This window comes from Periophthalmus magnuspinnatus, chromosome 7 (genome assembly GCF_009829125.3).
Source record: "Periophthalmus magnuspinnatus isolate fPerMag1 chromosome 7, fPerMag1.2.pri, whole genome shotgun sequence".
NCBI lineage: Eukaryota > Metazoa > Chordata > Actinopteri > Gobiiformes > Gobiidae > Periophthalmus > Periophthalmus magnuspinnatus.
Window position 1 is genome coordinate 25,224,184 of NC_047132.1, and position 109,493 is coordinate 25,333,676.

Below are 109,493 nucleotides of genomic sequence, written 5' to 3' on the forward strand. Positions count from 1 at the left end.
CACTACAAGACCATAAAGATACAAAGAAACAACCTCTTACATTACTATGCCATTGCGTAGTATAGCCTTTATTGTCGTTGTAAACTGACTGATGGTGCAGTGTGTTTATAGCCTCACAGCAGAAAAACATGCATTATCCAATAATGCATGTTTGAATATTGCTAGCCTATACATTTACTATACAAATGCCCTTGCATTATTATTGCACCCATACTTTGTGTTGCTGTTTGTTAACATTCAACTTTTGTTAACTTTTCAGAAGAGGGTACATCTCCACCTTGTTTCCATTGAGATTACTTTGTTAGAACTGTTCCACAATGTTCCATCTCACTTGAAGGAAACAAGGTGTTGCAGGATCTGTGGAACATTCTAGGCAAAGCAATAATGTCATGGTGTTGGCAAAAAAGTAATGCTTCTCTTTTACAGAGTTTGCATGGGGTCTATTATTTGTTATGGTATTACAACATGGTTTTGCAATCTGACTGACAAATCCTACATTTGACCAAAAGAGCGATAAAGATTATTGGATATTATTGCATGCTACAGGAAATATTTGAAGAGACAGTCGTGAGGTAGGGTCACAAAATGGCAGCTGACCCCATTTACATCCTCCATCAGGGGTTTGAGTTGTTATCCTCCAGTAAATGATACAGAGTGCAAAACTGTAAGATGAATAGATATAAACATCCCATGGTCCCCATGTCCATTTCTCTTTTAAATCGTAAGAAACTTGCCAGAATTTATGTCGAAGATTAATGATGGACACTAGTGCAATAGTTCAGAGAGCTAATTTGTAGCTAATTTTGGGTGGTAATGTGTTAATCAGTGTGTTTCAGCAGCAAGACTGGACACAATTTGTAGGTCCCTCGGACTGGAAAGTGTTGATGAATTAGTTGAAAAATGTGTATTGTATCGAACCTTGTCAGTTCCTTTTTCATGGTAACTGCCACTATTGGATTGATGTATGTGAATGTGGAGTGACTGTAGTCTACTGTTGTCCTGTGTGGTTATGTTTTTGCCCCCACTGTTTATCCAACAAGAATTACTCCATAAAGGAGACATTAAAGGCTAATCTAATCTCCATGGAAACAAGCTGTTGCATACCCACAAGATAAGTTACACAGTGCAACTTTAAATAATCTTCTGATGCTAAATAACAAACAAAATAGGATTTTTTTGTACTGAACAGAGAGTGACGTAGCAGGGTCCAGCTGTAACAGTGGGACACTTGCTGACACAGTATAATGACATTAATCTTTTGTCTGCTAAAGTGGCACAGATACACCCACCTCAATCAGCTGCACACACACACACACACACACACACACACACCCACACACCCCCACACACACACCTACAAACAAACACACGTGTGCAAACTACACACACATTAAAAGGTTTAACCGAGTGTAACATATGGGGCTTGTGGAGGGATTTACAGTCCTGGAAGCCCACCGACACCTCCTGTTACAGTGGGAGCAATGTCTTATAAAGGCTTTATATTCAGTTTTAATACTAAAGCTATTGTTTTGGGTTCAGGATTACATAGTGTTGAAAGCTCACTGTGTGACCCTCTGAAAGAAAAATAAATGTTTGGAGTCATTAGAGCTGTTGATCAGATAAACAAAACACATTTTCTTTGTAACTGTACTAAGTGAATTTGAACTCATTTTGTTGTAATTTTATGAAAAAAAAAAAAAAAAAATGAATGTCCAAGTTGTTGAAAAGCTACTTCACTCCTGCTCTGCACAGAATCTCTGGATGTGTTTTGTTTGACTGTGGGCCATTTTATTGTTGTGCAACTAGCAGCAAACACATGTTCTGGATCATAATTTTTTGGGAACTGCACTTGGATTGCTCAAAACGATTTTCCCACATTCAGCCTTGGTAATGTGAAAGAGTTCAGAAAAGCTTCTAGTGTGACGGTACAAGTGTACTTTTAAAAATTATTTTAAGTAACATGGACCTTAATAAATAAAATGCAACCCAATTCAGTAATTTTTTGTACCTCTTCATATAAGTTATGGTAAGGGCATCTGACTTACAAAACCCTTATAGAGTCAGTTCATTTGGCCCATGCTGCAATCCTACAAAATTTCAAGTAGTAGCCGTCCAGGCCCAGGCCACCAAACATGATGTGTACTTTCTAATAGTTTACTCTTTGATATGTCACTTGTGAATTCAGCAGAACAGCCAAATGCATTGTCACTATTACTATTTCCTAAACCGCCTCCTGCAGAGTCTTGGTAAATCTCTATGGAGACACTATGGCATAATCTGCAGTTAATCCCAGGCTTCCTCTTACGGCCAGTGGGGAAAAAATAAGGGGGAACTTGGGGACTGGGTCAGCAGTCCGAGGGCCAAACAGAGGAGACTTAATAAGAGTGCATTCAAGTCTGTGTTTAGTAGGTCTATGCACACGGGACCACCACATAGTTCAGGCAGATCTGTTACCAAGTCAACAATACTATAGAAATAAACGGAGTGTGCACGGCTGTTCTACTGAGCTCACAGAGGTCAAAGTTCATGACACTTGCCCAATGCCTCATTTAATTTTGCGCCTTTTAAAAAGAATTAGAAAGTGCCGGTGTTTAGCAAAGTAACTTTGTTTTTGTTTCAATATATTTTAAATTACGGTTGCCCTGTACAAGTCATGAAAGGGCCATTGGGCTAAAAGCACAACCCGTATTAAATCAAATACTGGAAAGACAATTTTTATGTTTTCTCAAAGCGTGCACAAGTTTTAACCTAGTCTCCCAAAGAGCGGAAAAGATACTGATATTGTAGACATAGGGATGAAAAGAAAACTCACGCTGCTATTTGTCACGTTTTTCTGTCATGTGTTGATATACTGTGGTGTTGAGGTGTTAAAGTTTAGCCAACTAGTTTGCAGAAAGCAGATGTGGTTATGGCTTCAGAAGTAAGCTTGCTAAATATCTGCCTTTAAAAATAATCCCACGATTGGTATATTAGGTCCACCGTGTTTTTCCTGTATAAAATAACTGCTAAATAAATTATAAAATATTTCAAGTTGAATAGCATAGGAAAGCCCTTTGTTAACAGTTTGAGGAAATGCTCAGTTAATTCAGCATAGATTAGTTCCCACAGAAAGGAAGGTCCCGCCTACACACACGCACACACACGTACACACACATACACTTGACCAGCAATGACCATTCAATCCTAAAGCACCGCACCTACAGCCTTTAAAGCACTACATGCTTAGTGCCTCTGTTGGGGGTAAATGAAATTGCATGGTTTAGGACAAGCTTTTTGAAATCTTTGCCCTGCTCTTACACACACATACACTGGATATGCACCATAGGACTGGTCCTTAGAAGTTTTAACAGTGGGGTGTGATGGGGGTTTGTAATGCGCATAAGAATTAACCTCCCTTTCCTCCCATTGACTCCCACTGTGTCTTTCTCTGGAGTTGTTTCGAAGTTAGTCACACACTTTTCATTCTGGGTCCTGGTCATCCGTCATCCTTCCTGTTCAACTCATTACTGCTTAATCTTATCCTCCCCTGTCTGCTGCAGTGCTACGCTTAACAATACAAAATATACTCATTTTTTTCTGATAAAAATAATTTACACTATGACCTATTGGGCCACAGTGAACTTTTTAACAGGCATGCTAGGGGGGAAAAAAATCTTTCATGTCAAGTTTTGAAGTACTTCCACTTGTCCTCAGCTGACTGCACTTGTAACAATAGCCCCCTCTTAAAGAACTGGTCTAATTAGATCCTTATAGTGGCACATTGTAGCTAACAGTGGACTACCATACTTTGTTGTAGACTTTAGTTTGTGTGTTGCAGTGAGGTCATGTTTTTACTATTTGTGTTTGTTAAATCCATGTTTCAACAGGGACCAGACTGAGCATGCCAGGTGGTATCAAAACACCAGTTGAGTTGCTCCAGGGGGAAGGTGGCTGCTTGCCAGAAAAACAGATAAAATGTGTGAACGCTGACAGACAGTGGAGATACAGGATAATACTGGATAGATACTGAGTCATCACTGTAACATCCTTAACTTTGTACATTTGAGTGGACAGAACATACAATTCAGTGTTATACTTATAATTACCGATGAATCTATTTACATTTTTTATATAGTAATGTATTTAGAATCAAGAGCCTTTCAGTCTGTAGCGAATGTTTGTAACTATTGTGCATTTCAGTGAGCACAATTAGTATTATTACGGGTCAATTAGTGAGACTGTTTACTATAGTATCTTGTAAGAGTGTATGGTTATCTGTACAGACTTACTTGTCCCGTGCGTACCCCTTAAAGCCTAGAGTTGTTTCAGCCACTCTTGAGCACAGGAATAACGTGTGGAATAATAAATGTTACTAAATGTATTGAGAGTTATACAACCAACTTTAACAATTGTACAATACATGAAAAAACATCTGTAACTTTTAAAACTGTAGACTTAAGCTTCAGACAAGTGTAGTCATAAGATCATCTGAGTAAGCGACCAAATCCTCCATTGGCAGGATGTTAGTCAAAAAGAAAACTAATAAACATTGTGTTAGGATAGGAGAATTTGCATGTGATGAGTATGTCCGCGGGAGGTAGTGAGCTTGCGTACACTTTAGACAGTGTGTGTGGCGATGCGAGTCCTGTGTGTTCCTGCCCTGATAAGGAAGACAAGCTTTCCCAGGTTGCGCGGCTCTTTCATCTCGGACAAGGGGCAGGTTCTCAGGGTCGGACCGGTGACCCCGTCTGTACACTGTCATTAAACTGTTACATCAGCATCTAATTATACAGCCTCCCACCTCTGCACCGGGACACTAACTCTAACAGTGAAAAGGACTGTGCTTGTCTGATGAGGGACAGCCAAATAAACACAAAAAAGGCATGTCTGGGCTTGAGTCATTTGGACTAAATTAAACCTGGACTTAAAGCTTCCCAGAAATTCAAATTAGAACTGGCATAATAACAATAAAAATGGTGCATTGTCCAAAAACACAAGAGCATTTATTTACTGGTAATAAAAATCAGATATTTATAGTTATTTCTTTAAAGCCCTGTCTTCAACTCTGAACAAGACAAAGCATATTTTCATGTAAAATCAAATAGAAATTGTTTAGTTACAAGAAGTGCTTTTAAGGCCACAACATAGACTGGATTAGGCCTGTCATGATAATTACTATATCGACTTCGTTCAATACATAACAGGTGGAACAATCATTTTTGAGACTCAGTATTTACGGTGTGTACTTTTTCTTTGTACTAATTAGACATTTTTGGTTATTATTTGGTTATGATACAATTTGAACTGTAGAAGGTTAGATTATGAACTCATTATAGGTACAAACTAACTACTTTACTGTTGCATTCTGACATTTAATTATTGCAGCTCATATTTTGTAACAATGGGAGATAATTTTTGGGAGATAATTCTGTTTTATTGTTCAGTTTGGTTTCAATATCATCGTTTATTGTCTATATTTACTTAAGCAATATATCGTAGTTCAAAATTTGTTACCGTGACAGCCCTAGACTGCATGCAGATAATGAGTGTAATTATTTTGAATAGATTACAGGTTACACTAGGACCATGTAAATAATCAAATTTCAATCTCTCTGTCAGTTAAAGCATGATGATTTGGAGATGGGTTTTTGTTTTTTTTTTGTTTTTTTTTATATATATTTAGGAAATGAATATTAAAAGCCATTTATTTGTTTTTAATCAAGGAAACCAGATTGTGTCATATTGCCCAGCCCTAGTTTGAAGTATACAATGTAGAACTTGATACTAAAATGTACTAAATACAAACGGATGATAATATATAATGAAGTAATTAGAAATTCTCAAGTTGCTTATTTCTGCCTTTCACACAGAAATATGTAGATTTCAGTGTTTATTTGTGGGTTGTTTTTCTGTTCCTCACAAGCTCGACCAGACAACCGTGATGGCAGTGGCCCCATGCACCTGCAGTTCAGAGCGCCAATGTGCCAATCTCTTAGTCGTACATAGAAACTGTGTACCCACCTGGTGCTGTGTGGTATGGGTGAGCAGTAGCCCGAAGAATCCTGTCTTTGTTCTCACCACACTTAAAAAGGAATCGTCAATAATCTCCTCTCTCTGTCCCTTGGGTGGCTTGTCAAGTCATTTTTTTCAAACCCTGTTCTATTTATGGCTAGTGTTTCTATCTATGTTTGTTGTCTGTAATGTGTAATTATGCTGACAGCACAAATTATCACACCCAGAACCAATAATTACAACTTTGGTTATGCAGCATCTGATATTGTGATTTAATATGGAGGGAATAGTGAGTCATTTTGGTCTGACGCAAAACTTAAAACAACAGTTCCATACATGTTTTGGATTTAAGCTGTGCCATTATGGTTGTTGAAAAGAATATGCTATGGTTTTACTATTTAGCAATCTTTGTCAACAAAAATACCACCCTAATATTGGAAATCAGGTAGTTCTAACAAAAAATACACAATTAATCATCATCGTCACTCCTCCCCCACTCACCCCTCTCTTCCTCTTCTCCATTTATTGAACCCATTGAGCAGACAGACACTTGTATTCACTGGGGTCCACTTACTGTTTAAAGTGTTTAAACACCGCTGGATTTAACAGGGGGTGGGCTCGGGGGAGTGGATACATGATACTGTGTCTATACTTCTGCAATTCTCCAATAGACAGTACAGAGAATGGTACAATAGTTACAATAGAAACACTGGACTCATTTACCCAGACCTAGGTTCATTACACAGCGATTGAGGCCCATTTGGTTTGAATATTAACTCCTTCAGGTGGGAGCTGATGGACGTGGCTTTGTTTAGGCTGTTAGCTTTTAAGAATTCCTTATACATGGACTATGGTCTGTATTATGGATCTTAAATAAGCTATCTATCTCTATCGGTAAGATGCAAAATAATAAACATTTTCATTATAACTTGCAAAACACTTGGGAAATATGAAAAAATGTACAAACAATATAATTATGATCTTGCCTTTATGTTAACCTGTAAGTTTTAAGTCTTCCGTGGTTACGCCATTGTGTAAAACCACAAATGCAGAAGTTGACAATGTTTTGATCAAGCAAACCTTTTGAACTGACAGGCAAAGCTGATGATGCACAATTGAGTTTCATAATATGCCACGTTGGTGGTGCATTTGTGTTATAGTTTACATTGTAGTCCCAGACAACATCTCATCAGTGGCTCACCGACTGGAGTCAGAGGGCCGCGTTGGGTGAGCTCTTATAGGAGATTTAAGAGTGCTGAAATGTGTTTGACATGTAGTTTGGAGAATGTGATGACTGCGTGGTTATACTGCGGCTGTGTGCGCGTTACCCTCCCGTAGTAGAGCCACAGCTGGTCGCGATCAGAAAAACGGGGGCCTGCCTGGTGCTTAGGGAGGGGGGAGGAACTCGGGGTGTTGCCTTCCTATTCTCATCTCCTTTGCTTGTCCATCCCCTCCCTCCTCCCTCTCCCCTCCCTCCTTCCGCGTGCGAGTGTCAGAGCGGAGCCACTGCGGGAGTGTGCGCTCAGTCAGTTAACGCTGCTGCTGACTTTTACAAGCCGACTCCTCATTATCAACGTGTTTCTTTCTACTCGTGCCGTAGTATTGAGAAGTGCTAGCGGGATGAGCCAAGCGTGAACGAAGCTGCGTAAATAACCAGGAAGCTTATCGGAGAATGAGCGGACGCGTGTTAAATGGGAAAATGCTGCATCTCCCGGTTCCGCAGCGCACGGGAAGGACAATGCACTTTCTGTCCAGGTAAGAGGATGAAGCTTGACTGATAATTCGCTAAGGATGTAAAGCCAGTTAACACATGGATGTCAGCGCAATCAATGGCAGTATCCTGTTGTAGACGGCGCCGTGGAAGCAGTGCGTAAAACGGCATGTCTCATTGATAAAACGGCTGCATTGTGCACGTTTTATTCCAGTGTCCTGCGCTTGCATAGATTTGTCCATCGTATAGTAGTGTAGGGGATCTGTCTAGACGTGCACATCTCCATAGGAGGCACGTATAGCTGGAGGTGCGGTCTGGACTTCAATGCGCAAAGCTGTATGCAAGGATATATGTTGAAGCAGCACTGGCTTTTATTGTCAATTAACGTAAAGGCTATCAAAAGTGGCTACGACATGAAAGACAAAGCTACCAGGGGGTTGACTGATTTATGGCAAATAATAATGTGATTGTTAATGTTGCTCGTGAATATGGATGCATGCGCGCCCAAAGTGCCCCAGTGCTGGCTATTGTTGTGGGCTAAATGACAACTGGTTGCTTGTCTGCGCGCCGTGGAGCGATAGATGGATGCATGGGTGGATGTATGCGAGTGGGTGTGTGCGCATTGATACCCTGCAGGACCGGACTGCATTCTGGTGATCGGGTGACCTACATTCTGAAAAATGCCATTTCCTGTATATTAGCTGTGACTGGACAAAAAGCTCCCAGCCTCATATAGAGCATCTTTACACCCACATTGAGAGATAATGAAATAATTATATGAGTTAATTATGGAGACAGAAAAGAATGACAGCATCTTTCAGGGATGGAGAAACGGAACAGGCATAAATCCAACTGATGAGCCATATGTTGCTTATATCTTTTGGTTTCAGTGCCAACCCTGGACAAACCAAGAGGAGTGCGTGTTAGGAAGGGCACCTGGAGCAAAGATTCAGTTGGACAAATGTGTTTGCCCTGTTTGTTGTGGAAGATGTGGGACTTTGACTTTCTGGAGCACTGGAAAGTTTGGCCTCTATGTAATGGAAGGTCAATAGGATGTAGGATTCTGTTATTCACTTCAACATCCTCTAGTGGTAAATACATAGTGTATATTTTCATTTTAATGTTTGTTCCAGTAATACAGGTGACATCTGTTAAAGTCATACATCCACAAAATAAAAAAAAAAAGACTGGATGAAGTCTAAGTTTAATGAATGCAGTTAAATAATAATGGAAGATTGTACTTTTCTTCACCAAGACAACTCTAGGACATAGGTCATTTGAACTGTTGTGACCTGGTGCATTTTTTGCTCCACTTATCCCTAGAATCCATCCACCCCTTTATGTAAACCCATTAGCCTGATACAGGGGCTTTAAATGCTGCCTTAACCGATGAGTCCGAGACAGAGAGACTGGGGAGGCAGACACATGTGCAGAGTGTGATCCCGAAGGCCCATCCACGGCTGTTTTATCTCTGTTTGCGTAGTGTGCTCAAACAAGTCGGCTGTCAAAAGAGTGACTGAATCTAACAAACACACACCAAATCCAACTATACAAATTAAGCTTAAGCCAGAGGGTGTGTCTAAGTCTTTAGTTGTCACCATTTTATTTGAACATTAAACATGCATTATTAGGTAACAACTTCCAGACAGCTCGAAGATGAGGAACCATTACTCATAGAGATTCAGTATTAAGTCAGGCACATGTTTGTTGTCATCTCTACACTGTACAAATAGTCTGCTCAGCTTGACCTGCCCCTATCAACATCCACCCCCCACATGCAACACCAACTTCCCAAAAACAAGCTAATGATCTCACTGAAGTGTTACACCCAAACCATGCTACAGGTCAAACACTGTGATACAAAACAGACTGTCAGCTCAAGCAGGCGAATTTCAATTTTAAGAAGGAAATTTTGTGAAACAGTTTGCAAAAATTTGACACAAATATAAACAAAAAGTTAATATAAATAATAAGTAATACAAATGAGTGATGATAAGTTAAGGAGTAAATGATTGTTCCATTGAGTCTGCTTTTGCTCAATACTGTGTTGCTTTGGTGCCAAAATTGAGTTTGAAGAAAAAAAAAAGTTTCTTAAATATGCATTAAAACTGTTTTCACCAAAAGAAATCCCAATTGACATCCCTCCAAAAATCAAGTAATTAAATCCGTGCAATTGATATTAATGTAAACTGACTATGTCCATCTGTCTGTGGACGTGTGAAATATCATAGAGATGGGGTCTGTCATCTCACCTGTCAGCGTGCCACATCCACCAGCGCTGACGGCTCAAACCCTGAGAAGATGTTTTGGTAACACACTTTACTGACTACTGACACAAAAGAAGTTGATTAGATCTTTGATTTTACAATGTTTTTTCTCCCACGTGGTTTGTATTGGGCATCAACAACAAATGATAAAAGGCTTTTCCTTCATAACAGCAACAAGGCAATGTCATTGATTACATTAAAATAGTCTGAACTCAGAAGATTAGCCATAAGCACAAGCAACCTGATTATTGTTTATCTTAAATGACTAAATCCTGATTCAAATTGCACATGGGACTGGTTTAGTTGCTTACACTTTACCAAAGACCTTTTGAAACATGAAGACCAATTTGTTGAAAGGAGCATATGGCATAAAGTAGTGCATCCAGACAGCACACTCACTGATGTTTGGTAATTAAGTGAACAAGTGTAGTATACTTACCTTGTTAGCAAGGTCATTAGAGACATGAATGCAGAATACCAGCTGCTTGTAACCTGTGCTTCTGAGACATAAATGTTTTAAAGCACACACAGGACTGTTCATTTTCATGAGGTGGTGCCTCCTGTGGTTTACTTAGTGTTTTTGTTGATCAAAGTCACTATTACAGACACACAACAGTTCACTTGAACAGGCCTGATGGAGTCATTTTTACCATCCTTCAGCTTTTCACTTCACTACAGCAAATCTTATGTAACATAAGACATTTTACAAAGACCACTGCTTACCTCTGACACTCCTTTTATTTTAATATTCAGCAAGTCAGATGCCCTTGCAGACAACTATTTTTCAGTGCTTGGGACTGTCACAAAGGTACATTCGCTTGTAACTTCATTGTAATTTCCAATTGCCTTGAGTAAATGATACATTTTAATGCAATTATGCAGCAAATAAGACCTCAATAATCCCTGGTTTCAGACATCCCCCAAATGCACTTCACAGCATAGGCCTGTTTGATATGAGAAGACTCCTTTAGTTTGTGTTGGAACGAGGCAGGGGCTCTGGACGTGTCATTTTATATCTATGTGCTATTGCTTTGGTATGCCTATACTGTGTGCATATGGTGGATGATTAGGGAGTGGGACCCCAGAATACACAGCCTGGAATGCGCAGTGTGTGCTTTAAGTCGCCCGGAGCTCAGGAATGCCTCCCAAAAACCACTGTTACGAGTCTGAAGTGGCATGAGAAGAGTATGCGTGTTATGACTGACAGCAGGTGACGGGTGCATGCTGCTGTTGGGAGCGCCCCTAAGCCTGTTTGTCACTGACCACATGTGTCTGAAATACTGGACTCTGTTACACTGTCCTGGCCCCTGCTCAGCGTGGGAGTAATGTGTGTGTTTTAATAGGTGTCTGTCTGCTTTATCTCAGCCAACAGAAAGAAAGTAAGACTATCTCTGCTTCAGTCAATGGGCCTTTCTATTCTCCGAGGTTTCATGTAGTGTTTGGACAACCTTTGGCAGGTGCTGGAGACCTGTCTTCTTCTGTGCTATGTAAACAACAGTGGAGCAATCGCATTTCTTTCAAAATTTAACCATGAAAGACGTTGAGTTTCCTCTTCCTGGTTTCGCAAGTTTTTTAGCCTTTTACCTAGATTCAAAAATGAAACGTATTTTCCTATCTCATGTCTAAAAACTACAAACTGTGTCTTACTAACTATCAAAGAGGGACCTACCGTGAGACTGAGCGAAAGTTAAATTATAGTGCTTATTGTTAAGTATTCATCTGCAAAATTAGATGTTTTGGTTATTTTCTGGATTGAGTTTTGGAACGTTTTGTTTTCCTTCTCTACTGAGCCTTTGTTTAATCACCCTACTTTCTCTAATAGTCGGCTCCAGTTGCATTAATGCCATGGTATCTCGTTTCTAGGCGCACTCTTGTCTGCTGAAACTCAACTTCTGCATTTTACTGGGCTGTAGACTAACGTGCTATACTACGACCAACTGACTGTGGCATTTACACAGCTTTTACTGTTATATCATAATATTGTCACTTCCTGGAGTCAAAGCTATTCTTCAGGATAGGCAGGATATTACTTTGCCCAACCCTAAACTTAACTGGTTATATTGCTTTAGGCATTGTTATACTGTCTGTTGATTCTGCAGCATCTGTCAGTGCAGCAGCCCCATCCTTCACACAGCTGCTTTACGTTAGCAACAACCTGGACGGAGCGTGCGTTATTCAAAAAGTGGCACCGCCCATTCTTTCAACTTTCCCTTCGTTTTTCTTGCTGGTCCTGATTTTTCAAACCAAAACATCCCCCTAGTGCGCTGTTAATTCACACAGCCGTTAAAGTCAGCTGACGTTTCTGGGAGGGGGGCCAGTGGTAATTCTACCCCAGGATCCAGATCCTGGTCCTGGGCCTCTGCGTGCCGGGGTTCCCCCTGTGTGAGCTCCTCCCTGGTCCTCAGTACTTGATTCGGGTCCGAGAAGAACTCACAGTGGGCCAGACTGAACTACTTATGAGGGTGATTTAAAAGGCCATTGCAGCGTGTCTCTGGAGTGCTGTCCCTCTTCTGCTTCCTGTCTGTAGTAAAAACAGAGGGACCAAGCAAAGTAGGTTCTGAGGTGCCTGGTCGGTCAAGGGTGTCCAGCAGCTAATACATTTTATTGATTTTTTTTAAATTTTTTATTATCTCAATTATGTTAAATGTGTATCTGTGTTTTTAATGAGGTCCACAAAATTCTCAGAAATGTAATCAGGTGTATCGAGTATATTTCTTATACATTGGAAGTAATAATCCTAACTTCATAGAGCAAAAAGACAAGTCTACAAGCCAGTAATGGTTCCAAGTCTGGTCAAAGGGAGAAAGAAAGGGCATCTGGCATAAAACTTATCCCAAATCGATAAGGTCATCAGAAGACCAGTGATAAATGAAGTATTTCAGTCATCTACTACTTTTCCTTTTTGGGATTTGAATGAAAGCAGATCATGCTGACCGGCTTTGTGTCATCTTGATCCTCCGTTTCTGGTCAGACAGAACACATTGCACCAGGAGAAGTTCCTTATATGAAGTGCGCAGTCTACGTGTCAGTTCATCTGTCCTGGTTCATTTCTCCTCACAGAGAAATCAGGCCCAGAGCCAGAGCAGCTCTTGTGTGTTACTGTAGTTGAACTCAGACTGTAGTTGAACTGTCCACTCTTGGGGGGATAAGAGGAGACAGGAGATCTGGGGTTAGACCCTAGAGACGTATACTTGCCAAAGAAATTCTACTTTTATTAACATCTCCACCTGACCAAAATTCAGAAGTTTGTTGTCAACTTTCAGCCATATGCTACAAAGATCCATGTGATTGTCAAATATGTCCCTGCATTTCAAATAATAATTCACTCCCATTTGGCCATAGCAAAGAATCAACTTCCCATCATTGGAATTTGGAAAATGTATGACTATATTCTGTGTGCCCTTTCTGACCTAATATTATTCTCTCCTTATCCTGTAACTCTACCCTTGCCTTTGACCCATAGTCCTTGAATTCGATACTCAGACAAACAAAGACTCAACTCCTATATTAACACTAGTGTGGTTCCCTTTGTTTTAGTCCCTCTGGAGCATTGGCTTAAGTAAAGCTGCCTTTTCCCCATCTCCTAACACTATGCTGTCATACTTTTGACAGCTCATTCAAATCGCTACTCCAGGGGGCAATAGCAATATACTGTGATGCGTTGTGTGTCTGTGTACAGTGGTGTGTGCCCTAGACCCTGAGGCCTTTGCTGTCCGGGTTATTGCCTGTCACAAATGCACATCAGGGCTGCCTCTGTTATGGTCATTTATGGCTGGGACCTCCCCTTTGCAGCAGGACACATATCCCAACAGCATCATGCTTTTAGCTCAGTTATTCAATTAAAGGTAAACTATGTACTTTACTGGGGCCTGCTACCTGCTTGTTATTTGTCTGTCCAAAATGGTCCACAGTATGACTTTAAATGTGTCTATTTTGCATTTGTATAATTATGAGTATTTCGTTTTTTAGTTATTACTAAAAATACCTTGAACACACGTATTCTAATTGTTGCCTCTCCACAAATCTGACCTGTAACTTCACTTGGATGAGTTTATTGCTGGGCTGTCGAACATTCTAGACAAAGCAATGGCATCTTCATGCAGGCAAGCAAGTGGTGGACCTTCATCAGGAATGTTAAGAGTGCACCTCTAAATAGTTTGAGATAGTTGCTTTATCAATATTAATGATTTTTTTGCTGATACAAAAGCGCTAACACTAGCAAACACTCTGCTCCTAGAGGGAGATGGAATTAGCAGTAATTATGAGCTGATTAACTGCAGCCTGCTCTCTAATCCTATGTTATGCTCAAATACTGTATTGTGTGTCCAGCTTTCACGCATATCCTGCTACACAATGGAAACAGAGGTCATTGTAAATAGTATGAAAAGGAAGTTCTCCCAAAGGTGGGCTCTGTTTAGATTTTAATCTAGTCATGTAGCTGATTTACAATAAGCACTCAACATGGCTGTTCAGCAGACAGTCAGTAAGTGCGTAATTAAAAACTCCTTTAAGTGGAAAACCAGTGTTAACTACTCCTCAGGTGCTTTGGGCATTCATCAGGACAACTGCAACACATAACTTTCAATACACTTGTGTTGCGAGTAATTTATGACTTAAATACTATGGAAATATAAATCATATAAATACAACAGTAAATATTGCATGGATTGGATGAGGTCAAGTAGCTCATTCACACACTGTGTTGATGTGTTGATGATACACTGATAAACTAGGCTGAGAAAACATTCTGTTTACCTTCTGTGCTCCACAACAATATTTACTATTATTCATATTTATATGCTTCATGTGAATTTGATACAGTTTGCCTGATTCCTGATGGTGCATCCATATTCAGAATTTTAAAGCTAACACAGATTTTTGGCGATCATAAGATAGTGATATTTTAAACAGACCAAAATGATATTTTAAACAGACCTGATTGTCGGGCGTGGTGTGTCACACAGTTTTGAAAATGAATCATATTGTTTTGAACTTGTTTTTCTCACGGATATAATATTTGACAAACTGGCCTTAACCTGTTTAGCATCTAGAAGTTGGTGAATCACATTTCTTTGTTTATTCCTTTAAATGCACAGTCATTGTGTTGCACTTGTCTCACTATGGACCTGGATTTTGATTTGGAGCAGAACCTTTCAATATGTGTTAAACTGTAAATCCAGCCCAGTCATTAGGGTTAGTCTGGAATATATTTAGGACTATCCAGACAGGCCAAGAACCACAGCCAAAAGGTCACGCTGCATCTCGATTAATTTTCCTCCAGTTTAATCCTCCTAAAATATTTAATGGCTTATGATGTCTTCATGTGCAGCCTGTCCCCTTTAAACACTCAATGCCAGCCTGGCTCTGGTTTAATTTTTCCTATTCCTGAAAAGGCATCTCCACATCGAGGGACCCATCTGATTTATCCATTTTGGGTCCTTCCATGTGTCACTGTGGAATATAATAGGAATGGAAAGTTCCTGTCCAGTGAAAAAAATTTCCATGCATCGACATATTGGATAAAATGCATTTAAGCATGCAAAAGCTCAAAGGGATTAACGTCACTTTTCTTTGCATGGCTTTTTAGATGCTTCTATCTATCATGTATTGACATTGTTTAGTTTATGAGCTTATGTTGTTGTCTAAGTGCATTATATGGTCTCATTTAGTATTGATTACATAATTAGTGAATAGCGCTTTAAAATCAATCCGGTAGCATGAGGCAGGTAGACTGTCTGCTTTTACATTATCTCAAGTGAGGCCAAGTCACCTTGTCATCACTCTCTCAGAGCCAGACCCGCCCAACCATGCACTCTTCCAAATGGACCTCATGCAGTTTTAACAAATGGTTGCTTAGATGGAGCTGCTTATCACTCCAATACTCACTTTGGACAGACTCCAAATCCCAGAATGCATTACTCCCAAATACAGGCAAAGCTGAGTTTGTCTCTTTAGCAGCTTTTTCTTCAATCTTCTTTCACTGGCTGCTCATTTTTTCTTCACATGCCAGTCTTAGGGTCAGAGAGAGGAGCAGACACGGCTAAAGCTTTTAAAACCCTGTAGATAACATTTTAACAGTTACCCTCACAGACTAAACAATGGGAAGCATGCAATCCTTTTAACAGTGTCAGTCATTAAGAACAAAAGAGTCATTTCTTTTTTGGCTTATCGCTTCAAGGGCACCAGACTTGCACCGCAAAATCTGTAGTTTTATACAAATTGCTGTATTTTTTGTCAAATGCCCTTCAAAACTTACACTGAGAGTGAAAACAGGGAAAATTAAAAAAATATATATATACTGAAAGATTTTTTGACCCTTCAGAAGATTAAAAACTTAAAAACATTCTCATACCATTTTCAAAGCATGGTGCCTTTTGAGAGGGCAGAGTACCACCTGCTCATCTGGCACAAGGCACCATAATACAATCTGCACGGGTTTTGCTCTGAGAAAATCACTACAGACGAAGGTGAAAAATGAGTTTAATCCAGAACAGCTCACCATAATTGACATTTATTGCAGCCTGAACGTAATTAACATTCATATTCATTTGCACTCACACAATTATAACCAGACAATGATATTTATCAATTCCATTATATATTTTTCCTCTATGTTTATCATTTGACACATCTTAAATGCCACGTTTACATGGCATATTTGCAGTAATAATACAAAAAAAATCACAAATGGCCATCTTTGTATGTTGATTTAGCCTAACTGCTGATTTGTTGAGACCATCTACTGAGTTTTACAACTTTTCCAAAAACAAATGTAAGATTAGTGCCGCTTAATGCTTTCTAGACAAGACCAGGCATTCTACTTTAAACTTTTCTCAAATTTTTCTCAACCTTCTCTGCTCAGGAAATTCGTGTCAAGTTGTGGTGTCCGTCCTATGACCTAAAGACAAACTTGATGATAGGCTAGCATACAGATGTGGACAGATGGAGCAACATGTACAGTGACATTGATTGAATATGTGTGGAAAATGTGACCCCTTTCTACAGCAGTTCAATTTCTTTAACCAAAAATCGTGATCTTTTTGCATTGTATCAGCCAAGTCGTAATGATGCTGAAATCTGATAAAATCACTTAACATCAGATCAAAGTGAGAGTATGGTTCGGTCATTGCCAAGGCACAGAAATGGATGGTTTGTGACTACAGTGTGGCTGTGTGGTGAAGTCGTCATCATATCTTGTTGTGCCTGTACTTTAATACTAAATTAACCATGGCATTTGTTTCTCTTGGCAAACACATTTTACGACCCATTTTTGGTCTTGTCTAAGCAGGCTTTAACTAAGTGTTGCCTCTGTGCCTCATTGAAATGCACAAACTTTAAAAAGAAAATCCTGTTCTATGGCTTTCAGGCATTTAACTACAGATATGTTTGTGACCTATGAACTTTGAACTTTCACTGGTTTAGTAAGATCAAACTAAGCCGAGACTTCTTATCAGTTTGAATTATTCATAAAGGCTGCATTAGCTCTTAAAGTGAATGTAAAACGTATAGGTACTGTATACAATTATAAAGGTAATGTACGTTCAGTAACTTACATTTATTTTATTCATGAGGAATAAAAAACAGTATTTTGTGATAAATTAAAAACATATACTAGGGCATAGGAGATACTAGGATTAAATGATCTGGTTCATTTTAATTTCAAGGTTTTACTGAAGGTAGATTTTAATTAATCCCTGATTTAAATATGCCCTTAATCTTATGTTGGCATCCTTAATAGTGAAGCCGTTTTTGCAGACTCTTTAGACACTCTAAATCCTCTGCTCTTTTCACGTGCCGATATTCAGGATTGAGACAGACAGGGCTTTCAATTTGTCCCACCCTCTCCCCCATACACCCCACTGGCCCATGTCCTGAGGGTGCAGCGTGACCCAAACAGGCACCCATCCGGAAGGCCCACCCCGCACCACTGGCACCCTTTTGACGGTGCACCTCATTATATATGACCTCTTTATTGAAGAAAAAAGCCTGCCCACTTTATGTCAGTGTTACAGTATACAGCAACATGAGTACAACCTATTGACCCTAATATGGGCGTACCAACCCCCTGACTTCCTAAAGCATGTGCACATATATGGTCAGGCACAGAAGGAGTTACTGACAAATCTCACCTCTCTATCTTCTCTGGAAATCTGAATGAGGCATGAGTTAACACATTTTTTTGAGTATTGTTAAAACATAGTAATACTGATAATACTGAGATTTATAAATAATTTTGTGACTACTATTTATCAATTATGTTTTAAACATTAACAATGTGCCAGTGAGCCCTGTCTCAAAATCCCTTTACACTTGTGGGTGCTGCTTGCATCACTGTATATGTTCTTTTGTGCTATTTCTGGGCCTGTGTGGGTTGAGACACTGTTGAGCTCTCGAATGTCTTTTTGCCAAGTGCTTGCAGCGAATTTACAGAAAAACTTGGTTACATAGAACAGGCTGCTTTCTAAAGGAGGTCTTGGGTTCATGAATATTTAATCAAAAGGAAAACTAGAAGATCCAGAGCCAGACACTGATGTAATAGAGACTATAAACATGAGTATTGGCGATGAATGCGTGGTATGAGACATCAGGCTAGTGACTGTTTCGGTTTCACAGAAACGTCTGAACACATTTTGCTTAACCTGTTGCATTTTTAGCTGGTTTTATTCATAATTAACAAACTGAAAATAATCATGGGATACAAGGGCTATATCCTGTATTTAGATGTATCTCATCTGACCACCTTTTTTGTTTTTTTTTGTGTGTCTTGTAGCTGGGATGAGAGCAGCTCCATCAGCAGCGGTTTGAGTGACGGCTCGGACAACCTGAGCTCTGAGGAGTTCAACACAAGCCCTACCCTCAACTCTCTCCCGACCACGCCCATCAGCTCACGCAGAAACTCCGCCATCGTGGTACGTCCATCACATACAGCACACAATGGATACATGGATTCACAAACTTTCAAATGTGTGTCTTATTGATTTACCAGTTAATCTGCAGAGGTATTGATGAGGAGTTCACTGGTGCCTACACTGAGTGCAAATAAAAGCAGGAGGAAGATTAATGTGAAGAGAGTGGTACCAAAAACAAAGACTGATTGAAATTCTGCACACGCCCTTTGAATTTATTCCATCTGCAGGAATCAATGCGTGATAACAATACAGAAAAACTGATCACTTTTAAAATGTAGTACTTCAAGATTTAAAATTTGGCTACATTATCTATGTAGAGAAATTAATTAAGATAAGAAATTCAGAAACATGGGGTCACAATCCAATTTGCTTGTGCTGAAGCATTGAAGGAGTTTCAAATTAATATGCAAATCACTGCTTGCTCGGGGCAGACAGGAGACCCTATAAGAATGACCAAAAGGACAGAACAAGAAGAGGTAATTAGAAAATATTACATTGACAGATTACATTACTTCTTGTATTTCTATGTCATTAAAATTCAAGTGTGGTTTTCTGGGGGCGCCTGGATAGACTTGGTCAATATCGAATTCAGCCTGTGGCATTGTTCAACATTTTCTTAGATCTCTATTGTTTCAAGTGCTGGATTTAGGTCACGCACTTCCATATCATTCAGGGGGGCGTGAAGGCAAAGCATAGGCTTATAGTATACAGATAAATAAAAAATGCATAACAACATGTGTCATCCATTTTGAATTGAGTTCCTAAACAAAAACATTCAGTACATAATTATTTTTTGTGCTGTCAGTAGACAATATAATAAATCTAAATGACCTCTGAATCCATAAATTAAAGCATGTTAAAGTGGCCTAATGTTTAAAAATTCTCCCTGGGGATTTGTAAATTGAATCAAATGTGTTTTTTTATTCAAATACTAACTAACCATACAGTAATATGACCATCTGTACACACAAGATCAGACATAAACAAATACACAAACAGGGGCCATCTGCGGCCCTCCTCTGAGGCCAGTGAGCCAGAAGAACCTGGACCCTCCCTCGACACCGGAGTGGGGTAGTCATGGCAACCAACACCCCCTGTAGCATCATCGCCCTGGCAACCTCCCATTACATCGTCATCATCATGCACCCCACATTGTCTACAAGTGTGCGAGCTTCCCCATTTTCCTGCTGTGCTGAGTGGGCGTGATTCACTCTGCAATTAGTAAAGCTACTTTTATTGTCTGATTCATTCTTAAAATAATCCAACAGGAAATATTCAGTATTCATCACACATACTATTACTTTCAAAGCAATAAAACCTACAGCATTATGTTATGTGAACATGGGCAATGTTATTTTATCTTGTTTTTCAATTATGCTACAATCTGTGTTGTTATCCTTGCTTTCCTGATCCCCTGATGTTTATCTCACCCGTGTTGTTTCATTAGGCAGGTGTGTGGGAGGAAATGACCATGTTTTATTAACAAGCCTGGATATACAGCTCTCATGGCCCTGACCAGCTCATGGGGTATATTGATTTTAATAAAAGAGGAATTCCCACAAGGGTCACTAGTTCCATTGTCCTAAGCTTGCACTAACAGGTTGCCAGATAGGTTGTGTTACTTCCAGCCCTTTGCGGGGGGTAAAGTAATCTCTCTGAACAGTACTCATATCCGCTGTTGTGCTGTAGATTCTGCTTTGTTGTTTAGTATTACATAAGTCTTTATTGTAGATATATCTAGATAGATATATGGAACATTTGTCCTCAGATTGATCATTTTAGAGACAACCTTTGCTGATGGTAAAGATTTAATGAGTTCACAGACTGTCAGAAATTGTTTTTGATCTAGTTTTGAAGAGGTATTTTTGAACATGCACACTGTTCATCACATCATCTCCAGCTGTGGGCCTGGTTTTGTCTTTGAAGTGTTCAAACTGAGCACACAATAGGATTTAGTCTGTGGAGATGAGACTGCATTGAGGAGACGGTTACTTAATTTTGAAGTAACTTGACACAACATACAAATATTTCCTTGTATTTGTGGGTTGTGCTCTAAGAGATATATCAAGCAATTTTATACTCATTTCCATCTTTAAATCTTCTGTAACATGATTCTTGTAATTGTTCAAGCATGTTTTTAAGTAATAGGTATATTAAGTTATAAAAAATAAGACAATACTAAGGTGGTGTATTAGGTGTATTTGTGCACCATTTGTGTAATGAAAAGTACAAAACAATTTCAATTTTATTGTTTTGAACCGCAGCAGCTCTTGGTATTGAAATGTATCCAAAAACAGAGGCTCATTAAACCTACTCCTAAGTTTTTGTTTGCAATTATGGTTTCCAATGGCTGACTGAAAATGAAAGGGCTTGCATCTTATTGTTGTCTACATGTGGCTTTGTATGTATTTACAGATGCGGACAGATGCCGAGAAGAGGTCCCTGGTGGAGAGTGGCCTTTCCTGGGACGCAGACGACTCTAAACCCAGTCGCAAAAGTTTGGGAAGCAGCATCTATGAGACCGGCAGCCTCAAGTCCGAATCAGCCCAGAAATGGAGGAAGTCAAAGGCACCGGGGGAGGGGCTAGAAGGAGGAAGAGGAGAGCTGAAGAAGCCACAGGCACTAGGCCAAGGAAACATGCTGAAGAAAGCAAGAAATCCACCTGTGGGAGTCACCTCTCCAATCACACACACAGCTCCAAGTGGACTCAAAGTACCAGGTAAATAATCCAAAAGAGGATTCTGAGTGAGTTATCAGATTAACAAGACAAACAATGTGCATTTGTAGACCAGTCCAATCAATAGAAGTGGTAGAGTTGTTGGTCAGTGCCTTTAAATGTGCATTAAGTAACTTTTGTGGTGGAGGAAACATCATCTTCTATTCTTATTGCTTTGCATGTCATTTTCCACAGTATACTTAGTTTTCTTCATGGATGATGCAAGCTGGTGATGCCACCAGGCCATGTTAGAGGTCTTATCTGTGCAGGGGTGACCCCTCTCACAGTAAGAATACATATATTTAAGGTATTTCTGTGCAAGAAAAGAAAACCTACAATGTGCATGGAGTAAATGCTGGAAAGGTTAGTTTAATGCCATACTGTGGAACAATATGAAAAACTATGTCATTTCCATGGAGACAAGCAGGTGGCAGACCCTCCACCAGAAAGAGTTACATAGTACACCTTTAAGTTAAAAGGTTCCAGATACTCCCTCCCACCTTTTTGATGAATTGGTGGTGAATCTATCTTGACTTAAGTAAATGAATATCAAGTACTCCGTCTAAGGCTCCCCTGTTGCACACTATTACTAATAAATAAGCAGAAGAAAGATTAATTGACATGAGATATATAAATCTCATATAATTTATTCAATATAAATGTAAATTATTATTCATCCAGGTCGAGCTTATTTACATTTAACCTGAGTTGCCCGTGTCGACACAGTTGCATTTCTTTGGCTCGTCTAAGGCTGATTCTTTGGCCCTTACAGACTCACTCATTCATCCACAGCTGCAGCCTCCAGCCTTTACAAAGTGGTGCCATGTATCAAACGCCCATCACCACCCACTGTGTCTCCAGCCAGCTCCCCACAGTCACCCCAGCACCAGTAGACACACACTGACCAGCACTGTTTTATTTCCTATTGGGCAGGACTATTCAGCTTTATTTTAGATACAATTTATAGCACCCAAATAAAGGCTTTATACCCAAAACAACTGGAGCAAAGACACTGCCTATTTGTATGGGCAGACCAACTCCACTCTGTGCCAGTTTTTAGAGTAGCACACTTAACACTGCCTCCCACTCACACATAAAGAGCATAATGGAGAGGATTGTGCAGCTGGTGATAAAACACACCATCTGTGAGGTGTAGATTTGAACACACATTATACAAGTACAAACAATCAAAAGTACAGCATATCACTTATAGGACTTTGTTTGCCAGGATATTTAGCTGGGGGCTGTGTAAACGTCTCTTTAATCACATGATAGTATAGTGTTTAGATAACTATTTAAATATCATACAGAAAGATTAAACCGTCCCTGTGTAAATTTGCTTGCATTATGTGATTATGTCAACAGTACCAGGATTGTATATAAAAATCTTGTGGAATTGCAAAGAAATGACCACTAAATTAATATTTTAAATTAACTAGGCTTACAGCCCTGTTAAGTTCAGTATTTATTCCATATCATAACACATATCATGAGATTAATGAGGGATTCAGAAGTTCAGAAACAGATTATCACTTTGAAGATGAAAGAGGAAGCAGTTCAGACAATTTATTTTTAGCTTTCTTGTAAGCCTGTGCAAATTTGTCTGTCTGACAAAGTTAAAACTAGACTTAAAAATCATGCAGGTCTTTTGTGTTGGGTAGACTGTAGTTTATTAGAGTTATATTAGAGCCAGGATCTATGTCTGCATCTAATACCATTATAAGTCATTCTGAGGGTGTTAGCTGACTGGAGATGAGCTAAGAATAGCAGATGACAATATACAGACACTCACCGGGGGGATAGATTTCTGTGTCTGCCTCTGTCTTTGTGATTTTTCTTTAAAACTGAATCCACTCAGACACGCTGTCCTTTTCAGTAATACATGATTTACACTGTCTGCTATACACGCCACACTGTCAACTCATGAGCTATAATTTTTCTAAATAAGGTTACATTTGTGTCAAACTTAATATATTCAGCAGTGTGGGTCAGTGTAGGTCTGTTCCTCTGGCTTGATGATCTTGGGCTCTGTAACACTGCGGTTACTCAATGAATGGTTTTATGATTTGACATGTAAACTAAATTTCTTATTTCTAAAAAGAGGTTAATTTTAATGTGCAAGTGTGCATAAAGTGTCACATTCCAATGTAATCCAATGAGGACCTGTGTGTGTGGCATGTAACGTATGTCAGCCCGTATGTATGTTTTACGGGTTTATAAATACTCCTAAGTGAGTCCATATGCCCCAAAGCAGCACACTGGTGGGTCTAGTTCAACTGCAGTTTTTAAACTTTTAATGTCATGTATATAAACTGTCTAACAACCCCCTTACGTGCGTATTAAGAGTGGGGCCAGTCCAGATTTGCTAAAGTGGGAGGTACAATTTGTCTAATAAACAGTTTTTTCCCTATTAACATCCAAACAATGTGATTAATGTACAGATGTGGCTTAAATCACACTATATTCATTTCCCTTCTCCTCCACCAAGTGATAGCTGTGTACTTCCAGACATGCTTGGTAACGATGAACACCACTTTTCCATAACCACAAATGGCAACTCCAAACATGCTTTAGGTTTAAGACATACACAGCCTGGAAAAACTGGAGAAAACATCTGGACGGAAAAGAAGAGTAACTATGATAAGGGCATCTAAAGGTTTAGTCTGTCCAAGCAGATAGGGATGTGTATGTCTCAACACAGCGTCAGAGCCTTGGTGTCCAGATAAGATATCATGTGCTAATACTCCCCGCTTTGTCCGAATCATCAGAAGCTCTCCACCTGGGCCATTTAGGCCATTTGCAGCAGTACTAATTGGATGCTGGTTTGCTTTTGTTAATTCTGTTTTTTCCTGAATCATCTTTTGTAGGTGTGGTGAAACCTGATGGAAAACCTATGGAGAAATCTCGCCTTGCAGTGAAGTCTTCAGGTTTGCAGCGTTCCTCATCTGACGCTGGTAAAGAGAAGAATGGCTCTGTTGCAAGTGAGCCACGTAAACCTCCATCTGGCCTGGTCCGACCCTCGACTGGTGGAAACTTTGGCTTCAAGAAACCGCCCACAGCTACCACTAATGGGACAAATAATAACAGTATACCCACAGGGATGAGTACGGCTAGTACCATACCGAGTGGCTCTGCGACAGTCGGGAAAAGCGCCAAAACAACAGGAATCCCAGTCAAACCTGCTGGTAGTGGAGGAGGAGGACGCAAGACCAGTCTAGATGTGTCAAACAGCGATCAGAGTGGATTCCTGTCCCCTAACGCGAGGACATCACTGCAGTATCGCTCTCTGCCACGTCCCGCCAAAACAAGCACTTTGACCCTTACCCGGCCCAGCTCTGCACGGCCTCTGAGTACCACAGTGGACACCAGCTCTGGCCTGGTCAAACCCTCCACCCCTCAGACATCTAGACTGAAAGAACCAGGAACAGGGCTGTGTAAACCAGGGAGTCGAGGCATCCCCAGTCCTGTCAATCAGACTGATAGAGAGAAGGAGAAGGAGAAGGAGAGAGCTAAAGCTAAAGCGGTGGTGTCAGACTCAGAGTGTGGGTCACTAAAGAGCAGTCCTGCTTTGACCTCATGTGAAACCGGGTCAAAACTACAGGGACTGAGACCTCCGAACAAGAGCACAGACATGTCCTCGCCCAGCACACAAAGGTATATAAATTATTCAACCATGCACATGCTTGTCTCTCTCTCTCAGTCTCTCTGTCTCTCTCTCTCTTCCTTTGTTTTGCCTAATCTTTCATTCTTGTGTTTAGGCTATCTGGGATACGCAGTCTCACAAAACCATCCATGGTCCATCATGACAAAGAGAATATCAGCCTTGACATTGGCGTCCAGGACTCACTTCCCCCTAAAATCCCCCCTTACTCAAAAATCCAGGACTTGGCTAGCTCCTCCAGCTCCTGTCTGTCCCCCAGCCCGGCCCCTTTACTAAATGTTAACTCTTCATCGTGTTTCTCAAGCTCGGGGACAGGCTTAGGCCCTCGGCAGGTGTCCTCCCTCGGGGTTGGGGAGAGTGAAGGCAGCACCTCTCCTCTACTCTACCCGCGGCTGACTGGACTACACCGAAGTCTGGAGTCACTGCCTCTTCAGATGAGCCTGGCCCCAGAGCCCCAGAGGGAGAGAGAGAGGGAGGCTTTGGTGAGAGGTTACACCACTTTGGAATCTCGAGACAGGGACAGAAAAGACGATAGAGCCCCTCCTGCGGGCTGGAGCTCTGCAAGCAAAACATCCAAGACTGTTACTGAAAGGTGGGAATACTTCAAACAGTTTATCATATCCATTTCCTAATATTACCCTCTATCTCCACCTACTGGCAAAATGAAAAACATCAACAAGCTATGATGTACTGTACAGAAAATGACAAAAAGATCAATTCACGTGAAAGTCTTTTTTTGAGTAGATTTGAAGGTCAGTAATATTGTACAAATATTATATGTAGTTTCCATTGTCAATAAACGATGATTTATTGCCACTTGTACAGCCCCACACATGCCCAGCTCTTTGGCTTTGTTAAACACTTATTACTACTGGCCTATTATCAAAGAGTGAAGTCATAATTATAGGCTGACAGAGGCAATCTGCCACTCTCACTGTGCTTCCTTTGTATCCTGAAAGTTTAATTAGTGCCTGTATCACCACTTAAATAATAACATTGTTTAATCTCAACAGCCCACAGAGAGACAGAAACACTCTCCCTAAAAAAGGTTTAAGGTAAGTGAACACATTTTAACACACTCACATTATTTATAGTTTGAGCCGTCTGTGCTATTGTGTTGATGTTTTTGCTACTATTTATCGCTCTGCATTATTTTAGAATTAAATGCTATGCTGATTTTTATTTATATCTTTTTTATTTTGTATATTTCTGTTTACATTGTTAAATCATAGTCTGGATCTGGATGAATGAATGCATATTAATTGAATTGTGATCCTTTTTTTCCTTTTTTATTCCAGTTTTGGAGGTGCCCCACCAGCTGAGGCTGAAGTAAAAGAGAAAGGAGAGAGGAGACATTCCCATAGCATCCTTAGTATGACCGATTCTCTCACTCTCCCTTTGTTGTCTTCACCCACATCTCTGCCTCGGACTTCAAAGACTAATATGGGTATGTATTTTTAAAGGATGCTTGTGAATAGGGCTGCACAACTTTGAGGAAAAAAATGCTTTTTTGTTTAAATATTATTCTTTTCAGAGTGGATTAATAAACTAATACAAGAATCCTATGAATTTCAGATTATGTTTGTAGAAACTCCAGTTACACAAAGATTTTTCTATAAAGTGACAGGATATTTTGTCCTTTAGAGAGGACATTTTATTATCTGTATAACTGCAGCCTTGTGCCAACCCAAATTGCAATTTCAGTTTGATTGCAATGTACTGTGTGGCCTGAAATGTCTAAGCTGTTGCTATAACTGTATTTACCCAGTACAAAAAAATCTTTAATCTGTTTTTTCCAGTCCCGAGTCCTGTTGGTGGCCCTCCCAGGATGACCCGCTCCAACAGTATCCCGACGCCTGACCCCTCCCTGGAGCTGTACACTCCGTCTCCTCTGGGCAGCACTCTTTCTCTGGCTGAACGTCCTCGCAGTATGGGGATGGTCCGATCAGGCTCCTTTAGAGACAAAGACCTCGATGAGGGTGAGCCTCTGTCGCCCATTTAGTTAAATTTATCAAGTTTCTATTTCTTGTCTCTAATAAATTGTGTTGTGTTTTGTAGTTCACGGCTCTGTACTGTCCTTGGCCTCTAATGCCTCGTCGACTTACTCCTCGGTGAGTGCCAGCCCCATGCAGATTCAGGTAGCTACTGTTCAGTTCATCGAATGCCTTGGTGTGTTTTTTGTGAATGCGTGTTTGCAAGTGATTATGAAAGCCTCCCTTGGTTTGCTGTGCCCATTGTAGAGCTTGAAATCCTCTTCCTCCTTCTGTTTTCTTGACTTGTGTCCTCTTTTAACAACTCAACCTCTTATTCCCGTTTGCTTCCTAAGGCTGAGGAAAAGATCCAGGGAGAGGTAAGTGTGTTCTTGCCTGCACTTTTTCTAGTCTTTAGTCTTTACCTTCATCTCTCACTCCATGTCTGTGGTTTGTGATATGTTTTGACTAATGCTCTCACTATTCACCAAACAAGACACTAAAGTTTTCAGTATCAGACATTATTTTACTACTGTGGTTAGGGACCAGATTAGTTATGGTTTATTCCTGGATTAGTCATACTTTTGAGTGTAGAGTCCTGGATTAGTCCTGCTTTCATCCTGATTTAGTTTATATCTGATAGTCCCGGTTTAGTCCCTAATGCATTTGTAAGACACCATAGAAGTACCACGAATGGTATTAATTCATGTTAATCAGTTTCCAAAACAATGGCTCATATATAACTATTATTTTTTTCAGCAAATTCGAATGCTGAGGAGGGAACTTGAATCTTCACAGGAGAAAGTGTCCAATCTGACCACACAGCTCACTGCAAACGTACGTATACTTTGTCCACTTCGTAAGAACCGACTTCAGTGTGTCCCTCCTGCATATCTGAGACATGTTCTTACAGGTTCTGTACAGACAACAACCCTCTTTGTTCAACTAGCCTGACAGTGATCCATCTCAGAAGTGTTTTCACCATCGTAGCAACAATATGTTTTACCCTGTGGGGGAATTTGAAATACTGCTCCCTCTAGTTTTACACCCCATTAGCTGTCACTCACACTGATGAACTGTCCACCTCAATATGACATGTAGCCTCAGGCTTCGGCAACTGATATTCATGTACACCCAACATGATAATTCAACTATAAAAGTCAGAGCTTTGGTGACAGCTGTGAAAAATTATAGGAGTTGTCAGTGGCAACTCTTGGTACACAGCATAACCCATAAAAGTGTCTAAGAAAGTTGTATTTTAATCAGACTAAGCACACCAATTAGGCCTGCAGTAAGACCTCCTAAACCATCTTTAATTTGCATTGAAGTTTTTAGTTGTATATGCTGTATATGCTTAAAATTGTATAGTCTTGGGTGTTTTTGTTCCTTTCCCATATTTTAAAATGTTCTGAATACCTGGTGATTATGGGTCTGTCTCAGCACATTTTCTGAGACTGCATCAGTATAGCCTCAATATAAATCTCACCTCTGTCTGAACCTTCCTCTCACCACTCCAGCATACCCACACACAGATGCCTCGCCCAGGCTTTCCGCTCTTTTCGCCTGTTTCTGGCCCTTGGACCACCATGGGCATAATACATGGCTTTATAAAAGAACCCTTCTGCATGTGTGTCCTTGTCCCTATGAGATTTCTTTGTTATTTGACCTGTATAGGTACCTAGGACCATGTCATTATTTTGCTCTGTTAACACTTAATGAAAGTGAAGTGATTATTATACTCAAGTGGGTGTGTGTGAGAAAAAGGAGGAAGGAGGAGATTTTTCACCTTCTTTTGAGCTTTTACACAACATCAGCTGGTTCCATCCAGTTTCGATGGACTTTATGGTGACAATAACTGATCATTTAAAGCTATTTCCTTAGAGCTTTATGATGACAAATATCTAAACATCAGCATAATCTCAACAACTGTGTAATGTTATGAACTCTTAGTATAGTGCCTATCCTAGATCATTTTGGACACACAGTTTTCTTATATACTTGATAATAAAAAAGGCAATATGCCATTGTGGTTAAATATACATACAGTATATACATTTTCTGCTGTCTCTAAACAGGCAAACCTTGTGGCAGCGTTTGAACAGAGTTTAGCCTTGATGACGTCCCGGCTGCAGTCCCTGTCGTTGAGCCACGAGCAGAAGGTAACTATCCAGCCCCACCCTGTATGTCCACACGTTTAAACAAAAACACACACGACTGTGCATTCCTGTCACATTCCTGCACTGTGCTCATCCAGAATCTTTCACTGCATGTAATAGCACCACATATAAGTAGTACTACTGCTAGCCAACGGACAGTACTGTTCTGTTGTGTTAAGTGAGAGTTAGCAATAATTAAAGAACTGAATGTGCAAACATGGAGTAATCTTTAGTAATAAAGGCTTGATGTCTAATTAGAAAAACAAGCATGTGTCCCAGGACTACTATCCATCTAAATGCGATAAGAGAAAGGTGTTTGTGGATATCTGCTCAATTTAAGCAGAATTTTTTTTCTCCAGCTTTAAAATGTTCTAGTATCTAATTGATTGCATCCTGCTACTATAGTGTACAGAGGTCAGAAGACCATTGAAACAAAGTATGACCTAACAGCTGAGTATAAAGCCGAACTGGAGAGTAAATAGTTTGCACGTGCTCTCATACAAACCATCACATTCCTGCATTCTTGTCCCTTTGTATCTGTGTGCTTTGAGTGAACTGATGATTGCCCGGAGCAGAGATAGCTGTGTGCGAGGGTTTATGAGGAGTCTCCCTGGTTTGTTCATGGCCTGGTGCTCCCACTGAAAGGCCACTGTCTGGACCACTGCAGAAACGTTCTTTGCTGTTAGTGCCAGGGCAATGACCGGAACAACCGTGCCACCAGAACAGCGTCTTTAACCTTGTGGAGATGCACCGGTCAATGCCATTTAAACCACAATGAGCAATTATACAACAACAATACAAGATATACAGAAGCTTTGTTATTCTAGTCTAACTGTTCACATGGTCGGACAATTTGCATCATTCTACATTACAGATAGCTTAAGTGGTATATTCTGTTGTTTTCATTTTGAGCAGGACACAGAGTTAATGGAGTTAAGAGAAACGATCGAGTCTCTAAAGGCCAAGAACGATGAAGCTCAGGCTGTGATCCAAGGTGCCTTAAACAACCCGGACAACATGAAAGGTTGGAAACAATTATGGAGTAAATATTTTTTTTCTTCTCAATGTACATATATTTTTGCTATAATAAGTTATTCTTCTTTTTTCCAAAGATTTACGTATTAGACGTCAGAATTCATGTGAAAGCATCTCCAGCCTCAACAGTCTGACCAGTATGTCCAGTCTAGGCAGTCTCAAAGACCAAGATGCAAAAAAGAAGAAGAAAAAGAGCTGGGTAAGTTGAAACTAGATGCATTTGTTGACAATCAGGTAACAAATTGTGACCAGTTTCTTAAATTTGGGTCAGTAATGCTTTTTCACACAAGAAGTCCCACACTACTACTGACTACTTAACCTGTAATAATTACTAATAGTAATGTATAAGCTGTTGTTATAGTAGTTTAATCAGTAATTTTATTGTGCTCAATGGTAATAGATTTCATGTAGCTATGTCTGCCGATATGAACTTGCTAATTGGTAATTGCTTGATCGTTCATATATAATGTACATATAATACTAACACAATAACAAAAGCACTATTTTAAAGAACTTTCACAATTAATTCACAAAAATAACCATTAGCATATGTCTTTAAACTTAATGAACCCACACACTGACATAATTAGATTGCATTATGTTTCTCTTTAGCTAAGGAGCTCCTTCAACAAGGCTTTCAGCATAAAGAAAGGAACCAAAACCTACTCTGACATTGAAGAAATCGTCACCCCAGACTCCTCTGCTCCTAATTCTCCAAAGATGCTTCATGAGAGTATGGACGGGGGTGAAACTGCACCTTTATCTTTGACAACATCAGTCTCTACCACATCTTGTGTGTAAGTACAAAGAATTAAACAAGTAAAGACTACATAACTTTAGTCAACCTCAGCGATTTTTTGTAAACTGACTGGATATCGTATGACCTTTTAGGATTAATGAGGCAGCTGAGGAGGGAGAGGAGGAGGAGGAGGAGGAGAGGATGGTGTCTGATCTGCGCTCTGAACTTTGGGATAAAGAGAGAGAACTCACAGATATCAGACTGGAGGCCTTAAACTCCGCTCATCAACTCGAGCAACTCAGAGAGGCCATGAACAATATGCAGGTTTGTTTGGGCTCAATTTCTATTATCTCAATGAATTTCTGTTCTTAACCTTAACCCTACAATTGTAATAACTTCATGTCCATAACAGTCAACAGTAGAGAACCTCAAAGCAGAGAATGACCACCTGAAAACTGGAAGCATGCTGAGCCTTGCTGGTCCCACCTCCTCCACATCGCAACCCTCAGGTCTAGCATCTCTGCTCGGGACGTCCGGAAAACAACCAACAAGTCTCACAAAATCCTTCAGCCTCAGTTTGAATGATTGTAAAGATGCTGGTAAATATTTAACTTGTACGTTTTTGATCATTTCTCTTTCGTATCTGGCATGACTGTTTCCTCTTTCTTACAGATGTGTCAAATAACGTTGTGGCGAACAATGCATTACACAAAGATGATGTTTGTGCACATGTTCTAGTCCGCATTTGTGACCAACTTGAGGTAGATTTAAAATATGTTACAATAAATAATACATTGAGTGAAAGCTGTAGTATCAGTCATTCACCATATTTGTTTTTTTTAGGATGGAAAGCAGCAATTGTTCTTCCTAGGCTCAGTTCTGGTCAATGGAAGAACTGACTGGGCGTGTCTAGACTCCATGATCACTAAAACTTTTAAAGTAAGTGACCAGTCAGTCTAATCTGTTTTATTTCATTCATTTCACTTGCTAACTGGTGTGTGCCTTTTTAGGACTACCTTGCTCAAGTGGATCCCACATCCAGCTTGGGTCTCTCATCTGATTCACTGCTTATTTATCAGCTGACCCAGGGAGTGCAGAGAGTGATGGGAGGAGACAGACCCCAGATACTGCCTTATCGTTGTCTTGGCAGTGGTCAAGCCCAAATCCTGGTCACTCTGAAAGGTTGGTGATTGCCCCTTTAGTTGAAATGAGTTTTAATTACCTTTAACTCTTTCTCAAACCAGGTCCATAACAGATCCAGTATGATAATTAAATACATGCAACTTTTCTCCAAATAAGAGTACTACAGTCTTATAAATATGATATGTTTTGTCCACCAACATTAAATCCATTTCTCCAAAGTGCTTACTTAAACTTTAGGTGTCAGATATTTTAGTGTTTTGCGACCCCTGATAGGAGAATTCCTGTGTGCCCTGCTGTAAAGGTATGTTTTCTGTCTCTCCTCAGGCCTTCGAGAGAAATGTGTGGACGCTTTGGTGTTTGAGACTCTGGTTCCAAAGCCCATGATGCTGCACTACATCAGCTTGTTACTGAAGCACCGGCGCCTGGTCTTGTCTGGGCCCAGCGGCACAGGGAAGACCTACTTGGCCCAGCGCTTGTGCCATTACCTCCAGCAGCGCAGCCTGTGTGGTCCACTTGAAGCTGAACAAGAGTCCTGTTTCCCAGGACGCACCTCTGCTGTCACGTTCAATATGCACCAACAATCACCAAAGGTACAACTCCTTACTGACATCACCGCTACGACTTACACTGCCCACGTGTAAAAACTTACAGATTGAATGTGTGTTTTTATTTGGCAGGATCTGCAGCTGTATCTGTCAAATTTAGCAAATCAGATCGACAGAGAGAGTGGAGAGCTGCCTTTGGTTATAATCATAGATGACATTAGTGATGCTTCAGCCATCACAGAGCTTGTAAATGGAGCACTGACCTGCAAATATCACAAATGGTATGGTAACTTGTATTTTTTCTTGCATTTCATGATCACATTTTTGGAAATCCTAACCACTATTTTGCTTTAAATAGTCCTTACATTATTGGGACAACAAATCAGCCTGTGAAAATGAACTCCAACCACGGCTTGCATCTCAGCTTCAGGTAACAACAGTGAAACACTCACACTCTTCAGATATGTTTTACTTAAAATAACACAAGTCTTTACATTTTTTATTGAACAGGATGATTACATTCTCCAACAATGTGGAGCCAGCCAATGGTTTCCTTGTACGATACTTGCATCGTAAAGCTGTGGAAACATACCAGCAGAGGGAGCTAGATGCCACACAACACCAGGCTTTGATGCATGTATTAGACTGGGTCTCTCAGCTCTGGTACCACCTGCACACTTTCCTGGAAAAACATAGCACTTCAGACTTCCTTATCGGTAGGACACAAAAGACATTTTAGACAATTTAAAAACTGCACTACACTATTTTTTATTGTATAGATTTGGGTTATAATTTGGAAAACTATCTTCCAGGTCCTTGCTTCTTCCTGTCATGCCCAGTTTCAGTATCAGAGTTTAGGCAGTGGTTTATTGATCTATGGAACCACTCAATCATTCCATACCTACAAGAGGGAGCAAAAGATGGCATCAAGGTAAGTGAAGCAGGATTATTATTAGTAGTATTATGTACTGATTTAGTGAAATAACTATATGGTTATTTGTTAGGTACATGGGCAGAAAGCAGTTTGGGAAGACCCAGTGGATTGGGTACGAGGCACCCTGCCCTGGCCCAATGCTCAGCAAGACCAGTCCAAGCTCTTCCACCTACCTCCTCCCAGCGTCAGTCTGTCCAGTGAAGACAAGAAACCTCTCAAAGACACTCCTCCCCCAAGTTCTCTGGAGGCAGACCCATTGGTGAGTCAACATATTTTACATATTAAGGCACACTATTTAGATCCATATTACTTTCTTTTACTAATTTCTTGTTATAGTAATAAATGGTTTAATATACCATGATTGTGTTCTATCATTATATTTATATTGTTTCTCTGTTAACTAGATGGCCATGCTTCTTAAGCTTCAAGAATCTGCCAACTACATTGAGTCTCCAGAACGGGAAGGTAGTTTGGATCCCACTCTTCAAGCCACACTCTGAGGATAGTCCACCTGTGGCACTATGTACTGGGCCTTCTACTGGCAAACAGGAATGGGATGGTTGGAGCTGCTATCTTTGAAAAGACATTAAAACTGCTCTTGATGGAAACTGTGATTTTATAGGCAAGAAAAGACATTGACTTGTCAGTTCTCATTATTGACTTTATGGTGCATGGTAACCAGAGAAAGTATTATGCAAAATCTTTCCAAGAATCTTCCCCTTTGTAATTACTGCCAGAATTCTTTCAATAATTAATGGTGCTTTCTGAATCAATGGCTTTGTTTTACTAAAAAAGTCTCCCTAAATATAAGCCCGTCACTCCAGCTTAAATAGCTAAAAATGCACTTTATTTTGTACTTCGGAACTGCAGCTGGGTTAGTGACATTAGAAAGCATGGGAAAATATAAATGCAGGTTGATTTTCCACTAGGGGGCAGCACTCACCTAACAACAACAACAACAAAAAATAAAATGATCTGTTTATGTTTTTGGCTAGTGCAGTTGAAAAATGTGAATAATAAAGACATGCATGGATATCTACAATATGATGTGATCTGGACAAAAAAGGTTTAAAGTGTAGACATTTTGACAGAACACACCAAATATGTCTTAAAGCTGAATGTTAAAACATGAAAAAATGGTCTGTCAAAACAGCCTTTTCTGTTTTTGCTTGCAAATTTAGATAACAGTTTAACAGTTTCATATACACAATCAAAACATGATTTTATAGAATTTTATACTGAGTCAAAGAACTGTCATCTGTGTCACTTGCAACGGTGCTGTTATAAAAAATGACTTAAAATAACACACTAGAAACTGGTATCATGATATTTACACGCTGTTAATCAAAGTGTTGTCACTCTTCCTCTTCCCTTTTCTGCACATTATTTTGCACATGCAGTTATGTCTGTCAATACAGTGAGTTTAGTTCTGCTAACTGCTCTGCTGAGCATTAATGACAGTGTTGGAAACAAACTGAATGCTTAAACTGTTAAAAGTATTGACCCTTTGGTTCTACAGTACCTCACTAGAATGCGTTTGATTTACCTCTGTTTTTAAAGCAGAGATGTGATGCCTCTGTCTTCTGTTTGTGCCTGAAACACAGATCAACCTAATGCTTTTATGAAGTTATTGACCACAATGAGGCCTCGCTAGAGAGTGGTATTTATCATAGGAGGTGACACCACTTCCTCTAGCATTTTACTTGTCACCTTACTGAAATGATTGATTTTTGTTTTTCTTGGCTGCAGTGATAGGCATTTTGTTAACAAAATTAGTGAGGTGTGATATGGTTTTGGTTATTTTTGAGCCACAAAATAACTGTGAGTGACAAAGAATAGAGGGTTTGCTTGAGCGCTGAAAGAGGAGAATGGGAGATGTAATTCTAGCGCATGTGCCCCTAAAATAATCCCAAAGTATCCTTTTATTGGACCTATACCATAGTTAATTTATGTCAGAAGGGAGGGGGGATTTTTAATAACTGGATATCTTTTATTTGTTCAGTTTTCTTATGCAAATATTTGTATATGTTCTTTTCTCTTTTGTACATGCATTACTCCTGTATATCATTGTAAATAGTTTGTGCATCTGCGACAACAATCATTCAAATGTGTCGAGAGCTAAATTATGGCCTGACCCTTGTTTGTAAATTGGTTGTATAGTCCTCCTCTTATACAAAGGGGAAGAAGCACTTGGTTTAATGGGGTCTGGTATGAGTTGTATGGCATGTCTCTATAACCTCATCAAACTCATATGTCTAACATGAAGCATTGATCACAATAAAGTCATGCCATTCTTCAAGTCATTCACGTGTGCTGTCTGGTTATTAGGTGATGCCCTCTGGAGGGCGCTATTGTGTGTGACTTAAATCGTTTTTAGAGGCCATACAAAAAGCGTAAATTGAGGTGGGCCTTATTAAGGATTGTAAATGAACATGGGCCCATATATTAATAGGTTTTATAGTCTATTATACCATAGCCAGAAGATTATGGTTTACAGGCACGATCCAGATTAAGATGAGTGGAGAAGGTAATAGGCCAGAGTAAGAGGTGGGTGGAGTTCCGTCAAACCCCACCACATCACAGGTCTATATATATGACTTGGATCTATGGGAGACTCACTTCACAGTTTCCTCCTGAGGACTAGTTGTAGCCCACAAAAGAACGATGTCAGCACCTGAGGCCGCCCCCGAGCCGGCTCCCGCCGAGGCCCCGCCCGCGGATACCCCTGCACCAGCTGAGGCTCCGGCCGAGGCTGCCGCTGAGGCCGCCCCTGAGGCCGCCCCAGCAGAGCCAGCTCCTGCAGCCGAGGGAGAAGCACCAGCCGCTCCCGCAGAGGACGCTCCTGCAGCTGAGGCAGGGCCGCCAGGTACAAAGACGGGCCCACTGAGGAGAAATCCACTCCAGAAATACCTAGACTACTCTTCTCCTACAGCAAGTAGACTAGTGAGGAATTCAGTTTGTGAGAATTGAAATGACTGAGTTTAATATTGTAGTAGGCTTCCACAAACACAGAGAGGTCCAATGGTACATTTCTCATTAAGTCTGTGACGAGCAAATACCAATAGCTCACACTATTTTGGTTGAGGTTTGCATGACTGCTGAAGACTTCACTTAACAATAATGGAGCAGGTAAGTGGCATAGAATGTTTCCTTTAAATTAAATTTTGACCAGTGGGGAAAAAGATAGGTCTTACCCTACTGTACTCAAGAAGATTTGAATGCACAAGAGGTAAGTCAAAATTATAGGGTAGCCTATATACATTACAGATGCCAGTTTACTGTAGTTTGTAAATATAACCTAAGATGTCTACGTTTGATCCTGGCATCCTGGCTTTTTATAAGTCAGCTTTTGATTTTTTATATATTCCATCCCAGTTTTATGTCATTACCATGCATAACATTTTTAAACATTGCTATGATTTCTTCAGCATTTTAAAAGGAATCATTATTTTTACTGCAACAAGTTACATCTTGTCCACCTCCCATAAGCTCCATAAACATTGACCCATTGGTAATTTGATTGACAAATACTTGGTTGCTTTGGGTGGTGAACTGTGACATGTTTCTGCTATTGCTAACTTGAATGTATAACCCTAACTATAGCTGAAGCTGCAGCAATCGAGGAAGGAGCCGCTCTGACAGATGTGGCAGCGGAGGGTAAACACACTGCATGAGGGATTACACAGATACACTGCATGCGATGCTTCTGGACCTGCTCTCTCCATGTGGCTCTGTCACTATCTCATCATCATGTGTGTTATTATACATGTATGCATGGGACAAGAACCAGTTTAAACAGTTAGAATTTTTAGATTATTTGATAGAGACTGGAAAGTTGATAATCAGGTGAAACACCAAGGTGCAAAAGTGTAAAACTGTAAATCTTCAGTATAACTTTTAACTTATCAGATGCCAAATCAAGTACAGCAGCGATACTGTGAGTTCTTTGGTCAAGGACACTGTTGAATGTATGTGTTTATTATTCCCTTTTTGTAAATGATGTGTCATGTGTTGATTATATCTGTTCATAAACCACTTCTCATGACAGCTGTCCTGCTGTGCTGCCTGCTTCAGCCACAAACATTTCTTGCATGATTAGCATTATAATTTAGCTTAACCCAGTGGTATTTTTAACACCAGCTGATGCCCCAGTAGCTGATGCCCCAGCGGCCGATGCCCCAGTGGCTGCTGAAGCTGCAGCAGTGGAGGCTCCCACTGAAGCTGCAGAGGCCGGGGCAGCCGAAGAAGGTGCTGCTCCTGCAGCAGAGGCTCCTACTGAGGGTAAACAAGTGGCAGGATAAAGACCCCCTCTGCCACTAAGTACAGTGCACATAAACCTCGACAGCTGCAAATGTTACATTCACTTTCACATAGCCTGGATGCTCCGGATATATCTTTTCAAATGGATATCTACATTGCTAACCTAACATATGCTATTGCTTCAACTAAAATGATTGTTTTGCTGCTTATCTAATGCTAGCTGAAGCTCCTGCTGAACCTGCTGTTGTTGAGGAGCCTCCTAAGGCCCCCACACCCCCACCTCCTCCAGGTAACATTGATGTGATGTTGGTCTAGTAGCTTGTCCATATAACTTCAAGTCTGCATTTAAGACTAAGAGACTATGTCTCAAACAAAAAGTTAGACTGTCATGTCCAGAAAACATTTGCCATTAATTGATTACAAATACATATATATTCTCATTGTGAAAAACAAGTGTATCATAAACCTTGATTTACTCATAGGTTTATCTGTTGAACAGCACTTTTTATTTCTGTGCCATACAGTGATTTACTTAGACTAATGAACTCTACTTCTACCTCTGCTCCAGTTCCCACCAGTGCTCCCCTGGATGTGTCTGTGGAGGATGTGAACGACAGCAGTTTGACCATAAACTGGGTGGCCCCGGAGACCATCGGGGACTCAGGTCTGGATGGATACACTGTGGAGTACTGCAAAGATGGGAGTAAGTCTAGATTGTGTCGTATGTACAGTATGTGTCTGCTGCACCTGTCCCATGGGTGTCACAGGCCATATACACTCATAGACTTACAGGCCCGTATACGGCAGGCTGCGTTTCAACCAACTGTCACTGAAGCGGCTCCCACCACTTTTAGACAAGCCTCTTCTCCAGATGAGGTTTCGGCATGGCAGCCAAAGTGTACTTCTTGTGTCCTGTATGTTTGTAAACCTGTGTCGACAGATGATAAACCACTTAACATGAGCCATTAAAACGTGCTTAACAGGTTATTAAAACTTAGCATTGTAAATATTTTACTAAGACGGCATAGGTTCACAAATGGCACAGACTTATCAGAGATTCAAACTTAATAATCACCTTTTTTATTTTCAGTCCACAAACTATGGCCTTTCAAATATCATATCTGGTGTATTACACTTTACAAGCGCCTTGTAAAGTGCAATATATAGCAATTTACTAAAATCTATTAAAAGATACAATAATAAAATGCTAACCTCAAATAGTATTCTAAAACAGAATTGGCTTGCAAATAATCTATTAAAAATACTACCAGGGGTGCTTACACCATAAACCAGCACTTTGGGTATGTCTAATAAAATAAACATAGTTAAATGTGTAATATGCCTTTCCTGTTATTCTTGTTAAAGTTGTCCTCTAACTGGCTTCCTGACTCCCACAGCGACAGACTGGGTGGTGGCTAACGAGGAACTGACCTCTACCACCCGCTACTGCATAAAAAATCTGACAGCGGGTGACCTCCTGCATGTGCGAGTGGTGGCTGTAAACGCAGGGGGCCGCAGTGAACCTGGAGCCCTTGCTGCCCCTGTGCCCATCCGTGAAGTTGGTGGTGAGTAGCTACTGCCACTATAACACCTACAGGGACTAAAATACAAAAATGCACCATGGCTAGATAATATGAGAAAAAACTGAAAATGAAATAGTCTGATCTTGTTCAACAGAAGCAGTGATGCTGAAGTATGTTTGTGTCACAATCAATACAAATAAAAAAAATATAATTTGAAGGGCTAGACTATGTAAATCAGCACAAAATTACATTAAAATAATATTACATGGTCAGAGTTTGGAAAATGTATACACTGTGTAGCCTTATGTTGATGTTTACTTGTGTCAAGGTGTGATTCAATTTGTTAACCTCCAACCTCTCTATCAGGGTCACTGATGATGGTTGCATCCTGGGACCTCTCCTTAAAATACTCAGGTTGCATGTGGGGTGGGATTAACTGGCCGGGCTTCAGATAGACTGAGCAGACGTTTGCACATAAATTCTAAGGTGTCGACAAGGCCTTTCATATAGCTATAAATCAACCTCTCAACTTTGTCTGTCTCACGTCAACAGCCAAAGCAAATTTAAACAAAACCAAAAAAATAAAAATAAAGGAAAAAAAAAAAGTAATTTTATACATTTTACCTTTTAATGTAATATTATAGTGTTTTTGTTAATGTGTTCCTTGTGCCATTCTTGGATTGTTGGATTGAGTTAAGGTTAGAGTCGAGTAGTTTTGTCTTATGCATTTGATATTTCCTTCCTCCTCTGTAATTAAGTTTCTATTACTGATGTCTCTGTAACATCACATTTGCATCATATGTTTGTTGACCTGATGTATCCAATGATCTATTTTGAAAAACCTTCTTTCTGTTTGGGATTTCTAAACTCAGTGATCAAATAGGAGACCGTGAAAGATAAAACTCAGGCTGTAATCAAACCGGGTGGTCAGCTCAGGAGAGCTGAAACTGAAGCCTAATTGATGGATTTCGAGTGGCATGTCAGTCAGTCCGTCTCTGTCCTCAGAACACGGGTGCACATTGTACAGTGAAAGCCCCTTACAAAAATCCCTTTGCCCAGAAACAGGGAGTGAGAGGAGATTGTTTGCAGGGGCTTTTGTTCAACAGCTCTTGGCCATTGTTGGGAGGTGTGATAATTAGAGCAGATTAGTGTTTGAGCCAAGGTGGGATACTCCACTGGACTAGGAGTGTAGAAGTTGGATCAAATCTAGCGAGCAGTATTGGAGTGGCTTAAAACATGAAAACGGGTGAGACGGTACAAGTATATGAATGAACTTTAATGATGGACAGGAAGGCAGAACACAGAGTATATCCCTGCTGGTTTTATGTATCCGGTAAGCCCTCTGAGCTTTTGAGACATTTGCTGCTTATGCAGATACATGCAAGTGATGCTGTTCCTGGGATTTAGTGCCTAGCCTCTGCTAAACCACTCAGTAGAGTGACTAAAACTGTACTCACAAACAAAGTCCACGTCCCTGCTTTACATTTACATCCAACCTGAAACACTGATTTGTTGCTTGCTGTTTTCTTCTATGTCTGGATCTCTCAAAGTGATGACATATTACTGCAGCTTCTACACACATGACACAAACTAACACGTGTTGGAGTTTGCCCAAGACATGCACGTCATCTTTGCTATTTTAGGAGCTGTTTCTCCTTCATCTTTAGCCTGTCTGCCTGGATACTGGGTCCTATCTGTCACATAAAGTTGTTAAAGCGCACATCTGACAGTGTGAGAGTTTGTGCTAATTACAATAAATTTTATCCGAGTCACTTATAATTAAAGTAACATTTATTTTCTTTGGCCGTTAAGACCTTTTCATGTCAGCCAAATCTTTTTGCATAGCGTTCATACTGTTTGTTGACGGCAGGCACGCATCATGTATCTCATGCCAGGTAAAGGTATCTGGAGCTGTCAAAAGGCTGACTGATGTAGATGTATACATAGATGATGTCACTTGGTAAAAATGTAATGCAATACATTGAGCATGATCGTGTCAGGTGAATTTTTTGGAGTAGGTCACTGGGTAATGGATATCATTTTAAATGTCTTGTTTTTCAGAACGCCCCAAGATTCGCATGCCTCGCAGTCTCCGAGCTCGCTATGTCAGACAAGTTGGAGCACAGATCAACCTGGTCATCCCCTTCCTTGTAAGCAACATTACAAAAGTAGCTCCAAATAAATATACAGCATTACATCATTTACACATTCATTTGTCTGTTCTTGTGCACTTCAGGGAAAACCAAACCCTGTTGTTACATGGCTGAAAGATGGGCAGCCTCTGGACACTAAAAGAGTGAATATCAGAAACAGTAACAAAGACAGCATCATGTTCATCCGCTCTGCTCAGAGGGAGGACTCAGGAGTGTATGAAATGACCGTTAAAGTGGACAGCTTTGAAGACAAGGCTGCACTCACACTACAGATTGTGGGTGCGTATAACTACAATAAAATCCATACACGTATATCGTCTGACATGTTTAGCATACTTGAAGACTGCCAAAACTTTAGCTAGAATATTTACACTGCTGACAGTCACTCTTTGACCTCACAGCATTTGAACCAGCCACATGCACACTATAGGGGACACTTATCATGCCTTGACACCTTATGTTGAAGCCTTTGTGTAAGAGTGTGGTCATGTGCTGTGCTTAGAGCTGCCTGGACCTCCAGCCAGTGTCAAGTTGGTGGACACCTGGGGCTTCAACGCAGCTCTGGAATGGACTCCTCCCAAGGACAATGGCAACACTGAAATCACTGGATACACTGTGCAGAAAGCAGACCAGAAGACAGGGGTGAGACAGGCCACCATAACACCAGATCAAATAATAAATAAAAGAGACCAGTCGGCCCAATGAACATTAAAATATCCCATTTGCACACGTGTTTATCAGTTCTATGCAAAGTTAAAAAACAACATTCAGTGGCAGAAACTTGGGCTGCCAAAATGCCTCATATTTGTCTGTAAAGCTGAGTGGACCTATTTAGTTGATCATATTTACTGTTATGTTGGCTCAGACAAATTTCAGCCACTCATCCACCATGCCCCTTAAAAAAATGTTACCTTTTTGTCCATGATTGGGTCCGCACACTTTTTTATTACAATTATGGAAAGCATATCTGCATGTCTGATTGAATAATGCCACCTCTTTCCATAAACCTGGACCTGTATATTAGCATTTTGATCTACTATAGAAATGTCAACTGCCTTCAACCTCAATTTAAACAGGGTATTTTTATATGATAAGATAAGATAAGATAAGATATGCCTTTATTAGTCCCACAGTGGGGAAATTACAATCTTGCACCACACAGTTAAAGAACAGAAGGAAAATGGTACATGTAATAAAACAAGATAATAGATAAATAGCTTAAAATAATAAAAAAAAGACTTAAAAAATAAACTAAAAATAGACTCTAATGTAACATCTCCGTAAAGTGACTTGAGTATTGAGTTATAAAGTTGCACATTGGTGATACTGTGGAATCACAAAACAATATAGTTCTATATTTTACCTTTTGTTAAATGCCAATGTCCTGTCATTGAATATACTCTGCTTTTACCTGTGTTCAGGAGTGGTTCACAGTGTTGGAGCATTACCACAGACTCACGGCCACTGTGTCAGATCTCATCATGGGAAATGCTTACATATTCAGGGTCTTCTCCGAGAACAAAGTGGGCAAGAGTGAGAACTGCGTCACCACAAAGGATGCAGCCCATATCCAAAAGACAGGTGACCCACTGTACACCGCTGCATGTCTATATTCATTCTTAGAGATAGGTACAGTTACATTTACTTAAAGGGCCCATATATTTTCTGATCTATATTGTTTCCTCATCACAAACATACCTGGAGTTGTGTTTTGTTTCATTCACACATGTTTAACACATAAACCCTGCATATTTATTTTGAGTTCTTCTCTCAAACAGAAATCACACTGCCTATCTCTATAACTGAACTAAAGGTAAAAGGCAGGTGTTGACTTGAAAACTACTGCTTCATGACATCACAAGGTGGAACAGAACATTTTGAGCTTTGGAGATGCAGACTAATAATAAAGCATTACTCAAACATGTGTGAATGAAACAAAACACAACTTCAGGTATGTTTTTGAGGAGGTAACAACATTACAACAAAAAAAGCTCACAAGAGTCAATTTCTTGTAATATAGGACCTTTAAGTAACATGCATGATCAGTCTTCTGAGTAGCTTTTATTAATGATTCGCTGCCCTCTTCATGACACTTGAGTATGTGTGTGTGTCTGTGTATTTAAAGTGGGTTACCCAGGAGTGGAAAGGATCTTGGCTTCACACACAAGTGGCAGTTCATTTGGCAGGACTTTGCTCTTACTAAAATACATCTGAAAAGCTTTGTCAACATGCGCACAGTCGCCAGAGCCAATGTTGCTCTTCCTTTCACTGTTTGTGCATAGGGCTTTTTGAGAACACATTCAAATTAGTCAATATTTATTCAGTCCCTACATACTGGTGCCATGACAGAGATGTGGTTAACTTTTTCTTTCCACAACCAAACAGTTGGTAGGGGTGACAATGAATTGAATTTTAGTGAACACTGAGATTAATATGGTATTATTTATGTTCAGAAAATCAATACTGAAAGCCATCTTATTTGTTTTTTTTATTAAAAAAAATTTTACTGACAGGAAAATTGTGCTGATCCACATGAGGAAAAAACTCGTGATCAATTTTGCGTCATATTTCTGAGCCCTAACAGTTGCTCATAAAATTGCTTATACATTTGTTGTTATAATACTGTTACTTTCTTATGTTGCAGGTATTGTGTACAAACCACCGGAGTACCCTGAGCATGACTTCAGTGAGGCCCCTAAGTTCACCACGCCTTTGAACGACCGTGCCGCCACCGTGGGATACACCACCAAACTGCTGTGCTCAGTCCGCGGATCTCCCAGGGTCTGGATTTCAAAATTACACTTTAGGATTCAAGTTTTTTACACTTTACATTTAGCTACATTTATGTGTTTTTAGTGCAATGTGTGTACTGGGTATTATTTAAAGCGCGTTAAGCCTCTTTTCCACTGGCATGGTTTGCTTGAGGCCGACTTGGCGTGGGCCCCTTCGGGGTTGGGGTGTGGGACCACCACCCGGGGAGCGTTTCTATTACAGTTGGCCCGGGCCACTTTGAGCGTGAGATAGGTCTAGCAATACACCCCGAGGGATGTGATGTGGAAATACAGCATCAAGTCTGCATTTGGTGAGACATTATTTTCTGTTTATATCTGCTTTCAGCCTTCTTGAGTCTGCGTTTTCTCTTGCCCAATCGTCTTGTTTCTTGTGTCGCCTTCACTAAAGCGATTCTCAGACGGGGCGGTACGGTTCACTTTAGACAGTGAAGACATGTGCGGCCCATACCGATCCACTCCAAAGTGAGCCAGTGCAAACAAGGCTTTAGACTACTCATTTCACTAAAATGTAGTTACCATAATCATAATTATAGATGTAGCTAAAGATCGTGCCTAGGTTTGACCATTATAAGAAGTTTGCATTTTGGGTGAAATTTTGTGTTTTGATGATGGCATAGACGGAGGAATTCCTTTTTAGATCTTTTTCTCCTTTTCAACATTTCTTTTGAAACTTTGAAACTGCTACTTGACTGATGTAAATCTATGATAAATATTTACCACGGGTCCTATCCCAGGGAATAATTAATAAAAGAAAACCTACATATGTACTTTAAGTTAGCAAGGAGGTGTTATTTCTGGATGTATTAGGCTACAAATAGGCCTACTTGTATGATTTGATTCTATTTTGAAGTTTACATGCTAGGCTTTATTTACCCAGATGTGTTCTTAACATGGGCCAACAGTAAATCGTTTTGCTGTGCAGTACTGTACTTCAAACAGGGTATTAATATCAGTGCTGTAAAGATCTTCTGAAGGGCTAGCACTGGTATGCCTGCATTCACCCACAGTTCTTGGTCATGGCTTCTTCAGTTAAACATATCTACAGTTGTGTGACCCAGACAGTTCAAAAGCAAGGCCATAGTTGAAACACAGTTCATTGTTGTTCTAGATGTCCTTGGACTATATGAGCACGTCTTTAAGTTTATGTTTAGGTTTAAGAGGGGTATATAAATGAAGAGATAGAGATCTAGAGGGTAAATACTTCAGTGCCATATGAGAAGCTAACAGAATCTTTGGGTGATTTGCTTACCTTAAAGTATGCAACATGGCCGATCCCTCATACAATGTGTTAATGACTCATCCCAAGCATATGCCAATGGTTACTTGGGTTTGAGAAGGCAGGCACAGTTGCTGATTTGCACCCTGTGACTGAAATAAGTATCTGTAAATACGGTAGTGTATGGAAGCATGGAACAGAAGCTCTATCAGCTGTTTGAAATATCTATGATAATCAGAAGGAGGCAATGACAAATAATGTGCATGTTATTACAAGTAGAGTTAATCTAGCTATATTCAGACTTGAGAACCATCACTTTAAGTAACTGTGATATGCTGATAAGTTGTCTTGGTGGCGCAGATAAACAGTCGCATTAAAAACCGTGTTAGTGAAGAGTCCCAGAGGAGAAGCAGATAAGATGCATGGCTGTGGTCCTGTGCTGGTTCAGGAGAGATTCTGCACATCTACATCTATATATATTTGCCACTTACCTGCCATACCATGGGCTTTCATCAGTGTTTCTGTTCATGTACATGGTATGGGGTGTATGGGGAGTAAATGAATTATGGACAAAATTGTGTCTTTGAGCATCAACAAAAGCTCTTTTTAAAACAAATGCTTTATCATTATTTTACTGCTAGTGTTCACAGACAAGGACATGTTGTGACGAGCATTAAATGACCTCAAGGCTTTAAAATTAGTAAATAATAATAGTACACTAGTTTGATACTGCATTAGCTGAAGTGTAATTCAGATGCCGGGCCTTAAAATTCCAGTGGGAGATCCGCAAGTGTTAACCAACCCAGTGCAGGACATACCCAGGGAGGGATGGGGCTATAAGGTTACCCTCTTTTCTAAACTGTTATATTGACGTAATAGAAGGGCAATTAGCAAGATTAAAATTTACTACTAAATACACTACTACTTGGTTTTGTACCTATATTGTAACTATAAAAAGATTGAATCAATGGTTTTATGAGGCGTTAATCCTCGGTTCATTGCCTATTTCTTTGTCTCCTTCAGCCCAAAATTGAGTGGCTGAAAAATCAGATGATCATTGGAGACGACCCAAAATTCAGAATCCTGTCCAACCAGGGTATCTGCTCTCTAGAGATTCGAAAGCCCTGCAGCTTTGATGGCGGTGTGTACACCTGCAGAGCAAAGAACGAGCAGGGAGTGGCTACTGTGTCCTGCAAACTAGAGGTCAAACGTACGTAAACAGCCAAATGTCGTAAAGTCTTAATTGTGTTATTTTCATAAAGTCCTAATAAAGGGTTACGTGCATATGTGCAAAATGACCAGATATTCTTCTGTTCACAGAGGTCATACTCCCAGATGCTGAGAAAGGCAAATAAGCTGAAACATGACATTTTCAAGGTGAGTGGATAAATATGATATTCATAATGGCATTGCCTTAAGTCAGCTTTTCAGGTATTACACGATCATATATTTACTTTAAAGTCAGTGATTCTCATACTGTTTCTAGTTGTGCATGCCTTGAGGCTTTCGAAGACCAGTCCCGTACTTTGACTCACAAAAAAAAGCCAAAAAATAATAAAACGAAGAGCCATTTTCTTTTTTTCAAAAGTTTCTTTGCATATCCCTTAGGTTGTTACAGTTTGAGAACCACTATATTATTAAATTCCAACACCAAGAGTGGAGTGTGTGAAGTTCAGTGACCATATACACAACTATTACATTTATAAACAATTAGTTCCTACATACTGCCACCAAAATGTAGTTTGTCCTGGTCCCAGCCTAGGCAAATACAAAGCGTATCTCACTATAATAGAAAACCTTTGCCAAAATATGTTACCAATTAATTATCAAATGAATGGTTGGGACACAAAGTAACCCTTTCCATTTGCTCCTGTCCCTGAATGCTACTTTTGGACACTGCTAATGTGGTAAAGATTAATGGTTGTTGATTTGAAATTCCAATTTTGATGTTTTTACAGCTTAAATAGTCTATTTATAGCTCCAGACATACTGCTGTTTGGCACTGACACTTTCATAAATGCTCCTGAAACACTTGAGTATAGTCTTTCACCAGATGGCTGAGGGATTTCTGCATAGTGTAGGTGTTCTACTGCTGACAAGAGGAAAACCATTAAAGTCAGAGTTGGTACTTAGAAGAAGACCTTTAGATAAAGTTGTCAGAGGCATAGGCCATAGACTACTTAGGCCTGAGTAAAGGGCATACCAGTCATCTCTTTTATGAAACACTATATCGCTTCCGGTCTTTGTTGGACTAGATTAGAAAGGACTCTGGACACGTTAATGAGACAATCCTTTCTTACAGAAGAATCTGAATTTTGTTTCTATAAATGTCAAACTTTTACTCTAGCTTTGTTAAAGGTGCAGTGTATAACTTTTCTGGAGGGAGGGTCAGCCTCCAAGGAAATATTATGGTTTTACCTGAAATGATGTATAGTACGGCATTAATATATCCTGCTTTTATTCATTTACAGACCATAACATTTCAGGCAAAGCAATAACATTTCATTGGAAACAAGATTAAATTACTGTCAAAGGAAGGGACTATATGTGCGTCTAGTTTGTTTTGATGAATTATGTATGTACTTGTATAGAAATAGAGATTTGATTATACTTTGAGAACACATCAGAAGTAGAAAGGTGTGAATATCTTTTAAATCTGGGTTTAACTGCCTTATTATGGAATGTTGGACATACTGGACCCAGCTCTGTGGAGCATCAGCAAAAGTGAAAAGTTCAATGGCCAGACATCAGAACTGTGCAGTGGAAACATAGAAGGCTGTTCACCAAACAGTCAGTTAAACCACTGGCTCTGTGCTGCAGTGTAGAGTGGGCCACTACTGCGTTAGTTTCACCTTGACCACAGACTTCCTTTCTTTTCTGAGCTGTTTTACATAAGCACATTGGGAGGATGCAGTTGTTGGGCAACACGCATACTACAAAGTTGTCCTTGAGAGTATGGTCAGAGATATTTGTTAACACTGCTCTTTGAATGGGGTCAAATACCAACCTGTACGCCTTTAAATGGGACTTGGCACTTGGCGGCTGAGATCCCAATGCATCCTCTCTGTGTTTTGATGCACCCTCACACCTGCAGGTCCAGCTGTCCACTTAGTGTACGATCAGGTTACCAAAATGAGATATAGCTGGAACCAAATGTTCCAAGTGTTGTAAATCTGTGCAAGTTCCCTTAATGCTAAACGTCTTGACCAAGGCCAAGTCTGAATAAATGGACAGGATTTGCAGCTTGAAAGAATCTACCATAAGTTTGTACCTATAGTCAATATGCAATGGGAGCTAAGATTTTATTCTTTTCACCCTATTTTTAATCCAAAATCAGGCAAATATTTGTATGTGGTTTTGGCATTTATATAATTTATTTCTTTATATATATTTTTGCAACAATTGCTCCATGTGACAAATAAAGTGGATCAAAATCTATTTTTATTGACCTTATTTTTTATTTTTTATTATATCATAGCTTATGTTATTATTGTTTTATTTTGGACCATAATACTGAGCAAGTTCCTAATTTGTGAATTTAGTTCTCTGACAATGGCAATAAAATGTATTCTGATTCTGATAAAGGTTCTCTCATCTCTCAAGTAAAAAAAAGAGCATCTGCTGTGAAAACGATGGACATAAAAATTGTTTGCTAATTTAAAGCGCTTAAGGTGTTTGTCAAGTATTTCCACCAGGATGCAGGCTACATCCATACATGGGGTGACCTGTCAAGGGGAAAAACAAGGGATTAGTCTAGGGGGTGCCTGAGGGAGGAGGGAGTAGCCGTGATGTCAGTGCTGCTCTCCACAGCTTCTAAAAATGACTCTAGATGATCACACTCTTCACATTACCCTGAGTCGACAGGCCCAAAGCAGTGCCGCATAGTGGGTGAAGAGGGGCAGAAACCCAGTCCTATAATCCCCAGTGGAAAATGCAAATATATACACAGCAGGGCAAAACTGAGCAGCTCATTTAGCCTGCTGTACAAGAAAATCATGACCAATAGGCTATTAACCGCCTCTCTAATTGTCTTTCTAGGACCATTAGAAGTCCAAGTCTTATTTATAAGGTAAGTTAATGAAACAGTTATACTAAATCTTTTGATGCCTTTTGCCAAAACAACATGACTCATTGGGACAGGAAGAAAAATTCATACTGCATTTTAATGAAAAGAAATTAGTAAAAAAAAAAAAAAAGACACCGTGCCTAGTTAGCCCATTAAACCTTAACCAATGTGGCCCTTTTTAATGTTTTCTTGCTTTGTCACATTTTTATACATTTTGTATTGACGATACACAAACTAAAAAAAAAAAAAAAAAACATGTAGCTAAATTTCCTTCCTCTTTTTCTTTTCCCCCAGTGTAACCGAGAATGAATGACAGGAGCTGGGTCTGTATGTGTGTACATTAGACATAGGACGGACAGAGAAGAGCATCTTTACATCAGTTTTCACAACAGGAAGACCTCCCCACTGCAGATGTCCAAAAGGAAATATCCTCAAGTTTGTCTCTGTCGGACGTTTTTAGTTCAGTTGGTGAAATGTATGTTAGACTAAATGGAAAATATTTGTCAATGTTGTTTATGTTTGTGTTATACTTAATAAAACACTAGCCTATTTCTTCAAACTGTTTATTAATACTATCCAGAAGATTGCTTGTCTCCCTGGAAATGCTACACGTGGGCCACATGTTACTTTAGACAGGTACTCTACTGCCACCAAGTGGCAACCATTTGAAGTGCACGAATAGGAAATAAAAAGCAAAGCAAATGTTCCGGTTTAGACAAGTTGTGTTTGTTGTGTTTGGCTTGAATCCAACTGATAAGGAGTGATTCAGGTGATGAAACAAAAGTAAGAAAAAATTTACAAGGTTGTTTGGTCCATACAGGCCAGATTTCAATTTTCCAAATTACAAAAATACATTTGGGCCTATGTATTATTTATTGTTTTTGTCCTTATTTATATAGAACCCAATGAGAGTACTTAAGCCGTGTCCTAATTCCACTGAATCCTTCAAAGGCCAATACCGTAAGGCCATAAATGGGACAGGTCTAGTCCACGGAGCTGCGACCGTCACTCAGCAACCGAGACACGCTGCTAACGCTAATGCTAATGCTAACGCTAACGCTAATGCTAATGCTACCCACACGCACCATGCATATTACGCACATGGATCGATTAAAAAGATTACGCTCTTGTGATCAAATAGTCGCAATAGTGAGCCCGAGATATCAACAAATCTCATCCAAATCTTACGGAATGGCGGAGTTTACTCATAATTACGAGTTTTAAACTCATAATTACGAGTTTTAAAACTCCTAATTACGAGTTTAAAACTCGTAATTTCGACTTTCTGTGGAGCTTTTATTTTTTTTTTCATGGCGGAAACGGGCTTCCATAGGCTTCCATAGTATGTCAGTTGTGTTATTTTATTTTATTTTTTACTGCGTCATGTGACAAATTAATTATATTTGTTAAATGTGATCAGGTGGATTACTACTGCTTAAACATTCTTTAGTACATGTGAATGACTTGGTTATTATCAAAAAAGACATCAACTGTCACATCTCGCAATGACTCAAAGTCAGCATAGATAGAAACATCATCAGAACACAAATTATCTAGTGGTCATTATAGACATATTGTATTTTGGTCTTATAACATTCTGCTTCTTGTCACACGCTTCACATGTGAAGTACAAATCTATTTTCTGTAACTGGAACATTACCATGGTCCACTTCCTCAATGATAAAACTGTTTAGGTGCTATTCAGCTAAGATTAAAAGAAACTACCGGCTCTATATTTAAATAAAATATTTTTTTAGTTCTGCAAGAAATTAAACCTAAACTGTACAGACACTACACTATTAGGGCACATAAGGGACAGCAGCACACAGCATGGGCCTTGATAGAACCATAGACGCCCCACAGGGCTTCTACAGGCTTGACCACCTCCTCCTCATTGACTCTGGACTGGGGACTCAAGTAGCACTGTTTGTTGCACAGTGGGATAATGGGCCTTATGTTTGGTCAGTTGAAAATCCTGCACTGTCAAAACCTATAATGACAAACATGCAAAGAATGTTAGAAAACTATTACAGGTTAGGCTTTAATTAGGTTCACACTGCATGTCATAAATATTATTCATATCTACCGGCCATTTATATAAAGACAGTTAAATTAAGTTAGCAACAGTACACATTTGATAAATGCTTATTTTTTGATCATGAGTCATCTTGCAGTCCTCATTATTACTACAGATTTCAAAGGGCAATGCAACATATCCCATACCAAATGAGTGGCAGTCGTCTGTATTGGTAGAAGGTCAGCACACCTCCAGCTTAGTGTTCACATTATTGTCATCTGCATTTGACCCATTTCACGCATCACCTGCATCTTATTAGCCACTAGTTCTGTGACCCCAGCAGTGTTTCCTATCATACAGGAGGCTGCAGATGAGCAAAGAAAATGAATATCAAACATTTTAAACTGTTTTCTCATGATTATACTATTAGGTCTGGTGGACTGAACAGACAGACGCAGGTATCTAGTATCTACATCAGTGTCAGCACAAATCTGTTAAATGTCCGTCATAAATCTGACCAGTCCAAACAGTGTTCTATACTCTTTCATTTAAAAACATTCAGGGATTGTCAAAAGCAGATAAATCACATCATTAAATGTGTCAATTGGAGGCTTATATTGTGTAATTCACATGTAAATATTTATTTGAATAAAGTGATACTTCACAACTGCACAACAATGTCATTTAGATGTTGGCCGGAAATTATTTACATTTTTAGTTGTCCCACCTTTATGTAAAGGCAAACATGTGCCATTTTCCATAATTCTGATATAAGTGCCATTTGAATTGATAAATAAAAAAAATTAATAGAGGAATAGAAATTAAATATGGGGCAGCTAGTAATAGAAGTTTTGTATCAAGGTCATCAGCTCTGTGGACTTCTTTGGGTCTGTGAAGCGGAGTGTATTTAAGACCTCCATGTAATGAGGGTCAGAAGGATCAGAGGGATCAACATTATTATCCAAAGCATCTCACGCAGAGTTAAAATGCGCATTAAAAGCATCACATATTTCCCCTTTAGAATTTACAATAGCTGTTAGGTTTTGACATGAATCTTACTGTCCTCCAGAACTTTCCCAGATTTCCATGAGTCTTTGTCAGCACAGACATGAAGTAAGAAGGTTTTGTTGATAAATATCTATTTAATTTTCATTATAATTATTATATTATAATAGATGTCTGGTAAGTATAATCTTATAAACAATAAACTGCCATTACTTTATTGCATAAATGAACAATCATAGCCTAATATACGTTCCTGTTTTGTTGTTCCCTAATGCCATAGGACAGATTGTGGTGTGAGCACGTGAGCTGGAGGGCATGTCACGTTGTCTCAATGTAAAATGTTTACCAGATGATCAGCTATTTTTGGTATTTTCATTACCTATCTATCTTTTATATACCCAGAGCTGTGTTCAAACAGACTAGAAAGGCTGTGGAAACATTTCCCACAGTGAGGTAAGTTAGTTGGCTTATAAAGATCTGGCCACTGTTTTAGGTCAGACTGTACAAGCTTTAGTGCTCACACCATTTAAAATGTAGTCAGTATCACAAAAATCACATTATTAATATGTGATTCTGATTAAATGATCAGGGTGATGTTTTTTGGGTTTTTTTTGCCTTCCTGGTGCACTTTTCTGGAATGTGGGTAAAGCTGTATTTCATCAGTTTATTTTATCATTACAAATTATGCTTGTTATCAAATATTTAAATATGTTATTATTATTGAATTATTTAAATTTCTTGGAAAGTAACTACTGGATGTTAAATTTTCAAAATTGTGACTGTATTTTTCTGGATATACGGCAAACAAAAGAGTTATGAAATTCGAACATTAAAAATGCGGTTGACTGATTTCCTGTGACAAAAAGCAGAAGAAAAAGAGCCCCATTGCCGACCTGAGCCAAGTGTCTACATGAAGTTGTCACACACGCCTCTGCGGCCGCCTTTCTATTTCCTTTTTGTTCACACAAATGCACCTCCAGCACATAAATGCCAGCACTCAGCAGCACTGTGTCTGAGAGACACAGAGGAAGATGTGGGTGTCCAAAGTAATCTTTTTCATTTGTAAGTGACTATATATGCATATATGTCTATGTCTATATTACATTTAGAAGCGGTGTCATTAAAATATACATATTTTCTTTTTCAGATCTTAGTACTAGTTGTACTGCTCAGGAAGAAGGTAAGAAAAGTGCAAATATTGACCGGCTGTTGTTTTTATTCTGCTATAATGGCAAAATACATCAACAAACTTAAATAAAAACAATGAAAACAATCTTGTTTGAGAAGTAAAGCCTGGATTTGTATCAGGAACATGACGTTAATCTCGTGTCTGGCAGTTCCTGTCATAGCTGTTACTTCAGTGCATTTTATTTAGGCCTTTATAATAGGACGTGACAGACAGTGATGGGGAGTACACTTCATACGCTCAACTATTGTATTTTTAAAGTAAGTAGGTATCTACCCTTTGAATAAGTCTTCCTGCTTAAGGATAAAACCCACATGAAATATAATGAGCTTGTATCAGTTGCAGTATACACAGTTTTGTGACACTCATTCATTGCTTTTTGAACCATACATTCTGATGACAGAAGATAATATAAGATAAATATTCATGGTTACAGCAAAGTGAAGTAACTTTTGTTCTATTTCAGCTCTTCCTGTGCCTAACATGCATCTGCAGTCATCGTGGTTTGAGGTGTTTCCGGATGAACTAGTAAAACTAAGGTGTAACATTAACAGCAAGGACTGGACCATTACCTGGTACAAAGATGAGCAGGAGGTTCAACCTTCAGACTCTTCTGTCATTCTGTCTGAGGATTCCCAGAGTCTGACTCTGAATGCAGTAGCACAGTCACAGAGTGGAAAGTACAGCTGTAAAGGCAACAGCAAAACCAACGCATCTGTTAGCACAGCACGCAGTAATGCACTTCAAATTACTGTTCATGGTAAGCCTTTGAATAGGAAACAATTTACTTGCTTAATGCACTGTTGATCCAATTCACTCTCTATATGTTGTCTATATGTTTCAAAGACTTTATGAAACAAACTATGGCAATGTTGTACTTACATGCAAATAATTTTACCAGTACTAATACTATTTTTGGCATTTTTTATACAAAATTACACCAATAATAAACAAAGCTATTTTGCTGGCTGTAAGAGAAAAGCTGAAGCCGATACTTGGGTATCAGTGGGAAGGTGCAGAGCGTTATTTGTTGGTGAATCATTCACAGTTAGATGTCCGACCAGTGCATTGTCTTTGTTGTAGTATGTCTAGGATCTGAGTGATAATTCCATATTTCCACATTTGTTTGTGTCGACTCTGCAGGACGTTTGAAGGCATGACAATCCAGCGAACAATTACAGTTAAATACCATTTAGATTAATTGTTCTTAAAGTGGAAGTGGTGTAGTCATTTGTTGGAAAATATGTTTATTATTACCTTTTTGGATGTTAAGTCGTAATGGCAGCAATATTAAACTGTACGAAGTGGTCAGTGTTTTTCAGCAAAGAATATTTGGTGTTGTTCATATTCTTGGGGATCAGTGGTGAAAAGTGATGAAATACAAAAGCAATAGTGCTGTACATAAGAACAATTTTAGAAATCAGGGCTTTACTTAAATACATTTTACATTGGATACTTTTTCCTGAGCAGTTCCTCTGAGGTGCACAAACAAACTAAACAAACAAATAAGCCACAACACTTCAAGTCTCCAGCTATGTTTCCTCCATCTGCTTCCTGTATCTAAACTTCACAACCTGTATGGCCTCTCCTCAATTGTAATCTTTCTTTTTTTAATTTTTCATTGCAAAAATAAATACCCTACATATGTTTTTTTTGTTTGTTTGTTTGTTTTCAGATACGCCTACACTCACACTGTCCAAAAATCCTACTCCAAACAGTATGTATGTAGGGGAGACAGTAATCTTCACATGTGATGTTCCCCGTCTTGTTGGATGGACATACAAATGGTACAAAGATGATGCAGACATTGGCCGCACGGGCCCCACTCTGACCATTGTTCTGGAACTGTCGAATGGAGGGAACTACTCCTGCAAAGCCCTCAGAGAAGACCGAGTCGTACCACTTAGTAGTAAAAAGATCACACAAGCAGTCAATGGTGAGATTCAATGAAGCTTTCAATTATACAATATCAATATTTAGTTATTTGTTTTACATGTAAAACCCCACTTTTTAACCTTTTGGACAACATAAGCATGTTTTTGTTCTTTTTGGATATTTTTTATTGAACTGAAAAAGTAGAAAAGCATGCTTCCTTGCTGTGAACTGGCTTGCATTGCCACAAAGTTGACTCTTACTTGGCCTGGAGGAGGGCACCCACCTGCTCCATGGAAATGTTGTTCCTTTCCGCAGTATGCCATAAAAAGTATTTATCTAATTCCAAGGAATCATATGAGGTGACATGCCGCCTCCAGAAAGTTATGCTGTGTTACTTTTTTAATTGCCTGTTGAATTAACTTTCATATTTGAATGTATTTGCTCTATTTTAGATATTCCTGTCCCAGAGGTGAAGTTACGCAGTTCATGGACAGATGTATTTAAGAATGAGAAAGTGATTCTGGGGTGTGAGACTGGTAGCACCGACTGGAGATTCTTGTGGTTCAGAAATGGACAACCCCTCACTGGAGATGATTCCTTGAAAATAACAGGGGAGGAGGGATCCACTCTTCAGATAGTTTCAGCATCACTGAGTCATATGGGGCCTTACACCTGTAAAGCCCAACACAAAAGCAGGACTGTCAACTCCACACTGAGCCAACCACTAGTTATTTTAGTTTATGGTAAGGAGGTTGCATTCACATTTTGGAGTTTAATGATGCCGTGACAAGAATTCCATAGGTTATAATATAATTGTCACATTGATCCAATTTATCAAGGAAGACATATACTATAAACCAGATGATCTCTTTTTCAGAAACCACACCTAAACCCAAACTGACGAAAGAGCAACAGTACAACCCGATGTATGTGGGTGAGACGGTGCAGTTTATTTGCAGTGTTGATGTGGCCTCTGGGTGGAGGTTTAAATTCTTCAAAGATGAGAGAGAGATCACCGTCAGTGACTCCAGTATCAGTATTCAGCTCAGCCTGTCTGATGATGGGAAATACTCTTGTAAAGGGATGAGAGGAGAACACACTAATACAGACAGCAGTGACGAGATTACCGTGACTGTTCTTGGTATGTATAAAATAATGCTTCTTGTGTGATATCTGGAGCTGAACCATAATTCTCAAAATAAAAGACAGATTCTTGTAGAATGTGAAAGAAATAATAGGCTATGGTTGCATGTGTAACAACAATTGGGACATGACCAGTGGTTACAGGTTTATTTGCAAGTTTTGTTATGAGTTTTTTGGTTGAAGTGTGGTGTGACTACTTCTGGTCTATTCTGTGCATTGCATTCGAAACAGGATGTTGTGGTGTAGCTCAGAACGAGAAAAGGATGAATGCTGTGGATTATTAGAAGTGGCAAGCAAAGACAAAATGATAAAAGTTATGAAGTCATGAATTGTGTAAACAAAAATCCTAGTTAATGATGCACTGTAATTATTAGAACTTTTAGAAAACCTTTGAATTCTGGTTCAGTTTTGGTTCAATTGGTGCATTAAAGTATAAGAAAAAATATTTATTATGTTGATGATTGATTATGGAATACATGTATAAAATTGTTACACTTCAAAATACAAAATTTACCATAAATCATTTAACTTTTAAAAGACAACAAACTTTTCAAATCCTACTAAAGTTACTGAATATACTGACCCAAACAGAATGCTCTTGTGGTGCTAATGTGGTGACTGCCTGTTACAGAGGTCCCTCTCCCAAAGGTGACCCCCCTCACCTCTTGGCGGGATGTGTTCCCCACTGAGACGGTGGAGCTGGGCTGTGAGGCGTCCTCTGCTCCTCAGGACTGGACTTACCAGTGGCAGAAAGATGACAAGATGGATCACCAGATTAGCAGTGTGTCTTTTGACTCAGATGGTGCTAAGCTCTCCATCAGCTCTGCTTCAGCCTCACATCAAGGCAATTACAGATGTAAAGCGACCCTAAAGAGCAGGAGTATCATTACCTCTTTTAGTGCCCGACATACTCTGTCGGTGTATGGTACGTTTCTTTTTTCATTTGTGGAATACTGAACATTGTCTGAGTCTAAGGTAGTGGTGACTACAGTGTGACTAAGACTAAACTATGACCATACTGAATGGAAATACATTTGCAGTTGCAGTTTGTAATTCTCAAAGATGATTGTGAATGATTTTCTCCTGTCTAGATCAAAAACCTCAGCCCACACTGGTCCAGGATCCAGACTACTCCATACTGTTCCCCCGGGAGCCAATGAGGTTCCACTGTCACATCAATGTGTCAAGTGGTTGGTCATTTGTGTGGTACCAAAACAACAAAGAACTCCAACCCAGACAAGGCACATATGAAGTCACTTCTCCTGATACCACACATTCTGGGTCTTATACCTGTAAGGGCAAACGAGGCAAGACCCACAGCTTCAGCACTCCCATAAGTCAAGTTAAACAAGTTGAAATAAGAAGTAAGTTTGACAGTTTAATACTATAACTCAGGCATAACACCATGAACTCAGTGTTGTTATTATTATATACAGAACTGTAATTTCGGTGGACATGTTTGATTTGTGATATTGAGTTTAAGGCAAGGCAAGGCCTATTGAGTTTACTATGTTTTGACTGACACAGCAGATGCAGTTAAATGTCTTATGTCTATCTTTGTGTTTAGAGGATATACCTGCTCCTGTTCTATCCCAGCAGCCTGATGTGGACAAGGTGTACCTAGGAGAGCTGGTGATGTTTAAATGCAATCTTAATATATCATCAGACTGGGAGTACCACTGGCTCAAAAATGGACAGCCTCTATCAGTTTTTAGTAATGCCTACACTATAGGCAGTGCAACACATCAACAGAGTGGAGACTATAAATGCAAGGCCAAAAGAAGAAAAACGCTCTTTGAAACAGAAAGTCTGCCAAAAGTCATTAATATTTCTGGTAAGATTTGATATATATATTTTGCATTAAAGTGTGTTCAAGTTTCACTGCAATAATCCAGCAACTGAGAGTAATAAATCAGTGTTCTAGCCATCATAAGAGAAGACACTTTGTCCTTTTTCAAAATTCTGTGTTCACTGAATCTTCATAATATCGTTTTAGATTTGTCCAATTAGACCTGCCATGATAACACATATACAGCAAATAAGTAGCAGAGTGTACCAATAATTAGCCACAGAAGGAGCTTATTTAACCCTCGACAGGTCTAAAAATACCCCAGATCTCCCCACTTTTGCAAAGAAAAAGTACTCACTAGAAATATTGAGGCCCAAAATATACGATAAGTCAATATACAGTAGTAGACAGTAGTAATCATAATCACAGACTTACTTCCAACATATGATTTTGTTTGTTAGGGTGTATTTTTATCGAAATAAATTCTTTTTTTTTGACAAATTTGTGTAGATATCCCTATCCCCTCTGTGAACAACTTAACTTCATGGTTGGATGTTTTCCCGACGGAGACTGTGAAGTTGCACTGTGGGATGCAGAATGGAGCCTCTGATTGGATTTACACATGGAGCAAAGACGGACAGCCGATCAAACATGAGGACAACATGAAGATAGACAAAAATGGTAGCCTTCTGACCATCCTCTCCTCTGTGTCACATACTGGAGAATACAGCTGCATGGCAAAACACAGGAAGAGACCTGTCAGCAGCACTTACAGTTCGGGGATAAGACTTGAGGTGTATGGTGAGACTCTTTAAAATATATCATTTTACTTAAGCTTGCCCTTTATTGTTTTAGAATGTGGATCATTTGCTCTTGTATTGCAGTTACATTGAGGGGTAATTGTGAATTTTTTTTACTGTTGTGATTGGTTGAGGGGGCAGTCCCTTAGCTTATAGAAGGGGCTGTCCTCATGCCTGAAGAAGTTCAGAGGGGACTGCAATGTTGTACAGTACTAGTAAAAGTGAACCAAGAGTGAGACAGTGTGTGGGAGAGTGTGCACTGATTAGAATGAGCAACCTCTAACCAACTCATGAATATGTCCTTACAGTTGCCAAACCCAGTGTTGAACTTGTCCAAGATCCTGACTTCACCATCTTCTACACCGAGGATCCAGTGACTTTCAGCTGTGGAGTCAATGTGTCGTCAGGATGGGAATATTTATGGTTCAAGGATAATCATATTATCAGTCAATCTGCACCAAGCCACACCATCGCACATGCTTACACCTCACACACTGGGGGATACAGCTGCATGGCCAAAAGAGGGAAAGGAGGGACTGTTTTCCAGACGGATAACAGTAGGAGTGTGAAAATTGAAGTAAAAGGTATATTTTTAAGTTCATTCCTTCCTTTAGTTCTAGTTTAGTATTGAAGGTCCTATATTACACAAAATTGATTCTTATGAGCTTTGAACCATGTTATAATCTTGTTACCTCATCCAAAATATACCCGGTATTGTGTTTTGTTTCATTCACACATGTTTGAGTAACCCTTTACTACAAGTCTGTCTACATCTCCCAAGCTCAAAATGATCAGTTCCACCTTGTGATGCCATGTAGCTGTAGTTTTCAAGTTAACAGCTACCTTTTACTTTTAGTTCAACAGACACGGGCAATTTCAGAGCTGAAATGATCCAAATGATGCTAGTGAAGATGTATGGAGTTTAAAAACACAGTGGAGCTCTTCCTGTATAACAACATGCCATCACAAGGTGGAACAGTGTTTTCCTTTTTAAGAGAAGAACATATCCTAAATATGCAGGATTTGTACGTTAAACATGTGTAAATGAAATAAAACACAACTCCAGGTGTGTTTCTGATGAGGAAACATTATAACATGTCAGAAAATAGCATAATATAGGCCCTTTAAATTAGAAGTTTATGAATCAATACAGACTTTATTTATTTGTAGAGATTAGTTTAGAAAGATCTGGTCCCTAGTGCATAGTTTGCCTTGCTTGTAATATTCTATCCATTGCTTTAAGGTTGATTTCTAGATACTTTTAGGTGTTTATTGATTAAATATGAATTGTTTAACATTGTGTAATCTGTGTTTTGTATTTTACAGAGCGCCCATCAGCATCTATAGAACTCCTAACAGGCTGGTCTGAGGTGTTTTCCACTGACAGTCTAGTGCTCAAATGTGAGACAGAAGACAGTCATGACTGGAATTTTGAATGGTACTAAAACATGCTTAAAATGCTAAAACATGCTTAAGATATACTTTGGACATTACAAAAAAGGCGTTTCTTATTCTGCTGTTACTGTCCCTTCTATGTAACATTTTTTCACTGAGACAAATCTAACCTTAAACTGCTTCATCTTCCATCAAGTTCAGAACAACTTGTGGTCCTGTGTACGGCCTAAAATATACAAATATAATGCATCTTACTGATTTCACCTGTAATAAGCAATAATGTTTGAAATATTTACGCAAACATGGTCAAATTATATGCTTTCAACCAGGCCAATGCTTTATAATAAAAGATGCACAACACAACACACTAAAGAACACCGCAGCACAATTGCAATATATGTTTAAAGTTTGTTCTCACGCAGGTTTAAAGGAGGTAAAAAAATTGAGCAGCTTTTATCAGAAATGCATACAATCACACCACAGAATGACCCAGACCAAAGCGAGTACATGTGCCAGGGCAACCGCACCGGGAGGCCTTCTTACACCAAGCGCAGTGAACCTCTGAAAACAAACAATCTCTGTAAGTCTCTCTTTATATGAATTTGAAAAATGTGCTATTTTGATTGTCTATTGTCTATTTCTTTTCTTTTTTTTTTTTTTTTTATCACAGTGCTGAAGAGGAGAGTCCTTCTGTCTATTTCTGGATGTCTAGTGTTTGGCCTTTGTGCTGTTTTTCTTGGGTGTATTGTTCTCAAAGTCTGCCACAAGCCAGGTTTCACTTCCTTAAATAATTATTATATCAAAAACAGAACTACGCAATGGCTATTTGATTATAGATCACAGTTATGAACAGTTATCTCATATAAACAATACATAACATTAATTATTGCATTATTTAGTATGAAAAACAGGATCCCACCAAGTAGTAAAGCGTGTCTAATAAAGTGTCCATGAAGTTTTTAGTCATAACTGATCTTTATCGCATAAATTTGTAGGTTATGTGGCTTATCTTTGTATTAAAGGTCTTCTTGTTTCTTCTTTTTCTTTTATTTATGTCTAGCTGTTGACCAAGAGAAGCCAGAAGAGGTTGACCTATTTCTAACCAGGGCAGAACTATCAAAACGTATGTCGACTGAACAGTAGTATTTTGTCTTTCAATAGCTTCTTCTTCCTTTTTTGCCAGCCCAGCTTAACCAAACAACTGCATATGATATCTGTTTTAGTATATGAAACCACCCGCACTTTGTTCTCAATAGTTTGTTCTCGTTTTACTTTTCTACAGATGCACCAAATCCACTAATTGAATATGTTACTGATGAAGACCTGAAAGAGATTGCTAAAGGTAATTTTAAGTGCATTTCAACAAAGATAAAATAAAATAGAATAATGTTTATATATTTATCTTTGTTTTGTTCCCTTTGCACACAGACGCTGATGAAAAGGGAACAATAAGCTGTGAATCAACACTTTTGCCGATAACGTCTAAAGAGGACGAAGGTAACTAAAATGTAGAGTGTTAAGGCAGAGAGAATAAGAACAACTGAAATAGTTTCTTATTGAATGTGCTCTTTTTCAGCCACACCATCTGAGAGCAACATTACAACTGGGAATGGCGAGATGGTTTCATTTAAACAATGATTTATACTGAAGTGGTATGTCATAGAATATATAGGCCTGCAGACCGTTAATGTAAATATTACAGTACAAAATAAATGAATAAGTTAACAACGCTTGAGTAAAGACTTGGATTATGTATCTGTATATTATGTCAGCAAGTGGGGTGTGCTAATATTATTCATTCCTGTATGTATTTATGCAGTTTACTGAATGCTTTGTTCATGTATATAGAACTATATTTTGTGTGCCGCACTAAATGTAGCAGACAATATGAAGGGTAATGTAGACTTTTTTGTATTGTAATTAGAACAGAGACCAGGGGTCAACAGATATGAATTACTGCTATGTTTTGTATCTGATCTTTATTTTGAATATACACTCACACATTTAGTGAGTGATAGGGACTTCAGGAAACATGAATTCAAATTGTGTAAATTGTATTTAATATCATGTTGTATTAAATTATACAAAAATAAAAATGTATGAACTAGCTGTGTCCTCCTGGTTCTGTCTGACAGGCACACACCTGTAAAATATTTGAAGCAGGAATGAGTGTTAGAATTTCTAAATAAACATTTAATTATTCCACATATTCAGGTAGACTCACGTCTATTTGAGAATCTCTGCCAGTTTCTCCACATAGTAGTTATAGTTGTCCTGACAGTCCTCCCAGGGGCTGAAGTTCTGTTCTTCCTTGTCCACGTACGTCTCCCAAACGTGCATGAAGTCGCTGGGCTTCATCATCCTCAGTTTACAGCCTGCAGTCACCAGAGCTCTCAGGCCTTCCACAATCTCTGGTTCCTCCCATTCAAACAGGCGTGAGCAGAACACGCACAGCTTTAAGTTCTTACGCTGACAAAGAATTGATGCCAGTTTAGCAGCACAGTCTGCACAGGGACTGGAGGACACGTACCAGGTCACATCATGGTGCTGGGATGAGTCAGGCAGAACCTGTGTTGGAAATGATGTGATGGTGATACAACAACATGATGTCATTGAAGTAGATTAGTTATCAGTGACTTCTTTACAGGGGCGTTTTACTCATAAGACTGCAGCACATTTTAACAAAACAGAGTAAATAAACATAAATATTTATAATATATATAAATATAGAGCAGGGCCATTCTTGGTGCCACCCCTCGGCCACCCCTGAGCCACCCCTGAGCCATCCCTCGGCCACCCCTGAGCCACCCCTGAGCCACCCCTGGGCCATCCCTGGGCCACCTCAGTAAGAAAAGTCTGGATACGCTCCAGTTTCTTTGGTGTTCAGTTTCATTATCCAGATTTTGGCACAGTGTGTTTTGATATGTGGGACTTGGCAACAAACACAGCTGTTATGAGTTAAATTACCTGCTGAAAGAAGGCCTCCTCTGCGTGTGCAGTGGTATGCTCATCCTCCATATAACCTTTCAGCGGCTCTGTGCTGCCCCCTGCTGTGTCCACCCTATAGCACAGAAGGGTCTTGTTCCTCCCCGATGAATACTCCACATTTCTGAACTGAAACTTGAAATAGAAGGGGCTCATCTGTTCTCTGGTAAAATGACAGAATTATATGAGTACATGCCTTCTGCTTTGCATGAGCTGTCAATCACTGCACATGAAAAAAGACTTATGAATTAATATTTCAAATAGGCTATATCATACAGTTGTATAACCATTAAAAACATACTTCTTGGAAATTCTATGTAATGTGTTGGAATGTATACATGCATAATTAACAAACACATTTATCCAAGATGCAACTGGATCAATAAATATTTATATTAAAGGTGCACTGTGGGGGTCCCTCACTTGCTTGTTTGTAAAAGCTATTGCATTGTCTGAAATGTTCCTTGACACAGCTTTAAACTTTACAATCTCTATGGAGACACATAGGTGACTAGGCCAAGTTACAGGTAAGATCTGAGGAATGGTGACCCTGCACAAAATAGGATTGTTAGGGTTAGGATCAATAGGATCATAATATTTTAAAACACTCAAGATAGATATGTTTACTGTGGAAGATTCCAAGCAAAGCATTACTATCTCCATGGAAACAAGCAGAAAAGTTACACAATGCACCTTTAAATATTATAGGCTACATTTTAGAAGTAGAAGAACAAAGATATTACTGCACAAGTCCACAATCAGATTACATAACAAAATAGTCACAGTCACTATAAATAATCTTCAATCAGAGGTGCTAAAGTTACTGTCTTTGTTCTATCTATGATTCAGTGCCTTCATTAAAATATTTTCCTGATTTTTTTTTGGTAATCCACTGCTCTGGCCCACTCAGCAGGATCATCTGGCCTTGTCTCATATTGCCTTGCTATCTCTTTTCTAATAATCAAAGCACAGATAGTGGACACCAGATGCTATGGAGCCGGTGAGTCATCTCTATTCTTACAGTGGGGTTAGTAAGGACAGCAGTTGTGAATCACTGGTACATTTACCAGTAAAATATATCCACAAAACACACAAAAACTCAAACTATAGCAAATGAATTTCTGAATTTAAGAAGATATGGTGTAATTTGTTATTTACAATTCTAGGCTGATCTCTAATAACTGAGTCAAATTAAAGTTTTACAATCTTTATAATGTTCCCCATTACTTGGTTCTCATAATTGCATTTCCTTTACTTTGATCAAAGCAATTAATTAAAAGTATCAAACAATACTGAATACCATGTTAGTATTTTTGTACATTATTCCACACTCTTCTTACCCTTTCACAATCTCAAATGGTGGAAGTTCGATGGGCTGAAACTCTCCATTTTCTTCATTAGTAGACCCTGTTGCCCCTTCAGCTTCTGTAGTCCTGCTCTCCTCATCAGCCTTGCTCTGTTCAGATGTCTTCTCTAGTGTCTTCTCTGGTAATTTCTCTGACTTTTTCACAACTTTGTCTGGCTTTTTGGCATTCTTCTCCTTAGTTTTGTCCTTGTCCAGTGCCTTCTCATCACTCTTTTCCTTCTTTTTGGCACCAATCCGACTTCGGTCAGCCATGACTGTCTGCAAGCTTGTGAGAGCTAGATAAAAAGAGGAACGGGGGGAGAGACAGGGGCTGGGCACTGGATAAGAGGGGAGATAACCCCCAGTACACTGACAAAAATAGATGCTATTGTGAGCTATAAGTGGTGGCAAAACAGCAATCACTGCTATGCTCAACATGCCCTATGGGGGTCGAAAAGGTCAAAGATGTGCAGACTTATTGAAGACTTATACTGTATATCTTAGTTGGACTATATTAAGCTATAGTTAAGAAAATCTATTTGGTTTATGTAAGTTTAAGCTTTGGGAAAATGAGCAGTCAGTTCACCATTCAGCAGGGCTTTGTGACTGTCAACAGCACAGCAACAGGCAAGTTATTATTATCAATGTTTGGTTTTGTGGAGAGGGTAACCAAGGATAGTATGATACCAAACACCAAGCAGTCAAGTCATCAAAAAAAAAGTTCTATATATATACCGGTATATATATATATATACACAGTCACTATAAATAATCTTTGTGTGTATATATATATATATGAATATATATATATGAATATATATATATGAATATATATATATGAATATATATATATATATATATATATATATATATATATATATATATATATATATATATATATATATATATATATATATATATATATATATATATATATATATATATATATATATAGTGTAGTCCTACACTGTACTGAATGTTGCTTCAAATACTGTATAGGGGGTCAGCCTAACACAATAACACATAGCTTCACCAAATACTTCTATTTGAGCAATACATTTTTTTTTTTTTCGCAATAATAACATGTTGGCTACTCTATCAAATTTGCTTGTAAATGTGTTCAATATATTTGTTCACTATAACTCATTACTATCCTCTAAATAGAGCAGTGTAGCAATACCACCATTGACCATTGCATGTCACCTGAAAGCATAACCCAATTACTCAAGATAATAATATGAGCGTGAGAGACAGGAGCACAGCACAAACAACCACCTTTAAAAACAGCATCAAAATGTTTGACTGTTGAGGCCATTAAAAGAACAAAAATGGTTTTGCTATTAGCGTGTGTATTATAGTGAGTGTGTGTGTCTTGAGTTTGAAAATGACATTGTGCACTGCAGCTGCAATAACCAGAGGCACAGAGGAGAGAAAGTTCAATTACAATTTGCTCTCCTGCCTCAGTCGCACTCTGCCACGTAATTCATTTCAGACGCAATTACCAATATAGCAGTGTGGCCTGGCCCGATCCGCTAACTTAAATGGATGAGCTGTCACAGGCAGGAAATGGAGAGAGACACAGTTAAGGCTGCACCAGATAAACAATATACGCTCTGAAGAAAGCACAGAAAATTTCTGACTGACAAGCAAATGCACTGGCAAATGTATACACCTTGATAATGATAATGCAATAAGATAACAATGTGTCCTAGATGGGCACAATATTTTAAAGTGCTATTTCATAAATTACAAAACATTTATTAAACGGATGCGAAGACGGCGCAGATAGAAATCACTTCAGGTGTGTATCAGTAATATAGCAATTGTTACTACAATACATTGTTCTAGACAGCTGAAATTCTCATCACACATGAGATATCAGGGTATTAATAGAATGCACTATTAATTGTTATTTAAATGAACACTATAGCGCCCCCTACAGTATTGGTAAAATACAAAACTTTGTTGTTGTGAATTTGACTGCTATGGGAGAGAAGCCTGGTAAATTTTGGAATACATGCACAAAAATCGGAACAGTGATAGAGAACCATGGGACAAGCATAAAAATGAATTGAAGCACTGCCCCATGATGGACAAGAAGTTGGCCATATTGGATCGAAAATTCGCCATGTTTTTTCGCAGCGTGTTTTCAAAACGTATCTAGTCCCAGATTTTTGGTGCAAATGAGCTCAGATTTCACATGCCACATCTAGACACATGAGTTTTCATAAAACATCCACGTTTTCTCCAAATGCCACGCCTGTACGTCCCCGCCAAAAAACGCCTTTGTTTCCTGTTTATCTGATTCAAGCTCACAGACACATGGATCAGCCTAAAGAGCTCAAATTCTAACCAATTATGCAGAATAAACTGTGAATAGAGAACCATAATGAGCATGTGGCCAGTGGCCTCTATAGCGCCCCGTACAGTACAGTTAAAAGACACAATTTTGTCCGATTGGCATGAAACTTGGGGAGATAATTGTGGACCTCAAAAGGGGCAAAAAAGTCAAATAAACCATATCTGTATTATGCATAAGGTTGCTGGTGCAAAGCCACAGACCCTTACCCTAAAATGGAAATTCGACTAGCCATTGACATACACTGTACAAGTCTACTTATAGAGTCATCATAGTGATAGCGTGCGCAGAAATTTGTACATGATGATGGCATGGCTTTTTACAGCAGATGTCTTTTCAGATGTAGCACTTAACCTTTTCACAGGTTCCTGTTGCATTTCCTGTAATTGGCCCTCGCCTGTTACATTTCCTGTAATTGGCCCTCTCCACTCACTTCGTGAGAGGTCTTTCCGCGGTTTGTTGTTATTATTGGCATCGCCACTTAAGCAATCAAGTTCAATCCAATATGGCCGACTTCCTGTCCATCATAGAGCAGTGCTTCAATTCATTTTTATGCTCGTCTCACTGTGCCCTATCACTGCTCTGATTGTTGTGAGTGTATTCCAAAGTTAACCAGCCTCCTCTCCCATAAGGGTCAAATTTTAGATGGCACCGTTGAGTCAGGGGGCATGGGACATTTTTCTGATTCCAATTTTATAAAATTTTGTCTGAAGGGTGGTGGATAGTGGACGGGGGGTGGCCGGGCGGGGGGAATGGTGCGTGGGGGCAGTGGCGGTCGTGTGGGGGGGGGGGCGGTCGCGAGGAGGGCGAGGGCCATCATCGCCGCTTGCGGCTTTAATTTAATTTAATTTTTCTAGTTCTTATGTTGAAAATTGGGAGACATGGCCTGGTGTATTCTGTGAGAGCAGCTGGCAATGCATTTAAATAGAACTGTAATTACTTTTGGAAAAACTCTCATTGGCACAGCAAGAGACAGTTCTCTCATTGTGTTATACCCCATAACATCTTAGTTGAGGCCATATGAGAACCAACAATGTTACAATATAAATTTAAAAAACTATAAATAAATTTATGAGAATCGTTCAACAAGTTATTCAATGAAATTACTCTAATAAAGTTCCATTAAATGTTTATACAAGACATTATCCCCAGTTTTGAACCTATATTCTCTGGGGGTCCTGTATGTCTAGAGCGCATACTGTATACATAAAGACATGCTGTTAGGCTGCAACACATTCACGATTTATGACAGTTAATACACCAATTTGTTGGCAATAGTATAAAAATAAAATGTGTTTTATGTCTGAGGCTGTACTGACAGGCAATTATTATGAAACAGAGACACATTGTTTGCGGAGGTGTTTATCAGTAAAATAAAACTATATGCTACATTTTGCAATATTATTACTGGAGTGAAGGACAACACATGGGGTTGTGTTCTTGTAATTCAAATAAGGTAAAACATAGTTCAAAACATTGGCCGTCTGCAGCTCGTTGGTTATATCATGGTAAGGTCCATGCATGTTAATGGGCCTGGAGTCCATAACAGGGGGCTTTTCCATAAAGCTTCAAATAAAACACAACACTGTCTATTTTGGCAACATGAATTGAAGTGTAACAGAACACAATGAAGTATTACATCTTATAGTTTGATGCATAATACTAGACCCTAAGTTAGTAAGATGTCTTTTTCTGACAATGCATTATGGAAAAGCCCTCAAGTTTACAAACCAGCAAATGATAATGAGGGACAGATAGACTTGCCAAAATGATACCATCAGGGATAAAGCTTTCTGTTTTCGCGGTAAGATGCATTTAAAATGCATTTATCTATGTCCATAACAGCCTGTAGTTAGCTTTGAGGTAGATTAGAGTTTCCAGGTTCTTTGGTAAATCACAGGTTCTCTGACAGCTTCCAACTGTAGTGAATATACTCTCCACCACAGTGCCACAGGCCGGTATAGTGAACACTCTTTTAGCCATCTGAGCCAGTTGAGGGAAGTCAATAGCTTTACGTCTCCAGTAATGCAAAGCCTCCTCATCTGTGGGCTCCTCTCGGAGATATACAGCCAGCTCCTGCTCAAGGCTTTTGGCTTGAGTCATTGGTCTCTGCTTTATAAAAGAGAAGAGCTTGCATGGGCGGGTAAGAGGGGAAACCGGGGAGAGGGCTGGGGCAGGAGGAGAGGGGTACTCTGCCTGTAGGTCTGTGGTGGTGTCTGTTGGATTAGGAGGGTTTGAGTGTTTGTTTAACTCCTCTAAGACAACCTGTTTGTGCCAGTCTGCGTTGTTACTCCATGAGAGTTTGAACTGAGGGTCCAGAGTGGTAGCAGTGATGTAGAGGGGGTCCTGGAGGAGAGGAGCCAGTAGCCGTTCTACAGCCTGTCTCAGAGCAATCAGGAGAGCAGGACAGTGGACAGCCGAGGTCTCAGATAGGTGCTTACACAGGCCTAAAACACATGGCATTGCCAAACTAATGGGCACATGTCGATCTGACAGAGGGTCAGTCTGCCTGGCTCCGTGCACCATGTCCCAGGCTTCAGTGAAAGGTTCCAGGACATCTGTGAGTTCACGTAAGAGCACCCGCTCTGAAGTCCCCAAAGACAGCTCATTGGGACCACTTAGCTCTTCCAGAAAATCCACTGAGTCTAGGAGCCGATGCAGCACCTAAATTATAAATATTTGTGTTTAATTATGTATTCATTTACCACATTTATCATCTTACTAGTATCTTCACACTTTCATTCTGTAAAAATATCAGCATTTCAAAAAATTGACAAATGTCTAAATGGACATAGGCTACAATAATAGTTAACAAGAGTTAGTTGAGTGAAACTTACTTTGAGCTGTATTGCCCAGTCATTGAGTGCAGATGGGATGCTCCCTGAAGTCAGCCCTGTAGTATCAAACACCTGGTTGAGCTTCTCAGCTGGGACCGCAGAGGTAATGTAGTGATAGAAAGAGGACGCCTTCCTCAGAGTGGGCAATAGTTGTGGACAGGAGTGCAGACCTTCCTTAACACATCTTTCTAGGGAGCGAGAGAAGCAGTCCACACGGCATACCCCAAGCCCCTGCTCCAGTGACTCTTCCCATTCAAATTCCTCATTGTGCCCATTGGGGATACTGTCATCTCCATTATGGGTACTGAGTATCACTGCCCCCTCTTCCCCCTGCTTGTTACCCTGCAGGGGTGATATTAAGAAGCCTGGTAGACAACATGGCTTTTTTGATGACGGGATTGCATCTGCAACAATTCGAAATGCTCTTCCTGCAACACTGTGGGAGAAGCAAACTTCTTCAAAGTCGGAGAGAATTTGACTGCATGAACTAACATCAGTCAAAGGGAGGCAAGCCAAAAGAGCAGAGCGCATCTGCCAGTCACATGTGAGGAAATGGCAGGTGATACCAAAATACCTGGCAAGAGAGAGAAAACAAAAATACATATCACTATGAAAAAGAGAAAATGCAAACAAAATGATTTCAACTTTATGGACAAACTTGACTCTCTCTGCTTTTAGTATGTTGGACCTTCTTACCCGGATGAACTCAGAGCTTTGTCCCAGCAGATGTCCAGGCTGAGACTGAGGGTGTGTGCTGAGGTCAGCGCCTGCCTTGTTGCCAGTTGTGCTTGATAGGCATAAGCTGGAAGGAGCTGGTTTTGGATGTAAAGTTGTGAGTCTGGAGTGTAACGTGGCTCCAGAAGCTGTAGCAAAGCTCGAAATCCTTCTTTTTCCACCATCGACACTGGCTGTAGATCCTGGACTATCATCTTGGCTATTGCCTCAGAAATAAGGACCTGTTTTGACCAAGCATTTTTTACAACGTCATGATAGTGGTGTAAATAATTAACTATTTAAATCTTGACAAGAGATGCTTGAATTTAGGACACACCTGACGTGGATCGTGTTTGTCAAATTTAGTCACCCTTCCTCCAGAGCTTGCTCCCACCACTCCCACAGAGCCTGGGCTCCCAACCCCTCCAGCTGCGCCTCCCGCTGCTGCTCCAGTGATGATGGGGACACTATAGCGGACATTGCCTCCATTTGCAGTAAAATTGTGTACCGAGCCAGAGGAGTATCCCTCTCTCTTCATATCTTTCCTTTTCACAAACTCATCATACATGGTGGGGTGCTTGCGCTGCAAAAGACAGAGACATTACTTGTGGACTCACAAAATAAGATAAGGCCGCCATATGACGACTTGATAGAACAACAAAGCAAATGGATTAGCATGCCAAGGGCTACAGACAACTGGAAGAGGCTATTTGTAGGCTACAGCGAGACAGTTTTGTCTCGCTGTAGCCTCGCTATTTTGTTAGATACATTGTGTCAAAACGCGTGACGCGCCGTGCTCTGGTAAAATTGAAAATGAAAAGATAATTTTATATCAGGCTACAATAGCAATTACAGATGCTAGAGATGAATAGCTTACCTTTAAGTGTGTTACAAAGTTGGATGTGACGCTTCGTTTTGCTTGGATCCTTGTGCCACAATATTTGCAGTTCGACTCAATCTTTCCATTCTCTCCTTCGAATACAATGTTAAAGTAATCCAAAATAGAGACCTTTGTAGCCGACGCCATTGGAGCCAACTGTTCCTCTGTCCAAGAAGTAAAATCAACTTGCAATCAAGGACAATGCAAGGCTTACGAAGCAGTCTAACCTCGACTCTGGTCATGAGCGCAGGCTAGAGTGTTTACTTCATTCAGCATCACAAAAAGGCGCAGACATGCGGGACAAATAACAGTCGCAATGTCCCCACTCCCCGCGTCTGCAGCAGCCGAAAGAAACAGGAACATCCTTTTTGTGCATCGCTGCTTCCGCGCTCCCATCTGTGCGTGCAGTCAGCGTCCGATGGATCATGTGAAGAGTGCATGTCCCAGTGCATGTCCCAGTGCATGTCCCAGTGCATGTCCCAGTGCATGTCCCAGTGCATGTCCCAGTGCATGTCCCAGTGCATGTCCCAGTGCATGTCCCAGTGCGAGAGGAGAGTTGTCTCGATTATGTTTTATTTAGTCAATTATGTGCAATGCTGGATGAGTGAGTGTCTCCACCCTGTCCTCAGCATGGCCCTCACATGGCCTTGCCAACAAGTTTAAAGCCCTCATGATCCATTTTAGTATTCTGCTGTTATTATAAATCTTATTTTATAGAAACATGATAACTTTCCTAAGTTGTCATGTGTCTATCGTCCCCAGGTACAATCATCTCCACTGGACCACCCATGGACACAGTGATGTGAAGTCACCATTCAGCTCGTTTACTTGGTTAACCCCCAGAAGATAAGAGTCCGGCTGCAGACCTCCACCAGGATGCACCTCCACCTACATGTCCCTCACCATTTTTCATTAACTGTGTAAACGACTTAATGACACTTTCTATCAAATTTTATTTTAGTTTGTTATCCATTAAAGTAAATAAATTCATTTTAAATTGTTTAGACATTTAATCACCAATCAATTTTATTTCTAGTTTCAAATTAACTTGCTTTGTGTTGTTTCTGCTCTATTTTTCTTGCGTAGGGAAAAACATATAACACAAATTAAAAAAACAGTAACAGTAGTATTTTGATGTAGTTTGTGTGAATGTATTGCCGTTGGCCTTGTGTCTGGTTAAGATTATGCACAAGCCTGTAATGGTTAAAGTTAGAAAAGGGGTCTTTATTATAAAACAATGTCAGCTTTTGTACCGTTACATTGAAGGCAGAGGCCAGTAAACAGTGGACTTTGACGGTCTTTTGGCCTGGCCGCTGTTTGTTGACTGTTAGGGTCTCCTCTGGGTGGAGGTCTGCAGCCACAATGCTCAAAACGGAGCAGCTAAATTAAGTAGATTTTTTTTTTTTTTTTTTTTTTAATCACAAAAGCATACAAAAACTTACTTTATGATAGTAAAAGTATGGTACTATTTTTATTTAGATCCCCAACCCAAAACAGTTTTCATTGTTATCATGAGTCTCTATGGTCCCCTCCAGATGAATCAGTCTCTTGGATTTTGAGTTTTTCCATTTCATTCCACAGTTCATGTTTACTGTTCACAATAGCAGTTTGGAGACTGGCAATATCCACTGACAAGTCAATCACTGAGAAATAAGCGAAAATAGAATTAAAATTGAATACAAACAAAAAATGTTGCATTAGTATTTAGTTTGTTTGATACCAATAAACTTCTACCTTGTTTAAATGATGTCTGTGCTTGTTTGAGAGACTGTGGCACCAAAATACCAAACCACTTTATTGGGTCTTGCTGGAGATTCTGGTTACATGTTCTATTTTTTTTACTTTCACATGGTTGTCCAGGAATACTTGTTTCACTCTCCTCGTACTTATCAGTATTCTCTATTTTTTTATTTCTTCTTCGAACACCTGTGCACAAACATAACAATTGAATGTTTATAGGAAACCACTGATGTGATAATATGTGCATTCATTTTATAAATTGTAATTAATTAAAACCCACCAGTTTCTTGTGGCCCAACATCTTCCACAGGCTTCGGATCATCATTAGTTATCTTGTTGATGGAAAATTTAACCTCACCATTGTCTAGTGGTCTGAAACACAGATTAGATAAAAAAAACAAAAACAAAACAACACCACACACACAAAAACCATAACTACTGAACCATGTTCTATAGCAGCTCTTGAGCCATGTTCTATAGCAGCTCTATCAGGTTGATTCACACAAGAATTATTTCAAAAATAATATGCATTCTTGTACTAACTGGGTATGAATGACGATACGTGGCTCTATTTCACTGGCATACTGTAGTGACGACACATGTTTATTTCCCATGGAATATCGCGCCTTGGAAATGGAAAACCATCCCTATAGAGAAACACCGTGATTAATTGAATCCACCTTTACATAGGACAATATCCATATCTTACCCATTAAAATGACCTTACCTGTTCAATCAACGCGTTAAGAGACGCTCGTTTCTCTTCTAGGAGCTCGAGTTGATCCATAAAACGGAGCAGCTTCTCGTCTAGTTCACGAGAAGATTGTTCTAGGTCCGGCAAGCCCATCTCGATTTGTAAAAACTCCTTCTGTACAACGAGGTGAACGAGAAATATAAAATACACCCGTACGCGTATTAATCTTCAGCAACTTCCGGAAAACATCACGTGATGCTCGTATCACGTGATCCAAAGCTAGTTCACGGCTCTTGGTGCTATGTTTCCAGTAGAGTTTATATCAAATATATTATATTTATAACATTATACTACATTTCTAGAAATAAATGTGAGTGTTTTTTTTTATTATATTGCATTCACCCTTGATAAATATGAATCAGGGAACAAAACGAAGTTCCCATACCGGGAGTCGAACCCGGGCCGCCTGGGTGAAAACCAGGAATCCTAACCGCTAGACCATATGGGACCGATAGTCTCGTTGCTACGGGTATTTTTTTTTAAAGCAAAAATCTGCTGAAATTACTTACCCTTATTGAAACATGCAACACCCAAAATATATTGAAAACGTAGCCGACATAAGATATTATATTCACTTGATATATACGAATGAAAAAGATGACATGAATTCATCGTTCGAAATGTCATGTATGAACGCAAAATAACGGCATTTTTCTATATATAGTCTATGGTAGTCTATTATTAATTAATTGACGTGTTTAAATATGGTTTATCTTTACCTAGCGCAATAACGTTATTCTTCTATATATAGTCTATGGTAGTCCATTACTGAATGAAGAGTTTAAATATGATTTATCTTTACCTTACGCCACAGCATATTTGTGAAAACATCTATTTTAAAAAACCTGAAAACAGCCACACCAACATGTCTCCCAGTAGCTCGCCGTGATCGTATAGTGGTTAGTACTCTGCGTTGTGGCCGCAGCAACCCCGGTTCGAATCCGGGTCACGGCAGGGATAATACCCTGACACGGCTGGGGAGATCAGTTTTTATCCTCTGCACATATATATATATGTGCAGATGTAGTTTACTGTTTTCTCCTTTTACTTTCTTGTTGCTGTATACTTCAAGTTTAATGCACGGGAAATAAGAACGAACAGCATTCGTTACTTGCAGGACTTTGGGGGGGCTTTTTAGAAGACAGCTAAGGGCGTTGTTTTGCTGCTGCTAACATGTTTCATTGGCAGCTCATGGAAAACGACTCTTGTGTTCCGAGTTGGTGAGCCAATCAGCGCACCAAGTCATCACGTGTGCCATGAGCTCACGCTGACACTGCGCTACGATTGGTGCCTGTTGCAAAAAGGAATCCGCCTCTGTGGACTCTGTGGTCATTTACCTGGTACTTCATTTTCAACTGTAACTTGTACCTTTTCTGTCTTTTCTAGATATCATCCCCGGGTAAGAACTCTCACGTTGACTTTGATACATTTGATGCACTTTTAGCAGACTGAGTAAATTCTGACAGCCTTGGAAATGTGGCATCACCACTTACCAGAGCTATTTCTTCACAATTAGTCAATAAGTTACAATGATTTGTAATTATGATTACCTTATTTCAATCAGGAAATGGATGCATCTTCATCTGCAACTCTTCATCCCTACTGGCCACGGGATCTTTTGATTCCTACCTATGTGGCCAATGATCGATCCATGTCAGAGATCCTGGCCTTTTTATTTTCAGTTTCTGGTGTGTTCTTACTGGCCACTTGGCTAGTGAGTGGTCAGAAAGGTGAACAGTTAGGGACTTGGAGGCGTTTAGCTGTCTGCTGGTTTGCTGTTTGTGGTTTTATCCATGGAGTTATAGAAGGATGGTTTTCATTGTATTATGATATCATTCCTGGAGATCAAAGCTTCCTATCACAGTTGTGTGAGTATTTTGAAGTTATATCTGCAAGTGAGTTTTCATTATTCACATATGTAACTTTTTTCCATATTTTTTCTTAGGGAAAGAGTACTCCAAAGGGGATAGTCGTTATGTCATGTGAGTGACAGTTTTTTTTCTTAAAACATGATCAATTATTGTTATTGACTTTTTTGTTCTTATTTGCTTAATTAGTGCAGATAACTTCACTGTATGTATGGAGACTGTCACTGCTTGGTTTTGGGGCCCCTTCAGCTTTTGGGCCATATATGCCTTTTTAACCAACAAGCCTTACAGATTTGTACTGCAACTCATCATTTCCTTAGGTAAGAAGTGATACTGATCCAGTCTATATCAACTGTCTTACTAATTCAGCTGTCATACAAAAGTAAAATGAATGTTCGATGTCTGATTGCAGGTCAGTTGTATGGAGCAGTGCTATACTTCTATACTGAACACAGAGATGGGTATGCCCACAGTGAACTGGGGCACCCAGTTTACTTCTGGTTCTACTTTGTCTTCATGAACACCCTGTGGATCGTCATACCTCTGTCTCTCATTGTGGATTCATGGAAACAGTTGTCTGCTGCTCAAAGTGCCACTGATAATAATGGATCCATGAAATCAAAGAGAAAATAAAAAGGTTAATCAGAACAAAACAGGAACAGCGAATACATGAAAAGTTTGTAAAACATGATGGACCAATGCGTAATTAACCAATTTCTATAAGTTGTAATAATGCACTTTTGTCTAATAAAATGTTAAAACTTAAAATAATTTGTACAGGTCTATAATTAACTGAACATCAGTTAGCTTATTTTTAGGGGAGGTAGGCTACATTGAGTTTAAACATTGACTTAATTTGAACAAATTACTGGATATTATTTTGAACCCACAGTCTATGATTAAACCACAGTAATCTGACATTAACCTTAAACGTTTGACAATAATACTGAAAATATTAAAATGAGAGTAAACCATAAATATATGATCACTCTTAGCATCCATGACGCTAGCTATGCGAGTTAGTCGGGCTCTAACTTTAACATTGTTAGCATTCACATTTATTTGTACCATGGTTTCACCCAATGCCCCAGTCCCACTTATTATAATTTTTTTTAACAAAAACAAAAATAGAAACCATATTGAACAATACGTACGTCTAAACTGGTTAACTCTCTAGCTGCTAGGACCAGGTTAGCACCATGGACACACAGCCCATGGTAACGTAAGCAGCGCTAGGTCATGCGTTAGATTCTTCCTTAAAGGTTCGCTGACTTCAACGATCACAGTAATCGCGAAATTCACTTCAAAATGTGCATATTTAGCGTTCATATATCTTTAGAGCCGTACTTAAAAGTTTTTGTCTTCTGCTGTTGATAGGCCGAAATAGCTCAGTTGGGAGAGCGTTAGACTGAAGATCTAAAGGTCCCTGGTTCGATCCCGGGTTTCGGCATTTTGCTCAAGGGTCGTTTGTTGACTGTCCCTGAACGCACCGCAGCGAAACACTAACGCGGTAAAGGGCGCCATCGTGTGGCTAAATTAGACTATAAACGTGTAGTTTTAGCTTGCTCCACTAAAGTACATACGTTTGTGTTTTTTGTTTCTGTTACTGAGTATTTATTTTCACAGTGTAGGGCTATGTATGCACATTAATCTATTTGTTCATATAAAAAACAGAAATACATTTTTTTCAAATTTATTTTCTCTACTTTTGTGAATGACATACACATGTTCACAGTACATCAACGGGTCTCATTCAAGAAGCAAAAATAAATGTTCTGAAAAGATCTCATAATTAATTTAGTTTTCAGCTGAACATCTTACTAAGTCTGTGCGCCAGTGCTTTATTAGTCTCTTTCTCTTTAATAGCCACATCTTTGAGTGCCTTTATTGCTACAGACGAGTCAGGCTGTATCTCCAGTAGTTTCTTAAATGCCCCCTTTGCCTCTTCAAGTTCACTGACCATCAGACAGGCTTGGCCCAGCCTATACCATGCCTTTGCCCCACCAGGATCCAGTTCAGTGGCCTTGGATGCACTAGCTTTGGCACGCTCTGGCTGCTTTAACTTGAGTTGACATAAAGACAGGTTTGAATGCAGCTCGGCTTTGATAGTGTTGTACTCTTTGGCAGACGGAACAAGATTTTCTGATGGAGACTGTAACCCCTCTGATGCTTGCTCCAGTGTTTTTGCTACTTTCACGTGTCCATAGAGAGGTATGAGTAGTTTTAAGGCTCGACTGTAGCTGTCTGCTGCGCCCCACACGTCTCCACTCCTGAACCAAACAGTGCCTCTGTTCTTGAGAGATTTCACCCAGTCCATTTTTTCTTCACAAGATAATTCCCAGGATTCTTTGCCTGGTGTAAATGTTCCAAGCTCCACGGTGACATTAAAAGGCTGGTCTGTTTCTGCATTCACCTCTGAATTCACCAGTGGAGAAAGATGGATCTGAAAAATAAAATTAATTGGTTAGTAAAGTTATTAAAGTGGACATTTTAATATCCTTTTGATATCTATTAAAGGTATTCGTTGTTTAGGATTCTTTCTTGATGGTATAAAAGTAAAATATATAAAAAAAAATACTTTGCACTCAGATGGTGAACAGGGACCATGAAGATTACAATGCAATACATAAATTTTAGGCGTATATTACCTCACATTTATCTCCGCAGTTCATGCGCTCCAAACAAGCCTCTGTGATGTCGCACTGACCCTCTCCCATTCTTACTGTTGTCCATTCAGAGAGAGGAACCTGCAGCACAGCGCTCAGGCATCGAGTGAAGGCACTGTCTTCTGAATGACCATCCACAGACTGGGCACACCTTTGACCCCCTTCATCAGGTGCTACACAGTGGTCAGCCCCAGTCTCTGTTTGAATATGGACACGCACTTGGCATACTGACCCCAGTCGAGGACACTGATGCATTCCTAAAAAAATCAATAATCAATAAACAATGCTATTTATTGTCCATATCTACTGAAGTGTCTAAACATAGTCATAACAACTTGTGTATAACAGTGTTGTAGCCTGATATTTTTACTGTACTTGCACAGTGTAGTATTATCTTCATGATTTTTGTATCTTAACTCTATTCAAACTATTTCTAATATTCTAAGTTAAATTGAAGTCAGTTTACATTTTTTATTTATCTTGATTTGATTGATTTTTGATTGCCTATTTCTGTTCTCCTGCTGTTCTTGAACTTTATGTTGCAAAAATAGAATGTTCTCATTATAGGACAAGTAAAGCTTCTTATATTATTATTGGGACTATATTATTATTGGGACTTATCTTATACCTGCATCATGACTGGAGGTGCTTTTGTGGATCTGTTTTTGCTGAACTCTCCAAAAACCTCTGGGACAAACTGAGACCCATGAGATGTCCTCTCCATTGCCATGTTTTCTAGAGCCAAGGGACATTTCTTGGTTGTAGTCCATCACTGTGATCAGAACAGATGCACAAAAACCCATACGGTAAAAGGGAAGCTATTACTATTACACAAGAAGCTATTACAGACCATTCAAAAGCAGCCGATACTCCTGTAAAAGCTAAGTCACTAATGTAAACACATATTTAAGTTAAGACTTCTACAAGCAGAGATCTTTATACAGTCTATGGTTTAGATCAATGTATACATGTAATTAAAAGCACCTTTACCTTACCTCATGGAGAAACTGACCATTGAGTATTTTCGCAGCTAAACAAAGCAGGAATATACAAGTAGATCGTTTATTTTAATTTATAAAAACAGTCAAACACTATGCTGCCTCTCTCACTGGTTCTTCTCATGGAAATCATGGGGTCTGCTGTCTGTCTCTGCTTCTGCGGAATCAGACTGTGATCCAAACAGACTCAAAATGCTTCACTGCCCCCTTCTGGACGAGAATGGAATAGACCCTCGGCCTGTATCATGTCTCACTGTAAAGACTTCTAGATTTGTCTGTGGTTTCTTGTTCACAACCTAAGTTCACCTCCCGATTTATTAGAGCATGTTTTTCCTATTGCCTAATTAATTAGTCATACAAATAACAATTAGTCGTGAGAAAAAAAAAAAAAAAAAAAAAAAGCCTAAAATAAAATAAAAAAGAATAAGAGAAAACAAATGCCTGGGGTAAAGAAAAAAATAAATAAAATAAAGTATATTTATTTGTATATGATAACTATGCCCTTATCCTACACATTGTTGCCTTCATATTCTGGTCAATATTTCAGTAGGGCCACTAGGTGGCAGCAAAGATTTAGAATAACTTTTGGCTGCCATAGAAATGATATTCATTTCTATAATTGTTTATAATTGTTTTAGTTGTGTTAATGCCGTTTTAAGAGAGGAAGGTCACAGGCCTTTCTCTCTCAGAAGTTTGTGACTTTTGTGATTTTGGATTGGGATGTTTCAAATTTAATCATCTTTAGTTTTACCTGGATTTGTTAAAGTGTAAATTAGGGCTAAATAGTCTGAAATGAGACTAAGCTACGGTTAAAGTCATTCTAAATCACTATTAAATGAAAAGGGGAAACAAATATTTGTCTCCAAATTAACCCTCAGTCACACCTTAAGCACATTGTTGAACACCTGAAATTCATTTGATTAATTTGGTCAGTCCATTTTATGCTATTTTCTTATCCATGTTATAATGTTGTTTTCTCATCAAAAAGACAGGAAGTGCTCCACTGTGTTTTTAAACTCCACACATTTTCACTATAATCATTTGGATGATTTCATCCCTGTTCTCTACTGAACACAAGGTAAAAGGGAGCTATCTTGAAAACTCAGTTTTCAATGTTGCATAATATAAGACATTTAAACATCAAACTAGCATCAGTGGTACATGCAATACAGTTTGAGAAACATTGACCTAATCTTTGTGCTGCTGATTTTGGGACATTTGAGGAAAACCCATCATAATAATTTAAATACAGAATATTAGGTCTATACAAGTTTAGATATAGAATATAAGAAAGGTGATGCCTGGCCTCAGATCATTTCTAAAACTTGATTTCTTGTGAGGTGTTGATACCCATGAAATGAGGTCAAACAATAACCACAATACAGGGTGCACAGCCTGGCCCAGGTCTACAGAGGTGCAAAAGAGTGCATTGCATCCTCATTTTAGGAACTTTTCCAGATCATTTGTGGTAAGTTAAACAATGACACATCATGTACCGTAATGGGACCCTTTTGAAGTTCGGACGAAGCCTCTGATGCATACAGACAGCTGTGAGAGTCCAATATGACTGCAGGGTCATTGTGAAATAAGGAAACAGTTTTTGACTCTGTCTGGTCCATGACTTAAGATCATGTGACACAGAACATGTTTGTATATCTGTGATTCTTGAGAGCTGTGACACAACTTGGAAAAAACTTGGAAGGCTTGGAAAATGTTTTTTGTCAAAATCATTCTGATTTTGGAGCTGAGCTGAAGTGTGTGTAAAGTATGTCTGAAAACAATAAAAATAATAATTTGATTCTTTTATGATCATTACAATTTCATAATCCAAACATATTTATCTATTTTAATGTCACAAAATATGTATCATGTAAATAATTATTACAAATAAGGCTGTAGATTTCAATGTATTTTACTACATCAGCCATATAAACTGAATTTCAAAGGTAAAGTTTCTTTTAAAAATAGCAAAAACACTCACAGAATGCACGGACTGGTGGAGTTGACAAAAAATGATAGAGTTGAGAAAATTGTGTGCACGTGTGTGAAGTATGTTTGAATCCAGATTAAAACAGATGCTACAGGTTTAACACTGACTTTGCTTAACATCACTGACAATTATTTCACTTCGCGACCCCTTGTCTCTCAGTCTACATCCACATTTATCCTCCTCCACCTCTTCAGTACCTCTCCAGTGTTTCTCTCCCATTCTTCTCCCATGCCTCTGTCCGTCTATCAATTTTGATTCTGATATTGGTGATTTGACATATTTTACTTTGCATTAGACCCTTTATGACTGGTGTCGTAACACGATTGGGCTCATAATATAAGTGACAACAGACAATACTATTTCAAGAGATGAAAAAGGTATTAACTGATACATTTTTGTCAAGAAAAATGAGAATGAATCATTTCATTCTTCAGTAAGTTGGTGGTAAAACTCCGTCAGCCTTAAATGTCAACTCTGCCACACATTCTACTTGACTGTTTTTAAATATATTAAATGAACTATGAAATGGTCATTTAACCAATTTCTAATTTCACAAATAATATTTTATCAGCACATTTAGAGGCTACAGGTAGATCTGTTTGTCAGAGACCGGTTAACTCCATCAGACGTGAAATCTGATGGAGCTGATAAAAATGAAGTTTTTTTCCCTTGTAAAACATTTATGGTACACTGCAGCATTTTCGTTCTATTTGTTAGCTTTAATGACCTCACTAAAGGCCAAGACTCTCTCCAGTTCTGTTTTAAAAAATGTATCATAATGGACTGATGGAGTTGACACTTTCCAGCTGCAACGGCAGAAATTTCAACATTGTTGGTCTTAAATATCAACAAGTGTAAAAGTGTGTGGTGCTGTGTTCAGGAGAGTCAGAGTAACAAATGGGCTCCTCAGTTATTTACATCATAATATTTCTCCCTGGTTTAATGAGGGTTTTGAAAATGTGTGACAGAGTTGATAAAAAATGGGATACTACTTTGAAAAGCTGAAATTTGGAAAAAAAAAAAATCGCATTTACCTCAGGCATTTAAAAACATTTAAAGCCTTGTAATATAATCTCATGCCATTCTAGTCACATGTATGAGTTTTTTAAATGTTTTTTGAGCAGATGAACTGTCTAAATCTGGGCAGAGGATGCACACATTGGCTTCAAAATTTTCATTTACAGTTACTTCAAAATTGTTCAAAACGTCTCAAATAAATAGCCCCAGTGTACAGATCTCCCTTAGATTTAGCATTATAAATATGTCAGTTATCATATTGAATGAAAACATGTTTCTACAAATTACTGTGTTTTACAAAGGACCTGTTTTGTCCTGACTCTCAAAAATCACCAATATGTTGAACTGTGATGATTTAAAAGTGCTGTTTCACTGTAACATCTGTCATTGGCCTGAGTTTCCTCCTGTCTGTTCTCTGCTGGTGGCCCTAACTACCCCACAGCGTGTATTGCATGTGTAACAGTTTATCAAACAACATATTGATGGTTTCTGTGTGTTTTGTGTCAATGACCCGGAGAGAAACAGAAGAGATGTGAGTTAAACGGCTGCAGCTGCCTCTCTCTGGAGCTTTAATAGAGGGACATTATAGACGCTGGATAATGACTGCTCTGCTGGGAGGAATGCCTTGATCTTATCACAGAAAAAGAGAGAGATGCTCCCTAACAGCCCCCTGCCCTAATACAAACAGGCCTCCTGGGACACTGGGGTCACCCCAGAGAAGTGGATATGCCCAGCAGGGACAAGACTCTGCTTATCTTAGTCTGATCATTTCATTTTACTTTGAAATGATTTGTGCTTCAGTCATGTTTAATACGCAGTGATATGGTTGGGGTCTTTTAATGGAGAGGTCTACAGCCAAACCTCTGTCAGTAAAAGTATGTGGTTTGGGGCAGAGTTTGGACTTTGGAGGAATGAATTGGACTTATTTGTGTTAAACGGCACTGATTTAAAGTCTGTCTTTTTTAAGTCCATGAAATCAATGCTTAAAGCCTTTTGTATTTTGTCTGTAATCCCTCAGTTGTCTAGGTCTGACCCATAGTAAAAGCCAAAGTTAAATCTGTCAAGTGGACAAAGTGAAATGTGAAGACATTTCACTGCTCATCCAAGACACTTTTTCAGAACTGAAGAAGCGGCTTGAATGAGCAGGGAAACCTCTTCTCTCCTACAAGCTTTTGTATCTTATTAACTTTGTATTAAAATTGAGATCAATCAATATGAGGGAAAAATATATATGATATATTTTTGTCACATATGTCCCAACCCTAGGGTCACATAAGATATTAAAATGATAAGATATATGTCAGTATATAGGATGAATGATTTGGAAAACAAATGTATTTGTGATTTCTGTTCACAGTGCATATTTTTCAGACTTCACTGCTAAACTAACACAAGAATCACATGTTTGCTACATGTTTGTTCAGGTCTAAACAACTAGCTCATGGTTTATTACACAATGTGATATTCATATGTTCATATTTTCTATTTTGAAAAAAATCAAATTCTATTTTATTGGAATCCATTTTGCAGCCGTATAAGATAAATAACCAAAGGTTTACAATTTCACGAATGAGGCTAAAGTTGAAAGCAGATAAGAGCTTGTTGAAATGAGCTATAGAGGAATGGAGGATAGGTTGGAAGTTGGCACCTTGTTCACTCTCTCACTCTCTCTCCCATCTGAATCTCACACAACACGCTGCAGTGTATACAAGACAAATCCTGTAAGGCCACAACAGGCTGCTCTAATCTGTTTGTTTGAAATCTGTGATGAATCGGCATTTCTCAGCACGCTGCTCTTATCCACTCCTATTTGTCCACGTTAGGGCCTGGGTTATTTTTCTATGCAACTGGTTAGAGGCCTGTGTAGCCTATGTGTTGTTCTTTATCTCTGTGAATGAGTGAGTAGAATTTGGCTGTAGGGCTATCTGTGCCTCTCAGACACCCCATCTGTCTCTGTCACAGTGCTCCCAGTCTGCAGACACTTACACTGCAGAGGACTCCACTTCTGTATTGTACAGTGTTGGGAAGTAACTGAGTACATGTACTGAGAATACATATGGAGAATGCTTATTTTGAGTAACAATATTCCTATATTGTGTTTCAGCATTATAATTTAAATGCAACTCTGTGTGAATATATAGTATATATAGTATTCAGAATATAATACTCTGATTCAACCGTGTAACAGAATACGTCACAAATACAGTTTAATACATGTATTCCATATTCTGTAAGTAAATACATTTTCAAAGTATTCTCCCATCACTGACTGTACATGTCCCCATAAATGTACACTAACATTTTTGGTACATCACTTGCGTTTTTCCACAAAGATGTTATTACTTTGTCTCACATGTTCCATGGTATGGCAATACACTTATTTATCTCCATGGAGATCATCAGAGCGAGTGACTGGTCAGATCTGTGGAGAGCTGACTCCATTCACAGATACAATCGTATTTCTAAGAACTAAAACACCTGAAATTGAATCAATACCATATAAATACATTTAATGTCATGCTGCGGAACTTTCCAGGCAACACAATTCTATCTCCATAAAGAAAAGCAGAATAATACACCTTTAAAGTGATGAGTCATTCTGTTTAAGCCTTGAAACAATTAAACATTTTTTTACAGAACTGAGGAAAGGACATTAGTTCATTGTTCTCTGTTCCATACCTGCTTTTAACAGGAAAACATGACATTCTTGTGGTTGTGACGGCAGAGCAGAGGACAGAATAGAAATGTTGTGTGATATTTTGATAGGGCACAGAACGATGGCTGCTCTGAAGAGGCCCTTAAGTCCCAGAAGTGGACTTTATCTGGTGGCTCTGGTCTGGCCTCAGACCTCCTCACATCCTCCTTATGAAGAGAGTGTGCGAGTGATGTCCTGCTCCTAAGAGCAACAGACTGGAGACTAAGAGGCCATATCTGTCCACAAAGAACAAAACAGACATGTTTGAAATATCACAATACACAAACTGGAGCGACAGGGGCTTAGTGGTTAGAGCCTTAGTCCAACAAGGATTGGAAGTTCGAAGACTGGAGGGTCGATTCCCACTTGGACCAAGTTCTGTTGTTGTGCCCTTAGGCAAGACACTTCACCCACATTGCCTAGAATGAATGCTGTATGCGTGAGTGACTCGTGGTCAGCGGAGGGGCAGATGGTGCAGATTAACAGCCTCGCTTCTGTCAGTCTACCCCAGGGCAGCTGTGGCTACAATAGTAGCTTACTATCATATTGTCATATATGACAAATGTGTAGGAATATATGATGACTGTGCTGTTGTTTTTTTCTAAAAGGTCAGACATTTTAAACCTTGCGATGAATTAAGCCCGATGGAGCATTGCTCTGTGTTGCAGGAGTTCATTAGTGTAAGATGCACCTATCACATACAATACAATACAATCATACCATGAGACCAAATGCTTAATACATGTCATGGCATTCTTTTTTATGTTCTTATTTGATAACATTCTGGCTTTAAAAACAATATCAAACTTTTAAGAATATATAGACAAATAGCCAAACAGAACAAACATGTATCTTATAATACGATGCTTTAAAAATACAAAATGGCAAAATCATTTCTGTGCACTATGTATTTTAATGTGGTTAGTTTAACAATGGCAGTATACTATTCCTCCAGGAAACTCCTCTTGCCTTTCAGCGTGGTTCTGTGCCGCTCAGCTCTGGTGTGAGTAAACAGTTGGTGTGAGATAAACACATTAGACTAGTGTTTACTCTGGACTAAACTATCAAAGTTCAGAGCGACTATCGGCCAAAAGCCTGCACGTGACCCCTCTATATTTCTTGCTGTTTCTTCATAGTTTTTATGACAGTTCATTGTTTTACACATGTGCAGTGAACGTGCCAATATATGCCACTGTGTTTCGTACATGAGGTCTTTCTTAATGCTGTGTGATGGATACTGTACACCAGACCAGCACTCACTGCTCTCATTCTACACGAGCGGAGAGGAGCTTATTCTGGGCTCAAAGCATCAAAACAATGTTAGTACTCGGCCATGTGTTCCAATGAGCACATGTTCAACTTCAAAACGACAACGCAGACCTCCAAAAAGCCACTGACCGTATCCTGCAATGGTAAAGTTATACTACATTGTCCTTATAAGAGTTAATTGTGTTGTTGTGTTGTATTTAGACTGATTGATGCTCTGAAAGAAACAAAGGGCCTAAACATAAACAAGCCTGTGTGGATCAGAGCGGGGCAATCCCAGATGTTTTGGTTATATACACACACAGACACACATGCACACACACTGACGCAGACACACACACACGCGCGTTATTGTCAAAATGATATGATATTGTTCTTGTGGCAGTTTTGTGTAAATGTTTTCTGAGTTGTATTCTTCCATTGGATGTCAAGCTCTTGTTCTGTTTATCTCTGTTTATGGAGCGACTGGGGCTACTGTACTGTGTCTCTAGGAAGGTAGCAAGCAGCAAGAATTTCAGATAGGTCAAAATGTTGAGACTGGATTTACGAGTTGAATTGAAAACTAAGCAAAAATAGTCCCCAAAGACGCAAAAATCGTCTCAAAGCTGTATTCTGTTCTTATGATCCAAAATATTTTGTTTCATACATGGGCAAATGAAGTCAGGTCAAGACATTTTTTTCTGTGCATAAAACCAACGCATACACTATCACCACTTACTCTATTCATTTAATTTATAATGTCAGCAGTTATGATGGTAATTAACCAATACTGACTTCTTTTCTGTTGAGCAGTCCATACAGTCCGCAAACTGGAAAAATATAGGACCTTGACTCATTAATGATATTTCCAGAATTTAAAGTTTCACTATGTAACTTTTCTGGTGTAGCATCTGCTTGTGTCTATGGAGATGCTATTGCTGAATCTTAAATATTCCACAGTATGGTATTAACTTTCAGTCTTTTATTTATCAAATTACAGGTGTTACTATGGATAAAAATGATGTTGAAAAGCCTGCACGTTTACTGAACAGAGTCACCTCTGAACAGATATGACCCTTAACTTGGCCTGGTTGTGCCACCTGTTTGTACAGATTGCATTTAATGCCATACTGTGGAACATTCCCTAAAATGGTGAACAGGAGCAGCGTGAATATCTGCAGATGAAATTCAAAACACAAACATCCTCCTGCATTCCCCGAGAGTTTATTTGAGAGGCAGTTTACTTTCCCTGTCCCTGAAGTGGGTATCGTAACGTTGTTTGTATGTATGAAGGTAAAGTGTTTGAGACAGTGAGAGGGGAGATTAGAGCTAATGATAAACACAGACATCACTGCAGCAAATACAGTTGAAACCAGAAGTTTACATACACTATATAAAAACACACATACGCTTTATTTTCTCACTGTCTGACATAAAATCAGAGTCAACTTTTCAAGTTTTAGGTCGAATAGGATTACCAAAATCCTATTTGTTAAATGCCAGAATGATGACAGAGGGATTTTTTAGACAATTTTTATTTGTTTTTTCAAAGTCAGAAGTTTACTTACAGTAAAATTACTATGCATTTAAACAATTTGGGAAAACCCAGATGATGATGTCATGCCTTTGGAAGATTCTAATGAGGTTTATTGACAACATTTTAGTTAATTTGATACGCACCTGTGGATGCATTTGAAGGCACACCTGAGAGACACTGCTTCTTTGTGTAGCATCATGGCAAAGTCAAAAGAAATCATGTTCATTCTGATTCATCATTGAGTGCAATTTCTAGATCCCTGAAGGTGCCATGTTCAAACTATTATAAACACCATGGGAATGTCCAGCCATCATACCACTCAGGAAGGAGATTTGTTCTGTGTCTTAGAGATGAACGTGTCCAAAATGTGCATATCGAGTGAGGGACTGATGCACTTCACAAAATAGATAGCATCATGAGGAAAGAACATTATGTAGAAATACTGAAACAAGATCTCAAGACATCAGCCAGAAAGTTAAAGCTTGGGGTCTTCCAAGATGACAATGACCCGAAGCATACTGCCAAACTGGTTACAAAGTAGCTTAAGGATAACAAAGTCAATGTTTTGAAGTGACCAAGCCTGGATCTCAATCCTATTGAAAATTTATGGGCAGACCTGGAAAGGCATGTGCGAGCGAGGAGACCTACAAATGTGGATCAGTTACACCAGTTCTGTCAGAAGGAATGGGCCAAAATTCCTTCAAACTATGGTGAGAAGATTGTGGGATAGCCAAAAAGTTTTGACCCAAGTCATACAGTTTAAAGGCAATGGTATCAAATACTAATGAAATGTATGTAAAAATCTGACTTTGAAGAAAGTCATGAAAAATTGTCTTAAAAATCCTTCTCTCATTATTGTTGCATTTAGCAAAGAGGAACAATTTTGGTAATCCTAATTGATTTAAACAGGAAAAGTTTAGTCTGATTTCATGTCAGACAGTGAGAAAAAAAGCGTATGTATGTTTTTATGTAGTATATGTAAATGTCTAGTTTCAACTGTGCATTAAAGTGGGGTAGACATTGTTCTTTTCATACAATAATCTAACATGCTGCAGCGCTGACTTGGTAATGAGTTTGGCGTTGATATATGCAGATGAGGACCGTTGCCTCAGTCTATACAAAGATGTACAGGTATTGCTCCATAGTGGTTTGATTTCCTACTGTGAACTTTTACTGGACCTGTTATGGCCAGAGAGTCAGGATTTTGTGACGCAATGTATCCTCAGCATTATTAACCCAGGACAATCAAGATGGGCATAAGACCCAACTGTTTACTTTTTTGCTGTTTTAATGACATAGGCTTTTTTCAGAGGGCAAAGAGAAACTGACGTGGGTCACCACAGCACAGCCAATCAGAGTGCTTTTCAGTGCTTACTGGTTGATGCGAAATGAAAATACTTTATGACTAGCTAGCACAGGAGTCTCCTTTTGTCACAAAGTGCACTATACACTTACTATATGTTTTGGGGGAAAACACAACATTTACTCCTTTACAAAAAAAGTTGGGTACCCCACCTCCAAGTTTTCCTGACAGTCTGATGCAGCTGAGTTGGCGTCTGGGATCTCTCACAGGTATCTCAGTCTGTAATAGGCCTACACACTGTTTGACCCTGCACCTCTCTCTCCTCTTTCCCACACTTCTGTCTCACTCGCCCTTGTGTACCAGTGTGTTATGTCAGTCCCCCTGATTCTCTGGTATGTTGATGGAATTCGGACTATTCTTCCAGGTCACTGTTGTTTGGAAGTCGTGAGGTGTGCCTTTAAATTCCCACACAGGGAGAAAGATAAACTTTTTCATAATCACATCACAGGAATCACCTCCAAGCTTGTGGCAACAACACACAAAGCTGCCAACCTAACTGTCAGATTGTCGGATGCACTGAACCAGACACCAACTCCATCATGGACTTTGGGCTCAACAAAATGAGACTTAATGCTGATAAATGTGATAAGACAAACAAGTGGTGTGCCGGGTCAGTGCTCTACCACCTCTGTGTGGAGGAAGGTGTTCAAGAGAGGAAATGTTGAACACGCAGCACTGAGTGAGGCCTGAAATACTGCTGCACCAGTGGACTGAACACTTCATTATATGTGGCCAGGGTTAGTAGGGCAGTTAAGCTAAATGAAGCAAAATGGTGTAGGTACTGTGCTATCAAAGCAACAGTGAGTAGTTAACAAGAAAATGAGCATTTTAAAAACTTCTGTGGAACTGTGTTAAAAAAATGCAAGGAAAGTTACAAGAGTATACCCATAGAAAGAAATTTACATTTCAAGAAGACATATTACCATTTTATTGTGTATTTAATATGAAACTATAAAATATGTAGATCCTTATTTTACATTTTGTTCATTGCATTTAATGATATATATCTAACATTCCTCAATTCTTCAATATTTGAACTTAATCATGAAATGTAATTGTAGCAAGCAGCAGATTTTCTTTTAAATTTTTTTATTGTTGAAAAAAGGTTATGTGACATTTATGAACCCTATATATATATATATATATATATATATATATATATATATATATATATATATATATATATATATATATATATATATATATATATAATTTTGCAACTTTGAGTAAGCTTATGATGAAGGAACACCATTATAGCATGGTTAAAAGCTGATCAACTTTACATAACATGTCCCCTTTAAGTCATCCATGCCACCAATGCATTCACAATAGAGCCCTGCAGGGTCTGGCTCCAATGTCAAAGTTTCTTGGTCTATTCATATTTTCCCCCTTTTTTCTGGTTGTACCTCTGGGTGGGTCGCGTAAATATTAGTCTGAGCTCCCAATAAATCTGCACCTCCCACTGGTCCCATAGCCCGGATCAACAAGGAGCAGAGTAATAGAACTAATCCAGCCAGCAGCGGGAGCGTGGAAATGATAAGAGATGTATGGGTGAGTTGACACTTTTGGCAGCTCAACCATAAGGCAGATTTTAATCCGCCCGAGCAGGTGTTCCTTTGAATCAGATCTCCTGGTGGCTGGGAAAGTCTTGGACATGAGTAAGCTGTTAATGTTTAGAAGGTGTCAGCAGGCTTCGGATCATAAGCCTACACTTTATGACCCATGACCTCAGTGTGGAGAAGACAAAATCATATATGTCAAATGACCAAAGCAGACTTGTAATTCTGCAAATAGAATGTTTAGAACATCACTGGTTTTGAGACCAGGTGTGGAGATGTTGTTAATCAGGTTCCCTGATAAGTGATCAGTGATGACTGATAATGTATCATTGTTATCACACATTTATTAATCTAAAATTTTGTGAGTCATTTTTTGAGTCAATCAATTGGGGCGTTCACAGGGCAAGCTGAGAAATCAAAATTTGTTTCTCCAGAGAGAAAAGATCTTTCCTGTCCACAAATGCACAAAACGCTTCCGTTTGCACGTTTCTCAAAAATAAAAAGAAGGACATCTCTGGGAGTCACCATGTTTGTTTTGGTTCATTTGGGCGCTTCAACTTTGGCTTCAGCCCAAACAACTGTGATAGGTCTGAAACAGTAGGAACCAGGCCAGATGGATTCTTGTTAATGTGTGAACACAAACATATCGTGAGAATTCATCTAGCAGGACAGTTTAGCAGACAGCAAAGTTTTTCTTAAATGCATGTTTTCAAAAATATGTGTACATCTTGGATTTGTTTTTGACAGAATATGTTAATGGTCATGGTACTTTAGTTGGCACGATTCTGCAATGAAATGGTCATTTCATCATTTTAAGTAAAAATTGTGAAGATACTAGTATGTGATTATACACAAAACTTCCCATTTCCTCTGCCCTTAGGTGAGCCCACCCTGCCACACTTGTGTGTATGTTTTCATGCACTTTATGGTGTCAACACAATGACAGGTGACAGACAGGTGAGACACTGGGAGTCCCATCCTTGCCCGCAGCTACACATCACACCATGGTCACTGTTTGTTGTGGATTTTTAGTTGCCAAATTCCCAACAACAGAGGCCTGAATTTGAAAGAAACTGGGAGGGCTGGTTTGTATAATGAAGATTAATGGTGAAGCTCCTAAAGCATTTCTCTGTGGAGTGGTTCTCAAATGGTGCTGCGGGTACACTGATGATGGTACACTGATCTTTGTACTGGTCCGGGGGTACTGCGATACACCAAGAACTATAACCAGATTGTTGCAATGCTTAACAACTATTCATCTGATTCTTTCTGTTTAATTTCTTAAGTAGTCTGACTTAAATATAAAATACAGCTTTTCATCAGAATAGTAGGAGAAGGGTGTTGACAACTCAGGGATCACAGAGAGGAAAACAAAATTGGGGCCAATTTTAACTTTTATTCTATAAATGCAACTGTCTATTGTTCAGGCAACAATAACTTGTTAAATAAACAATGATATGCCAATGGCCCGTGCCTTTAAGCCAGATTGGTGTGGCTGAGGAGACTGAGGATTTGTGGGTGGTGTGTTGAAGGAATGTTCTGGCCCTGGCATCTGGGACACAGATAGAGAATGGCACTCACACAGTTTGCACCGGACAAGTTTGATAATATTACCCCTGGGATCATCAAGCTTATCTTGCCTAACAATATAGGACTCAGGTCGCTATAAAAAGAATGTGTTGAGGGACTAAGAGGCTTTTTAAATGAATTGGAAAAATAAAGCGCTTTATAAACTATAACACTGGATTACATTAAAAGATTAAAACAACATTTGATGGTGCAATAGTGATAGATGTAAATCAATGAAATAATTTGCAGACTTCTCAAATGGAAGTCTCCCCAATAACAAAACATCATTATACCTTTTTGTAACCCATATTTTACCATTGTTTTCTTGTCTTTGTTTCATTGGGATGTGTTGTTCAAAGTAAGTGAATGTGTTCCATTAGATATATTTACCTCATATATTCCAGTTTCAATACTTGTCAGTTGGCCTATTTCTTAATAATACAATGCTATTTTTTCAGTGTCACTTTTTTGTACTTTTCAGTCATCAGTGGTTTAGTATAACAAAGCCTGAGCTGGTCTGATGTCTGGGAAGCAGTGGGGTTAGATTGCAGCAGTTTCTCTTTGATAATCTCCAAGAAGCCTTTGATTAAACGCTGTCCCAGCAGGAGCCCACACAAGCCCCTCTGTGGCATGACCACATCCAATCAGCAGCTATCAACAGCCCCAGGTAATTACAGTGCCCCGTCATTAAGGAGCACCCACCTGGAATTCCACTGACAGGGGTGTGGGACAGTCCACTTTAGGACAGGGCCTTTAATCACACTCGCCTTCCACGACTACAGCAGCACTCCACCCTCTATGCACACAGCAGCATTTGTTACTTACGCACCAGTGGGATCAAAGAAATGTCGTATTTCTTCTGCAGTAATCATTATTATACTATTGCTTTATCAATTCTTATATTGTCATACTAACACCACTCCCATATTTTTCTTTTTGATCTGTTTATATGAGCGATATAGTCATAACATTACACAAGCAAGCTGTAGCTGAGTAGCTTTCTGACCGAGGCTATGGTTACATAGCAAAGCCTCATTTTTGTATATTAAGCTCTTGTTCAGAATACTGGTTGTGATTCATTACAAGGATGCTCTCCTTAAGTCAGTCAATGTAGTGCAGTTTCATACACAAATAAGGACTGAAACATTTCACAATTTAAATAATTAATTCCACACAGCTTATCTCAGTTTTTACAGTCACCATTTTAATGACACATTTGGTGTCACTTCCTGTCCTGGGTTCAGTTCTGTGTATTGCTCAAGGGCAATATAAATCCATGCCCACTTCTCAAAGTGCACTAGTCGAGCCACTTCCAAAAGTCAAACTTGCATTCTTAGTAGAGTTTTTTCCTCAAAAAGAAAGACATTCATGTCAGTATGCCACTGTAGTAATAATACTGGATATGTTAGAGGCTCAGTAAAAAAAAAAAAAAAAGTAAAAAAAAAGTGTCTTATAAAGCTTTTGGTGAATGCAGTAAACCATTTTTGAATGTCACACTGGAACAAAATGCCAGTGTACCCACATCCCCCTGCAATTCAAAAACTGGGGATGATAGACAATTAAAAATGGACTTCTAGTGCTTCCTCAGAGACAGGTATTAAAGCCATGCAGTGACAAATGGACAAAAGAGGAGGGAAGGCAAAGCACTTGTTGGACAAAATTTCCCAGAATCCCATCTTCCCTTAAATGTTTTTGCGAATTGTAGAAGGGGTGGGTGTAACAGCAAAGGCCAGGGGGTGCCCTCAGGTCTGGTCCAACCACTCAGCTCGCTTTGGTGCCTTGCATGTATGTATGTCCACAGCCTTCTCACAGTCCTTGCACTCCACATTGCAGCACCATTTGAACTTGCACTCACACTTGATGATCTGCTTGACTCTGGTAGTGTCATAGCCCCGCCCACAACACATGACTTCACAGCCATCGGTGCCACGGGACGTTTTGTTGCAAACTCTGCCAGCTGTGCCCAGTGAACCTGCAGGGAGAGGGTAAAGAGCACATTAAATATTCAAGTTAGATTTTTTTCCACATGATGCTGAGCTATATGGACTGCTGATAATGGTAATTTATGTTTGGTATATTACCAAATATATAACAAATAATAAAACAATCGTTACCAATGTAACCAAAACATCTTGTTTTCGGTACTACAAGCAGATTGGCCATTTAATGCCAGAGTGCCTGACCTTCAAACTGTGTAAGTAGGAAGAAGATATTTCAATTGTTACCTGTGATCTACATGCATGATTTCTCTCGGGCACTTTACAGACAAAATAAGAAAAAAAAGCCAGTCATCCCAAGACTCTTCCTTCTGGGTTCGTGATCCATAAAATGCATTATAAATAAACGCAGAGATCCCTTAGCAGTCTGATTTGGACATGTCTATGAGGGAAAAACTGTTTTACAAGAAAAGTTAGGTATCACAGCTTTAAGGCCAACCCAACAGACAATGTAACATATCACTGTTTTGACAAATACTGGTAAGGTTTCAGTAAAGATTGTATCTGTGCAGATGAGGTTCATTTGAAATTACTTTTAAAAACAAAAACTAATGTTGCCCAGTCCATTGTTGTGTCCATTAAGCTCATTAGCTCATCATACTTTAATACAGTGTCTGACTACTACCTATGCTAAATTGGACTGAATCCAAACATAATTAGTTTCTTGTGTGAATGTCATGCCCACAGAGATTAGGTGCTGGTGTTGTGGTGTGAAAAGCGCCCTGTTTGAACTGCCAACTATCACAACATGCGGCCCATAGAACAACAGCACAACTATGTGCTGTTGGTAGAGCGGCCTATAGTTACACTGCCTTTCCCAAGCCACTGGTCTCTTTGAACCCCAGTGTGAGTGTGTGTGTGGGTTAAATGGACAGTGGAGCGTGACAGACAGACTGGAGGCCCCATCTCTGCCCTCCAGCTACGCTTAGCTCAGACAGACACACTGTGACAGACATAGAGAATTTTTTTTTTTTTAGCTGCTTGTGTCTCCAGGCAGTAAATTCCACACAAACTCAGAAAATCTTACTCCTAGTGTGCAGTGATTGGCATATTGGCATAGGTTTTAATGCTGGATGCACTTAAGAATTTTTTTTTTTTTTTCGTTTATCAATGTGGGACTTGCCCACAATGACCCCTTCTAGTGGATTACACCCAGAAGTGTTTTCATTTAAGTGATATGCAATATGTTTTACTTTCTTTTAATACAACTTACTTTCATTTCAGGAGTTTCACATCAATACAAATAAACCTCTTTTTTGATGATAATTAGAATGACTGGATAATGTGATTGTGGTCTTGGATACTGGGCTTGTGCAGTGTGCAGTAGCAGTGGACTGACAGAGGTCAGGTGGTTTCTCGTATTCTCATGTCCCCAGGGCTTCACAACATTAGCTTCCACACTTCACACAGAGCTGCTGTTATCTGACCACCCTTAACTCACACATAAACACAATAGTCAAGCATGAACTTACACACAACATCTACAGAACTGCAGAAACACACAACACAGTCAGGGCTATCCATCACTGCTATGCACCCCCACCACCCCAGCGCCTCTACCTGCAGCTTTGTCCTGTAGGCAGTAGTCTGGGGAGTTCTCGAAGTACACCAAGTCATTCTTGGTGGCCTTCCTGAAGGCTTTGTTGGCTTCAGCAAACCCCGTCCCATCCTGGTTCATGGTCACCTCAATGGCCCCATTGTACTTTCTCCTTAGGTAATCGCCCGTTTTTCTGAAGTCCGACATAGCCATCCAGCATGTCCGCAGTGTGCACGAGCCACTCACACCGTGACATTTGCACTCCAACTTCATGAACCGCTTGACAGCCTGCAAAAAATAATACATTATATATATATATATATATATATACTTTAAGTATTTTAGAATGATACTACTTCAGTATGATAAACTTGGGGCTTTTGACGTTTGTTCTGGAAAAAAATGAAATGTCACACCGAGTTTGTGCAGGTGCGTAACAAATCTAAACCAGAGAGAACCACAACTGTTGTTTTGCCTTGACACTGGATCCAAGCACAAGCATAGAACTGTTGGCTTGCTGTGTTTACCTCCTTCCAGACCTTTCAACTCATGCAATGAGATATGCTTCAGTTCACATGGAAACTGTGTGAGTCCACCTGTCTCTCAGGGTGTCTGAATGTGACCCACCTAAAGCCCAATGTAGTATCTATTTGCATAGTCAATACATGATGCATGAAATGAAGGGCGAATCACTCACGGTTCTGCCGCAGCGGTTGTTGTGCAGGTTCATGACGGCTCGTGCGTCTCGGACAGTCCTCTCTTTAGCATCAATAAAAGCTTTGGCAAATTTAATTCCATAGTTGATATTGTCACTGCAGCCTCCCCAGTCAAACTCGCCTCGGTCGTCACTGGACCGTCCACGTTTGTGTGGATCACAGTTACACGTCTTGAGCTCCCCTTGACTGCAGGCTCGTGTAAGTGCATAGACCACTCCTGCTGAAGAGATTGCGTAGACAAATGCTGCTTCACGGCTGCCTGTAAAGTAAAAAGTGAACAACTCTTTTATTGATAAATTTTTGTTTTTCTTTTTAGTCTTGAGGCACACAACAACCGAAACCATACACATATACATACATCAAAGCATATTATCAGAATGGCATTTGGCTTTGGTGGTTAGCACATCTGTTAAGGCAACCACAGGAGGACCAGCATTCACACTAACATACTGACAAAGTTCTCTTATGGGTGTCATTTTCATAAATTGCCGTCCATAAGGAAAGTCAAAAGGAGAAGAGGGAAAACCTGGTAACAAACACAACCCAATGCCACCAAAGTATTCCTCCCGAATGTATTAGAGAGACTCAGGTATAAAGACAGATCAAGATGTATGTGTGTAATAGCATGACTGTACCTGGGTGTGTGCTACCCAAGGTGCAGCTGACGTGTTCATATTAGGCCTGAGGTGGACTATCGGACAACTCTGTTCAAATATTATTATAGAAATAATCCTTGCAGCGGGGCTCCCCTCCTCTCACATAAATTGTTTAACTACAGACACAGTGATACCCCATAAATCAGTGCTGGTGATGTCATGACAGTATTATCTACCAGTGCTGTGCTATTCTGTTCTCTTCTGTGATGTTCAATCTCCTTGACAACATCCTATTATTGACTTGATTTACATACACACCAAAATTGTATTATTATCTGATTTCTGGACCTGGAAGATTCTTTAAATGGCATGCAAACCACAACATCTGGTGTGAGTAACCAGAGGGATAACCAGAGGGACTGTGATGAGAAAGAAATCTGATAATTTTGTTGTTTCATTTTAATAGTCGTATAACTAAAATATCGCATAACAATCAGATTTTGAGTGTACATGTAGCCACATGAGGCTGAAGAATTTGACATACAGGTAAAAAAGATAGAGATACTACTGCTTCCAACAAAAATGACCACCTGTGGCAAATGTTCACATTTTTACCTATGCAGGGTACTCAAAGGGCTTTACATCCATTCACACAGCAGTATAAACATGATGTGGTTCCATACTTTCTAGAGATAGTGAGGGCGAGACAGGTTGAGTGTCTTGCCCGAGGAGACAATGACAGTTTGCACTGGTGGAAGCTGGGATCAAACCTCCAACCTGTGGGTCTGAGGATATGGCTGCTGTACCAAAGGAGCTCCTGCCACCACACCCTGCTACTCAGCTACTACAAGCAACAAGTATAAGGACATGCTTTCTCTTGTATGTGCAGTTCAAAATATTTATGGCCAGCTCATATAGGACAATGTAATTGTTTCGTTAAGTTGACTGTGCTGAGTGGAATGCCTCATGAGTGCGGGTGAATGGGGGCAGACGGTGCAGTGGGGTGCATGAGAGGGAGACAGTGCAGGTCAATGTCGGTGATCATTCAAACCTGCAGTGTTGTCTGACAGCGAGAATCTCTCTAAATATTTACATGCATTACTGCTTATTCCCAGCACATACACATGATCTGATAACTGTTCACCATCTCAGTCCAGAAAAGTGCAGTACTAGGAACAGCAAAGATACTGCGCAGAACCCTCAAGCTCCCAGAGGACCCGAGTGTGGAAAAAGGGATGAGACCATATATATATATATATATATATATATATATATATATAGATAGATAGATAGATAGATAGATAGATAGATAGATAGATAGATAGATAGATAGATAGAGATAGAGATAGAGATAGAGATAGAGATAGAGATAGATAGATAGATAGATAGATAGATAGATAGATAGAGATAGATAGATAGATAGATAGATAGATAGATAGATAGATTGGTCTAGGTCTATCTATCTATCTATCTATTTGCTTAGTTTTATATATCTATGTAAATAGAATCCTCCTGTGCACGTTTCTGGACTGAGATGAGACTGCTGTAGCCATTCCTCCAGTTTGAGGGTCAATGACCATGGCCACCACTGATGCCTTCACCTTCCAGGTCTTCTCCAGCTCTTTTTCTTTGAGCCCCTGGTATTTTTCTAGTTTCTCATGTTCCTTTTTCCTGATGTTCCCATCACTTGGTACTGCAATGTCCAACACAATGGCTTTCCTCTGTTCCTCTGTCCACCGCCACAATGACCAGTTGGTTCGCCATCACCATTCTGTCAGTCTGTACCTGGAAGTTCCACAGGATCGGTCATTCTCCACTACATTTGGAGGTGTTCCCCACCTTGGCCTGGAGATCTGCAGTCCGTACTCTGCACAGATGTTTCTGTACACTATGCGTGCCACTTGGTTATGCTGCTCCATGTTTGCTTTCCCTGCTCAGCATCTTACACCCTGCAGTTATGTACTAAATTGTCTCAGGGGCCTCTTTGCACAGCAGTAGAGCTGGACCTCTACTACTCTAGTGTTCAAGTGTCTCTGTGCTGTCTTTCAGAGGGAAGCACAGACCTTAAGCCATTGGTAGGATTTTTTTTTATATCAGCCACTTGTCAGCCACTTGTATGTTCTAGTGGTACATCCCATGCAGGGGCTTGTTCACTGTCTGAGACATTCATTGAGCACGTCTTCTGTTGGGGCCTTGTCCTTGATGTACTTATGGATCTTGGATGTTTCAAAAAGGACACTTGCTCTCACACTCACTAGTCCTCGGCCTCTTTCGTTATGGCTTGCGTACAGTCTCAGGGTGCTGGATTTGGGATAGAACCCATGGTCAGGAACCTTTGGGTCTTAACGTCTGTATCTCCTCCTTTGGCCAGCTTATGATTCCTGCTGGGTACTGATTACTATTGTTTATTGCCTGGGTCTTGTTCTTGCCATTGAACTCACTCCTTAGGACTTGCCTTACTAGTTGGAGGTATTAGGCCTTGGCTGCTTTCCTTGTTTCCTCTTCAAGGTTGCTATTTGCTTGAGGGATACCAAAGTACTTGTAACTGTCCTCAATGTCTGCTTTGTTCTTTCTGGGAGTGAGACCCCTTCTGTGTGGACTACCTTGCCTCTGTTTGTCATGACATTTCAATGTCTGTGCTGTAGATCCTGGTGTCTTGTCAATGTCTTGCTCTTTCTTAGCATATAGCTTGATGTCATCCAGGTAGAGGAGGTGACTGATGGTGGCCCCTTTCCTGAGTTGGTATCCATGGCCAGTGTTGTTGATGCAGAACAGCAGTGGGGACAGTGCGTCTCCTTTGTATATGCCGCATTTGATGGTCGCTTGTGCAAGTGGCTTGCCATTGGCTTCAAGGGTAATTTTCCACAACCTGAGTCGTAGGTTTTCTTGTAATCAATCCAGGCAATGAAAGCAGTTATGCAGTCTTGGCTTACTGTTCGGTCTACAAGGATCATGTGCTGTTGTTTGGCTTCCCTTTGCTGTTGCCCTTCTGTGCTGTGCTCATGTATTGATCCATGTGCTCACTTAGATGTGATGATGCCTGACATGAACTTCCATCTTGTGGAGGGACAAATTATTGGCCATTAGTTGTATTGGACCGTACACTTTGAGGGATCTTTCTGGATGAGGATTGTATGCCCTACGGTTAGCCATTCAGGGTGAGTCCCATCTCTCAGCAACTGGTTAATTTGTGTTGCCAGACGCTCATGGAGAGTAATGAATTTCTTTAGCCAATAGGTGTGGATCATATGAGCACCTGGTGTGGTCCAGTTTTTCATACCTGAGACTCTTTTCTGGATGTCTGTCACTGTGACTGGATTATGTTCAGGGAGTTTGCTGTGGTCTTCTGTCAGGGCCACCAGCCACCACGCATCGCCATTATGTGATGCCTCTTTCTCCCATATGTCTCTCCAGTACCGTTCAACCAGCCTTGGTGGGTCTGCTCTGGTATTATCCTACAATTGAGCGTACACTTTCACTGGTTGTGTTACCGTCATTTCCATGGTGAGTTATCATGGCTCTTATAGCCAAGCATCTCTAGAATCACTGTTGCTGAAGTGTATATCAATCATTGGTTTCTGTGATGATGGGAGGTAGGGATCGCTCTCAATGCTGCATTCACATCTTCTAGGAGACTTTCAGATGGTACTTCGCTTAGCCTCTGTAACTGGCATCAGGGTTGCCTTATGTTCATGTATATAGATATGTGTGTGTGTGTGTATATATATATATATATATATATATATATATATATATATATATATATATATATATATATATATATATATATATATATGTACACACAAATTATATCTCATCTCCTTTTAATTTCTCATCATTACCGTACCAGTTACCAGTTCTAAGGAGAGACTGACCTAAACAGTACCACAAATCTACACAGAGCAAACACAAACTGGTTTTAGATTTTATGCCCCTCATTTATGAAACACTGTCATAAACCAACTAAAGCTAAACAGTGTAATTCTCTTAAGTGAATTTAAACACACTAAATCTATATATATACGTACACACACACACACACACACACATATATACACAGCCATATAATTGATATAATTGTCCATATATATTTTGAACCAAAACTAAAGGAACAAAAAAATAATAATAAAGCCAAAATAAAGTCCCTTGTGCTTATTGATGAGGCAGGGAGCATTACAACAGTTCATTAGTGACTGTAAACGTACAGTGAGTGTGAATATGATGTTTGCTAAGACAAGCTAAGACATAAACACACATAGACACACACGTGAACTTACTGCGCAATAAGACCCGTCCGAACACAGAGTGATCTCGGTCCATGGTGCTGCAGTTCCAGCGGTGATGTCTGAACTGGTGCTGACACTCCCTGATCCACTCCTTGGTGCCCTCTCCAATGGCCTGCATGATGTCAGGGTGACGTTGGCACAGCTGCCTCTGCTTGCTCACTAAACCAGGGATGTTGTTGCAGATGACACGTACCCCTAGTGTACCAATATACCTGTGGACCACGAAACAACAGTGATAAAGTGTGACTTCATCAAAAACTTGTTGGACACTTTATCAAAAACTTGTTGGACACGAAAATAGGTGAATGCTCTTATACTGTGGCATAATCAGAATCAAATCAACTGACATAAACAATATATTTTGTAACCAGTGCTTGATTTATAAATCAAATGTTACTGGAGCATATTTGGACTGGGCAAAATGTATATACACATACATAAAATCTAAAATTGTCCCAGACATTTTCTGGATCTTCTTAAAACATCTAGACGATTCATTACAGGAAAAAAAAAATGCAATATTTTCAATAACCTAGCTATTCATATCTTATTTTTCTTTCTATACACTCCCTTGACAAAAGGCAAAGGTCAATATCACAAGAACCCGCAGGGACACCAGGGGAGCATAAGCAGTAAGCTGGTCTGAGTCAGAGTTCACTACACTTAATGATAAAGGCTTGGACAAAGAGGGACTGAAACCATTTACTCTGCTCTCCAAATAAATAAGCACTTAACCTCTCCCTGTAAGTGTATGGCTGTTTAATGGCCTCCCAATGAGATCTCTTCAGCTATTCACATAGTCACAAATCAGCGCTGTCACTAACTAAAGCCCCTATCTGCTTTGATTCTTATCAGTCCACCGAATCACCCCATCTTTTACACTGTAATAAAATAAAGAGCATACTGAAAGCAGCGCAGGGTTCCCCCAGAAGGAAGTGTGTGTATCTTGACCACAGAAGGTCAGAGTGGAAGCTGTGTGGTCGTGTTTTTTTACGAGACTCTGTCCCCCTGTGTGACTCTGGGATTAGTGAGAGCATAGAGAAAAACTAAGCGAGAGCCTAGAGAAGAACTGAGTGCTCATCAAAGGAAGAAGAGCCAGGGAGGCCATTCACACTTCATTTTGAGAGCAGAAGGTGGACATGAGTTCTTTATAGGATGGTAAATCATTGTCGAAACAGGAGAACACAGTGAAGATGTGAACCAGTGAAGAACAACAAATTTAGCAATTACACAATAACATTCTCATAGATTTTTTAAAACTATAGTCAGACTGGAATAGGAGTGTGTAAAACACGTCTAGTCATAAATGCTGTTTTTTTCATAACATCTAATAAAAAGAATCAGGGCGGATGCACATGAACATGTTCAAATAGTAAATGATGATGAATGCTACAATTGGAAAATACATTAAAATAGGGCAGCATTCTTTAAACTGAATATTACTTAAGCTCTTATTTGTTCGTAGGCTGTCCACAAATAAAAAGTGAAATTGGACCCAATTCTTATCATTGTTCACCTAAGAACATCCCCTAAGATCAATATAAAAAGTGAAACCATTCACTCCTACATCATAACTGCCTTAAATTTATACAAACTACAGTAGGCCTATTAGACATTCCTGTGCGCACTCCGCCCACACGCAGACACTTCTCTCTCATAAACACGCGCGTAGACGTTTTCTCGTATGTTATTACGCAGACAGAGTTTTCTGGATATTTTAGTGAAGTCCTGTTTGTGTGTGTGGTACCCGTGAAAATTAATGACTACGCTGCCTCCTCGTCTAAAGCAGGCTCCAGCTGAGCTCCACACGCGCTCAGCCTCTAGAACCATGTTATTATTGAGTGTCGCAAGCCAATAAATAACAGGAACATAGAAAACAAAGTTTTAAGATTTCATTCAGACAAAAACGTGTAAATGTGTGATTTTATCTTCAACTGAGTGACTCCTTCACTGTTCAAAGGACGATCTGGGTTTGGCCTTCTTTTCAGTTTAATATGATCATATTCCAGGTGATGATTTTAAAGATCCAGTAGCCTACTTACCACCACGAAGAGTCCACTCGTGGCGTGATAAGCAACAGCAGGAGCAGACATGCACTGTAAATCCGCGTCGGAATATGTTTGGGGCATGACGACCACCTGGGCGAGAGCCTGACCTCCGCTGTCTGCTCTGTCCTGACATTCAGAAACCGCTTCACCCCCAGCATAGCGTCCAATACACGTAATGAAATTATCCACAGATTTTAGTAAAAGAAAGAAAAATCCAGATAAAGCAAAAGAACGAAACAAAAGTGAGTTCAGTAGATTTCGTTAGGCATCGTTATCCACTGTTCCCTGGTGCGTGCATCACAAGCGCGCTGCTACCGGTGCCATGTGCGCGCAATGCGCCCCCGTACAAGAGTTTATCCGCAAGCAACAAGTGTCTAATCTCCGCTACTTCAACACACGTGCCCAGGGGTTGGTCCAGACGGTTAGGAAAAAAACTGATAGAACCAAAGCAAAGATATGACCGCTTAACTGCTCGTGCGTCTCCAGTGGTGCTGTGCGCGCTGCGGGGTTTGGATGCTCACGCCGAACCTGTGCTTTATCAGAGTCAGCGCTCAGGGAGAGAGAGGGAGACATGAGGGAGGGCTGTTTATTGGGCACATGCAGGGGTTACTGAGTTTCAATGAGCTCTTCTGATCAGTCCCTATAGTCCAGTCATTCTAACGTTCATACTTCAAAATGACTGAATGCAGACCCATTAGGGGTAGAAAATATTGGTTACATGTAGTAGTCCGGACAGGAGCAGTTAGGTAGACCAGTCATTAAAATAGACTGCAAAATGCACAATACAAACGGTTTTCTTCTTCCAACCTGCAACATCCAAATCTGAACTTTTACTGATTAACACAAATAATTATTATAGGCTAGATTTGTAGCCTACATCATTACATAGATAAAATACATTTTTTATCAATGAAGAGTTTTCATGGGCTTCAAGTTATAGCTACTGTCCTCCATTATAGCAATTATGTAATTCAAATCAAATTTGACATCTTTTGAATGTATAGGGAAAATCCTCACCCACATAATCTATAGGCTTATTATTATTATTATTATTATTATTATTATTATTATTATTATTATTATTATTATTATTATTATTATTATTATTATTATTATTATTATTATTATTATTATTATTATTATTATTATTATTGTAAAGTTGAAGTTAAAGAAAAAAAGGTGGGAATGTTGGACTATGTGAGCAAAATGATCCAGTGTAGCAGTACAGTTTAAATTCGAACCACATGTGTAAGACAGAGGGCTGAGGCAGTGGACAGGATCATTCCCTTCCCATCATGCATCTGGGCCTGTGCTTCTCTTCTTCTTTTCACTTGTGTTTGACTGTGAGCTGTCATCCCCCATCAAAACCTCTAAACATGTTTCTGTCCTTGCATGGCTCCTGACTCTCTGAAGATATCGTCCCAACACAAAACCTGCAGCTTTTCTGTTAAAACAACATTTTCTATATTTTTAAGTAGATGAGCTGGCTAGAAGTCATGTGCAAATCTCTTTTGGCATTAGCCATAGCTGTAGCAAACCATGATTTTATCAAATACTTGAGAAAACAATTGTTCTGTTTATGCCAAATCGACTGTGAACACTAAGCTTCTTAATAACACATTTGCATTTGAGCTTACGTTGTACTGCCCCACACACTACATTGGCTCATGGGTTGAGTTGGCTCAGAATGTGAGGGAAAGACGCTAATCTACACTATAGTTTATATTTTCTCCCTAAATACCCATGAATGCAAAAGAGGTTACTAAACGCTCTGAACTAGAACTCAGCTTTCTTTCATAAACAACAACAACAGAGTCAAGTGGCGTTTGAAGGAAGAGTTTGTTCTTATGAGACAGAATTGGCAACTGAATGCTGAAAGGAAAAATACAGCATGTATCAGAGGCTAAAGAGGCAAATCCAAGAGATTCAAGTGCAGCATGAGGACAAGCTGACATTATTACAGTCATCACAGGTTGAATGATGAACAAACAGCACATTATGTCAGTATCTTCTGAAATATAAACATTTACATTTAGATATATTATCATTTATGACAGTGGTTCCCAAAATGGGGGTTGTGAGACACTAAGATGGTTACATGGTTGTTATTTTGGGGTGTCCCAGCCTGATAAATTGGTATGTGAAATCATTACTGCAAGTGCCACCTTGGTTATTAGTCATTAATCATAAATGCAATGTGCATTGTGTTGCTGTGTCCTTGGGCTAGACACTTCACCCACCCTTCCCATGAATGTGAGTGTGGATGATTGGTGGTTGGAGAGACCAATGGCACAGATTGGAAGACTCGCATCCGTCTACCCTTTGCTGCTGTGGCTACTGAAGTATTGTTTACCACCACCAACTTCAAGTGAGAGTACATATGAACCTATTAAGGTCAGTCACAATTGAACTGTTATTCAGGGACAATTATGTCATGCTGTATATGGATGGGCCTATGTGTCTGGAAATCCTGTTAATTTATTGTCTTGTAAATTTAGATCTGCTGACAGAGATGTACCATTCAGGAGCAGGACTGCAGTCCTGGGACGTTTGGCTCATGCTCAAAGAAGGTGTCATGTCCTGTTATTGCTCCCCGTACCTTCAATGGGGCCCCCTGATGTAAGGTTTGAACCAGGAGGGAATCTCCTTGAGCTCATTTCTTTAGATGCACTCAACAAAGAAGTTATAAGCAGAAAGTTTCAGTTTAAACTTGTAGAACATGTCATATTTCACAGTTTGTGTTCTTCTGAGCTTTCTTCACAATCTAAAACTAGGACTGTACCAGGCTGAAGGATTAGACATGAGTCTTGTTTTAGAGTGAACAAGAAGCTAGTCACAGAGAGAACAGATGGATACTGACCAGGGTATATCAACCCTGCAAATGTCTTCTAGAGACAAGACAATGTGCTAACCATCTTTTTCAGAGGGCCATCATGTGTGCAGATGACACACACAGCAGTAAACAGAGATGTGAGGGAAACACTCTGATGTTCAGGACATCTCAGACACGACAGCGGGACACAGGTATGACCCATGAGAGGCATGAGACTGTGTACTCAGACAGAAATAATCTGGTGTCTACTTATCATCGCCTGCTTTGGGACCAAATCATCTGCCATATATTCCTATCGTGAAGGTGATAGGCTTCTGACATTAAAAAAAAAGCAATTTTCTAATTGCTAACAATTGCTAATAATGTTCGGTAATACAAATAGATCATGATCAAGTTGGAGCAGGCTCAGTGCTGACGAGTTTTATGTTCTTGTGGGTTAGCACTGATCACATGGGAACCACAATGCACTGTGAGTCAGCAAACATCAGACACAAGAGCAGAAGGGCACTGAATCATTAGATATAAATATTAATGCATTTTAGACTGATTGTAAATTGTCCAGGTCAGGGCACGGCTGTAATCAGAATAATGTGGAAATCAAGTGAAATGTGGCAGCAGGTACCAGGTGAGGAAAGTGCTTATTCAGAGACTTTACTGAAGGCCCCATGTGAACGTGTGGCCCTGATTAACTTTAAGCTCTAAGGTGTTTTTTTTAATCTCATAAACCTCTGCTTCCTTTTATGTTTTGTGTAAAGTCAGCACATATTGAGTAAAGCAGAGGTCCCTTGGTGAGTTTAGCAAACATTGTATTATGGTTCCAATTTGGTTTTCTTACTGTATTGCATTGTATTGGCAGCACTGTCAACAGTCAAGTGAATAAACTGTTGTTTTTAGCCTCACCTGCTTTTTCTATGATTTAAAAAAAAAAAAAACATTATAACCTTTGTTTTCCATACATGTGATATAATATTTAAAATTAGACCCCATTAAATGCCAATGTCTAAAAGAAGTTTAAAAAGACTGAACAATGCATAATATAATAGCTTTAAGGAGAAAAGTGAATATAATGTTGTTATAGGAGGTTTTCTGGTCAGCTGTTTGAAGTGCAGCTTGCCTGTGTCCCACTGCAGAGCTGTATGATCTGTAATAGGCACACAGCCACAGTGATGAGAGCAGCTCTAACACACTACAGGTGCTCAGAGCAGCGGCCCAGCACGTTTGAAGTCTGGGCCAACTGGGATCTCAGCCCATCTCTGACCAGCCCAGTGCACACACATTTGATTTCCATTTGCACTGATGCTATTCAATTGATTTTCTTTCTTTTTTCCAGTTCTGTTACAAAACAACATATTTTATGGTGTTTGGTGAATTAAGATTTTGTTCTGTTTAAGTGCTGGTTTCACTTACACTCACATGTCAGTAAGTAAGTAAATAGGAAAATGATTTTTGGTACATTCCATATTTAACAGATATGTGGTTGTCATTCCTCTGTGGTCGTGATGTTTGAGTCACTGTCAAATATTTTAACTGTATTTTAAAAGTCAAAATTCTAACAGCCAACATTGCATCTTTTTAATCTGCTCTGTCCTTGCTTTTGTGCAAAGTTTCGATTTAACCTCCGCTTCATGAATCTTGAATGTGCAACGCCAAAGTGTCCAAAACTTCACTGAGATTTGACACATTGATCTATTGAAATCTCACTCTCTAAAACAGCTTATTGGACCTAACTGAAGCACCCTTCATACTTCCTCCATCTTCAAATTTGAGACAAGAAAGAGTTCAGACACAAAAACAGACACTTCTACAGTGGTTCTGATGCATGCAGTCAATAATTGGCACAACAGATGTTTTTTTAATTATTTTAGACAGAATTGTGTCTTGTTCTATTGTGACAAAACATATTGGTTATTATGTATTGTTAATAACATTCGTTTTGTATTTACATTCACTGATTCATTTTTATTTTACTGTACACAGCTGTATGTGCAGATCTCATTAAAGGCAGAGAAAAGGAGAGAGGCCACTACATCTGGCTCCTGTTAGCCATGAGCGTATAAAAATCAAATGTGGTTTAGACACACACACTCTCACTGGGAGGTAGGACCCCAGCATGGTGGTCACAGCTACTCAATGGATCTGTAATGCCAGCTTTGGTGAACTTATGAGAAAGAGAGGGCTCAGACAGGACTGAAGCACCTGGCACAAAAACTAATAACAAAACACAAAATGAAAGCTTTAAAACCTTGAGGATTTTCTGCTGTCTGACTGAGATGTCCAGAAATGTCCACGTATAATATGAAAAGGGATTGAATCATCTGATAATGTGTACTGCATAAAAAAAAAACAAAAAAAAAATGATTAG

The 109,493-nt window shown here is 39.5% G+C and overlaps 8 protein-coding genes and 3 non-coding genes across 15 annotated transcripts; 6 read left to right on the plus strand and 5 right to left on the minus strand.

Annotated features, from left to right (window-relative positions):
* The first annotated feature begins 7,088 nt into the window (after positions 1-7,088).
* On the plus strand, positions 7,089-36,080 carry nav1a (neuron navigator 1a). Of its 3 annotated transcripts, none has more exons than XM_055223126.1 (26): positions 7,089-7,218; positions 18,740-18,878; positions 21,294-21,597; positions 24,462-25,248; positions 25,353-25,847; positions 26,269-26,310; positions 26,554-26,702; positions 27,055-27,234; positions 27,314-27,393; positions 27,985-28,062; positions 29,301-29,384; positions 30,297-30,405; positions 30,494-30,615; positions 31,029-31,213; positions 31,308-31,479; positions 31,568-31,754; positions 31,828-31,916; positions 31,999-32,094; positions 32,166-32,337; positions 32,623-32,888; positions 32,976-33,124; positions 33,202-33,273; positions 33,354-33,559; positions 33,656-33,774; positions 33,848-34,036; positions 34,182-36,080. In XM_055223126.1, the coding sequence occupies exons 1-26, from the start codon at positions 7,121-7,123 to the stop codon at positions 34,275-34,277; spliced, it is 4,665 nt and encodes a 1,554-aa protein (XP_055079101.1). In that variant the 5' UTR covers positions 7,089-7,120; the 3' UTR covers positions 34,278-36,080. The 3 variants fall into 3 exon arrangements, with proteins under 3 accessions (XP_055079101.1, XP_055079102.1, XP_033825184.1); XM_055223127.1 differs by having other exon boundaries at positions 27,314-27,366; XM_033969293.2 differs by lacking the exon at positions 7,089-7,218 and adding an exon at positions 7,439-7,746.
* Positions 36,081-36,389: 309 nt separating this feature from the next.
* Positions 36,390-50,181, plus strand: mybpha (myosin binding protein Ha). Of its 2 annotated transcripts, XM_033969339.2 has the most exons (13): positions 36,390-36,643; positions 38,264-38,326; positions 38,606-38,740; positions 39,435-39,602; positions 41,622-41,710; positions 41,797-41,992; positions 42,216-42,355; positions 43,135-43,294; positions 44,358-44,494; positions 46,745-46,931; positions 47,042-47,098; positions 49,760-49,790; positions 50,082-50,181. In XM_033969339.2, exons 1-11 carry the CDS (start codon positions 36,442-36,444, stop codon positions 47,074-47,076), a joined length of 1,512 nt encoding a protein of 503 aa, XP_033825230.1. In that variant the 5' UTR covers positions 36,390-36,441; the 3' UTR covers positions 47,077-47,098; positions 49,760-49,790; positions 50,082-50,181. The 2 variants fall into 2 exon arrangements, with proteins under 2 accessions (XP_033825230.1, XP_055079107.1); XM_055223132.1 differs by lacking the exon at positions 38,264-38,326 and having other exon boundaries at positions 50,082-50,179.
* A 3,611-nt stretch (positions 50,182-53,792) lies between these two features.
* Positions 53,793-62,987, plus strand: LOC117373322 (hemicentin-1). Its single transcript, XM_033969296.2, has 18 exons — positions 53,793-53,871; positions 53,957-53,989; positions 54,462-54,755; positions 55,671-55,931; positions 56,323-56,613; positions 56,748-57,011; positions 57,645-57,938; positions 58,105-58,377; positions 58,581-58,847; positions 59,313-59,603; positions 59,911-60,186; positions 60,929-61,040; positions 61,420-61,577; positions 61,668-61,769; positions 62,058-62,120; positions 62,280-62,339; positions 62,426-62,494; positions 62,574-62,987. The coding sequence occupies exons 1-18, from the start codon at positions 53,841-53,843 to the stop codon at positions 62,633-62,635; spliced, it is 3,201 nt and encodes a 1,066-aa protein (XP_033825187.2). The 5' UTR covers positions 53,793-53,840; the 3' UTR covers positions 62,636-62,987.
* A 53-nt stretch (positions 62,988-63,040) lies between these two features.
* On the minus strand, positions 63,041-74,800 carry LOC117373356 (uncharacterized). The gene is made up of 9 exons (XM_033969343.2): positions 74,585-74,800; positions 74,401-74,504; positions 74,138-74,229; positions 73,852-74,043; positions 73,697-73,760; positions 65,323-65,586; positions 63,965-64,145; positions 63,222-63,565; positions 63,041-63,140 (listed from the first exon to the last, which is right to left on the minus strand). The coding sequence occupies exons 1-8, from the start codon at positions 74,702-74,704 to the stop codon at positions 63,224-63,226; spliced, it is 1,359 nt and encodes a 452-aa protein (XP_033825234.1). The 5' UTR covers positions 74,705-74,800; the 3' UTR covers positions 63,041-63,140; positions 63,222-63,223.
* Positions 69,366-72,449, minus strand: si:dkey-109j17.5 (zinc finger BED domain-containing protein 4). The gene is made up of 6 exons (XM_055223129.1): positions 72,345-72,449; positions 72,115-72,281; positions 71,575-71,820; positions 71,220-71,479; positions 70,524-71,097; positions 69,366-70,350 (listed from the first exon to the last, which is right to left on the minus strand). Exons 1-6 carry the CDS (start codon positions 72,391-72,393, stop codon positions 69,517-69,519), a joined length of 2,130 nt encoding a protein of 709 aa, XP_055079104.1. The 5' UTR covers positions 72,394-72,449; the 3' UTR covers positions 69,366-69,516.
* Positions 74,801-74,987: 187 nt separating the features above from the next.
* trnae-uuc (transfer RNA glutamic acid (anticodon UUC)) lies at positions 74,988-75,059 on the minus strand. Its single transcript has one exon. It is a non-coding gene; the product is annotated as a tRNA-Glu (tRNA).
* A 434-nt stretch (positions 75,060-75,493) lies between these two features.
* Positions 75,494-75,565, plus strand: trnah-gug (transfer RNA histidin (anticodon GUG)). Its single transcript has one exon. It is a non-coding gene; the product is annotated as a tRNA-His (tRNA).
* Positions 75,566-75,924: 359 nt separating this feature from the next.
* Positions 75,925-77,211, plus strand: ebp (EBP cholestenol delta-isomerase). Its single transcript, XM_033969329.2, has 5 exons — positions 75,925-76,010; positions 76,176-76,479; positions 76,557-76,593; positions 76,669-76,799; positions 76,892-77,211. The coding sequence occupies exons 2-5, from the start codon at positions 76,179-76,181 to the stop codon at positions 77,110-77,112; spliced, it is 690 nt and encodes a 229-aa protein (XP_033825220.1). The 5' UTR covers positions 75,925-76,010; positions 76,176-76,178; the 3' UTR covers positions 77,113-77,211.
* Positions 77,212-77,856: 645 nt separating this feature from the next.
* On the plus strand, positions 77,857-77,929 carry trnaf-gaa (transfer RNA phenylalanine (anticodon GAA)). The gene has a single exon. It is a non-coding gene; the product is annotated as a tRNA-Phe (tRNA).
* Positions 77,930-78,236: 307 nt separating this feature from the next.
* On the minus strand, positions 78,237-80,244 carry fkbpl (FKBP prolyl isomerase like). 2 transcript variants are annotated; one of them, XM_055223134.1, is made up of 4 exons: positions 80,136-80,244; positions 79,774-79,917; positions 79,128-79,402; positions 78,237-78,922 (listed from the first exon to the last, which is right to left on the minus strand). In XM_055223134.1, exons 2-4 carry the CDS (start codon positions 79,913-79,915, stop codon positions 78,284-78,286), a joined length of 1,056 nt encoding a protein of 351 aa, XP_055079109.1. In that variant the 5' UTR covers positions 79,916-79,917; positions 80,136-80,244; the 3' UTR covers positions 78,237-78,283. The 2 variants fall into 2 exon arrangements, with proteins under 2 accessions (XP_055079109.1, XP_033825214.1); XM_033969323.2 differs by having other exon boundaries at positions 80,141-80,243.
* Positions 80,245-93,546: 13,302 nt separating this feature from the next.
* Positions 93,547-104,827, minus strand: LOC117373355 (protein Wnt-2b-A-like). Its single transcript, XM_033969341.2, has 5 exons — positions 104,293-104,827; positions 102,242-102,462; positions 97,350-97,627; positions 96,676-96,940; positions 93,547-95,090 (listed from the first exon to the last, which is right to left on the minus strand). The coding sequence occupies exons 1-5, from the start codon at positions 104,454-104,456 to the stop codon at positions 94,861-94,863; spliced, it is 1,158 nt and encodes a 385-aa protein (XP_033825232.1). The 5' UTR covers positions 104,457-104,827; the 3' UTR covers positions 93,547-94,860.
* Positions 104,828-109,493: the final 4,666 nt, after the last annotated feature.

Coding starts and splice junctions, on each gene's coding strand:
- nav1a (XM_055223126.1), top strand. CDS start 7,121: ATGCCACGTTGGTGGTGCATTTGTGTTATAGTTTACATTGTAGTCCCA. Junction 31,917..31,998: donor GCATTTGTGACCAACTTGAG/GTAGATTTAAAA, acceptor TGTTTTTTTTAG/GATGGAAAGCAGCAATTGTT. Junction 33,775..33,847: donor GAGCAAAAGATGGCATCAAG/GTAAGTGAAGCA, acceptor GTTATTTGTTAG/GTACATGGGCAGAAAGCAGT.
- mybpha (XM_033969339.2), top strand. CDS start 36,442: ATGTCAGCACCTGAGGCCGCCCCCGAGCCGGCTCCCGCCGAGGCCCCG. Junction 36,644..38,263: donor AGCTGAGGCAGGGCCGCCAG/GTACAAAGACGG, acceptor TGCTAGCTGAAG/CTCCTGCTGAACCTGCTGTT. Junction 43,295..44,357: donor AGCCCATATCCAAAAGACAG/GTGACCCACTGT, acceptor CTTATGTTGCAG/GTATTGTGTACAAACCACCG.
- LOC117373322 (XM_033969296.2), top strand. CDS start 53,841: ATGTGGGTGTCCAAAGTAATCTTTTTCATTT. Junction 56,614..56,747: donor ACTAGTTATTTTAGTTTATG/GTAAGGAGGTTG, acceptor TCTCTTTTTCAG/AAACCACACCTAAACCCAAA. Junction 62,121..62,279: donor CAGGGCAGAACTATCAAAAC/GTATGTCGACTG, acceptor ACTTTTCTACAG/ATGCACCAAATCCACTAATT.
- si:dkey-109j17.5 (XM_055223129.1), bottom strand. CDS start 72,393: ATGCTGAATGAAGTAAACACTCTAGCCTGCGCTCATGACCAGAGTCGA. Junction 71,821..72,114: donor ACTTTGTAACACACTTAAAG/GTAAGCTATTCA, acceptor TGTCTTTTGCAG/CGCAAGCACCCCACCATGTA. Junction 71,480..71,574: donor ACAAACACGATCCACGTCAG/GTGTGTCCTAAA, acceptor TGGTCAAAACAG/GTCCTTATTTCTGAGGCAAT.
- LOC117373356 (XM_033969343.2), bottom strand. CDS start 74,704: ATGGGCTTGCCGGACCTAGAACAATCTTCTCGTGAACTAGACGAGAAG. Junction 74,044..74,137: donor TGTTGGGCCACAAGAAACTG/GTGGGTTTTAAT, acceptor GTTTGTGCACAG/GTGTTCGAAGAAGAAATAAA. Junction 73,761..73,851: donor ACAGACATCATTTAAACAAG/GTAGAAGTTTAT, acceptor CTTATTTCTCAG/TGATTGACTTGTCAGTGGAT.
- ebp (XM_033969329.2), top strand. CDS start 76,179: ATGGATGCATCTTCATCTGCAACTCTTCATCCCTACTGGCCACGGGAT. Junction 76,480..76,556: donor AAGCTTCCTATCACAGTTGT/GTGAGTATTTTG, acceptor ATTTTTTCTTAG/GGAAAGAGTACTCCAAAGGG. Junction 76,594..76,668: donor GGGGATAGTCGTTATGTCAT/GTGAGTGACAGT, acceptor TTGCTTAATTAG/TGCAGATAACTTCACTGTAT.
- fkbpl (XM_055223134.1), bottom strand. CDS start 79,915: ATGGACTACAACCAAGAAATGTCCCTTGGCTCTAGAAAACATGGCAAT. Junction 79,403..79,773: donor CACCTCCAGTCATGATGCAG/GTATAAGATAAG, acceptor TGATTTTTTTAG/GAATGCATCAGTGTCCTCGA. Junction 78,923..79,127: donor ACTGCGGAGATAAATGTGAG/GTAATATACGCC, acceptor TTTATTTTTCAG/ATCCATCTTTCTCCACTGGT.
- LOC117373355 (XM_033969341.2), bottom strand. CDS start 104,456: ATGCTGGGGGTGAAGCGGTTTCTGAATGTCAGGACAGAGCAGACAGCG. Junction 96,941..97,349: donor ACAACCGCTGCGGCAGAACC/GTGAGTGATTCG, acceptor TATTTTTTGCAG/GCTGTCAAGCGGTTCATGAA. Junction 95,091..96,675: donor CCTACAGGACAAAGCTGCAG/GTAGAGGCGCTG, acceptor CTCTCCCTGCAG/GTTCACTGGGCACAGCTGGC.